At 38.3% G+C, this 144,179-nt stretch overlaps 8 protein-coding genes and 1 long non-coding RNA gene across 21 annotated transcripts in view; 1 reads left to right on the forward strand and 8 right to left on the reverse strand.

Annotated features, from left to right (window-relative positions):
* Window positions 1–5,829: 5,829 nt before the first annotated feature.
* On the reverse strand, window positions 5,830–27,036 carry LOC100002283 (uncharacterized). Its single transcript, XM_087243607.2, is given in 4 exon segments — window positions 5,830–7,612; window positions 19,235–19,350; window positions 19,353–20,942; window positions 26,895–27,036. Coding segments are annotated over 3 exon segments (3,351 nt in total). The 5' UTR covers window positions 20,938–20,942; window positions 26,895–27,036; the 3' UTR covers window positions 5,830–5,962.
* Window positions 11,174–16,349, forward strand: LOC147845485 (uncharacterized). The gene is made up of 2 exons (XR_015480371.1): window positions 11,174–11,463; window positions 12,692–16,349. It is a non-coding gene; the product is annotated as an uncharacterized LOC147845485 (long non-coding RNA).
* A 6,145-nt stretch (window positions 27,037–33,181) lies between the features above and the next one.
* LOC101884644 (uncharacterized) lies at window positions 33,182–73,775 on the reverse strand. 9 transcript variants are annotated; one of them, XM_087243620.1, is made up of 5 exons: window positions 73,575–73,775; window positions 65,534–67,475; window positions 65,170–65,406; window positions 64,303–64,863; window positions 53,226–54,693 (listed from the first exon to the last, which is right to left on the reverse strand). In XM_087243620.1, exon 5 carries the CDS (start codon window positions 54,686–54,688, stop codon window positions 53,828–53,830), a length of 861 nt encoding a protein of 286 aa, XP_087099746.1. In that variant the 5' UTR covers window positions 54,689–54,693; window positions 64,303–64,863; window positions 65,170–65,406; window positions 65,534–67,475; window positions 73,575–73,775; the 3' UTR covers window positions 53,226–53,827. The 9 variants fall into 9 exon arrangements, with proteins under 9 accessions (XP_087099741.1, XP_087099738.1, XP_087099740.1 ...); XM_087243615.1 differs by lacking the exons at window positions 53,226–54,693; window positions 64,303–64,863; window positions 65,170–65,406; window positions 65,534–67,475; window positions 73,575–73,775 and adding exons at window positions 33,182–37,961; window positions 45,806–45,877; window positions 46,010–46,064; window positions 46,507–46,659; XM_087243617.1 differs by lacking the exons at window positions 53,226–54,693; window positions 64,303–64,863; window positions 65,170–65,406; window positions 65,534–67,475; window positions 73,575–73,775 and adding exons at window positions 35,688–36,368; window positions 36,454–37,961; window positions 38,129–38,284; window positions 45,806–46,040.
* zgc:173577 lies at window positions 66,485–73,761 on the reverse strand. Its single transcript, NM_001105127.1, is given in 2 exon segments — window positions 66,485–67,475; window positions 73,575–73,761. A coding segment is annotated over 1 exon segment (846 nt). The 5' UTR covers window positions 67,471–67,475; window positions 73,575–73,761; the 3' UTR covers window positions 66,485–66,624.
* Window positions 73,776–81,925: 8,150 nt separating the features above from the next.
* On the reverse strand, window positions 81,926–93,218 carry LOC147845486 (uncharacterized). The gene is made up of 2 exons (XM_087243825.1): window positions 93,018–93,218; window positions 81,926–87,589 (listed from the first exon to the last, which is right to left on the reverse strand). Exon 2 carries the CDS (start codon window positions 87,582–87,584, stop codon window positions 86,649–86,651), a length of 936 nt encoding a protein of 311 aa, XP_087099951.1. The 5' UTR covers window positions 87,585–87,589; window positions 93,018–93,218; the 3' UTR covers window positions 81,926–86,648.
* Window positions 93,219–97,533: 4,315 nt separating this feature from the next.
* Window positions 97,534–109,319, reverse strand: LOC553509 (uncharacterized). Of its 3 annotated transcripts, XR_015480267.1 has the most exons (3): window positions 109,119–109,319; window positions 98,713–101,618; window positions 97,534–98,159 (listed from the first exon to the last, which is right to left on the reverse strand). XR_015480267.1 is itself a non-coding variant. In XM_087243821.1 (2 exons), the coding sequence occupies exon 2, from the start codon at window positions 101,611–101,613 to the stop codon at window positions 100,672–100,674; it is 942 nt and encodes a 313-aa protein (XP_087099947.1). In that variant the 5' UTR covers window positions 101,614–101,618; window positions 109,119–109,319; the 3' UTR covers window positions 97,534–100,671. The 3 variants fall into 3 exon arrangements, 2 of the variants coding, with proteins under 2 accessions (XP_087099947.1, XP_087099948.1); XM_087243821.1 differs by having other exon boundaries at window positions 97,534–101,618; XM_087243822.1 differs by lacking the exon at window positions 109,119–109,319 and adding an exon at window positions 102,326–102,356 and having other exon boundaries at window positions 97,534–101,906.
* Window positions 109,320–110,207: 888 nt separating this feature from the next.
* On the reverse strand, window positions 110,208–128,204 carry LOC147845487 (uncharacterized). 3 transcript variants are annotated; one of them, XM_087243672.1, is made up of 3 exons: window positions 128,004–128,204; window positions 125,712–125,816; window positions 110,208–115,031 (listed from the first exon to the last, which is right to left on the reverse strand). In XM_087243672.1, the coding sequence occupies exons 2-3, from the start codon at window positions 125,740–125,742 to the stop codon at window positions 113,743–113,745; spliced, it is 1,320 nt and encodes a 439-aa protein (XP_087099798.1). In that variant the 5' UTR covers window positions 125,743–125,816; window positions 128,004–128,204; the 3' UTR covers window positions 110,208–113,742. The 3 variants fall into 3 exon arrangements, with proteins under 3 accessions (XP_087099798.1, XP_087099800.1, XP_087099799.1); XM_087243674.1 differs by lacking the exons at window positions 125,712–125,816; window positions 128,004–128,204 and adding exons at window positions 121,341–121,384; window positions 122,537–124,575 and having other exon boundaries at window positions 110,208–119,389; XM_087243673.1 differs by lacking the exon at window positions 125,712–125,816.
* Window positions 122,032–144,179, reverse strand: part of LOC100538160 (uncharacterized) — a 58,594-nt gene continuing 36,446 nt past the window's right edge. The window contains exon 3 of the transcript XR_015480227.1: window positions 122,032–122,536. The gene's annotated coding sequence lies outside the window, so the exon portion shown is untranslated. The remainder of the gene's footprint in view (window positions 122,537–144,179) is intronic.
* LOC147845488 (uncharacterized) overlaps window positions 130,041–144,179 on the reverse strand; it is an 18,671-nt gene continuing 4,532 nt past the window's right edge. Inside the window, exon 2 of the mRNA XM_087243790.1 lies at window positions 130,041–133,692. Within this exon, the coding sequence (XP_087099916.1) occupies window positions 132,614–133,687 (1,074 nt within the window). The 5' untranslated portion in view covers window positions 133,688–133,692 and the 3' untranslated portion in view covers window positions 130,041–132,613. The remainder of the gene's footprint in view (window positions 133,693–144,179) is intronic.

Raw genomic sequence — 144,179 nt, forward strand, 5'->3', positions numbered from 1 at the left:
GTGATCGACATTGATTCGATCAAACAAAAGATCCGAACCCAACTCGATTCGTTTATTCGACTCCGAGTCAAATATTTCGCTAAAGAGTCAATAGTTTTAAACATGCTGCACTTTTAGATTTAAACCTCAGCTGGATGATTTCATTCACTTATGCCGAGTTCAGACTGCATGATTTTCAAAGTAGTCGTGTCACAGAGGTTTTCACACTGCTTGACTATCTGGGTTTGCGTTTCGTCGCTGCTTTGTTTACACTGCAAGATGGATCGGCGACAGGGACTTTCACATTGCATGACTTTACTATAGGAAGAATCGCCGACAACTTCGTCCAAACTACGTCTCACAGCCAAAAACACGTCGTATATCTTTTGTTATTGACTACATAACGAGAAAGAAGCCTTTAATGGGGTAGAACATGTACATGTTTGCTCACCTGGGTTTAAAGGGAATTAGCCATTTCTCCTCAACGTTGATAATAAACTAATTTCTTTCTGTATGAAACGTCAAACAGACAGTTGCTCCTGAGTCCTGTCAAACCTCCACTAGTTTTTCCTCCATTTCGTGGGTCTAAATAAACCGAAAAAGAGCGCTTTTAACTTCTCCCTCAGCCTCCCGCTGGCCTGCCGCAGGTATACACACACGCACACACAAGTGAATGCTGCTCTCTCATTGGCTGTAGGCGATGGCTGATGTTATTTTCAGTCAAAACTCAATTCACACAGCATGATTTGAATCGCCGACAGCTCCAGATATTTAGCACGCCAAATATCTCACAGGCATCGGCGACTCATCGGCGATTCTCTCAGATCGCGTCTTTGATCGTTCATACTGTGTGATTGTCACTCACGTGCACGAGCAGCGATTTGCCTGTGATTTCAGGCATTTGTCGGCGATTTCTCAAAACCTGTCGGCGAGCCAAAATCGGGCCTAAAATCACGCAGTCTGAACTAGGCATTAGAGCTGTGCTACACACTGCACCCATAATAGGGGCTCTTTAGGGTCTTTCTTTGCTACTTCAAATGAGGCAATTCAGCAAAAACAATGCTCAACAATATATCTTGCTCACTGTACCTTGAGCTGTCAACTGTACATTCAACTGAAGTTCCCGGGCAGTTGTAGGGTCATCGTATTTTGGCAGTCATCGCAAATGAGCGTGGGCGCATGTCTGAGAGTGCAGGTGTGAGTCGCACATGAATCAGAACGCAAGTGCCCTTATGACCTTTCTTCCATAAAGCTGTTACCATTATGTTACTCACAGATCCTGCTCTTTTCATTCTTATCCTGATTCTGGCTGTGTTTGCACACTTCTCATTTCTCATCAGACTACAGTCTGCTTATACATGGCTTCTTCATAAAAAGTATAAAGGTCGAACAAGCAAAGCATTATAATAATAATAATGCAACTGAAAGTAATGCGATCATCAGAAATTTATCAATACATTTCTCAATAGTGACTCGTGAAAACTATCAAAATAATGACTCGATTACTAGCTTTTCTGTAATGTTTAATGATCATTATCTACAGTTGAAAGCAGAAGTTTACACACACTATATAAAAAGGCACATAACCATTTAAAAATATTAGATGTTAATGTGACTAAACTATTTCTCTTTAAGGTAAGTTAGGATTATCACATCTGTTTCTGTTCTGTTTAACAGCAGAATAATGAGAGATATTTTTTGAGAAATTGTTATAACTTTTCTTGAAAGTCAAGTTTACATACAGTAAGGTTATTCTGCCTGTGAAAAAGCTCAGATGAGGATGTCAAGGTTTTGGAGGTTTCTGATTGGCTAATTGACAACATTTGAGTTAATTGGAGGCACAACTGTAGAATAGTATTAAAGGAAAACCTCAAACACACTGCTTCCTTTTGTGATAACATGGGAAAATCAACAAGCCAGAATCAACTAAACAGCCAGATTATAATTAGCTAAATTACACTGGGAAAAAGACTCATGTTTGGAGACATGTCCTGTGGTCTGATGGAACTGAGATTGAACTGTTTGGCCATAATGACCAGTGTTACATTTGGAGGACAAAGGGAAAAGCTTACAAGCCTAAGAACACCATCCCAATTGTGAAGTATGGGGGCGGCAGCATCATGTTGTGGGGCTGTTTTGCTGCAGGAGGGACTGGTCCACTTCACAGCATAGATGGCATCATGAAGAAAGAACATGATGTAGAAATACTGAAGCAACATCTCAAGACATCAGCCAGGAAATTACAACTTGGCCACAAATGGCTCTTCCAAACAGACCATGACCTTAAGCATACTAATTGTGCTTAAATTAGTTAAAATGTGCTTTGGGGACAACAGACTGAATGTCTTCGAGTGGCCATCACAAAGCCCTGATCTCAATCCTATAGAAAATTTGGGGGACAGTTGAAAAAGCTTGTGCAAGTAAGACAGACTACAAATCTGACTCAGTTACATCAATCTTTTCAGGAGGAATGGGCCTAAATTCCTTCAAACTATTTTAAGAAGCTTGTGGAAGGATACCCAAAACATTTGACCAAAGTTATATAGTTTTATAGCAAAGCTAAAAAAAATACCAAGGAAATGTGTTTAAACTTTCGACTGTCTAGGAACTAATAAAATTCTCGTATTATTCTGACATTTAGCAAATCATTTAGGTAATTCTAACTAACCTAAAATAGCAAACATTTAGTACCAAATTTATTCTACCAATGATAGAAATGAGGTTACATTTAGGTTGGTTAACAGCAGTAATTTCCACACAAGCCAAATTGAAAAACACATTTACAACAGAATATGGAGCTACTATAATAAACTTGTGCTACAAAGCAATTCTGTATAAAAAGGCACGCACAAAGTTTCATAAGTAGAGAAAAGTAATAGTAATATAATTTCCTGCTCCACAATTTCCTAAATTTTACCATTCATTGATAACTGATAAAATTAATCCATTACACTGTAGAAAACTCTCACAAATGCACCAGGATTAAATATTTCACTAAATAATAATAAAGCAAAAGATAAGCATAACATGACATTTAAATCTCTTAATTTTATATAATTGATCACTCCTAAAAATAAAAATAAAGAAAAAAGGCCAAGGGGCCGCTCACATATCACATCTAAAAGCGTGTGAAAAGCGATTTGCGACCATCAACCGTTATCTCAGAGGATTATAAAACAAGATTTATTCATGGAGAAAATGTAAAAGCACTGTGATGTTTGGGTTTTCTGTGTTTGACTGAGGTAATTAATCTATTGAAATGTGTATATTGCATTCAAAGTATGAATCTGATTGGTCGTTCTTGTCACATGGCTTGCAGTGCACCATTGGAATTTTGAAAAGTGGCGATGCTTTTAACTAGGTGCGCCTGGAATCTGCAAGCAGCACACCTCTATTAGAAATAACGAACTTGCGTATGCAAAGATATGTGAACAGCCCCTAATGCAGGTCGCACATCGGATGCGTCACGACACGGTCCGCACATGACAGTTAGAAGTATCGCACACCAGACGCGCAAATTTGCACGCTATTTAAAATGAAACAAATCAGATAGCGCTCTTTGGGGCGGCAGTAATATAAAGAGTCTCCCGAGTCAAAGCTGGGCACCGCAAACAGCCGCTGACTTGCGGCGCCAGTGTGTGTACCCTGATAGAAACCTTTGTTTAGAATTTTCAAATGCATGACTCGTTGCCGAGCGATGCATCCTGTGTATGATGCCCTTAAGGCTTTTCTAAATAAAGGGCTCAAATAATAAGAGCGATAATAGTAAGATAAGAGCTCTGATTGTCCACTAGAAAACGCAATTAGCTCACTAAACATGACTAAGACATGTTATGTATAACCCCAAATCAGAAAAGGTTGAGACAGTATAGTGAGGCAGATAAAAAATTTGCGATTTCTAAAATTACGTTGACTTGTATTTCATTGCAGGCAATACAACAAACATAATTTAATGTGTTCTTCATGATTTCTTTTTCATAAACACATATTACAATTTTGGTTCTTGCAACACATTTCAAAAAAAGTTGGAACAGGAGGAACTTAGGGCTGGTAATCAGGTAAATTGGTTAAATATTGATGTGATTTAAAATAGGTGATGTCAACAGGTGATTGTAATTATGATTTGGTACAAAAACGGCATTCAAGAGAGGTCTAGTCCTTTAAGAGCAAAGATGGACAGAGGATCACCAGTTTGACAACAAATACCTGAGAAAATGATTGAAATGTTAAAAAACAATGTTCCTCAAAAGAAAGAGAAGAGGAAATTTGGATATTTCACCTTCAACAGTGCAGAACATCATTAAAAGATTTAAGAAATCTGGAGGAATTTCAGTACGTAAAGGGTGCAAGCCTGAGCTAAACAACTGCAATCTTCGATCCCTCAGGCTGCACTGCATCAAGAATCCTCATTCATCTATAAGCGAGATCACCACATGGACTCGGGACTACTGCGGCAAACCGTTGTCAAGTACCACAATATGTAGGTACATGCACAAATGCCAGTCAAAACTGTACTGGGCCAAAAGGAAGCCCTATGTTAACAGTGTCCAGAAGCGCAGTCAACTTCTCTTGGCTCGGAGGCATCTGGGATGCACAATCACACAGTGGAAACATGTACTGTGGTCTGAAGAATCAGTATTTTTAGGTATTTTTTTGGGAGAAATGTATGCTGTGGACTCTGACCCAAAGAAGAAAATGATCATCCAGACTGTTACCAGCAAGTCCAAAAGCCAGGGTCTGTCATTGTATGGGGTTTTGTCAGTGCCCTTGGCAAAGGTAACCTGCACTTCTGTGATGGCACTATTAGTGCTGAAAAGTACATGGAGATTTTGGAGCAATATGCTGCCTTCTTTTTCAGGGAACTACATTCTGCACACATTACAAAGTCTTGGCTGCAGAGGAAGAGGTTTCAGATACTTGACTGGCCTACCTGCAGTCCCGACCAGTTTCTAATAGAGAATGTGTGGCGCATTTTGAAGAGCAAAATGTTACAATGAAGACCCTGTACCGTAGCCCACCTTAAGACTTGTTTGCAGGAAAAATAGGACAAAATTACAGCTGAAACACTTCATCACTTGGTGTCTTCAGTCCCTAAATGTATTTTAAGTGTTGTTAAAAGGAATAGAAACATTACAAATTGATAAATGCTTTACTGTTCCAACTTTTTTTTTTTTTAAATGTGTTGCAAGAACCAAAAAAAATCCCTAAAAACACTAAAAATCATGAGGAACACATTAAATAATATTTGTTGTATTGCCTGTAAAAGAAATTGCTTAAACGGAAATGGAAGAACGAACTGAAATGATGTCATGCTTAATGAAATTGCTTTGAGACGGTTTCACCAGTTTGAAACAGCTCATAACTTTTTGGTCGAGATTGTTTTGGCTCCTAAACACATTTGGGCTGCCATTGGTCCATGTCAATCACATAATTGGTGTGGGTGTCTGGAACTCCTCCTTCTTTGACATATGATTAAACTCCAGATAGATTGACGGATCGGCTCATATAACCAAACTTTTAACTGTTCAGCTCTGCTCTAAAGTTCCATTCATGCGTTACGAGACATGACCGTATGAGCGTCAATGATATCCATGGACTTCTGCCGTGGTAAGAAATCATATATAAGCTTGTTCAACAGCAGAAATCGCACTGTGTGTACTCCTGGCTTAAAGATGGTGCCATTTGTGCTTTTGTAGTGTAGCTTGTACATGTTTTCCCCCATCGATAGAAGATGTCTTGAAACTGTTTCTGCTTGCATGGTTGTGGTTTGTTCTTTGTGAGAGGAATTTATGAGCTGAGCAGGACCTAAGCTCTGATCCTTCTTAAAAAATGTCAAATAAAGTTTGGGATGTTGTCACTTTGAATTTGTGAGGTGTGTGCAGAACCAGCCAATCTGTCGATTTGATCTGGAATGGGTTGGTTCCGTTTCCGGAGGTGAACAGATACAGTGGAAGAAATGAACTGAACACGGAGACTGGAGAGCCTAATTTAACCCAATGTTTGAAGTTGTGGAGGTGAAACTCTTCAGATGCTGATCACATGTGAACGCTTTCTCTCCATTTTGCAGAGTTTGTAACTGATTGAAGCTCTTGTTGCAATGTGAACACTAGTTAGGTTTCTCTCCAGTGTGAATCGCCTCATGTTTTTTCAGATGCCATGCCTGGCTGAATCTCTTGTTGCACTGGAAACACATGTAAGGTTTCTCTCCGGTGTGAATCCTCTCGTGTTTTTTCAGGTTTTCTGATCGACTGAATCTCTTGTCGCAGTGTGAGCACTTGTATGGTTTCTCTCCGGTGTGAATCCTCTCATGTCTTTTCAGTTGTCCTAACCTACCGAATGTCTTCTTGCACTGGAAACACATGTAAGGTCTCTCTCCAGTGTGAATCCTCTCATGTAATTTCAGGCTTTCTAAGTGACTGAATCTCTTGTCGCAGTGTGAACACTTGAACGGTTTCTCTCCAGTGTGAATCCTCTTGTGTATTTTCAGGCTTCCTAATCGTCTGAATCTCTTTCCACAGAGTAAACATTTGTGAGGTTTTTCTCCAGTGTGAACTTTCTCATGCAATTTCAAGCTTACCAACCAACTAAATCTCTTTCCACACTGCAAACACTTGTGAGGTTTTTCTCCAGTGTGAACCTTCTCATGATTTTTCAAGCTTACTGACCGACTGAATCTCTTTCCACACTGCAAACACTTGTAAGGTTTCTCTCCAGTGTGAATCTTCTCATGTGATTTCAGTGAACTTAACTGACTGAATCTCTTATCACAGTGTGAACACATGTACGGTTTCTCTCCAGTGTGAATTCTCTCATGCGCTTTCAAGGTGTTTGGCAGTTTGAATCTCTTGTCACAGTGTTGACACGTGTAAGGTTTCTCTTCAGTGTGAGTCTTCTTGTGCAGTTTTAAGGCTATAGCTGTAATAAAGGTCTTCTCGCACTCAAAGCACATGAACTCTCTCACTCCAGTGTGGGTCTTCTCATGAAGTCTTAAAGTGTGGAGGTGTTTAAAACTCTTTTGACACACAGAGCATGAATAGGATTTCTCCTTTGTATGAACTCTAAGGTGAATCTTCAGTTCTGAAGCCCTCAAAAAGGCTTTCCCACATTGGTCACATTCGTGCGTTTTCTCTCCATTGTGGATGATCATGTGTCTATTACGGGTTGAGGCTTGACTGAAACTCTTCCCACATTGAGAACATGTGAACGGTTTCTCTCCAGTGTGGATCCTCATGTGCATCTCCAGACTCTGTTTGCAATTCAGACTCAAGCCACACTGAGTGCAGGTGAATGGTGTCTCTCCGGTGTGGGTCCTCTTGTGTTTATTAAGAGAAAATAAGTATCTGAAACTCTCCCCACACTCAGAACATGTGAATGGTTTCTCTCCAGTGTGGATCCTCATGTGATAATTCAGAGTTTTTTTGCATGACAGACTCTTTCCACACTGAGCGCAGGTGAAATCTGAGCGTTTCTCTGTTTTCTTCAGTGGCTTTTTTTCTTTGATTAGAGTTTTCCCTCTCTTTTTCACATGTTGGCGTGTCTCCTTCATTAGGCCTGAAATAAAGAAGGCGACAGCATTTAAAGACTTCGATCTCTGATTGAACTTGCACACAAACTGCACTGAAACAACTCTATCCTACAAAGTGTACAAACAAAATGATAACAGAGATCAGACAAGCTGATGGCGGAAAACAGATGCATAGAGAATGAGAGAGAGATGTTAATTCTGTCAGCAGCAAAGGCAACAGCAGCACCACCACAAGGGTATAGCTAAACCCTTGTGCTGAGTTACTGAAGTTTGTCCTGTGCGCTTGCGTTTTTTTTTAGTTACTTCTTTGGTTTGGTGCGTTAATCTTATCGTTACTATTATTCAAAAGAAGGTAATGATTCGCACTCAATTGCTTCGTACTGTTTTTATTTTTACTTTTTCTTACATTTTACGGGTGATAACAGACAAACAGACGTTTCGGCACAAAGCCTTCCTCTGAGGAAGCAATTGAGTGCGAATCATTACCTTCTTTTGAAATATAGCTAAACCCTTACCTAACGTTTCTTTGATCGTTATTGGCATGTTTGTTGCAAGGCAACCTTAGGTATCTAGAAAGGCACCATTAATAAATACAATCAGGGCTAGTCATTAACACCCGCAAAATGCTGGAAGATTTTAGCTGTGGCGGGTTAGACAGCCACCATCACTAGCCACTTTGGCTGGCTAAAAATACTTTTCAAATTGTAGTTTTCCTAAAAGCAGAATTCAACAATAAGGATGACCCAATATCCGTGCAAATGCGATCTTAGTATCGAGAAGCAACAAATTAAAAAAATAATTGTGTCCGCGTGAGCAAAAGAAAGCAGGTGAATACCGAATGAAAGGATGATCACTCGTGGCAACAGCTGATGTGGTGCGCGCTCCCGTTTCCTTGCGTGAAGCAACTGTCCCTGGAAACGCAACTAGTGTGATCGGTTCTCTTTCAAATAGACTACACAAAACATTATGCTCATGCACCCGGCAGTCTTGCTGCTTTTACGAGCTCCAGCACCGATTGCTTTCGCTTTGACCATTCTTTGAACAGATTATTAATTGGCCTAACGTTAACCGTGTATGTGATCAACCGATTGCATGTAGTTTCTTTAGTTGACATTACTTAAAACGGTGGATTAAAACAATGTTGAGACTAGCATTTAAGATGTTAACTGAACATGGAATAACAGTACTAGCTAAATAGAGTTAATAGAATAATCTTAGTGTAAAACCGTAAGTAAGGTAAGTAAATATTCAAGAGTATGTGAACTTGAATTTATATTAAAGTAACTTGATTTTTGCTAGTTAGTTTACTTTGGAAGCTTTAGGTTTCTTACTTTAAGGCAATAACTGACTTACAGTTGAAGTCAGAATTATTAGCCCCCCTTTGATTTTTATTTTCTCTTTTAAATATTTCCAAAATTATGTTTAATTGAGCAAGGAAATTTTCACAGTATGCCTGATAATATTTTTTCTTCTGGAGAAAGTCTTATTTGTTTTGGCTAAATTAAAAGCAGTTTTTAATTTTTTAACACCATTTTAAGAACAAAATTATTAGCCCCTTTAGGCTATTTTTTGCCGATAGAACATATTGATGGTTTGTTCTGTAGACTATACGCGGTATAGAAGTGTTTTGAAGAATATCTAGTAAAATATTATTTACTGTCATCATGGCAAAGATAAAATAAATCAGTTATTAGAAATGAGTTATTAAAACTATTATGTTTTGAAATGTGCTGAGAAAAATCTGCTCTCCGTTAAACAGAAATTGGGGAAACAAATAAACAGAGGGGCTAATAATGTAACTTCAGATTTCCTTGTAAGTTTATATTGCAAAAAATACGCAATTTGTTTTTAAAACCTTTAAGTAAACTGAACTTGATAGAATTTCATGTTTATTTATTCAGCAACAGCTCCCTATATTTTTTTTTTTACCATGGTACTTTGAATTTTCAGACTGAAAATATACTGTACAGGCCCCTAGCCAGGGGGGCTTCAGGTGGTTTGAAAGACCCACCCCTCACTGACACAGAACCAGAATTTGTCCCATACATGAGCTCATTTGCCCTATTTTTACTTTTATGCCATCATAAGTTGTGAAAATGACGCATTGAAAATGCCATAAGATCAAGTGGAATCCTCTGTTGACTGTCGCTTCGTGTGACTTCAGATAAGACCAAAGCAAACAATTATTTTTCATGAGTCGAACATCCAGCTGTGCAAGAATCTGACATAAGTTTTAATTTGATTTGATATTTTTTTTCTTATTTTCAAACAGAAATATCATACAAATTCTTCAACAAAAAATAATTTTCAGTCGAAAATGGAGCGGGATGATTATTTTCACACCCCATTACTACACACATCATTCGTCTATTTTACTTATTAAACTTATTACTTCTTTTACTTATCTCTTATTTTTACATGAGACATTTGAGCTCTGCATGAAACATCCTTTTGGCATTTTTGACATATGTTTGATTCCATTTATACATTTACATTTTATAACATAGACCCAAAAAAAAAAAAATACATAGTACTGCAAAAAGCCATTCATTTCATCATACCTTTCTCATTTTATCCTTTTTCAATCACCTTCATCATTATATTCCTTTAATAAAATTCATAATTTTTAATAATATTATAATTTATTAAACTTTTTAAATTGATTAATATCCTGAAACTGTTTGAGAGTCTGATCTAGACTGTTCCATGATTTCACACAACATTTTTGTTCTTCTCTCAGATTATATCCCCTTGTCTTTCTTCAAAAAATTTTGTATGCATTTCGGAAGTATTTTATTCCTAGTTTTAAACCTTGTGCTGTTTTAAATTTAACTAAATCATTGAACTTGAGTATTTTGTATGCTCCAAATACCCACATTTTCGAATGACTTTTTTCCGAATTGTACCTAAAGATCGTAAATTAGATTTATATGTATTCCCCCAAATTTCAACACAATAACTCGTATATGGCAACATAAGTGTGTTATATAATACATTGATTTATTGTCCAGGATAAATCTTGCTTCATACACTATTGCTACAGTTTTGACTAATTTTGATATCACATTATTTTTGTGTAAAGTCATCTTTCACTATTGACCTACTGTATTGTTTTTAAATAGAGAAAACGTTTTACAAGTAACGTTTTATCTAAATCCTGGACCTTATTCTTGAAACAAAACAAAAAAAGAACAATAAAAGCAGCCTGTAGTAAAACTGAATTTATATAATTGGGCTAATGTACTTTTTTGAGCACAAGAGAGGCTAGAAAAACCATCACGCTCTACATTATTATTATTATCATTATTATTATTGTTGTTTCAGGCGGTTCATTCTGCTGTAGTGACCCAGGATTAATAAAGGGACAAAGCCAAAAAGAAAATGAATGAATGTATTAATTTTTATTATTCAAAGGGTCAAATTCTGACTGAAGAAATTTGAGTGTGCTGGCCAGTTTGTGATTTGCCTAATACATAACAATAGATACATTTTATTTTAATTTAAAACTTTGACAGAATCTTTTTTTTTCTTACGATGTTAAAAAATGTGTTTTTTAAAAATAAGTAATTATTGGAGCAATTCCAATGTTATGGATGTGACATTTGCAGTAGGGCTGCTGCACGATTCTGGCTAAAATGTGAATCACGATTTTTATTTGTTTTTTTTTTTGCTTAGAATCGAGTTCACGATTTTCTCACAATTCCGTAAACGTAAAATAAAGGTTAATATGTTTAGCCTATTATTATTGTTAATTCTCAAATATGGTAAAACAACACTAATATTATTAGGCCTATGTGTAGGTTTACTGTTGGTTAAAGTGCAAAATTTTGTTTAGGACCAATTCCAGTGTTATGGATGAGACATTTGCAGTAAAAACCCTATATACATTCACGGAGAAGGTATATGCTAACATTATATTGAAACATCTGTTTAAATTTTCCAGAACAACTGACCACAGAGTTATGGAACCAGAAAAATATCAATCTGTAAACATATTTTGTACTTTAAATTAAGAAAATAAACATCAGTTATGGATGTGACCTAAAAAGTTTACAGTCTACAACATACTTTGTGGAAATTCTGTGAATTAAATTGCACAACTCAAAATAAATAATGATAATCAAAAGGATAAGAGGCACTTACTACAGAACAAAAATGATTGATGTTATTTTATTTAATATTTATGCATTTTTTAGTCATTATGGATGTAACCGATGTGAAATTGCCACTTGTGTGACTTTGGTAAATTAAATTTAATCGTTTAAAAACATTGACAACGACATTGAGTATTTCTAAAATACTGTAAAATAATTGCTTGCACAAGAAACTTGAAACGTTTTCCATATTTTGGTGAAAACTTTTTTTTCATGGTGTGGTTGACATTTGCATGGAATTGCTCATTCATATTTATTCTTTAGGAAATATTTTTGGTACATCAAACGTGTGGTTATGATAACCACCCAACAAGCATATCCAGCTAAAAGAAGTGCTTAAAATGTCACTAAATGCAGTATTTAATAATAATTATTATTAAATATTTAAGTAGAAAATGAGGCAAACAACTCCAAAAAGGTCTACTTTTTGAGAAAAAAGAACCATCGCTTTCACTGTATATTTCGCTGTACGACTTCAAAACAAACATTAGCACTATTCAATTGACTGAACAATGTTGTACTTAGATAGTCATTGGCCACTAATATGATTTCACTAATTAGAACTTACAATGAATATGAGCAATTCCGTGCAAATGTCAACCTTGCCATGAAAAAAAAGTTTTCACCAAAATACGGAAACCGTTTCTGGGTTGTTTTTTTTGGGGGTATTTTGCAGTACTTTAGAAATACTCAACAATCTGTAAATGTTTTCAAACTATTCTATTTGATTTAAGTCACACATTTGACAATTTCACATCAGTCACATCCAAAACAACACTTTTCCCTCATAAATGTGAAAATATTAAATAAAATCAATAATTTTTGTTTTATAGAGAGCCAACTCTTCTCATTTTGATTATCATTGTTTCTTTTGGGTTGTGCAGTTTAATTCACAGATTTTCTACAAAGTATGTTGTATTCTGTAAACCCGCAGACTTTTTTTTGTCACATCCATAATGTTTATTTTCCACATATAAAGTACAAAACATTTTTACAGATTGATATTTTTCTGGTCCCATAACTCTGTGATCAGTTATTCTGGGAAATATGAACAAAAGCTTCAATATAATGTTAATGTATACTGTCTGCGAATTTATGTTTTGATTTTTTCCTGCAAATGTCACATCCATAACCTTGGAATTGCTCATATTTTACTGAAATTATATTATTAAGGAGAAAGTCTAAATGTGTGAATATAAAACCAACTTTACCTCAATAGTTTTACTTGGTTACATATTGTATTTACACGTTGATAGCCTCGATTTCAAGCCAATAGGTTTATTAAACAGGTAAACAATAATTAACTTACCTCAATAAAACAAATAAATAAATACAAAGAGATTAATCTGTGTGTATAATTTTCGCAGCTGTTATTATTAGATCTTAACTGACGCAAAAAGCTTCATGAAGCCATCACTAGTGTTAGTGAAACGGTTAACCAAAAACAAACCTTTAAACGAAGTTGTGGAAACCAAAAATGACAACATGTACACAGCTCTAAAACCATAAAAAAGGAAAAAGAAAAAAAAACAAGCAACATACCTGTTTAACGTTAGATATGAAACCGCTGTTGAAATAACTGTTGGCTAACGTTAAGCCCTGTTCCTCCGGTTGTATTGGTTGGGAAATTGAAAACGTTACAATGAAAAAACGCGAAGAGTTGTAGTATTCGTTAAATAAACACCCGGGAGATTAATTATTAAAACCATGTAGCTTCCTTATGCCTTCAGCACTGAGCTTGAGCATCTGAACCCGAGTTTCATGTTGTTCTGAGCTTTTACTCCAATGCATCCGCTATAAATGTATGTATATTTATATGCCGTGTACTACTGCCATCTAGAGGACAATAACTGCGACAGCAACTTATAGCGGTTATAAAGGGCGCCAAGTATTAAACCGGTTTCAGTAAAACGAATAAAGAAAGCGAAATCAATCAATATTAAAGGGGTAGTTCAACCAATAATGAAAGTTTACTGATCACTTACTCACTATCAAGGGATCCCTTCTTTCTTTTGTCTTCACAAAAGAAGATATTTTGAAAGAAGTATACACACACACACACACACACACACACACACACACACACACACACACACACACACTTAAAAGCAGAAGTTTACATACACTGTAAAAGGCACATAACCATTAAAAAGTCAGATGTTAATGTGTATAAACATTTTTTCTTTAAGGTAAGTTAGGATTATCAAATGTGTTTCTGTTGTGCTTAATAGGAGAATAATGAGAGAGATTTTTTGGAGAAATTGTTATAACTTTTCTTGAAAGTCAAGTTTTCAGACAATAAGATTATTCTGCCTCTGAAAAAGCTCAGATGATGATGTCAAGGTTTTGGAGGTTTCTGATTGGCTAATTGACAACATTTGAGTTAATTGGAGGCACGACTGCAGAATAGTATTTAAGGAAAACCTCAAACACACTGCTTCCTTGTGTGACAACATGGGAAAATCAACAAGCCAGAATCAACAAAAAAATTACAAGATTACAATTTGCTAAATTACGCTGGAAAAAGACTAATTTCTGGAGACATGTCCTGTGGTTTGATGGAGCTAAGGCCCCGTTTACACTAGTGCGTTTTAGATTTAAAACGGCGTTTTAGAATGAAAACGATCCGCGTCCACACCTGCGTTTTACCCAGCGTTTCTGAACCGCTCTCCGTCCACACCAAAAAGCTGAAAACGCACATCACGTGACCACACAGACACTCTCGGGCAAGCGCTGCAGCCCATCTACCCAGATGAGAACTTTGCTAGTCGGACTTCTCATCAAGCATCTCCCGCTGGATCAAATCTCACTATATTTATTAAACGGGATATTTCATTCATCTTGTTGTCTTTATCTAACGACATATTCCCTGACTTTGGTCATTGGAATCTATTACTTTTTCTCAGGTAACGTGTTTTGGCTGAGCGCAAAGATAAGTTAATGATTAATGTAACCACGTAGCCTATTCTGCATATTGACTGATCGCTTGCCTTTATTTCCTATAATGTATAAACTTATTGTATGTTATACTTTTATAATGGCCATTATCGATTATTAAAACTGATATTCAGCAAAAGAGAGGGTGTGTTTCGTATTTTCACTGAAATTGAAAGGAGGCAGTTGTTATCGGCTCCGTTTTGTTATAAATATCCACACAGTGAAGATGACGCTCATGCAGCACGACGCCTCAACATTTCTGCATAATAGGCAGTTCCTAAATCATGTTTACATTTTATTGTTGAGAAAGTGAAACAACGTAGCCAGGTGATGTGAATGAAGTAATAAAGTACACTGTTCCCTTTAAAGATTTACCTGTGTCCTCGGTATAGTCTGCTTTTCCATATCAAACTGAAAAGAAGAGACTGCAGCCTTGATCAAACTTGCGAAGTCTGAACTTACAAGGAGAGAATGCAGGACTGAACTGTGTGTGTTAGGCTACTTAATATTGAGGAAAAGCCCCAATCAGAGAGGCGAATGTCCGCAGCCCCGCCTCCGTTTTCAGATGTCTCCGTTTTCCATCATCCACACTGAGACGGAGCAGCAGCGTTTCAGAATGAAAACGGCCTCTCCAGCGTTTTCAGCGCTCGAGAACTCCGGCGTAGTGTGGACGGTTGGCGTAACCGTAGCAAAACTGATGCGTTTTCAAACTAAAACGCACTAGTGTAAACGGGGCCTAAGATTGAACTGTTCGGCCATAATGACCAGAGTTACATTTGGAGGACAAAGCATTATGTTGTGGGGCTGTTTTGCTGCTGGAGGGACTGGTCCACTTCACAGCATAGATGGTATCATGAAGAAAGAACAGTATGTAGAAATACTGAAGCAACATCTCAAGACATCAGCCAGGAAATTTAAACTTGGCCACAAATGGGTCTTCCAAACAGACCATGACCCTAGGCACACTGCCAAATTAGTCAAAATGTGCTTTATAGACAACAGAGTGAATGTTTTTGAGTGGCCATCACAAAGCCCTGATCTCAATCCTATAGAAAATTTGTGGGCAGAGTTGAAAAAGCTTGTGCGAGCAAATCTAAATCCAATTCTGTCAGGAGGAATGGCCCAAAATTCCTGCAAACTATTGTGAGAAGCTAGTGAAAGGATACCCAAAACATCCAAAGTTATACACTTTAATGTAAATCATTTAGGTAATCCTAACAGACCTAAAATAGTAAACATTTAGTATGATTTACCATCAGACATTTAAAAATAATGGTTATGTTCCTTTTTTTAGTGTGTGTAAACTTCTGGTCTAACTTTACATGTGTGTATTTATTTGTAGAATTTTATTCATAATTTCATGTTTTTAATCAATTGATGTGAGTGATAACTTAAACTTGCTACATTTTTCTTTCTAAATAATAGTTTTTAGCATAGCAAAACTATTAATGCTGTGGAGATTAAACAATGTTGTAAACTTACATTTGGCACATCCCACTCATGATATAAATCAGATCTAAATAAGAACAACACAAACACACTTTCTATACATGCACAAATACATCAGCAAGGTCTGCATACTGCTGTTAAACATGATATGAAGCAGATAACTCACGATTTGAGTTCAGGTAATGTGTGTCTCCTCAGCACATCTGCTCCACTTCCAGATGCCAGGTGATGCAGATGACTGTGATGTTTTAAGGAATAGAAATCTGCACATGGCACAATCAAGTTTGCATTCAGCTAGTCAAAATCGAAGCTAAGCTAAGCTGCATACCAAGCAAATCTCTGCCCAGAAACGTCATTGACCTCTATAATAACACTCAAGATAATAGTCAGCTGTGATTCTATTGTCTTCAGTGTGAATTAGTGATGTGCGGATCATTACTAAAATATCAATATCTCCGATACCAGCTTTGTATGTTCTAGAATCGATTATCTTATCAAAATATCGATATTTCAGTAATTTGGAGCAAATATGTAGTTTATTGGAAACAGAAATACAGTGTTAAGTAACCACAATTATTCTAGTTTGTCTGAATAATGCCAACTTAGTCGGAACTACTTGTTCTTCCGCCTGGTAAGTCATGTGCGTAATTTGGCACTGTACAACTTCAGAGCACGCTAGCTAGGCACTCAGTCCACTAGCCTGGCACATGTTCTTCAGTCATGCTGTTATTGGATATGGGTGGCCGCAAGCGAAGCTATGTGTGGAGCTACTTCACTTCCAGGCCCGGATTGGCTAATCGGGAGGACCGGGAGAATTCCCGGTGGGCCAGTCCGTTTTTTGGCCGCGAGGGCCGGTGTCCCTAGTTCCAGAATCTGTCGCTCTTAGCAGTCACACTTTTTAAAAATAATTTATTTATTTACTTGACCACAGCCTTCTTATTCATTATTTTACCGAAGCTCTGCTCTTTTTATCTATTTTCTCGTAGCCTCGTGAGCAGGATCCAGGTTAATGATGATATAAGTCACCATTAAACGTACAGCTGTTGTGGTACAGTGGTTTGTACGTTAGATTATGACGCAGCCAACCTGGGTTCGGTCCTTGTCTGAATAACAAATTTTTTTTTTTCATTTTTATTGTTAAGACATATAATGCTGTAAGGGTTGTTGAACGTTTGAAGTTCTAAAAGAGCTGTTTTCTCAAAAAAAGACGTGATAGTGTAATTAGAAACTGAATTGGAAATAACCTTATTTTAATATAGTCAGTGGTGAACTGAGGTGGGCCGGTCTGAGGCTTGAAACTCCAGGGCTGAAAAAGAGTCCCACTCCGGCCCTGTTCACTTCCATGAACTCAAACAATGCGGTTTGTGACACGTGTAACACAACAGTGAGGTACTGTGGTAATACCACAAACATAATCAAACATCTACATATAAATCACAAGACAGAATATGACAACACCCTGACTAGGCGGTCAGAAGAGGAAGAAACGAGAGGCAGGTGCTACTAGGGCGAGACAGACATCACTTTCAGAGTCCTTAGGTGTAGCAGGCAGAAACTATCCAGGTACAGAGGGAGAAAATGTGACAATGATAAAACAATGGTTCAGAAATCTTCAAGGGGTCCGGATTAACATGTCACTACACCAAAAAGTGTGAATGTTTATTTTTTGTTAGGATGTTCGGGCAGAAGTTTTAAGACATTCATGCTCGAATGCTTTCAATAAATATGTAAGTTGGCTCTTTTTTGTATGATAATTCTTCATCAATATACAAGAATAACCTGTAATATGCCTCGTGTTCAGTATTAGTATGAAATTACACTTTTTAGTACACTACTTGCTACTTTAAAGGGTCACGAAACACCAAAACACATTTCTTTGAGCTGTTAACAGTCGTATATGTGTCCCACACTGCTAAAAACACTATTAGACACCTATATTTCACTAAAAAGTGTAAATTGGTTGTTTTTGCGTTATTTCAAGTTATTTCAAATTTGTACTTCCGGTTTGAAACGAATTTTTGAAGCTGCGTCACAGTCACGACATAATAGCGTGTATTCCAGCGTGCAGACTGGGCGTCTGTGCCAGAGTGAGTCTTATTACTTCTTACAGTGTGATGCATTAATGCATGAGTAAGGCTTGGTTCAAACCAATCAGCGCGCTCTATTGTGCAACTTCATTAATATTCATTAGTGTCATAGTGTTTAGACGACAGAGACGCCACGTTGTGTTGGCAAAACAAGCGTGAAGTGTTGCTTTTATAGTTTGCTGCAGTTAAGTTTCGTTTTCATTTTCTCTCTGTGAGAGCTCAGACTCATGTGTGGATTAACAGTGTACGCGACGCTCGACAACAATAACTTACGTGTCTAAGGAGGATTATTGTTTACCTGAGAGCTGTTCTCATCTGCAAACGCTGAGATCCGGATTCGCTTGTAGTCTTCTCTTAATAAAGACGCGGCTCTAGTTGCTGGTGATTGTCCTGTCTCTACAGATTTGGTAAGTGAGCGACCAGCGCTCTTTGTTTATTCAGTTTGTTCGTATCGAACTAAGTTAACTATTGCACCAAGTGTAAACATGTTAGCACCACAACCAAACTTTAACCTCGTGTAGGATTTTCGCCGCATTTTGTGACCGGAATAACACACGCGGCTTTCTGAATCTACCTGCCGAGTGCATGTAAGTTTCCGGGAAATGCTGTTTTTTTTCTCTCATTCGCCGTGCGGTATCAAACATTGCATGAAAAATACACGCTTAGAGCAGTTCCTCGAATCAAATATCTCGTTTGTCGCGAGGGACATGAATGAATTCCTTGAATGAAAGAGCCAAACTGCAGTTAAAGTCCAACATTTAATAATTTGGCAAATAATTCGACTACAGATGTCCATGTAGGTTAAACACCATCACTTTCTCCTGTGTGTGTGTGTGTGTGTGTGTGTGTGTGTGTGTGTGTGTGTGTGTATATTTTGACTCTGAAACTCGCGCGTGCCCAAATAGACACTCCCACACCATCCCACTTTTCTTCCTTCGACACTCCCCCCTAAACAGAGCTGGACACGCCCACTTTTCTGACTTTTTCCAAAGTAGAAGTGTGAAAACACCCTGCTGAAACGAGGGGGTTTCATGGCCCTTTAATTTACCAAACAGTAATTTTTGGGCAAAGTATCGGTATCCCCGATACTCGCCTTTATTTTACTTGGTGTCAGATTGAATAGTAAACCAGTGGTATTGCACATCACTAGTGTGAATCCTCTCATGTGACTTCAGGGGTCTTAAATTCCTAAATCCCTTTCTGCAGTGTGAACACTTGTTGGGGTCTCTCCAGTGTGATATCTCTCGTGTGATTTCAGATGTCCTGACTGACTGAAAGTCTTGTCACAGAGGGAACACTTGTAGGGTTTCTCTCCAGTGTGAATCCTCTCATGTGTTGTCAGGCTTCCTGAGCAACTGAATCTCTTGTCGCAGAGTGAACACTTGTAAGGTTTCTCTCCAGTGTGAATTCTCTCATGTATTTTCAGATGTTCTGACCGGATGAATCTCTTGTCGCAGTGTCCACACTTGTAAGGTTTCTCTCCAGTGTGAATTCTCTCATGTATTTTCAGATGTTCTGACCGGATGAATCTCTTGTCGCAGTGTCCACACTTGTAAGGTTTCTCTCCAGTGTGGCTCATCTCATGTGTTTTTAAATGTCCTGAATGACTGAATCTCTTGTCACAGTGGAAACACATGTAAGGTTTATCTCCAGTGTGATTCCTCTTGTGTAATTTCAGGCCTTCTAAGTGATTAAATCTCTTGTCGCACTGTGAACACTTATAAGGTTTTTCTCCAGTGTGAACTCGCTCATGTCTTTTCAGGGTTCCTAACAGTCTGAATCTCTTGTCGCAGTCTGAACACTTGTAAGGTTTCTCTTCATTGTGAATCATTTCATGTATTTTCAGGCCTTCTGACTGACTGAATCTTTTGTCGCAGTGTGAACACTTGTACGGTTTCTCTCCAGTGTGAACCCTCTTATGTTTCTTCAAGCTTCCCAAATGACGGAATCTTTTCCCGCAGAGTAAACACTTGTAAGGTTTCTTTCCAGTGTGAATCCTCTCATGTAACTTAAGGGTTTCTGACTGACTGAATCTCTTATCGCATTGTGAACATTTATAAGGTTTCTCTCCAGTGTGAATCCTCTCATGTGTTTTCAGTGAATCTAACCGTCTGAATCTTTTGTCACAGTGTTCACAATTATAGGGTTTCTCTTCAGTGTGAGTCCTCTTGTGCAGTTTCAAGGCTATAGCTGTAATAAAGGTCTTCTCGCACTCAAAGCACATGAACTCTCTCACTCCAGTGTGGGTCTTCTCATGAAGTCTTAAAGTGTAGAGGTGTTTAAAACTCTTTTGACACGCAGAGCATGAATAGGATTTCTCCTTTGTATGAACTCTAAGGTGAATCTTCAGTTCTGAAGCCCTCAAAAAGGCTTTCCCACATTGGTCACATTCGTGTGTTTTCTCTCCATTGTGGATGATCATGTGTCTATTACGGGATGAGGCTTGACTGAAACTCTTCCCACACTGAGAACATGTGAACGGTTTCTCTCCAGTGTGGATCCTCATGTGCATCTCCAGACTCTGTTTGCAATTCAGACTCGAGCCACACTGAGTGCAGGTGAATGGTGTCTCTCCGGTGTGGGTCCTCTTGTGTTTATTAAGGGATGTTAAGTATCTGAAACTCTCCCCACACTGAGAACATGTGAATGGTTTCTCTCCAGTGTGGATCCTCATGTGATAATTCAGAGTTTTTTTGCATGACAGACTCTTTCCACACTGAGCGCAGGAGAAATCTGAGCGTTTCTCTTCTCTTTTCAGTAATTGAGTTTTCCCTCTCTTTTTCACATGTTGGCGTGTCTCCTCCATTAGGCCTGAAATAAAAAAAGGTGACAGCATTTAAAGACTTTTTTTATTCAGTTCAGTTGATCACAGTTTAACTTTGTACACAAACTGCACTGAAACAACTCTATCCTATAAAATCTACAAATGAAATGATCATTGTTACTGCGGCCACAACACATCTGTTTAAAGCTTCTGTAAAGAACTGACCTGCATTTGACAGATGACACAATTTCAATAAAATTAAAACTTCACTTTTTTGCCATCAACTAGGCTATAGGCCACAATATTTAGGGCATTCTATACATTATGACATTCATAAGACCTTAATATGAATTTCTGTTAAAATCTCGAATACCATTTTTAGCAAGTGAGGCAGGCGGTCTGCCATGAAGCCGAAGGCTGCTACCATCCACCAAAGTGGAAGTGGAGCAGGAAACAAAAGCATTCCACCAGCTGGAGGAGCCGTCACTGAAAACCAGAAGACAGACAGGTAGATAGATTCCTCCACTGGACTCCCAGCACATCGTTGTCAGATCTCTCAGCTGGTTGAGGGCCAAATGGCAATGTGTTTGGAGAACCGACCCCTAACTATTTTTTCTTTTCCCACTCTCCCCTTTCTCTGTCTCTCACTCTGCCTTTTATCTCCTTTTCTCTTGCCCTGTTTCTCAGGTTCTCCCTTCTCCAGGGAGTATGCATCAACTCGGGGTGCCCCCAGCCTGTGAGGGGTGATGGGGTATGTAGCAAATGAGGCAGGGCAGAGAGCCGTGAAGGTATACAAGATGGGTGGCAGAAGTGCTAATTACCGACAACCTGCACGCATCACCATGCAAAGGAGTGGTCTGCCTTGCGCCGTCTCTTTGCATGGGGAGGTTGTGGGGCTCAACACCGGCGGATAAAGAGCCAGAAGCCATTCCAGAAAAGGCCAGGGGAGTCACCACTATCTGCCATAAAGCCGAAGCCTGCTACTATCCACCCAAGTGGGAATGGAGCAGAAGACAAAAGCATTCCGCCAACTGGAGGAGCCGTTGCTGGACATCAGAAGAGGGACGGGGGAATAGATTCCTCCATAGGGCTCCCATCAATATCAGATCTTTGGTTGAGGACCGAATGACAACAGGTTGGAGAACTGAACCCTATTTGTCTCTCTTCACTCTTCCATCTCTCGTCTCCCAGGTTCCAGCCCCCCAGAGAGTATGAACTGCCTCATGGTGTCCCTGGCCTGCAAGGGGTGATGGGACTATGTAGCGAGTGAGAGAGCCATGGGGGCATACAAGGTGGAAGGCAGGAGTGCTAATTAGAGACACCTGCACGCATCACCTGTTTGAGTCTCATGGAGGAGCTCTGGATGTTAAAAGAAGAACACAGCAGTGGAGGAAGCGAGAGGACCAGGCCTGGACGTTTTATGTGTTGCTTTTGGTTTTGGTTTGACAGCAGTCTCCATGAGGAACTGCCATCTGTTTTATTTTTCTAATTTAAAATTATTTAAAATATTTGTCAATTCTCCACCTCTTTCTTCCCGATGAGCAGGTGGCCATCTAGCTTGATTACACCATTATTGTATCTTGTTGCTAGTAAGATAACCAGGCTTTCAGCAAAACCCATATTGGTTTACTGATATTTCTGTGCTACAACAAACTTAGGACAGTTTAGCAAAACACTGCCTCATCTGAACTCACCGCGAGTGAGACGGAGAAAATAAAATCACACAAGCACTGAGGTAAAATTAAATGCTCAAGACACAATCTTTAAAATAATGGCTTGTATTAAAAATGTTGACAGATTTATTTATTATGTATACGTGATGCACACACACATACATGGAAACTAGGGCTGTAACGATACACAATATAAAATCGAAATCGCGACACTCATATCTACGATCCTGTGTCCAGGGAGAATTGCGACACACCCCGTGATACCTTTCCAATAACGTCACGCGTGCCTGCAAAAGTTGAGCTAATTAACACTTTTTTTTCGTTCGACATTACAAGCACTGCTCCGTTTAAGCCCTCGCAATATTTAGCCGGGAGAGCTCGCACGGAGCTCTTAGTAAGGGACCGTCTGAATGTGTCAGGAATATCAAAAACAAAACCAACTTAACCCCGCTTGACAACAGACAACGCCAGAAACATTGCCAATGCTGTCAAAGCGGCTGGATTTTCAGCGCATATACGATGATTTGCTCACACTGTTAATGTGGCTGCACAGAGAGGGATGGGCGTTCACCAGATGTCAGGTAACAGCGCAAACTTTTCTGTAACCGCGCTGTGTGCTTTCTGTTTGAACCTTTGAGAGTGCTGACTGACAGGTGCGCGATGCGTGAGGTCAGAAAACACGACGAAGCTTTAAGTTAAGATGAACACAGTTTCTATAGTTATACTTTATTTAGAGATAAAGGTATATGGCTCTGCATATAATCACTCTATCTTGCTGGAGTTTATAGCCGTTTCGCTTTACTTCAGGACGCATTAATGCCGCTCTGAAGGTCTAATCGCTGTTTTAAGTTATCCAGAGCTGTATGAATATACAAATCTTGAATATCACAATAGTATTAAATATTACAATTGTAACAACACAGACAGCAACACTTTTGCACAATCGATACCCAGCTGATTCAGTCGTTTCATAAGAGGACCGCGCCTCTTCTTTTTTCCTTGTCAACATAAAGGCAGTGAGGTGCGCCTCGTTTTCGCCCCTTGTTTAACTGCAAGGCATACTTAATTTGCGGGACGATAACGGTTAACCCGTGCCTACAGACACATTTGCCAAAGAAGCAAAATGGAAGAAGAATATTGCTGTTTGATACAGACCTGTTGATGCTTAACCAGCGCTGATGTTGACCTGGATCTGCGTAATAAACGCAACAAATAGGCTTTACTTTTTATTTTACAGCTTAAAGCATGTACGCAGATTAATGCAATATCATATTTAAACAACAAAACTGTTTACAAAAAGTCTACATATGCGCGCGTTGTTGCTGTCTTTTCATCACGCAGCGTGCGCACTTGAACCGCGAGGGAGAGAGAGGAAACCATAGGCTATATATCAGGACATAATCTTTAAAATAATGATTTCTATTAAAATGTAAAAGGTTTTGTGATTATAATAATAACAGCGGGGCATTAAATAAAAGCATATTTTCCGTGAAGCGAGCAATTTGAGAAAGTCTGCGATTTTTATTTGACGGAAGAAAAAAAACATATGATTGGAAAAAAAAGCCTATGCCGCTTATTAAAAATAATCAGTCAGTATTTTCGTTTTGTAATAAAAAATAATTATTTAAGTAAAAATAATTTAGGGCAGTCCTATTTATTTCATTCATTTTATTTAGATTATTCTGCTCTTCTGTGCTAAACACTGCAGGTGCGTGAAGATGCTCTGTTGTTATGTTCTATTATTAATATGCTAGCATTTAAAAATAAATCAGTATTTTAAAATGCAATATTTAATGTGTCAGACACAAAATAGACACGTCAATTTGTTTAATTTAAAATTAAAAGTAATCTGACCAGTTAACCGGTAATAACCGATTAATGAGCGGCGGTTGTCGGTTAGCAAAATTAACGAAATGAGCATCCCTAGTAGCCATTTAATTTACTTTTTCTATGTAAGAGAACTTGATTGAAAAAGAATTTTTAACATGCTTGAACCATCTACACAATGGAGTTTAGTTCTGTTTGTTTTTTCAACAGTATTTTGTTACAAAGAAAACAGAAGTGATATAGCTTTGGCTATTTATTTATTTTATACATGGCTATTTATATTGTTAATAATTTGCATAGTTAATATTGTTCTTTGATGTTTAGTTTATAAAGATTTTTCAAATGTTATTTAATAAAAAATAGTTTTAAAAATCTTTTTTTTCCCCACCCCACACGGAAAAAAAAATCGTGATACGAACCGAATCGTGGGTCAAAAATCGTGATACGAACCGAATCGTGGGTTTGGTGTATCGTTACTGCCCTAATGGAAACAAAACTACACACAATTTATATATGCATGCATGTGTGCAATTATTAACATAGGCTCATTCTGAAAACGTACCCCATATACAATTCTGGAGATCGCAAATTATGTAGCCAGAGAAACGTATCTTTAAAATGAACACTACGAGGCGGTATAAAACTGTTCTTTTTCACGCTCACTAGCTGAGTGCTTACCTCCGTATCGACTTGAGATACAGAGAGGAGTTGACCATGATGACAGGGTTTGAGTCAGCAAAGGACAGTTCCAGAAAGCGGGACAAACAATAGCAAAAAAATGTAAAAGTAAATAACAGGTTGAGAATGTGGTAAAATCTGAAAACATGGGAAAAATCAGGCTGCTGCGAGGGTTCTTCTTTTCAAAACACTGTCGGTTGGGTTTAGGGAAGGGGGTATGCGGGTCAATCAGTGCTTTTGAAAACACTATTGGTTGGGCTTAGGGAAGGGTGAGGGTGGGTCAGCCGGTCGGTCGGTCATTCAGTCAGTCGACAGCAGCCTCTGGTGGATTTACGGAAGAAGAGCAGATGTGAATGGCACTCGCAAAAGAAATTTGAGATCTCACGTGTACATTGCTGCCTCTGGTGGATTCGCAAAAACAAAAACTGCAAAAAAAAAAAAAGTACCTCCTGGGACATATTTGGCGCTCTCCAGAAATGTATACTGGGTACATTTTCAGAATGAGCCTGGGTTGCATTAGATCAGGGGTGTCCAATCTCAATCCTGGAGGGCCAGTGTCCTACAAAGTTTAGCTCCAACCCTGATCAAACTCTCTTACTAGACATACTAGAAACTTTCTGGTGTTGAAGCAAGCTAAACTCAGCAGGACACCGGTCCTCAAGTCCAGAGTTTGAACATCCTTGCATTAGATAATGTCATACGGTACACAATAAGGTTTCCAATTGCTACTACAAATGTGTTGGTGATAAATCATGTTAGTAAAGTCTGGCAAACATCAACAACATGCAGGCTGAAGCTGAGGCTTTTTTAAATGCATTAGTTAACATAAACAAATGAACAATGTCAAAGTTTAAAACAGTTTAAACTTGCATGCTATTCATGTAGGCAGCAAAGTGGCTCAGTGGTTAGCACTGTTGCCTCACACCAAGAGTAGAGGAATGAACTGCCAACTATTCTAGCGTATGCTTCCAGCCACAACTGAGCACTGGGAAACACCCATACACTCTCACATTCACTCACACACTCATACACTACGGCCAGTTTAGTTCATCCAATTCCCCTATAGTGCATGTGTTTGGACTGTGTGGGAAACCGGATCAACTCACGGAGAACATGCCAACTCCACACAGAAATGCCAGCTAGTCCAGCAAGGACTTTAACCAGTGGCCCTCTTGCTGTGAGGCGACAGTGCTAACCACTGAACCTCTCCCATTTTCTTATCTGTGCACCTGCATATGTAGCTTAGTTTCTGCTCATCTACTATCAGCGCCGCTGCTCTCTCTCTCTCTCTCCCTCTCTTTTGAACGGATGTTGACCCGGCTGCTTAACGTCTCCTCTTTTGGCACGTCTGCAATCTTTCTGTTTTCACTCTTCCTCTTTCTCGCGTTGACACAGTGTCAGCTTTTCCTGTTTGCCTCACTGCGGTTAGCCTCTTTGCCATTCTTTCTGTGTTGGAGGTGTGTAAAAGTGGAGGCAGACTTTTCAGTGTGTCACTTCAGTGTGTAAAACATTTAAAATGGCAGTTTTCCAATGTCAAAAATGCCTGAAGAGTGTTTTACATGAATGATATGAAGAAATATGTAAATAATGTGTTTCCAAATATCAAAATAACTGCAACAGCAGGTCCACCAGCTCAGCCAAGCTGGTCCACTAGCTCAGCTAGGTCTCCACCAGCTCAGCCAAGCTGGTCAACCAGCTTTGCCCAGCTACTAGTTTAAGCTGATAATAGCGGGATCTTTTAGTAGTTAATAACGGTTAACTGTTAACTGCTAACCAAAAACACTTAACTGTAACCAAAAAAGAGAAAGACAAGCAACATACCTGTTTAGATATGAAATCGCTGTTGAATAGCAGTAGGCTACACCCTGTATTTCCGGTATAATGAAGAAACGTGAAGAGTTAAGAAGTATTCGTTAAAGGGGTAATGAAACCCTCCTCTTTCAGTTCAAGTCTACCTCAGAATGTTTTCAAAAAATGCTACAAAATGGGGGTGGAGCAGAGCAGAGGGAGAAGTGGGCGTGGCTGGCAGAGCAAGAGGAAAAGAGCGGGAGAACAACTGTCAGTCAGCTGACCAGCTCAAGACTAAAACATTAGTTCCACACACAAAACATGAGGAGACACGTTATTTTATAGTTTACAAAGTTAAAATGCAAAGAAATAAACAGTAAGTAATTTAATGCCGTGTTACATATACGATAGGCTATTTGTAATTTCATATTATATACAGTTGACGTCAGGATTATTAGCCCCCCTTTGAGTTATTTTTTTCTTTTTTAAATATTTCCCGAATGATGTTTAACAGAGCAAGGACGTTTTTACAGTATGTCTGATAATATATTTTCTTCTGGAGAAAGTCTTATTTGTTTTATTTCGGCTAGAATAAAAGCAGTTTTAAAATTTTTAAAAACCATTTAGGGACAAAATTATTTGCCCCTTTAAACTATATATTTTTTTTAATAGTCTACAGAACAAACCATCATTATACAATAACTTGCCTAATTACCCTAACCTGCCTAGTTAACCTAATTAAGCCTTTAAATGTCTCTTTAAGCTGTATAGAAGTGTTTTAATGTGTATGTGTGTATATATATATATATATATATATATATATATATATATATATATATATACACAGTTGAAGTCAGAATTATTAGCACCCCTGAATTATTCACCCTCCTGTTTATTTTTTTTCCCAATTTCTATTTAATGGAGAGAAGATTTCTTCCACACATTTCTAAACATAATAGTTTTAGTTACTCATTTCTAATAACTGATTGATTTTATTTTTGCCATGATGACAGTAAATATTATTTTACTAGATCTTTTTCAAGACACTTCTATACATCTTAAAGTGACATTTAAAGGCTTAACTAGGTTAATTAGGTTAACTAGGCAGGTTAGGGTAATTAGGCAAGTTATTGTATAACGATGGTTTGTTCTGTAGACTATCTGAAAAAAAATTTGCTTGAAGGGGCTAATAATTTTGTCCCTAAAATGCTTTTTAAAAAATTTAAAACTGCTTTCATTCTAGCCGAAATAAAACAAATAAGACTTTCTCTAGAAGAAAAAAACATTATTAGACATACTGTGAAAATTTCCTTGCTCTGTTAAACATAATTTAGGAAATATTTAAAAAAGAAAGAAAAATTCAAAGAAGGGTTAATAATTCTGACTTCAACTGTGTGTATATATATATATATATATATATATATATATATATATATATATATATATATATATATATATATATACACACACACACACATATATACAGGTTTGCATGAAAGTATGATATACATATATACACAGGTTTGCATGAAAGTAAAACAGGTTTCTGTCTTCATTTACTTTCCCTTGGCTTGTTTCAAACCTTTTATGAATTTCTTTATTCTGCTGAACATTTAAAGAAGATATTTTGAAGAATGCTGGACTCATTGGCTTCCACAGTATTTGTTTTCTATCCAAGTCAATAGTTTTTAGTGTTCTTCAAAACATCTGCTTTTGTGTTCAACCAAAAAAAAAAAGAAACTTGTAAAGATAAGGAAGGAAATAGTGAGTAAATGTTCAGTTTCGGGCTCAGTCTTACAAAAGAAAGTCAGATAGTCAGTGTGCCAAGAAAGGGAGGCTTTTCTCCTACTTTTTCTCCTACTCCTACGTTTCTCCTGTGCGCTCTCACTTTCAAGGTCACAGCACAAAACTGCAGTACTTTTCCACCCATGACAAAGAAACTGAAAGAGTCACATATCTCATGCTAGGGCCCTCATCTTTACAGTGCAAATCACAGTTTAAGGTTTAAACTTAAAAAAAACTGTTTTATATATATATATATATATATATATATATATATATATATATATATATATATATATATATATATTCGCTAATAATCAAAACAATCAAAACCAGAACAAATAGACTGAAGAACAGCTATATGCATCTTGTGCATTATCTGTCCTATATACAGTACCACAATTGTTGAATAAAACCTCTTAATTTAGTTAAATTGATTATAAACAAAAATATATATTTGCTGGCTCTGGCACAACAATATAGTTTTATTATTAGTAAACAGTAATATCTAGTAAATAATAGTATTTTTTTTTAAACCTAAATCTCTGTAAATGTACATTCAGAATAAACAACATTCATAACAAAACGATGCTAAGATTAGAGGAGGATGCAAATTTATTAAAATGTTTCAAAAATACAAATGAGCAATAAAAAATAAATTGATAACTGAAAAAAATAAATTGAAACTGAACATTAAGTTTTAATAATCAAATCATCTTACAAATAATTGAGTAATACAATAGTTAAAAGAAAAGTACATTCACGCACAGGATCAATCTAAAAGATATAAACCGCAGAAGAGTATTAGATTCCCTTTACATTAAAATCACTTGCGCTTGACACTTCTTCTGCGTCTGGTGTTAACGCAGGATTATGCTGTGTGCTGTGAATAAATTGGGCTGTTAGCATGTGAACAAGATGCGGATTTGCAAGAAGAAAATTTGGAGAACGTTTCTGATTGGTTAACGCAGCGCGAATGTCCACTGAAGATTTTCCAACTCAAGCGATACGCGTGTTAAGTGCGTCAATCAGGCAAAATCATCAACTTGCGCCAATTCGTTCGCATGAATCGCGTCATTTACGCTGCCTCATTTGCACGTATCGTGCCACAGGATGCCTATTCGTGCCTTTGCTTTGACTTAACATGTAAATCACTCGCGCTTGATGCTTCTTCCGTGTCTGGTGTGAACCGGCATTAGACTATTCATTCAGAGAATGACGGATATGCAAAACACGTTGTTGTTAGATGAAAATAGGCAGAATTTTTTTTTTTCAAGGGTGTTCATATTTGCATGTAATTTCTAAATTATGGTATCACTGCAAAATTATTTAACAAAAAAATTTCGAATCTCAAATCATATTACCAGTCTGAATTCAGAAAGCAACATAGCGCTGTCTCTGCTACACTCAAACAAAGGTTTTATAGGACTTCTTACAGGCAATAGATTGTAAAAATTATTGCACTTCCCTTTTTATTAATCGAAGGCATTTGACACGGTTGATCCACACACTTTTAATTAAATCTTTAACATGGATTGGCATGTCCACTACGACTTGGTTTGCCAACTAGTCCAACAGAACACAGTGTGTTCATATGGCTGGTTTGACTTACTTATCCGTATTGGTGCCCAAAGGAGTGCCTCAGGGATCGGTATTAGGACCCTTATTATTCTCTATGTACATTAACAACTTGTGTGAAAATCTTCCAAATGCCTTTCATCATTTGTAGGCTGATGATACAGTGAATTTATTCTGTGCTTTTTCCAGACCTTACAATCTTTACAGTCCACTTTTAATATTGTTCAGTCTCGTCTTCAGGCTCTAAAACTGGTTTTAAATGTAGAGTGTACCCAGCAGGTACACAATGCCATAAGACATTAATAATATATTAGGCTTAGGTTGTGATGTCAGGTGACCGAAATTCAATGTCTAAAAAGCGTCTAAGGACACGTTATTTTGACGTCCAATAATGATGACGTTGATCACACACATGTTAAAACTTAAAAAAAAAAACATATAGGACATAACAGTATTTAATAATATAGGTAAGAATTCATAAACATTTAATAAAACAAACTTCAAATCATGCAAATCATGAGTATTTGATCAATATAATGAAGATTAGATCAATATGAGTAAAAAATGCATTTTCAAAACATAATATTATGAATAATTTCAAAACGCATTCACCACAATCCTTAGAAAAATAGAATGTAACAAATTAAGGCGGCTCAACACCGAAAGCGTGGGGCGCAAACAAGTTAATGAACCCCGCACTCCCCCTACATTAGTTAATCCCATTCCCTTAAGGCTGATTTATACTTCTGCGTCAAATGCCGGCGTATGCTAGGGCTCTGACGCATAGCCCTTTGCCCTTGGCTGTCGGCGTCGCTGACGTGCACCTCTCAAAAAATTTAACTACACGTCGCAACGACGCGTAGCGTAAGCTTTGTAATTGGTCGGCTTGGTAGCGCTGACGAGTCTGGGCGGGACCGAGAGCAGCGTGAATGATGCGAGCCTGATGGAGCGATTGTTTACAAGTGTGGAGTCCCGTGAAGGAGCTCCGGATGGAAAGTTTTGTTTTGTGTTTACCTCATAGTTAAAGTTGTTGCATGTCTGCCAGTTCCTGCCTCAAAATGAGCGAGTTTGAGCCACTTGTACATCCCGGAAGTGTTCAGGAAAAGCAAAAAAGCAGAGAAGAAACTCAACACAGAGGAGCATTTATACCTCACTGCCAACTAGCGTTTCGGTAGTGTTAATGCAGACCAACAGAGACAGCGCGCAGAAGTATAAATGCACAACCACGTGCGTTGCATGCGGCGTGGGTTACGCCGGTCACTTGACGCAGAAGTATAAACCAGGCTTTATACTGCATGTGTTTGGACTGTCGGGGAAACCAGAGCACCAACATGGGGAAAACATGCACATTCAACACAGTCGAGGCCCAGTGAGGACTGAAACCAGAGACCTTTTTGTTGTGAGGCAAAAGTGCAAACCACTGAGCCACTGTGTTGCCCCTGATTATTTTTAAACATGTCACAAAATTTTTAGATAGATCTGTCAATCTATCTGAAGTTGACCAATCAGGAGGATAAACTCACTGAACAGTGAGGGCTTAACAGTGGGTTATGTTTTCTCTGTTCATGTTTTGGTTGTGGAATTTCACAAGATTGTTTCAGATTTCGGCAGGTCATAAAACCGTGGCGTGTATATGAATTTTGCATAATCTCACTCGTGATGTGTGTGTGTGCACAACTCCACATGGCCACAGCAATATCAGCCTGCAGCCCAAGACCGGCGACACACTGAAGCAGGGCTGAGCCTGGTTTGTAACTGGATGCGAGAGCACTTAAGAACACTATTGGTGTTGAAAGTGAGGCCAGCAGGAGGTGCTCAACCTGCGGTCTGTGTGTGTCCTAAAGCCCCAGTTTAGTGAAGGGGATGCTATTCTGTCAGTGAGTGGCATCCTTCAACTAAGACGTTAAGGCCCTGTCCACACAGACATAGGTATTTTAACAAACTCATTTTTTATGCGGTTTTGCTGTTTGTCCACATCAAAACAGAGTATCGGGTGACTGATTCTGAAATTTGCTGAAAACCCCAGCCAGGGTAACATTTTTCCAAAACTCTGGGTACAGTGTGGTTGTGTGTATACTACATCTGGAGTTTTTGCCTCATGACGTCTGAATGTGCGCTGTTTTTGTTTGTCTAACTGGCCAACATAACTGGGATCACACCAAACATGGAAGACGTTGTAGGGTCCAGCCAGTTGGTCCAATGACGGTATCCACTGGTGGATGAAGGTTCACTGCATGTTCGGTCTTTCCAGTGCACAATGTTGATTTATATTAAACTTAGCTCATATCTGACTCCAATTTTAATATGAGGTGGTTTAGAATATTAATATATTTATCCTCGTTTTATCTGACTCCAATTATAAAACATTGATAAGGTCATTTTGTTTCCTTTCACATTATTTTAGATTATGATTGAATATTCTCTTCGGTTCATCATTTTATGTTATTCTCGTTCATTGGGATTCCTATGACATCCTGAATCTTGTACCGGCCGAGTATAAAATTTCTTTAGCACAAGCATGTCAGTCTTGGTCATTAAACAGTGGCGATTGACGCTATCCTAAAAAGGCAGAACCCTACTTACTCAGATTAGGATATTTTTTATGCGGTCCCCATAGGTCTGCTACCTCCTAAATCAAACAGAGCTATTTAGTTATATAATGATCATTACTATAGAATTAAGCAGACCAGTCATACTTAAACTATTAGTAACTTTGAATAATCACTATACTATCTAAATAGTAATATGAGTTTATTGGGTGAAGGACTATCCCCTTAGATATCCTTTTACAGCCTAAGTATACATGAATTAATGCCAATGTGTTAGTCGGAGTTCTAGAGACATCGTATAGCGTGCCGCAATGCTCCGTCTACCGTGTTCTAGTCCGCTACTAACCTGTACAGGGGCTTGTGGTGCTATGAAATTACCACAATCTACTAGAGATAATAACACAAACTCTGTTTGAATAATTCAAAACATAACAATTTATTGGTCAGGTAAGTGTATTATGCCAATTCAATCAGTCAATTCATAAACGATCAATACAAAACATCAAATTATCAAAGACAAATCCAAGATGAAAAGATGCATTCCTGACTTTGAAATATACATAACATGGAGCGGGCTCCATGTTATGGGCTGATCTGGTTAGGCAGAATCGCCCTGAGCCTTTCTCAAACCTTACCTTAAATAATCCAAGAATTCCCTCAAGGAAGGGGGTGTGTGTATAACAAAAGGCATTCACACTTAGTGGAAAAGTCACACCCTTCACAGTGGTTCAAATGCCTGCAGTTATATATTTATTGTTTTGATTATGTCTATTTCTGAGAGAATGAGACCATTGTACCAATCGCACTGAGACATTTCAAATGATATCAAACATGATACATAAAGTCACTTTGGTTAATCTAGAACATTCAAACATTGAAATGACTATATGTGTGAGTTGGGGTGGTTGAAGCCGAGTTTCAGCAGACTCAGATGCAAATGCAGCAGGAACTGTTTTTTCCCGCATTCCCACCTGCTGGGTTGTGGAGTCACCAGTCTCTGTTTTCAGCTCATGTTTTGAATTTTCAAAGTTATCAAAATATTTGCAATATTTCAACTCTTACAACAAGAATGAGGCAAATTCTGCACATTCGCGCAAATGTATAGCATATTCCAGATTGTTCAACCGTGGGACAGTAATCTGCCTCTGTTCTCAAGTTTGCATTGACTTGACTTCAAATACATGTGAAATATACATAATTCCTCACTTGGTGTGAGCTCTGTACAAAAGTGTCATTATCGCCACCTGTTGTTTTGGCGTACCTTTAACGTACACATTGCGTTTTCATGTGGACAGAGATTTTTTTAAAAATGAAAGTGGGGAAAGTGGGTCAATCATCCCAATCCACCAGAGTGGTTCTATCGCTATCTTTGCACTCCACCTACAAGTGGCACCGTTGCCCTGTGGCTGTCGTCGCATTATCCAAGTTATCCAAGTGAAGACTGCACACTGGTGACGGTGAGGAAAGAGCCCCTCACATAATAGTAAAGTGATTAGGGTGTATGGTCATGCTTGACAAATGCAATGTATAATTGCACATTAGTTGCTTGCATATGACCAAGTGAACGTGTGAAAAAGAGACGGAGGAAGGGCTAAGGGCAGGTATAGGAAAACCTGATCCTGGAGGGCCGGTGTCTTGCAAAGTTTTGCTCCAACCCTAATCAAACACACCTGCCTGTAGCTTTCTAGTGATCTTGATGACACTGGTTAGCATGTTCTGGTGTGTTTGATTAGTGTTGGAGCAAAACTCTGCAGGGACATCGGCCCTCGAGGATCAAGTCTGCCCATCCATGGCTAATGGGTGGAATTGGGATTGGGCCAATCTTCCATTTTAGCTTCACCAAGCATTGTCAGCAAAGCCCTTTGCCGAAGACAGTGTTGGGAAAACCCAAATGCATGACCATGATTGGCTAAGCGCTGCTGGAAATATGAAATGAGTCGATTTAAGCTTTTGTTCTTGAAACAGTTCTGATTTATTTAAAAGACTAAAGTGGAAAAGTCCTCAGTCAAATCTGATTCAAGCCAATCAAGTCACTTGATTTATAAACATATGACTTCCTAATTTGGTTGGCACCAGTCAGCAACCTGTGCACACAACGTGTGTATTTGTAGACATTAAATCATGGATTTGAAATATATAATGTAATATATTTGATATACTTTTACGGTGGCTCAGTGGTTCGCAGGTTCAAGTCCCGGCCAGGCCAATTGGCATTTCTGTGTGGAGTTTGCATGTTCTCCTCATGTTCTTGTGCTCAGCATTCCCCCACAATCCAAAGACATGCAGTATAAGTGAATTGGATGAACTGTGTTGCAGTTGGAAGGGCATCTGATGCATAAAACATATGCCAGAGTATTTGGCAACCCCTGATAAATCAGAGACTAAAGCCTGGTTTATACTTCTGCGTCAAACGCACACCTATGTTACGGCGTTGACGCATAGCCCTACGCCATGGTCATCGGCGTTACTGACGTGCACCTCTCAAAAAATTTAACTACACGTCGCAACGACGTGTAGCGCAAGCTCTGTGATTGGTCGGCTTGGTAGCTCTGACGAGTCTGGGCGGGACCGAGAGCCACGCGAATGGAGCGATTGTTTACAAGTGTGGAGTCCCGTGAAGAAGCTCTGGATGGAAATTTTTGTTCTGTGTTTACCTCATAGTTAAAGTTGTTGCACGTCCACCGGTTCCAGCCTTAAAATGAGCGAGTTTGAGCCACTTGTACATCCAGGAAGTGTTCAGAATAGCAAAACAGCAGTGAAGAAACTCGACACAGAGACACATTAACACCTCACTGCCAACTAGCGTTTCGGAAGTGTTAATGCAGACCAACAGAGACAGCGAGCAGAAGTATAAATGCACAGCTACGCGCGTTGCATGCGCCGTGGGTTACGCCGGTCACTTGACGCAGAAGTATAAACCAGGCTTAAGCTGAAGGATAACGAGTGACTGAGTTCATCAGCCCCTATCTTTAGATAATAGAGTGCCCCCTATTGACTAGCCGCCATTGGAATTAGTCAAGTACTAACTTGTCGAAACAATAAACTGTGGAGTAGTAAAGTGTTTATATTTCCAGCATTATTAATACTGCACACTAAAGCAAGCCTAATAGATACTAAACAATGCTGTAAACATACATTTGGCACATCCCACTCATGATATAAATCAGATCTAAATAAGAACAACACAAACACACTTTCTATACGTGCACAAATACATCAGCAAGGTCTGCATACTGCTGTTAAACATGATATGAAGCAGATAACTCACGATTTGAGTTCAGGTTCTGTGTGTCTCCTCAGCGCATCTGCTCCACTTCCAGATGCCAGGTGATGCAGATGACTGTGATGTTTTAAGGAATAGAAATCTGCACATGGCACAATCAAGTTTGCATTCAGCTAGTCAAAGCTAAAAAAATATCAAGTTAAGATGCATACCAAGCAAATCCTCTTCCCAGAAACGTCATTGACCTCTAACATCAGTATTCATTCAAGATAATAACACTCAAGATAATAGTCAGCTGTGATTCTCCTCTGTGTGAATCCTCTCATGTGACTTCAGGAGTCTTGAACGACTGAATCCCTTTCTGCAGTGTGAACACTTGTAAGGTTTCTCTCCAGTGTGAATCCTCTCATGTGTTTTCAGGTTTTCTAACTGTCTGAATCTCTTGCCGCAGTGTGAACACTTGTAAGGTTTCTCTTCAGTGTGACTTCTCTTGTGTGATTTCAGATGTACTAACTGACTGAAAGTCTTGTCGCAGCGTGAACACTTGTACGGTTTCTCTCCAGTGTGAATCCTCTCATGTACTGTCAGATGTCCTGACCGAATGAATCTCTTGTCGCAGCGTGAACACTTGTAAGGTTTCTCTCCAGTGTGAATCCTTTCATGTACTTTCAGATGTTCTGACCGGATGAATCTCTTTTTGCAGTGTCCACACTTGTAAGGTTTCTCTCCAGTGTGGCTCATCTCATGTGTTTTTAAATGTCCTGAATGACTGAATCTCTTGTCACAGTGGAAACACATGTAAGGTTTTTCTCCAGTGTGATTCCTCTTGTGTAATTTCAGGCCTTCTAAGTGATTAAATCTCTTGTCGCACTGTGAACACTTAAACGGTTTTTCTCCAGTGTGAACTCGCTCATGTCTTTTCAGGGTTCCCAAATGTCTGAATCTCTTGTCGCAGGATGAACACTTGTGAGGTTTCTCTCCAGTGTGAATCATCTCATGTATTTTCAGGACTTCTGAATGACGGAATCTCTTGTCGCAGTGTGAACACTTGTACGGTTTCTCTCCAGTGTGAACCATCTTATGTTTCTTCAAGCTTCCCACATGACGGAATCTTTTCCCACAAAGTAAACACTTGTAAGGTTTCTTTCCAGTGTGAATCCTCTCATGTGATTTCAGGCCTACTGACTGACTGAATCTCTTGTCGCACTGTGAACATTTATAAGGTTTCTCACCAGTGTGAGTCCTCTCATGGTTTTTTAGGCTTCCTAAATGACTGAATCTCTTGTCGCAGTGTGAACACCTGTAAGGTTTCTCTCCGGTGTGAATCCTCTGGTGTAGTTTTAAATTTTTAGCCGTCATAAAGGTCTTCTCACACTCAAAGCACATGAACTCTCTCACACCAGTGTGGATCCTCTCGTGAACTTTTAAACTGTGTAGATATTTAAAACTCTTTCCACACGAAGGGCATAAAAGATTCTTTGTATGAGCTCTAAGGTGTCTCTTCAGCTCTGAAGACCTCAAAAATGTTTTGCTGCACTGATCACATTTGTGTGTTTTCTCTCCAGTGTGGATCAACATGTGTCTGTTAAGGGATGATGAGTGTCTGAAACTCTCCCCACACTGAGAACATGTGAACGGTTTCTCTCCAGTGTGAATCCTCATGTGAAAAGCAAGACTCGGTTTGGATTTCAGACCCTTTCCACACTGAGTACAAGTGAATGGTTTTTCTTCGCTGTGGACCTTCATGTGGTTTTTGAGAGTCTGTTTGCATGTCATACTCTTCCCACATTGAGAACATGTGAATAGATTCTCTCCAGTGTGGATCCTCATGTGCACCTTGAGAGTCTTTTTGAGAGTGTGACAGACTCTTTCCACACTGAGTGCAGGTGAAACATTTTTTGGCTTTTCTCTTTAGCAATTCGGTTGTTTCTGTTGTTTTGAGATGATGGCGTGTCTCCTCCATCTGGCCTGAAATTAAAATAAGAAGACTGCATCAAGTACACAACAACTACATCTTATCGATGATGACTATGGTGCACTTTTTCAAAATCTGGCTCCATCAGCAGGGTATACTCAAGGTCTGATTATTACATTTGAAACACTTGATGTGTAATATTAAGAATATAAATAATTACTGTAGATCAGGGGTCACCAATCTCTTCCTGGAGGTCCGGAGCCCTACAGGTTTTACCTCCAACTTGCCTCAACGCACCTGCCTGGGTGTTTCAAGTATACCTAGTAAAGCTGCGGTCACACTAGAGTTTGTGTGTGCGAAATTCTGTCGTGCGACTCTGTGAAAAGAGGTGGGATTAAACAAGATTATTAGATATTATAAAAAGCAAGCGATTGCTCCATGTTTTAAATTTCTGTCCAGAGAGGTCGTGTTTTGATCATCGATTGGTCTCACGCAGTCAAGTGATGTGATTTCGCAGGTCAGAGTTCACCAAGCTTGAACTTTGCACCGCAGCGACCAGTGAAACTTAACGCATGACCCCGCATTTCTGGTCTGACGCATTCGCGTGTGTATAAATAGAAGTCTATGGGGAGAAAACTCAAGTGTGACCACAGCTTTAGACCTTGATTAGCTTGTTCAGGTGTTTGATTGTTCAGGTTTGGAGCTAAAATCTGCAGGACACTTGACCTCAAGGTGATCCCTGCTCTAGATCAGGTCTCAAAGTCAATGCCTGGAGGTCCGCAGCTCTGCAGTTTTGCTCCAGCCCCAATCAGACACACCTGCTCCAACTAATCAAGGTGTTCAAGACTAATCTTGAACACCTTGATTAGTTGGATCAGCTGTGTTATTATAGGATCAGAGCAAAACTATGCCTAGCTGTTTTGCACATATTTGGACAACTCATTCACAATAACGCACTGCTTTGAAGAGGTGGAATACAGTCTACTAAACTCCTCTAGTGTTATTGTTATAACTGATGGCTATATTCTGATTCATGTCAAGAATTAAGTAGCAGTGTTTGCTCAATTAGACTCAGCAGTTTACACATAGATAAATACACTAGATATCGCATAGGGACCCTGAGCATGCGTCAATAGGTACAGTGCTACATTGTAACAGTGCTCCCAGGACAAATGTCATTCAACCGCACTAGTCAAGACAGTGTTATTACGTGAAGATGCGGGACTTTAGCGCTGTCTACAAGTGTAGTAACGAGCAAACAAAGAAAAAGCACAAAGGCAGAACATTGGTAATATTAAGGTTTTTTTCTGTTTTTGTATGTTCTGAACTTTCGTGCTAATCAGGTAATTATTCACACTAAACACTCGGCATATGCTAGTTTTGTTGAATAAAATCAGCAAACAATGCAAAGGAAATATGACAACGAGATGCTGTGCTGCCAGAAACTTGTATTAATGTCGGTTAGTGAAAGAGTCGTTCGGGGGATTCATTCACAAGCGAATCGCTCCCTCCGTCAGTATGAGAAGTGAAAGCAGTAGAGGAGCTGTGTTTCAGGACATGATTAGATCAAATTTAACAAGGAGGGTGAATAGTACATTTCTGTACACACAAACACAAGCTTTTTGTCAGGAATGCCCATGCGGTCACTGATCCATCAATGTAGAAAAGTGATGTAAAATTATAATTTTCGTAATTAGAAAAAAAAATTGCATACTAACATCCAGGAAAACTCCTGATCACAGATATATGTGTATATGTGTATATCTCTGGATTTGGATAGCCACAGTCCTCCACTGTAACTTGGTCCCGCATTCATTTCAAAGGAGCGCTACCCTGTAGCAAGATGGCGGCGCTATTGACGCATTCCGTCCAATAGACAACAATAGGCCAGGCGACATCTAGTGTATATATCTATGGAGTTCACAGCTGTTCACAAAAAGGCCTAAAAGATTGACCTTGGTAAAAGACCTTGCGATTGATTTTGTGCCCCTATGGAATGTTACCATAAACTGATATTTAGTGGCAGAGTGCATGGCCTGGCTCAAAGGGGCCATATCACAATTTGAGTTTCAAGAAAACAAATAAGTTTATTTACATTTAACAAATAATGTCTGGAACAGGGATAGGCAAACTTGGTCCTACAAAGTTTGGCTCCAACCCTAATCAAACACGTTTGCCTATAGGTTTCTAGTGATCTTGAAGACACAGAATAGCAGGTTCGTGTTGTATGATTAGTATGGAACAAAACTCTGCATGACACTGTCCCTCGAGGACTAAGTTTGCCCATCCCCGGTCAAGGGTAAATGATCATTGGATCATTGGATATGGGGGTTTATGAAGTTGTGGCAACAACAATTAGAAGAAAAAAAACTCAAGAACATACTCTTTAAACAAAAGCACAAACAAACAAAAGAACATAAGAGAGTGAGGCAAGATCCATGAACCTCTTAAATAGTGTCACAGGTGCACTCCATGATCATTACTGGAGTCATGCCCGTTTATGGTGAAGTGACTGTGTCTACAAACTAGGGGGTGCAAGTACATTGGTGCTTTGTAGTTGTTTTGTAGGCAAATGGCAGTGCCTGAAACTTAAAGTGAGCCAGCAAGTAGTTGGGAGGCCAGAAAAAAAAGAGCATTGCATAAGTTCAGCCTAAGCAGAAGGGATTGGACCAGCAGTTAAGCAACATGCTTCAAATCATGCCATGTAAATAAAAAAGAGAAACAGTCCAAGGAACTGAGCCCTGAGGCACCACAGTAGCAAGATGGCATGGCTCTGATTATTCACCCCTCTAAGACACCCTGAATAATCTGCCTTACTAGGGAGTTGTTCCCAGCTTGTCCAACCGAGGGGAATTATTTATCTCTGCTTGTCTGTAAACATCTTGAAATGCCCCTGGAGGAGCTGGGGAAGATCTAGATTTTAAGTTGAGATTACTGCCACTGTGACCCAGCCTCGGATAAGCAAATGAGAATGTATGGATGAATACAGTAGAATAATGTAGACACAGTGCCGTGCATTTACTGTGAGTAAAATAATATAATCATGTTTGTTACAGCCCAGTGTCTGTGCCTGTTTTTGTTTCCCTCTTTCTCCCTCCATCTTTCAGTCTCAGTGCGAAGTCTTGTTTTGCTTGCAAAAATTTCGGATTGTTTCTTGTATATCCTAACTGTTATCCTGATGCCAACTGCCTGATTTTTAATTTGTTGATTGTATGCTGCCTGCCCTGACCATAGCCTGTATTGCTGTTTTTGACCGTATGCTGCCTGTCCTAACCACATAGCCTGTATCACCGTTTATGACCGCTTTCTGCCTGTCCTGACTATAGCCTGTATCACTGTTCATGACCGTATGCTGCCTGCCCTGACCATAGCTTGTATTGCCGTTTATGACCGTATGCTGCCTGCCCTGATCATAGCCTGTATCACCGTTTATGACCGTATGCTGCCTGCCCTGACCATAGCTTGTATTGCCGTTTATGACCGTACGCTGCCTGCCTTCACCATAGCCTGTTTCACCGTTTATGACCATATGCTGCCTGCCCTGATCATAGCCTGTTTCACCGTTTATGACCGTATGCTGCCTGCCCTGATCATAGCCTGTATCACCATTTATAACCGTATGCTGCCTGCCCTGACCATAGCCTGTATCCCCGATTATGACCATATGCTGCCTGCCCTGACAATAGCCTGTATCCCCGATTATGACCGTATGCTGCCTGCCCTGACCATAGCCTGTATCACCGTTTATGACCGTATGCTGCCTGCCCTGACCATAGCCTGTATCACCGTTTATGACCGTATGCTGCCTGCCCTGACAATAGCCTGTATCCCCGATTATGACCGTATGCTGCCTGCCATGACCATAGCCTCTATCACCTTTTATGACCGTATGCGGCCTGCCCTGACCATAGCCTGTATCACCGTTTATGACCGTATGCTGCCTGCCCTGACCATAGCCTGTTTCATCGTTTATAACCATACGCTGTCTGCCCTGACCATAGCCTATATCACCGTTTATAATCGTATGCTGCCTGCATTGACCATAGTCTAGAATCTCGCCTGTGAGTATCTTTAGCAAACCCTGAGTACTGTCTAGACTGTTGCTGCTTATCTACTCAGTCACTAACACTGCATTGAAAGTGGCTATAGGATTATTGTGTCATTCCAATAAAAGCTTGCAAATGGATCCACAACCCTCAGAGTCATCTTTACACCTGATTACTTTTTAATCTTATCCTGTTTTAAAACATAAACAAATAAATACAACTGCTGGTCAATAGGTGCCACCTACTGGCAGAGAATGAGTTAGCATTTTTATTCAGCCTGCAAACTATTCTGCTAGTGTGTCTTATGTAGCATAATTTCACGAAGCCAAAGCACTGTGTTTTTAATTTATGTTTTGTGATCACACAACTACTTTTAAATTGCTCAAGCTAGCTAATATCCATTGCCGGAAAGATTTTACTGCTAGTTAGAATATAAAAATAATTCTGCTGTAAGCTGAATTTTTTTGGTAACAGTCTGCTTTCACAGAGTGCGTGTGTGTGTGTGTGTGTGTGTACGGGCATGTGTGTTCTGCCATGCTGATAAGATGCCTGCCAGAGAGACTAGACTGACCTTAAAGAAGACGAACATTCTTTGTGTGTGTGTTCTTCCTCTGAGTGAGAAAACTAAAGCAGGATCTTCACATTATAACCAAAAAGTCTGACATCTGTTCTCTTGTCGCCTAAATAATCATTAAGAGACTTTTTGTATCCGTATATATTGTCTATATGGAGGTTGAGATTACAATGTGGTGAAAATGTTCAGAATGCAGCAATAATAAGTTTGTGTCCAGATGGATGGGGAGCTGCATGTTTTGTAAATATGTGATAAGAGCTAAGTTATTCAACCCTGCAGCAGGACAGGTGTCTCTCCAGGGAGATTCCCACAGTGTGGACTGCTCATCTGTACACCATTTTGGTATCAAAACTATATCTTAGGTGTTGGAGGCTGTGTGTGACTTTAATCCTCTATTGCAAGCCTTTCAGAAATAAAGTTTTCGTACTTCACACTTGTCTGTTAAGTATTTGTTTGTTTTTCAGCTATTTTAATTAATTAGTGTCCTTTTTACAAGGGATGGACCATAAATCAGTGTAATCACAATCAAATATCAAAAATCAAATATAAGCTATAAATATGTAATTAAATAAATATATACATACATACATACATATACACATATATATATATATATATATATATATATATATATATATATATATATATATATATATATATATATATATATATACATACATACATACAGTTGAAGTCAGAATTCTTAGCCCCCGTTTGAATTTGTTCTTCTTTTATAAATATTTACTTAATTATGTTTAACAGGGCAAGGAAATTTGGACAGTTTGTCTGATAATATTTTTCTTCTGGAGAAAGTCTTATTTGTTTTATTTAGGCTAATATATATATATATATATATATATATATATATATATATATATATATATATATATATATTTATATATATATATATATTTATATATACATATATATTTATATATACATATATATTTATATATACATATATATACATATACAGTATAAATGCTTGAAAATGATTGTTGAAAATGTCCATTAGAATCTTAAAAGTAATCAAAAAGTAATTAAATGTAATTAGTTACTTTACTTTTATAAAGTAATCTAAAAGTAGTGTAACTTATTACATTTTAAATAGGGTCATTTGTGATCTGTAAAAAATTATTTTAGTTCATGATCTCTGTAATGAAAATGTTTTTTTGCTCTTATATTATGAGTTCTTACAGAAGTTCAATTTTCCTGTCTCACCAAAAGAATTTGACATTGTATTTGATGCTGTTCCTGCAGGAATTATTACACTGTTTAAAGGCTTGAACAGAACTCTATGCATCACACCATCTCTCTGTGATCCGTTTGAAACAACAGTGGGCAAAGCTTGTCTTGTTCCAAACTCAACTAACAAATCAATCCGTATTTTGTTTCAGAAAGAAGTTGTTGCAAAATCATATGTTATTACTTACTGGAGCAATTTTACAAATATTTCAAACTGGAGAAAAGTTTGGCTTTTGCCACACAAATATCTTATTGTGAACCAAGTCAGAGAAGTGTCTTTTAAATTAATTCACAGATTCTACCCAGTGAGTAGCTATTTAAAAAGATTTAAATTGAATATTAACACAATGTGCACTTTTGTAATTCAAAAGAAGAAACAACTGTACATTTATTAGGCTGGCTTGTGTAGCAAGCCAGACTACTGTTATCCTATTTTTCTTCTGAGACTAAAAAACAAAACGTATCTCCTCCTAGAGCTTTTGAGTTATGACCACCAAACTCACACCAAACCTTCAAACTGGTCTGACTCGGTGAGCTATATCTTTTCCAACTGATCCGACTTTCGGTTTTCCGAAAAACGTCCCGGGACCGTCGGAAAAATCCCATTGACTTTACATTGGACCAGACTTTGTGACCTCATAACTCTGCATCAGACTGTCACACAGACTTCTAACTGGGCTCATTTAATTCAGACTACCTAACTGCCAATACCTGATGAGCTTTTAACTTTCTGGCCACGCCCTAGTAACCACTTTTGGGACCCTAGAAACTGTCCTATAGACCTCCATTCAAAAGACTGTCATTGACTTTACATTGGATCAAACTTTGTGAGCTCATAACTCTGCATCAGACTGTCCTATAGACTAATGGCTGAGCTCATTTAACTCAGACAACCAAACTACCAATAACTGACAAGCTTAGCCACTCCCTAACAACCAGATACTGCACCCTAGCAACTGTCCCAAAGACTGCCATTATAGAGGCCCAGATTGATATTGTCATGCTGCAGTGTTATAGCAACATGCTAATCATGATTATCTACTGTACATCTATCTATCTATCTATCTATCTATCTATCTATCTATCTATCTATTCATACTTTTTAAAACTGTTTAAACTAAATAAACTATTACCAACAGGCTTTCGAAAGCCAGCCTCAAAGTTTGTCTCGACAAACTTTAATAATCTAGTTTTGGTATTGTTCCTACACATAAACATTTTGGGGTAACTTTTGCAAATTTGTAATTGAGTTTATATATTCCAATTTTTCTTTGTTTTGGGAAAATGTATTATTTGGTTCTATTGATACAGACAATAGTACAGAAAAAGTGTTCTACTTAAGAAACCTTTTACTTTTACTTGCTAAATATCATATCCATAAATGCAAATTCTCCAGTAATAAACCGCTTTTTAAGGTATTCATAAAAGAATTGAAACAATACTTTGAAACACTTTCCGGTTCAGGAAACACTAAGGCTAGGAAAACATTATCTTGTCATGCCCTATTTAAAATTCCCCTGTAAAAAGCGGTACTTTGTTTTGAATTACTTACACTCTTAATATTGTATTTTTATTTTAAGCTTTACGTTATATGTATCTCTTATTCAGTTTGCTGTATTTTTTCCCCTTCTTTACCGTTTTATCCCCCTGGCATCTTTTATGTTCCTTATATAGTTCCTAATGTTTCATTATTCTGTAATAATTTACTGTTTAATAATAATAAAAAATAATAATAATAAAAAATTTCCAAAGTAACCCTCCCAACACTGCGATCCAAAAGTATAAATGAAAACGAAGAATGTGTACAAAGTGAACAGGAATAATGAGGTTTTTACTAAAAGTTAAGTGTAGTAGATTGTAAATGTACAAACCGATAACTAATTGTACTGTCTGCTAAGAAAGCTTTCGCGGCTAACCAAAAACAAACCTTAAAGCAACATTGTGCAACCAACACTGTCCCAAAATACAACTGAAAGGAGAAACACTTGAATACTGAGAAATATACACTAATAAGAAGACAAACATAGTGTACCTGTTTCCATATGAAATAAGGTAGCCTTTGAAAAAGGTAGCCGGAAATCCAGTGTTCCTGATGGCCTTTCCACTGGGGAATTCACAATATAGTCACAGGATATAATGGATAAAGAGAGTGAGTTGTAGGAGTCGTGAAATAAGCGCTCTGGAGGTTAAATATAAAAGCTGGAGTGTAGCCTTTACTTCATCAGCACTAACTTACTTCTGAGCTTTTACTCCACTGCATCCGCTATTAGTATGATGTTTACTGCTGCCATCTAGAGGACAATCACAGCAACAACTTGTAGCATAACAGGGCGTGTAATGTAAACTGAACAGCTTTAGCAGAATAAATTATTTAATTATGAAAGCAAAATCAATGTTAAGGTGATAATACATAAATAAATATTCTGAACAAATCCATTTCAATGCAATTCCCATGTTTTAGTTCAACTCATCACAGGACAAACGAAACCCGTTTAATTTCCAGCGGACACCACACATGATCTACAGTAAATTGAAGTAAATCCTGAAGTGTTTTTGAACCAAACTATTAATTAATCTGCTGTGGTAATTCTATAGTTGATGTTGTGATATACATAGTAATATAAACTAATTACTCAGCAATGAGTTTAATATATACATATTTTATACACTTATCCTTTCATTACACTGCAATACACCACAGTTTACAAGTATTATTACTGAAGTATTCATTACATTTGTTTCTGATTAGTCAATACCACATTATGCCGGAGCATTCATTGACAAAGACTTCATACGTTTAATACAATAAATATATAATATTTGTTGTTCTCAAAGACGCTACACTCTTGTCACCGACTCGGTCCCAGTCACTCCCCTCGCTGGCCAGCAGAGGCCACCATCTCCGGACTTTTAAGCATTACATCATCCACTTACACTGATCCAGCACACCTGAACTGAATCCCGCTAATGACCCACGTACCCTTTATAAGCCACACTCAAACACTCAGTCTTTGCGAAGTCTTGTTCCGCCCCGGCCAGCATTACTGAGCGTTATATCCTGCCTGATCTCCTGTGTATTACTCCAGCCCGTTTCTGACTCTGCTTTGCCTTCTGCCTGCCCACGACCTAAGCCTGTTACACGGACTCTGATACTCGCTGCCTGCCCTCGACCCAAGCCTGAAACACGGACTCTGAATCACGCCGCCTGTCTCTGACCCATGCCTGGTACAGGGGCGTTGCTAGGGTCGAAAAGGATAAGGGGCTTAGCCCCAAAGACCCCCCCCCCCCCCCCCCCAAAAAAAATAAAAAATAAAACCCAGTTTCATAAGTTGATCTACTCTATAATAGGATAATAATAGGATTAGAGATGGTTTAATGATAAATAAATGGTTTTTTAGTTGACAGTCTATAACAATAAATTGTGAAGCTTTGTGACTTGTAACACCAAAGAAATTGATAAATTACCCACTTCTTATTTACTATTCTGTTATGAGCCATATCATGCCCCTTGAGCCTCCTATCTCCTCTCCTTTTTGTAGTTTCTGTTTGTTTTTTGAAAATAAAAATTTCTGCATGTCTTCAAATCTGATTTCAAGTTGTTATCCAATGTGATACAAAGCTACACACGTTTATTTGGACAGAGTGATTAACTGAGGTGTAGTGTTGTCAAGATACTGAAATTCTAAATTCAATACCTCGCAAAATATTGATATTCAATGGGCTTTTTTTAAACAATTGTATCAAAAATAGTTAAAAAAATAAAGATTTAAATGCTAGAAATGTGTTTACTTAAAATTTCTTTAGAGGGAGATTTTTAGTTTTCCAAATAGGTTGATGTGGGCATTGTAGCACTTTGAATGCATGTAATGCCTGTTTCATTCACACTTGAGCAGAAATTCCATATATGCCTCACAAAAGTTGTAGAATATTCCAGGAAATATTGCTGGAGTTGAATGAAAATAAGATCTGAATAAACATAAAAAAGGCTTAAACTGATCATTTACACAACTGTGACAATAAATGTAGATGAAGTCAGAATTATTTGCCCCCCTTTTAAATTTTTTTCCTAATGATGTATAACAGAGCAAGGACATTTTCACAGTATTTCTGATAATACTTTTTCTTCTGGAGAAAGTCTTATTTGTTTTATTTAGGCTAGAATAAAAGCAGTTTTACATTTTTTAAAAACCATTTAAGGGTCAAAATAATTAGCCCCTTTAAGCTATATTTTTTTCCGATAGTCAGCATAAACTATCGTTATACAATGACTTGCCAAATTACCCTAACCTGCCTTTAAATGTCACTTTAAGCTGTATAGAAGTTTCTTTAAAAATGTCTAGTCAAGTACTTACTGTCATCATGGCAAAGAGAAAATAAATCAGTTATTAGAGATGAGCTATTAAAACTATTATGTTTAGAAATGTGCTGAAAAAATAAACAGGAGGGCCCGGGGGCATTAGGTAATTTCATAAGAAAGAAAGATTTATAATCCGCTGCTAACTGACATAGCATGTTACTGTAGAATATAGCCATAAAATAATATGCTAGATACATGAACTCACTGAAACAGATGTGACTGGCTATATCATATCTAGATAAAGATGTCTATATATATATATATATATATATATATATATATATATATATATATATATATATATATATATATATATATATAATATATATATATTATATCTAGAAAGCAAGTACAATTTACATTTTTCTGACTAATTCGCATGTATTTACATCAATGTGCAGCACATTTTATTGATTACCTACAGTTATGTTATTTCACCAAAACTACACACATTTTCTGCTGTAAAAACAAATATTAAGCTTCATCTTTAACTTAGCTAGAACTATTCAGTTTTGCAAAACAGTTGTATTATTACCTCATCAGCTTCAGTTGCTCATAATAATGAATGATGCGCAGTGGCGGAATATTTTTAAACCATGTGACAACAGAGCCACTCCCACCTGCCGGTAGAAACAGGTACTGCTGAATAAATTACTTTTTAAATACCCGACACAAACGCTGCTTTAGGTAGAATACGCGTGATATACACGTGTTAATTGTCAGAACTTTGATAACAAAATAAATGTTATACAACCTAGTTTTATTTAAGTGCAACATATTCCAAAAGATCAGGGGCTTTTGACAATACATCAGGGGCTTAAGCCCCCAAAGCCCCCCCCTCGCAACGCCCCTGGCCTGGTAAATCACTCTGTGTCTGTCAGCCGCCAGCCCTAAGACCTTAATTGCTGTTGTTGTTGTATGTTCGCACCTTTGTGCGTGTTGATTGTTTGAATGAAAGTGTGACTAATAAATACTGCATAATGGATCCCTCCGTGTCAGTCTCCCAGTTACAACTCTAAAAACAACGCAGGATTAAGAAATAACCCCAGCTTCACCCAGTTGTTGGAAAACTCCAACAAACCCACGCTGAGTTATTCCGACCCAAGTGCTGGGTTTGCTCATTTCATTTAAATAAACACACTCACTGGCCACTTTATTAGGTACACCTTAAAAGTACGAGGTTGGATCCCCTTTTGCCTTCAGAACTGCCTTAATCCTTTGCGGCATAGATTCAACAAGGTGCTGGAAATATTCCTCAGATATTTTGCTACATATCGGCATGATAGCATCACGCAGGTTTTGCTGATTTATCAGCTAGCAAATTTTGACCCGACCATTTAAATGTCGCAGCAGATACCGAGACTCAGAGCAGGCAACGTTTCTCCAATATTCTATTGTCCAATATATATATATATATATATATATATAGCCTCAGTTTCCTGTTCTCAGCTGGCTGGAGTGGCACCCGGTGTGGTCTTCTGCTGCTGTAGCTCATCTGCCTCAAGGTTGGACGTGTTGTGTTCAGAGATGCTCTTCTGCAGACCTCGGTTGTAGCGAGTTGTTACTGTCGCCTTTCTATCAGCTGGAACCAGTCTGGTCATTCTCCTCTGACCTCTGGCATCAACAAGGCATTTGCACCAACAAAAATGCCGCTCACTGGATATCTTCTCTTTTTTGGACCATTCTCTGTAAACCCTAGAGATGGTTGTGCACGAAAGCGAGGGTAAGAGCCTCGGGAGTGAGTGCCGCATTGTGGTACCATGCAGGTGGAAGTAAGAGAGTGCAGTGCCAGTGGTTGTCCTGTAGGCAAGCATCAATATTTTGAACTTGATCCAAGACTCAATCAGTAAACAATTGCAGAGAGATAGAGAGGTGTTGCATGTGTTCTCTTGGGCTCATTGAAGACCAGAAGAGGATTTGTAAGACCTGACCAAGCCAACAAAAAATAAATGAACTCAACCCTTCTATTGTTTCTTCAGGGTTACTTATACCAGTTCAGTTTTAATCTGGAGGCATTACCCGTGTTCCTTCTGTAATGTGGAGAACTCTCTCTGCCAAGCTGGGCTCCCATATGGATTTACTGGTGGTTGGTTTGTTGTTTTCGCGAGGCTTGAAGTTGAGTCCGGATGTTCAAGTTCAAGGCGACAAAAGACTGTAGTCGTGTTTTGGATTTGCAGCACACAAACTTAACTAGACTCTCTACACGAAGAAAAGAACGAAAAGTAATGTTGATGTGAAGTGGCTGTCTTGTTATCTCATCTTAGAGTCTATGTCTGGTCGCTGGACCTGAAGAAGATCCTAAGCTCGAACAGAACTAGGATAAACTGCGCTCGTGCTACTGGTCCACCTGGGTGATTTTGGTGGGTCATTTGGTGTGCCACCCCCTTAATAGGGCTGAGCCAATAAAGTATTGTGGGTGTAACGATTTATCGTTGTACGATTTATTGCGATGCAAAAATGTCACAATATGCATTGTGGCGTTATGACGATTTGATTACGATATGACGTCCGTTTTCTCTTATTAGTTGAGCTGTTTGCACGTGAGCTACGTTCCACCTGCTGTCGCAGGTGAGTTCAGATTGCAGCAGCAGTAATGTTAGCAGACCAAGATGAGTGGAGCTGAAATAGAGGATGGCCCATCCTCTCAAAATCAGACGTCTGGCAACATTTCGGTTGTACAGTCATTGCTTTACACTCGTCCGCTTTTTGACACGCATACTGGGTCAAACATCCTAAGTTTTAAAGTCTTCACAGTGATTTACATACTTTGCACAGCGACAGGGATACCTTCTAATGGTGTTGAAAGAGTCACATACTGTATTTATAAGGTACAATTCACCCTAAAATATCATTCTGTCTTTATATAATGTTCCCGCCGCAAAATCACACATGACGTGAGCTGACCGTGAGCTGTTACTACAGAGGGCGGACTTTGATAGACGCGCGCGCGTATGGCAAGCCGTTTTAGCATTTAAATCTTTGTTCTGACTCCATGAATATTATGTATTTAGAGATATCTAGTACGAAATCAGATTGGAGATATCTGCAAATATATTATGACTAGTCATATTCCTCCATTGACTTCCATTGAAAAATATTTGCAGATATCTCTGAATAAAATATGAATTAAATACCTGGAAATGTGGATTTTTTTTGTACACACTAAAAAACGCAAGTGACCAAGCAAAGCCTTCAGCTCTTACTGTTAAATTCAATTGAATAGAAAGCCTATTTTTTTTGCACCTTTACTTAAATTGTTCCTTAATTTTGTCTCTGTCATTTCAATAATATTTTTAAGAAGTTTTTAAATTGTTTTATTTTCCAGAGACAGGCCTGTTTAATTTATTTTCTTAAAGAAGTTTCAGTTTAACAAGTTGAAACAAAAGAAATACATAAAAAATAGTTTACTTGGTAAAATTTGCATTTCAGTTTAATTTTCAATTTTTATTCCTAATATCGTGATACATATCGAATCGTGAACATTATATCGTGATACACATCGTATCGTGAGCTCAGTGTATCGTTACACCCCTAGCTAGGAGTGTAGGGGTAGGACTCATCACGTTGTGGAACTTAACGGTATAGTTTAGATCAGGACTCAGTCCAGGAGGGCCGTCCTGCAGAGTTAAAGTCCAACTTGCTTCAACACACCTGCCAAGAGGTTTGTAGTATGTGAGCTTGATTAGCTGCTTCAGGTGTGTCTACTTGGGTATGGAGCTAAACTCTGCAGGACACCGCCCTTACCGGACCAATGTTTTGGCCCCCTTAAGCTGCGATCACACTTGGCTTTTCCTCCAATAGACTCCAATTCTTACGCACGCGAATGCGTCAGACCGGAAACGCAGGGTGATGTGTCAAGTTTCGCAGGTTGCTGCGGTGCAAAGTTTAAGCTTGGTGAAATCTGGCCTGCGAAATCGCATCACTTGACTGCGTGAGACCAATCAAGGTTCAAAACATGACCTCTCTGGACAGAAATTTAAAACATGGAGCAATCGCTCGCTTTTTTAAATGTCTAATAAGCTTGTTTAAATCCGCCCGTTTTCGCAGCGCCGTAGGACAGAACAACGCATGCTCAAACTCTAATGTGACCGCAGCTTTATGCTGTTGCATGCCGATAACGTAAAGAATTCTTTCCACTGCTGTTGTTCAGTGACGTCGCTAAACTATGAGCTACAGCGACTCCGAGCCAATCAAAATTCTAAATAGCCCTATTTAGTCCCCAATAAGGGTGACTTATTTCCCAGGATACATAATAGTTTTAATAATTCATTTCTAATAACTGATTTATTTAATCTTCGTCATGATGACAGTAAATAATATTTGACAAGATATTTTTCAAGACGCTTCTATACAGCTTAAAGTGACATTAAAAGGCTGAACTAGGTTAATTAGGCAGGTTAGATTGATTAGGCAAGTTATTGTATAACAATAGTTTGTTCTGTAGACAGTCGGGAAAAAAAAAGCTAAAAGGGGCTAATATTTTTCACCTTAAATGTTTTTTTTAAAACAATTAAACCTGCTTTTATTCAAGCTGAAATAAAACAAATAAGACTTTCTCCAGAAGAAAAAAAACATTATCAGACATACTGTGAACATTTCCTTGCTCTGTTCAACATCATTTGGGAAATATTTAAAAAAGAAAAATTCAAAGGGGGCTAATAATTCTGACTTCAACTGTATCTGAGGGAAAAAACTTGCTCACCTTCCGTAATTGATTGACTCAAGACCAATTGGGAAATTAAAAGCATGGATTTAAAGATATTGTAGGGATTTTTGCTCAGCTAAAGTTTACAGTGAACTTTCTAAAGGATAACCCTATTTAAAAGTATTTATCGTAAAGCACTAATCTAGGAAGTATTGCATTTTCCTTTCTGATTTTGGCAGCAGCTTTAAAAATTTAAAAGTTCATGTTATTTGATTACTTTTGTATAATAGTACATCTACTTTAGTGAAATAAAAAAACATTTATAATAATCAAATATAAATCAAGTGGAAAATTAGATTATATAATAATATAAATAAATAATAAATAATAATAATAATAGCAAAAAAGCGACTTTTGTGAGACGATAAAATAAATGGGGCCTTTGGGTTTGCTATAGACCTTTTTTATGGCTGCTGCATGGCGGGCGCCATAGCGACCAGCGTCTTCCGGTAGAATGCTAAAAACTTCCGTTTACAGCGTTTACAACTGGTAATTTGAGCTCCGAAAATGAGTTTCAATGACGTTTTTAATGGATAACAGAGTGTTTTTGTGACACACAACTTAGAAATGTGTGTGTTAAAGCGATGTGCGCAAGTGTTTGAGTATTCTGTGTTTGTCTGAGATGATTAGTCTTAAGCAGCTCGCACACCAGAAGCGCCACTCGGCGACGCGCTGCGCCATGCATTTAAAAATTTTAAACATAGGTTTCTATCAGGGTACACACACTGGCGCCGCAAGTTGGCGGCACCCAGCCACGACTCAGGACGCTGTTTATATCTCTGCAGCACCATCTGAATAGTTACATTTTAAACACCATGCGAATGTGCGAGTCTGGTGTGTGATACTTTCAACTGAATGTGCGCGCCGTGTTTCTGCGCTGACTGGCGCTTCTGGTGTGTGACGCCCTTTACCGAAATGTGAATATTCCATACAAGCTGAAGCTGATCGGTCAATTCTTGTCATGTGACTCGCGGTGCACTTACAGGATTCTTTCAACTGTGTGCATCTGGCTTTACACCTTCAAGGTTACAAGGTTCCTTTCTAGAGTGAATCTTTATATGTGATGTCAGGCTAAATGAATGACCGAATCTCATGCCACAGTGTGAACACATGTAAGGTTTCTCTCCAGTGTGAGTCCTCTCATGTGTTTTAAGGATTCCCGACTGATTGAATCTCTTGTCACAGTGTGAACACTTGTAAGGTTTTTCTCCAGTGTGAATTCTCTCATGTTTTTTCAAGATTCCTGACTGATTGAATGTCTTGTCACAGTATGAACACTTGTAAGGTTTCTCTCCGGTGTGAATCCTCTTGTGTTTAATCAGGCTTCCTAACTGACTGAATCTCTTTTCACAGTGTGAACACTTGTAAGGTTTCTCTCCAGTGTGAGTCCTCTCATGTATTTTCAATTTTACAGCCGTAATAAAGGTCTTCTCACACACCAAGCAAATATGCTCTCTCATACCGGTGTGGATCTTCTGATGATTTTTAAAACCGTCTTCATGTCTGAAAGTCTTTCCACACACAGTGCATGAATAAGGCTTCCCCTCTGTATGAACTCGAAGGTGTCTCTTCAGTGCTGAAGCCCTCAAAAATGTTTTCCCGCACTGATCACATTGGTGTGTTTTCTCTCCAGTGTGGACCAACATGTGTCTACCAAAGTTTGATGAGTGTCTGAAACTCATCCCACAATGAGAGCATGTGAATGGTTTCTCTCCAGTGTGGATCCTCATGTGATTTCTGAGACTCTGTTTGTTAAACAGACTTGTTCCACACTGAGTGCAGGTGACACAGTTTTTGTCTTTTCTCTTCAGTGAGTGAGTATTTTCTATGATTTTCTCATGTGTCTCCTCCATCAAGCCTGAAATAAAAATAAACACACTGCCTTAAAAATTAATTATTTAAGAAAGTGAAAGTTTACCACCACTAAAGTTTCATTCATCATCACTTTTGGTGTATTTTTGTAAATTTCAAGCAAGATACACTGATCTTCATTCATTCATTTTATAACACTTGTCGTATAAAAATCAACCGTATTACCATTTCATCATTACCTTTAGATGCTTTTACACATATTTGGACTGCATTGATAATATTGTGTCACTTTAAAGTGGTGGATTTTAGGGCTGGGCGGTATATCGGATTCTGGGGATATATTTGGGTATTATTCATATCGATATGGTTTGAGGCCACAGGTGCTCATTCTACGTGGAACAGACCACTGCAAGATAGCACACGAGCTCCACTTGCACAAATCTGTATATGCGCAAATTAATGATTCACTCCAGGAGTCAAACAAAAGATTTGTTCAAAATGATAGAATGACACATCACTGACATGACATGGAGTGCCGGAGTTGTATCAAAATCTGACTCCCTGAACAAATCTGACTCCCCCTCGCGTGCACGTCACAGCTGTCACTGTTTACCAGAAACCTTTTATCGATCATTTCTTCTGCAATTGACAGCAAGAACGAACACAGAAGCCTTGACAAATTGACAAGCAGCCCCTGAATGTGTTCAAAAGAATTAAAAACGCCAAAATGGGAGGAATTTATACCGCATTTCAAAAGTGAAACCACCTCATAATCACTGAATGAACTTCAGTATTTATTACACGACGGTCTCTTCTTTACATTATAACACATTTAGCTCTGCGTTCTGCTCTGTTATAATGACTCTACATTTATATGCTTAACCAGCATTTCATCACAGCACTCTGAAACTACTTCACTACTCCTCATATCTATAGCTAATTCATTTTCATCTGCCTATTTAATATTTAGCAAAACAAGTTTAGTCAAAACAAAAGCGAAAGTGCAGGATTTTTTACATGGAGTGAAAGATTTATCTTTAGAAATGTTGGATATATTTACTGTTTAATAATTGTGCACAATACAAGTAAATGTGTAACTAAAAAAACATTTGCAGCTGATTTAATTGTGGTTTATAAATCACGCAACTGTGGTATACTAGATTACTTATAACAACACTGTAATTCTCAAATCAACAAAAATGTACAAAAAATTTAACTACACGTCGCAACAACACGTAGCGCAAACTCTGTGATTGGTCGGCTTGGTAGCGCAGACGAGTCTGGGCGGGACCGAGAGCCGCGCGAATGGCGCGAACCCAATGTAGCGATTGTTTACAAGTGTGGAGTCCCGTGAAGGAGCTCCGGATGTAAAGTTTTGTTTTGTGTTTACCTCATAGTTAAAGTTGTTGCACGTCCGCCGGTTTCTACCTCAAAATGAGATTAAACTTATTAATCCGGGGTCGCCACAGCGGAATGAACCGCCAACTTATTTAGCACATTTTTACACAGCGGATGCCCTTTCAGCCACAACCCATCTCTGGGAAACATCCACACACATTCACACACACACAATTTAGCCTACCCAATTCACCTGTACCGCATGTCTTTGGACTGTGGGGGAAAACCGGAGCACCCGGAGGAAACTCCACACAGAAACGCCAAATGAGCCGAGGCTCAAACCAGCGACCCAGCGTCCTTCTTGCTGTGAGGCGACAGCACTACCTACTTCGCCCTCGTGGCAGATATATAATATCAAAATAATATAATAAGTATAAAACATAATATAATAAGTGTAGTGACTCCACACACGGTAGGGAAAGTAATTGAAAAAATTGACCTGGAAAAATTTGATTGAATATAGGTTCTGAAAAGAGCTGCACGATTAATCGAAAAAAGATCGTAATCTCGATTCGACCCCCTAGACGATATTAATCCAGCATTTCTACGATTCTGCCAATCAAATTGTCAAGTTCAGGAGAGAAGAAAAGGCGGCTGCACGAAAGAGAGAGAGTTTTAATTTTATAGCCATTTCAGCGTCTATGGCTATGTCATGGCAAAAAGAAAAAAGATCAAGTAAAAATATTCTAACAAATAAAAGTCATCAACAGCAATAAATAATGTACAAGGTAAAATATATAAATAATAATAATAATGATAATATATAAGATAAAAATCTAATATTTTTAAATATTTGCTATTGATAAATTCTACAACTTTAGATGAATTCACGTTTAAAAATATTTCCTTTAAAGTCTCCAGATAAATATTGTTGTCTAATAGCATAAAAAATAGGGCATTCCACAAGAATATGTATAACTGTTTGGTGGCGGCTGCACGAGTCTCTTTATTGTTTCACATACATTGCTCAGCGACATGATCACATCCAAATGATGTTGAAAGAGTCACATGCTGTATTTATAAGGTAGAATTCACCTGGAAATGTGATTTTTGTTTTCATAAAATGATGTATTCGTGGCTGCGAAATTACACATGACGAGCTGCTGACCGTGACACGTTACCACAGAAAGGGCGTCCGCGCGTGCGCGTCTACTTTAGTGAACAGAGTCTGCATAGGCTGTGAATAACAGGTAATAAAGTTGTAAAAATATTTAGTTCGTGGCACAGAGTGATTGTTTGAGAGCCGCTTCGAAGTATGACCCGCACTTAACAGTGAAAATGAAAGCGAAAGTGAGCACATCATTTAAATAATCAAATCGCATTTTAGAGTAATGACTGCAACAAGCATTTGATGTTTTTTCTTTCATAGTGAACACAGATAAATGTTTACAGTGTCAGTATAACAACTCTAGCCTAGGGCTGGGCGATTTTTTTAATTAATTAGAATTTACGTTTTGACGATTTAATTTTATATTAAATCGAGAAATCACGTTTTTTTTATAAAAATATTTGATCGCACACCAGAAGCGCCGCTCGGCGACACGCAGCACCATGTAGCGCCATGGATTTTAGAATTCTAATCATAGGTTTCTATACATACACCGGCACCGCCCAGCCAAGATTCAGGACGCAGTTCATATTTCAGCCGCGCCACAGAGCGCCATCTGATTTGTTTCATGTTTAATTGCATGCGAATGCGTGTGTCTGGTGTGTGATACTTTAAACTGTCATGTGCGTGCTGTGTCGCGTTTCAATCATGGTAGTGTTGGACTGAACACAGAGACTGAACAGCCTAATTTAACCCAATGCATGAAATTGTGAGCATGCATCGCAGAGCTGCTTCAAATACAACAAATACAAGCATTTAAGTGTCTTATGTTGCGTATTTTTCTTTTGTTTATACCTTTGCATCACACGCGCTTTGGTCCACTCTCTCACGCTACTCCAGCACTGCCTGACGAGGGGATTTACATTCAGATTAATGCAGCAAGTAAAATCCTACAGGACTTCACGCTTTACTAAGTCACGTCTGTGTGGATTGTCAAGACATATTCCCTCATCAAGTCGATAAACTCGATCTCAACATGTATGAAGTACTTAAAACCCTGCCATGTGAAAAACCGCAGCGATCGTTTGGTTTGAACACGAGCAGAGGTGAGGGCCTGTAGCGATGAAAATGAAAGTACCCGACCCCATGACGTCATTTAGCGGACCTGGTTGAAAACCAGACAGATCAGGCAGCAAAATACAGAGAGTGGAGAAAAGCGCATCAAATGATCGATATTTAAAAGGGAGAAAAAGAAAAATAGATTAAATATATTATTTTATATTAGACACACATCTGGTGCTTGTATTTGCTCCTGCTATACATCCACAACTTCACACATTGGGTTAAATTAAGCTTTACAGTTTCCAGTCCTTTACTTCCACTGTATCTTTTTAAGAAAAAGGCAGCAGCATTACAACCTGTCATTCAATCAGAAGAAGACAAAGTCAAAGCGGAGCTGACAGACAATCTTTCCTAGACTCAGCAAACTTGCAAAAAATACCTCTGTATTCCTGCAACAGCAATATTTACACAAATTTAAATCTTCTGCAACAATATTTAACTCGTGAATTTGTTTTACATTTATTTACACCTTGTTGACCAATTTATGTAAGGCATGGCCATTAAAAATACAATGTTCCTTAACCAGATGGTTTTTCAAGTTATTTATAAAGAGAATGTTACTTCAGTCATGTTGTTGTAATGTTTTAAGTTGACTAGTTACACAATAAAAAAAATCATATTAAATAAAAAAAATATATAAAAATTTAGTAAAACTTTATAAAAAACCTTGATTTTTTTTTGCCATATCGCCCAGCCCTACTATAGCCTATATATATTGAATATAATGCAAGAGGGAATCTGATAATGACAAATGTCTGATTGAACCAGTGAAGAAAATGGTCTAATAATGTTGTCAATGACAGATTGCAAGCATATATCTCAAACATAATAATTCAACATCAGAATTATTATAAGTAGAATAGAATAATTTATCGAAACCAGTAGACCTACACATGATATTAATGTCGCCATATTTACCATATGTTTGAGAAAAAACTAAAATTGCTGACCTTTGAACCTTTATTTTACATGTACAGAATCGTAAGAAAATCGTGATCTTTATTTTAAGCAAAAAAAATAAAAAATTGCGATTCTCATTTTAGGCAGAATCGTGCAGCTCTAGTTCTCAATGTCGATTTCGATTATTCGCCCAGCACTAGGCATCACCATCAGCACTGATTCAGCATTAACTCATCTGTGTCAAGCTGTGAGCAGCAATATTCCTCTTTTCAATCCTTTAATTTTGCTCCTTTTGCGAGACACATCTGTAGTTGCACGTGTTACTGCCGACGAGAAAACAAATACATGTTGCACATAGGCATGGGCCGGTATAAGATTCAAAGGGGATTGATAACCTTGGATAAAAATATCACTGTATTGTGACCAAACCGACCAATCACAAAGCGTGTGCTACTTGTTGTTGTGACGAATAAGTACATTTTGTTGACTGGTGTGCGGGTATGTGAAGGCTGCGCTGGACTGTACATGTGCCCAACGCAAATATAATATATGATCTCAAAATAATAAAATAAGTATAAATGATAATATAATAAGTGTAATTCAGCCTTAACAGAGCGAGGTCACATGACTCCACACACGGTAGGGAAAGTCATTGATTATCACAGTATTGTGATTACTGCTTTAAAATATATTCTTGTTAAATGTCTGGGTAAAAAAACAACAATTGTTCCCCCTTTGAAAACATTTTATATTTTATTTGTCTAAAGATTAAAAATTTTTGGAGCAGTGAACATGTGAAGCTAAATAATTAAAATGAATCGCTGACTTCTGCTGTCTTCATCAAATCTTACACATACCCTGAGAACGGTATTAAAGGAAATCTCAAAACCTTGACTTTTGCAAAGCGCGGTATACCTTGAAAACAATTATCATCCCATGCCTAAGTTGCACATTTTTGCAGCAAAACTTAATAATACAAAATAAAAACATGATACATTTTAACCGTTTAACTTATACCATAATTATTTGCTGTGCAAAATGGATAAACCACTGACCAAACTTTGATTCCTGCTCAAAATGATAATAAAATGAACCAGAAAAGCACAACGAGCTGCTGACTATATATTTAGTGAATTACGGCTTATTATTATACAAATAACTTTTACAGCAAATTAATAAATAATTATTTTTAGCTCATCAATTTTAAACACAAAACAATGCATTATCCATTAGTTCATGTATTTAAATGTAAATCATTATTAATCATAGTTCAACATTTACTAATGTCTTAATAAAATCCAGAGCTGTGTTTGTTAACATTAGTTAATAAACAGAGATTTAACATGAACTAATGTTGTTTAACTTAATGTTGACAAAGATGAATACCGTAATGAATACATTATAAAATGATTTTAATTACCCATAACTCTGCACTTTTGATTAACAGAATTACATGACTAGCACATTAAAAATACTACAGTAATTTATAGTAAATACTAAAGTGTTTTCAACTATACTATAATAAAGTGTATTTATTTATTATAGTATTTACAACTGTGTTACTGAATGCTGTAGCAGTAAGTATGGTGAAATGAGAAAAAGCTCTGCATACTGTAGTAAACATGAGTTTTTACTGCAGTAAACTGTGCTGTGTTGTAATATAGTTGTTGTAAATGTAGTACAGTGTTGGTGTTTTGTGTTTATACTACACTATTTCCTATAAATGACTCCAGTATTTGTCCATGAGGGTGAAATGAGTGAACACAGCATTTCATTTGCCGCTAATAAAGATCAGACAAATCCTGAAGTATAAGAATGTGTGAAAGTAAACAGGAATCATAACCTGTGCTTTTACCGCGAGAAGCTTTTACATCGAGAGCTTTAATAAAGAGGTTAGTGGCCAAAACCAAGCAAAAACAAAGCTGAAAACCGACACTGAAGAGGAACACAGCCGAGAGAAAAACACTTGAATATTGAGAAAGTAGGAATCTGAACTAATAAATAAGGAGAGAAACACACCGTTACCTGTTTACATATGAACACGGTAAAAGTCCGCTATTCCTGATCGCTTTCACAGAGGAATTGACAGTCAAGAGCCAGGATATAATGAAGAAAGGCAGGAGTTGTGTCGTGTTCGCTAAATAATCTCTCTAGAGTTGATAAAAGCTGAAGTGTAGCCTCTTTGTTTCTTCTCATCTTCAACACGAGTTTAATGTTGCTTGTTCTGAGCTTTTCCTCCAGCGCCTCCGCTATCAGTGTGCTGTGTACTACTGCCATCTAGAGGACAATCACAGCAACAGCGACTTACAGCGGTGAGTTATAAGACAAAGAAAACACACTAATGTATATGCACAAATATTAGAGCTTCCTATTAACAATATAAATGTAAAAGATAGATGTGTGAGGGGTGAACTCATATATGCTGAGCACTGTATACAGTTGAAGTAAAAATTATTCACCCTCCTGTCAATTTCTTTTCTTTTTCAAATATTACCCAAATGATGTTTAACAGATTCAGGAATTTTTCAAAGTATTTGCTATAATATTTTTTCTTCTGGTGAAAGTCTTACTTGTTGTATATTAGCTAAAAGCAGTTTTTACGTTTTAAAACCATTTAAGGTAAAGATTATTAGCCCCTCTAAGCAATATATATATATATATATATATATATATATATATATATATATATATATATATATATATATATATATATATGATTTTCCACAGAACAAACTATTATTATACAATAATGTGCCTAATTACCCTAACTTGCCGAATTAACCTAGTTCAGCCTTTAAATGTCACTTTAAGCTGAAAACTAGTATCTTGAAAAATATCTAGTCAAATATTATGTACGGTCATCATGACAAAGATAGATACAAATAAATTGTAGGGATGCACCAATATGAATTTTTTGCAGATACTGATAACTTCTCAGACTTGGAGGCAGATAGCTGATATATACATACATATACATACATACATATACATATACATATACATATACATATACATATATATATATATATATATATATATATATATATATAGGCTGATAATTTTAAATTTCTATTATATTTTTATGCAACAAACTTCATAAAAGATTGAACTGCTCTTATGAACTGAATAGTCTATACTCAACGCAAAAAAAACCCTATAATTTCACATTTGCAAGGTGATTATAGACCTATATTCATGATTTCACATAATTCAACATGCAAACAATACATTATTTCCTTTTCTTCAAAGCAAATTAACATGCAACTTGACTGCTGCATAAAAATAATAGGTTAAATAACAAAATGGGATTTAATCAACAAGCAAGTTAAATATATTTAAATAAGATGAAAATGAAAGGGATAAAGACTGAAACCAGCTCAAATGTTCTTAAATAAAACGTGTTAAGGCTGATTTATACTTCTGCCTCAAAGGCCGGCGTATGCTACGGCGCTGACGCATAGCCCTTCGCCGTGGCCATTGGCGTCGCTGACGTGCACCTCTCAAAAAATGTAACTACACATCGCAACAACGCGTAGCGCAAGCTCTGTGATTGGTCGGCTTGGTAGCGCTGACGAGTCTGGCCGGGACCGAGAGCCGCACGAATGGCGCGAACCCAATGAATCGATTGTTAAAGGAGCTCCAGATGGAAAGTTTTGTTTTGTGTTTACCTTATATTTAAAGTTGTTGCACGTCTGCCGGTTCCTGCCTCAAAATGAGCGAGTTAGAGACACTTGTACATCCAGGAAGTGTTCAGGAAACGCAAAACAGCAGAGAAGAAACTCGACACAGAGGAGCATTTACACCTCACTGCCAACTACCGTTTCGGAAGTGTTAATGCAGACCGGTAGAGACAGTTTGCAGAAGTATAAATGCACAGCTACGCGCGTTGCATGCGCCGTGGGTTACGCCGGTCACTTGACGCAGAAGTATAAACCAGGCTTTACAGTGATGTACATATGTACAATGTCATGTCCGAAAAAGCCTTTTTTAGAGATGTTCTGACCGTTCAGAGCCACCATACAAGCGAAGAGCTAAAACACAGATAGTATTACTTTAGAAAATGCTACATAAATTAATCCTATTAGGTGTTTCACTCTTTTGAACACATTTAACTGCAGTGCTTGTCAGTCAGACAGCGCTTCTGTGTTTCGTTCTTGCTGTCAATTGCTGGAAAAATGACAGATGAAAAGTTTATGATAAACCGCTGAAAATTGCACTCAACTGCAGGCGGAGCAGCTAAGCCATGAGCTCAGATGACTTTATGACAAACACAGAGCATAATATAAAGACAGAATGTGCGGCGAGTTGAGAGCCCCTATGCTCGATTCAGCGACCGGCACACCGCATCTCACCCCCGTGCTGCTCTGAAGGCTGTCAGATCAGTGTGTGTGTGCGGTGACAGCATTCAGTTTGATCGGAATATTCGTATTGATTATAGCGAGCGCCCGTGAGAGCAATCTTACATCAACAACACATGGCAAGCAACACGTTGATAATAACAAATAATCATAGTAGATCATGGACAACCAAACGAGTTGTTAAGCATGTGTGCATCTCTGCTGTTATGTTTACACATGTAATATTTCTCCAGAGGAGATTAAAAGCAAAATACACAACGCCACTCAAATCAAACACGTCTACAATGATGAGGAAGATGGTTACTCACGGAGTTATTAATGCACGGCAATACCACATGAAGAAAGGACGGACTTTGAAGGAATAAACAATGTGAGGAGAGATCCATTGTAGTGCACTTGACAAGTCTGGACATGTTCCCGCCCACGCGTACGTGGCAGGCAGGTCTGTACAATTACCTAATTAATCGGCTTAAAGATATCGGCCTTAATTAGAAATGGACATTTAGACGTGGCGTGACCGCAGTATAAACTTGCACATCTTCAGCCATTATTCCAACATATACGCACACTCGAACTGAAAACAGGAGACTCGTCTCTATAGCAACCTCTCGCGACGCAACCTCTCCAATGCGGCGCCTCGCGATATTTGTCACATGATTCATATTTATTATCAATTGACAGTAATAGAGGAACGCCACCAAATGTAGCGAAGAGTAATGATTTCTCTCAAATTATTTACGCGAGTAAAAGTACACATATTTAGTTGTATTCAAAAAGTACACGTTACCCAACAACTTTACTCAATTAAATGTAATTCGTTACTACTCACCTCTGCATTTGCACTTATGTTAGTCTGTTTCTTCTTATCCTGAGATCTCTATAACCCTGGACCCGGCCCGTATCCCGAGCAGATGTTGTGGTGGTCATGGAGGAGTGGAGAGGGTGAGACTGATTCCTGAAAGGCATTGACTCTATGGGCTTGCCTGAACACCCACCAGGTTCTCCACAATGGAGGTCCAGCGTTCTCAAGTCTCCAGCACCAAGACTGCAGCTCTGCACAAGACGTTTGGCCAGAAGAGAACTGGTCGTGCCCACTTGAGCCTGTTTTTTGTGGAGTTGCGCATTGGAGTTGCTCTTCACGGTTCAGTGTTTCGGCTTTCAGCAGTGACATTTATTTTACACTAAACTGATCTTCAGCTGTGAAAACTGGACTGAAGCAGTATCAGTTCACTGGAACTTCATTTAGGTAAGGCTGCTATGAAAATAAAACTGACAAATTAATGGACTGATGATTGTCTGAAACGCTTCCCACACTGAGAACATGTGAATGCTTTATCTCCAGTGCGAGTCTTTTTGCATGCCAAACTCTTTCCACACTTCTTCACTAGACCTGAAATAAAAGTAGGATTGCATTAAATTAATTTATTAAAATATGCACAGGCACTTTTCTTTAAAAACAGACGAAACTTTGACTATTCTAACAGAAGTTAACACCTAAAACAAACACACAAACACAATCATACAGGTTGTAGAGAGGAGTAGAGGAAGAGTTTGAGAGAGTTTAATGATGCAAGTCACAGGACTTGTAAGACCTTTTAAACAAACCAAAAATAATCAATTCAACCCTTCTATTGTTTCTTGTTACTTTACTCTATTGTTACTTTACAGGAATTCAGTATTAATCTGGAGACATTACCTGTGTTCCTTCTGTGATGTGCAGATCTCCCTTTGCCAAGCTGGGTTCCCACATGGGTTCCCTGATAGTTGGTCCGTTGTTTATGTGAGACTTGGAGTTTCTTTACCGTTCAAGACGACAAAAGACTGCAGTCATGTTGACCTCTGGCTTTGCGGCACACTAAACTCAACTAGACTCTCAATGGAATAAAAAGTAACAGATGTGGAAGTTTGGCTGTCCTGTATCCCATCTTAGAGTCTGTGTTCGATGCGGCATACAACAACAACAGAAGAAACATGGAGGGGGAAAACATGGTCAGTGGTCGATAGCACAAGCCTTCATGCCCTGTGGGGAGATGAGTCAGTGGAGGACACCATATACAAACCATAGGCGCAAGCAGCGATGACTGCCCTTTCCCTCCTCCTCCGCCTCAAAATGATATTAAAGTTTGGCGAACTTGGCATCTTTCGCAGAGCTAAAAGCAAGACAATTTCTTCCATCGTGGCTAATGTGGTGCAGATGCTAGAACCCGCCTTTGCGCATGCGCGACATCGTAGATTGTATGGCAAATGTAAACAGAAGAATCAGATGTGGGTCTCAATTAAAAGAACGTGTAAACCGACAGACAAACAAATCAGATATGGGCAACTAAGCAGAATTGGCCATCAAGACCTGACAGTGTAAACGGGCCTAAAAGCATGTGGAAAGCAGGAGTGGTTTTGCCTTCTCTATTTGTCTGTGGTGGCTGTGCGTCTATATATGAAAGAATTGGCCCAGTGTGAATATATTTGATATTAGCAATAATTAAAAGTTTTACATCCTCAAAATGATTCAGATATTGCTGCTAATATTCAAACTATTACCCTACTTGGAGTGTGAGGGTGTGACTCGGCCCACACGCAATGTGTGCGCAGAAATCTGCACTGAATGACTAATCATTGCTGACACTCTGATACAAGTTTTAATTACGGAAACAATTACAAAGCAATGCAGTGTTTGAGTATTCTGTGTTTGTCTGAGCTAATTAGTCTTACCGAAATATGAATATTCCTTACAAGCTGAAGCTGATCGGTCAATTCATGTTATGTGTTGCAGGATTCCTTTAACTGTGTGCATCTGGTCTGGAAGACCAGCGCTGAGTCTTCCAGACTAGAAGCCACGGATGCCGCACACCTCCAATTCACTGGGCCTTTTCCCCTTAGCAAAGAAACTTTCTAAAGACGTCTGTTTCCTGCTCATTTTGCTACTTGTGGATTAAATTTGGGAGCTCAAGTGACCGAGATGCAAGCGAGAGAATGCGGTAATTTTTCAAAATGAATGACCGTTCAGACTCAGATCATTAATTATTTCCGTTTTATTTATTATTTCTTGTGTAGCCCCATACTAATTGATCCATGGACCGGTAATGGTCTCAAGCCCGGTGGTTGAGGACTACCAACCTAAAGAGAAACAAAGCAGATAAGCAGTCTTGTTAGACTATGGCGACTTTACACCTTCAAGGTTACAAGTTTCCTTTCTAGAGTGAATCTTTATATGTGATGTCAGGCTAAATGAATGACCGAATCTCTTGCCACAGTGTGAACACATGTAAGGTTTCTCTCCAGTGTGAGTCCTCTCATGTGCTTTCAGAATTCCCGACTGATTGAATCTCTTGTCGCAGTGTGAACACTTGTACGGTCTCTCTCCAGTGTGAATTCTCTCGTGTTTTTTTAAGATTCCTGACCGATTGAAACACTTGTCACAGTATGAACACTTGTATGGTTTCTCTCCGGTGTGAATCATCTTGTGTTTATTCAGGCTTCCTAACTGACTGAATCTCTTTTCACAGTGTGAACACTTGTAAGGTCTCTCTCCAGTGTGAGTCCTCTCATGTATTTTCAATTTTACAGCCGTAATAAAGGTCTTCTCACACACCAAGCAAATATAAACTCCCACACCGGTGTGGATCTTCTGATGATCTCTTAAACCATCTTCATGTCTGAAAGTCTTTCCACACACAGTGCATGAATAAGGCTTCCCCTCTGTATGAACTCGAAGGTGTTTCTTCAGCCCTGAAGCCCTCAAAAATGTTTTCCCGCACTGATCACATTGGTGTGTTTTCTCTCCAGTGTGGACCAACATGTGTCTACCAAAGTTTGATGAGTGTCTGAAACTCATCCCACAATGAGAGCATGTGAATGGTTTCTCTCCAGTGTGGATCATCATGTGATCACTGAGACTCTGTTTGTTAAACAGACTTACTCCACACTGAGTGCAGGTGACACACTTTTTGTCTTTTCTCTTCAGTGAGATTTCTTTGATTTTCTCATGTGTGTCCTCCATCAGGCCTGAAATAAAAATAAATGGACTGCCTTTAAAATTAATTATTTAAGAAAGTTAAAGTTTACCACCACTAAAGTTTCATTCATCATCACTTTTGGTGTCTTTTTGTAAACTTCATTTCAGAAGCAAGATACACTGATCTTCCAATCATTCATTTTAAAACACTTGTCGTACAAAATTAACCGTATTATCATTTTATCATTACCTTTAGATGCTTTTACACATATTTGGACAATGCATTGATAATAATGTGTCACTTTAAAGTGGTGGATTTTAGGGCTGGTCGGTATATCGGGTTCTGGAGATGTATCGATGATTCCCCAATCCTATGCGGTATTATCCAGTATCATACATATCTATATGGTTTGAGGCCACATTTGCACCTTCTGCGCAGAACAGACCACTCCTAGGTAGCACTTAAGCTCCACTTGCACAAATGTACGCATGTGCAAATTAATGATTCACTCCATGAGTCAAACAAAAGATTTGTTAAAAATGAACGAATCGTTCAAGAACGACCCATCACTGACATGGACATGGAGGAACATGCAGTGCTGGTGTTGTATTGAAATCTGACTCCCCCTCGCGAGCACGCACACGTCAAACAGCACCTGCAGCTGTCACAGCGGTTTACCAGAAACCTTTTATCGATCATTTCTTCTGCAATTAACAGCAAGAACGAACACAGAAGCCTTGACAAATTGACAAGCAGCACCTGAATGTGTTCAAAAGAATTAAAAACGTCAAAATGGGAGGAATTTATACCACATTTCAAAAGTGAAACCACCTCATTAAAGTTCAGTATTTATTACACGACTGTCTCTTCTTTACATTTACGTTATAACACATTTAGCTCTGTGTTTAGCTCTGTTATAATGACTGTCTACATTTATATGCTTAACCAGCATTTCATCACAGCACTCTGAAACTACTTCACTACTCCTCATATGTATAGTCTATTCGTTTTCATCTGCTTATTTAATATTTAGCAAAACAAGTTTAATCAAAACAAAAGCGAAAGTGTAGGATTTTTTTTACATGGAGTGAAAGATTTATCTTTAGATATCTTTGATATGTGCACTTAGGGCTGGGCGATATGGCAAAAAAATCTAGTTTTAATCTAGTTCAAATTTCAAATTTATTGTGTAACTAGTCAACTTAAAACATTACAACAACATGACTGAAATAGCATTCTCTTTATAAGCAACTTGAAAAACCATCTGGTTAAGGAACCTTGTTCAACCATACTATAATAAAGTGTACTTATTTATTATAGTATTGTACAACTGTGTTACTGAAAGCTGCAGCAGTAACTGTGGTGAAATGAGAAAATGCTCTGCATACTGTAGTAAACATAAGTTGTAATATAGTTGTTGTAAACATACCTGTCAACCCTCCCGTTTTTCCTGTGATTCTCCCATATTTTACAGTTGTATCCCGTGAAGGTGTTTTCCCGTATTTTCAGTCTTTCTCTGACCAGCCGAGTCTCCCTATACGCAACCCATACCGCCGAACCACCAGGGGTCGCCCCTTGCTCCTAAACGTGTGTCTGTTCTGTCCTTTCGCTTTGTTTAGGAATGAAAACACTTATAAAAATGGCGCAATTCCCTTTCTAGGGGCGAGGCAGTGGCGCAGCAGGTAGCGCTGTCGCCTCACAGCAAGAAGGTTTCCCCCACAGATCAAAGACATGCGGTACAGGTGAACTCAAGTACACCCGTCTGCAGCCCGCAGATCGGGGCGGGGCTGAATACGGGGCGGGGCTGCATATTCAACCCCGCCCATAAGTAGGCGGGACTGAACATGTCGCTCCGCCTACAAGTCTTTCATCGGTTCACGGAAACATATTGACGTTGATGTAATGTATGCTTTCGATTCCGGTTTTCATCTCTGCATGGTAAGTACACGTCTTCTGTCATGTAGCCTAAATGGTTAAATTATAGTGCAGTACACCTCACGGGCTACGTATTATGTGTAATTTATTTAATTAAAGGCCTTTAAGGAGATATGAAGTTTTAAAGCAATTAAAAAAATGTTTTCTGTGTTAGGGTTGGCGTTTTCCAGATTAATCGTACAGTTGGTGGTCTTATTCACTTAAAAGAATAATGTAAACTTTAAAGAGTTTCGAGCAACACAGTACATCACATAAAGTTTATTGATATCAAAGATAACAAAATATATTTTTCTTTGTGGCATGTTCTCTAATTTATATACTCTGGTAATGTTAATGCTAAATATGATTGAAATGATGAAATATCATTGGCATTGATATATATTCATCACTATGATTCTTGTGGAGCAAATTCTCTGTTTTATTTTATTTTACCTTGGTTCTTTCTCTCTTTTTGTTTTATTAGATTTTTGCTTTTATTTTTTTTTAAATATATTTATTTACACTTCATGTTCTCTTATTTTTTGTTTACTTTATAACCCATGAATGAAACTTATGCAAAGGGGAATGTGAGGAGGGGGCATGCCTAGTACAAACATATTTAATTCTTTGAGTTTAACTTTAATATACTGTATGTTAAGCGACATGTTGATGATTGTTGGTTATTTTGTACAGATGCTGCCTGAGATCATGCAGTGTATCCTACTGAGAGTTGTCACACAGGATGGTGATGGGACATTTCTGCAACTCTCACTGACATCCAGGACCTGCTGAGCCGTCATTCATTCATTCATTTTCTTGTCGGCTTTGTCCCTTTATTAATCCGGGGTCGCCACAGCGGAATGAACCACCAACTTATCCAGCAAATTTTTACGCAGCGTATGCCCTTCCAGCCGCAACCCATCTCTGGGAAACATCCACACACACACATATTCACACACACTACGTACAATTTAGCCTACCCAATTCACCTGTACCGCATGTCTTTGGACTGTGGGGGAAACCGGAGCACCCGGAGGAAACCCACGCGAAGGCAGGGAGAACATGCAAACTCCACACAGAAACGGCAACTGAGCCGAGGTTCAAATCAGTGACCCAGCGACCTTCTTGCTGTGAGTTGACAGCACTACCTACTGCACACTGCCTCGCCGAGCCATTGTCAGTAATCCAAAATTCAAGAAGCAGGCTGTGTGTGTGTGTGTGTGTACACATGATAAAGAGTACAGAATATGCCAAGCACTTTTTACAGTACTCCGTTAGTTTTAAAACTTTGAATTTTATGGTTGGGTCTTGCTTAAATATGTACTTCATTTTTTTTAGGCGTCATTAATCAGAGTGCCATATACTTTGACAAAGTGCTTTGTCTGTTGGGTATGGCGAGAGGGGGGGTCCTGCAAGCAATCTTTTCAACAAATGACTTCCCAATATATTGCTCAGCAGATTGTTACTTCTGTAGTGGAATTTCACTGTAAAAAATATATAATTGTTTTTATGTTTATTAAAGGTAATAATAATTACAAACTGCTGTATCTTTAATTATTATTATTATTTTCTATAAATTGTCAGTCTTCCTTTTGTACATGTGCATGTGCATACACAGATGTTCTGTAGTTGAGACATCTGACATCTAAAAAAACATCTGCCAGATTTTTACTTGAACCGAGAAAGAGGGACTTTCAACAGAGTGTAATTCTTTGTATTGGTGTTTTTACTGAAGATGAAGTTGGTATGTATTTATCAGCATTTGTCAAATAAAAAGTCAGAAGTTTACATGAGTGCTGCACTTATTAATGTCAAATTTATTTTCCTTAATTTGTGTCCTGATAGATAAGTAATAAATAAAACTGTCCATTTGTGCCAACCTATTAATATAATATTAAGTGTATTTAATAATTAAATGAAAAAGAATAACAATGTTGTACGTGACTCTTAATAACCAAACAAAATCATTATAAAAAATATTTTTAAAGATCTACAGTGCAGAAATGGATCCAGAAGCGTTGTTAGAAAGTGGTATTAAATTATTTACCCTGTATTTACAAATATTACAAAATTAAAACCAAGAAAACTGCATTTTAATTCAGTAATATTAAATTATAAAACTATTTGTAACTTATTAATTAAAATGTAGAACAGATAATTAAACCACCCAGTAGGTGGCAGCAGAACACTGACCTCATTCAAATGGAGAAACTGAACAAAACTTTAATAGATTGGTAAATAATAAATAATGAAATTGATTGCATCCACACCATGTAATATGAAAAAAAATAATTAAAAAATTTACTCATGCTGGAACATTTACATATAACAGATAATATATGTTTATATTCATAGCAGCATCAAAGTAAAAATAAATCTATTATATGATGAAATAATCTGATTTAATAAGTAAAAAGGTTACAAACATATACTTCCCTTAATAAATAATAGCTTATCCCTGCTCTTAATGAAACTCAAAGCAGTGCAGTATTGAAAGAGAAACAATTGGACACATGGCCAATATTTTGAAAAGCCTTAAATCAAAGTATAATTTTAATATTTTTAATTGTAAATTTTCCAGAGATCTCTCCCATTTAAAGGTAAAAAATTTAACTGAACTAAAAACACTGCATTTTTATTTATTTATTTTTTTCAGACTCCATCTTTATTTGTTGTAAATATGCAATATGCATTTTGAAGCAAAATAATAAACCATTAAAATATCAGAATTAAAATCACTGCATTTCTTAAGTGACACCATTGTGAAAAGTCTTTTGAGTCTTTTGTAATATTTTTTAACAGGAGAAATACCATTATGAAATTCACATAACTGTTAACATAATTAACATATAAAACACTCAGCAAGAATGTCCACTTTTGTACATTTCTGTGTTTATTAACAATAAAAACAATATTTAAGAAGTTGTAAATGCATTTCCTGTTTACTGACATCACGTAGTGGGCATTCACGCTATTACGTTTCCACTAACCAATGAAATTACAGGTGGGCGTGGCTGAATGTGCAGCCCCGCCCCACAATTATCCCCGCCCAGATCTGCAGGCTGCAGACAGGGGCTTCTCGGTGAACTGGGTAGGCTAAATTGTCCATAGTGTATGAGTGTGTGTGTGGATGTTTCCCAGAGATGGGTTACGGCTGGAAGGGCATCCACTGCGTAAAAACTTGCTGGATAAGTTGGCGGTTCATTCCGCTGTGGTGACCCCGGATTAATAAAGGGACTAAGCCGACAGGAAAATGAATTAACAAATCCCTTTCTTTGATTACAGGTGCCGTCACCCATCCTATACAATCCTCAAAACAGTCATATAATGGTGCATGACGGTCAGCTGAGATACTCCATAGGGATAAATAGCCGCAGTAAAGACGTCGATCTTGGTGTTTTTTTTTACCCAAACACACCTAAATGAGCATAAAAAGCTAGGAAAGCAGTCGAATGCTTTCGTTATAATGTTAGATGTGTGCATTTTTAAAGTGACACCTCTTATTTAATGTAATAAAAAAATCTTAATAAATGAAAGATTCATTCGTTGCTCTTTAATCAGAATGTTTGAGTTATACAGTGGAGAAACGGCTAATGAGATTTGATAGCTTGATTCTATGTCATTATAATAGCTATTCATTTTAATAAGCTGAACTGTTTGCTAATGTATTTGCTGCTAATGTATATATTTATTTTTCTTTTGTTATTAATAGTTTTAAAACATATTACTGACCATTTAACTGTTTATTTTCAATAAAACAGCTCCAAATTAACATATTTAGTAATTTGGGGTTTTTTTTAAAGGGGGCGGTGTGTTGGGGGATCCCTTATTATGGTGGGCAAATCCCTTATTTTCACATCCCAATGTTGACAGGTATGGTTGTAAATGTAGAGTGTTGGTGTTTTGTATTTATACTACACTATTTCCTATAAATGACTGCAGTATTTGTCCATGAGGGTGAAATGAGTGAACACAGCATTTCATTTGCCGCTAATAAAGATCAGACAAATCCTGAAGTATAAGAATGTGTGAAAGTAAACAGGAATCATAACCTGTGCTTTTACCGCGAGAAGCTTTTACATCGAGAGCTTTAATAAAGAGGTTAGTGGCCAAAACCAAGCAAAAACAAAGCTGAAAACCGACACTGAAGAGGAACACAGCCGAGAGAAAAACACTTGAATATTGAGAAAGTAGGAATCTGAACTCATAAATAAGGAGAGAAACACAACGTTACCTGTTTACATATGAACACGGTAAAAGTCCGCTATTCCTGATCGCTTTCACAGAGGAATTGACAGTCAAGAGCCAGGATATAATGAAGAAAGGCAGGAGTTGTGTCGTGTTCGCTAAATAATCTCTCTAGAGTTGATAAAAGCTGAAGTGTAGCCTCTTTGTTTCTTCTCATCTTCAACACGAGTTTAATGTTGCTTGTTCTGAGCTTTTCCTCCAGCGCCTCCGCTATCAGTGTGCTGTGTACTACTGCCATCTAGAGGACGATCAAGGCAACAGCGACTTACAGCGGTAAGTTATAAGACCAAGAAAACACACCAATATATATGCACAAATATTAGAGCTTCCTATTAAAAATATAAATGTAAAAGATAGATGTGTGAGGGGTGAACTCATATATGCTGAGCACTGTATACAGTTGAAGTCAAAATTATTCACCCTCCTGTCAATTTATTTTCTTTTTTCAAAAATTTGCCAAATGATGTTTTAACAGATTCAGGAATTTTTCACAGTATTTCCATTATATATATATATATATATATATATATATATATATATATATATATATATATATATATATATATATATATATATATATTTGATTTTCTACAGAACAAACTATTATTATTCAATGATTTGCCTAATTACCCTAACTTGCAGAATTAACCTAGTTAAGCCTTCAAATGTCACTTTAAGCTGAATTGTAGTATCTTAAAAAATATCTAGTCAAATATTATGTACTGTCATCATGACAAAGATATGTAGATATATATATAAATATAAACACCCTTTTTAAAAAATAATGTTGAATTACTTCAATGGTTAACAGTGTGAATGACTTATTTGCGCATGCCATGGCTAATCGGTTACTCCATTAAACAGCCGTTTCTTTAGTTATCCCATATAATAAGGTTCAACTGTGGATAATGTTGACACTTACCACCAGGCCCGGCCCTAACCAATTTGGCATCCTTGGTAAGATTTCAGATGGCGCCTCGTTACATCGCAGTGAATTACACTGCTAGTGTATAGTCATAAGAAACTAAATAGCTTTTTGATCGACTACTACAAGCTGGGAAAACGTCAGATAAATATGGCAATGCAGTTAACGTTATCGCTAAATAGATCTGACATTTACACATTTGCTTGAGGAAGGAATGATGGGGGTAGTTACATTACTATTACTATTTTCCATAACATCTGTGCCCTCCCATAACATTAGCTGACGTTAAAACTAACAGATAGCACTATTGCTATTTATTGATTAGTCAACATTGGGATGTAAAAAATATGGGACAACAAATAGCTTCAAATGATAGAATACATAGCAAAGATTAGAAAATATTGACAATAAAATAAAAGGTTTAACCAATTAAAATCAATGGCTTATACAGAAATTAAATAAAGCTATATAATCTACTTTACTTTTAATTGTATTTGCATATTGATTAAAGTTACTATAGTTATTTAGTTTGATAACAGAGGTGTTAATGTGAGAATGCACAGATCCATAATGAAGCATTCGACTACTTTAGTAACTGTTTGTGCTCATTTAAGGGAAAATTAGTTGTGCTTAAAATAAAACACGCAGGACAGAGCAAAAAAAAAAAAAAATGCGAAAAAAAGAAGCACTTTTCCGACGGTCCCTTACTGAGAGCTCCTCTCAGCGCGAGCTCTCCCGGCTAATCGCATATTGCGAGGGCTCAAACGGAGCAGTTGTCATAATGTCGAGACAAAAAAAAGAGAAAAAGACAGCTGTGAAACATAACCAGCTTTGTCTTTTTGTAGGAAACACACTTTAAATATTTTTAGGGTAAGAGGTTTTTGAGTTATTGTCGCCAGGGCCGGAGTGGGACTCCTTTTCAGCCCTGGAGTTTCAAGCCTTAGACCGGCCCACCTCAGTTCATGAATGACTATATTAAAATAAGGTCATTCCAATTCAGTTTCTAATGACACGATCATGTCTTTTTTTGAGAAAACAGCTGCTTTAGAACTTCAAATGTTCAACAACCCTTACAGTATTATGTCTTAACAATAAAAATGAAAAAAAAAAAACATACTCAGACGAGGATCAAACCCAGGTTGGCAGCGTCGTAATTTAACATGCTAACCACTGGACCACAATAGTTGTATAGTGAGAGGTGACACATCTGAGTTATATAATCATTATGAAAAGAGCAGAGCTGCGGTTATATAATGAATAAGAAGGCTGTGGTCAAGTAAATAAATAAATAAATTTAAAAAGTGTGACTGCTGAGAGCAACAGATTCTGGAGCTAGGGACACCGGCCCTCGCGGCCAAAAAAACGGACCGGCCCACCGGGAATTCTCCTCCCGATTAGCCAATCCGGGCCTGATTGTCGCTATAACTGAATGTGTCAGGAATATCGAAAACAAAACCAACTTAACCTCGCTCATTTCTGAGCCCCCCCCCCCCCCCCTGGATTAACAGCGCTCTTAGCATTTGCCTATGCTGCCTATGCCACGGGCCGGCCCAGCTTACCACTACATGTTCTTCAGGTTGGAGCTGTAGTTCATGTATGTGTTGTGAAGTCAGTTCAGTTTTATGTACAGCGTGCATCACATTATCAAACTAATCTTGTTGACATCTTTGAATGAAAACAGACTCAATTTGAGGCCGCGGGTGGCCTGGTCCAGTAAACTCACTGCACAGACAGCCTGGGGTCCGTTCTTCGTACCTCGCTTAAATGATCTAAGATGATTTGGTAGATCCTGGATCTTTTAATCTCGATAACTGATCTCTCGCTAATTTGGTTCTTCAAACGAGTTCGTGAATCAGATTAGAATGTCTGGATAAACTGATCTGAGATCGCTGCGTGTGTTATGAAGGACAGATCTATCGATCCTCGAAATCATGATCAGCAATGCAACGATTGGCTGACGGCACAGCAGCGTAATGACATCATCTGATTAATATTCAATTATCCATGTGAGCAAAATTACATCAAATTAGCAGCAAACGGTTTGTTAAATATGACACGCAATAACCTTCCACATTTGTTATGAGCTGCAGGCTTTACACTGTCATGTGTCAAGAGTATTCATCATGTATTTCAATGCATATCAGTGTATTTAGTTCTACATTTAGAAAATATTTTCTTTATTATTGTAGCCGTTTTTTTAATCGGTGTAAAGAATAACTGTTGTTTACAAAAGCATTTTGATATTGGTAAAGGCGTCTGCAACTTTTGTGAATCATCAAATCACTGGCATATTAATTGTCAAAACATGTTCATGACTGCATAAATGTATTATTGCTTTAAAAAAGTCACATATTGTGCATTTCTATTATACACAATTTGTACTAAGCGATCTAAAAAGTTCCTATCAATGAGTTTTCTCTTTGCACCACCAGGTGGCAGTCTTTGTACTTTCATTTTGAGAGTGCAGATTGCATAAGTTTTATTAATATATATAACTTTATTTATTTTATTAATAACTATAACTTTATATAGTTTAAAAAATATTTACTCTTTTCCCAAGTGTATATGACTACTACTGTAAGAAAATATCAGAATTGGGAACATACTTTCTGTATTATCTTTGCTTGAACTGAGCCGATCTAATCCTGTTTATATGAATTGAACCTGCTCCCGATCAGGTTTGAGCTAGCAGAACTGTTGCTATGACAACAACTCTTGGATCAGCTTTGAAGAACGAAACGATCCTGGATCGTGTCAAATCGTCAACATCTAAATCCAGCTAACTGAGTAATCCATGTGCGAAGAATGGACCCCTGGCCTTACTTCTCGGAACTGCAGATGGCGTGACCACAGTATAAACTTGTACGACTTCAGCCATCATTCCAACATAGACGCGTCTCTTTAGCCACTTTCGCAACACAACCTCTCCAATGCCTCGTGATATTTGTCATATAAATCATTTTTACTATCATTTGACAGCGTAGGAATGCCGCCAAATGTAGCAAAGTAAGATTAATGATTTCTTTCTAATAATTTGCTTTAAAGTAAAAGTAGACATCTTTAAATGTACTCAAAAAAAGTACACGTTACCCAACAACTTTACTCAAGTAAATGTCATTCGTTACTACCCACCTCTGCATCTGCGCTTATGTTAGCCTGTTTCTCCTTATCCCGAGATCTCTATAACCCTGGACCCGGCACTGTCCCGAGCAGATGTTGTGGTGGTCATGGAGAGAGTGAGACGGATTCCTGAAAGGCATTGACCCTGTGGGCTCACCTGAGCACCCGCCGTTGACCTACTCAGACCTGCAGCTTTTCCACGATGGAAGTCCAGCTTTCTCCAGCCTCCAGCTCTGCACAAGACTTTTGGCCAGAGGAGAACTGGTCGTGCCCAGTTGAGATAGTTTATTCTCCAGGATTTTTCCTTCTCTTTCGTCTATTGGTGAAGTTTGTTCCTCACCACCGTCCTGCTTGGTTTGGGACTTGTGGAGCTGCACATCCGTTCACTGTTCAGTGTTTCGGCTTTCAGCAGTGACATTTATTTACATTAAACTGATCTTCAGCGGTGAAAACTGGACTGAAGCAGTATCAGAACTCAATTTATTTTAAGCTCCAATGATATTTTGACAATCTAGACCACAGGTGTCAAACTCAGTTCCAAAAGGGCCGCAGCTCTGCAGTTTAGTTGCAACCCTAATGAAACACACCTGACCAAACTAATTGAGTCCTTCAGGCTTGTTTGAAACCTACAGGTAAGTGTGTTGGAGCAGGGTTGGAACTAAACTGTGCAGGGCTTCGGCCCTCCAGGAATTGAGTTTGACACCCCTGATCTAGAGAAGTAAAAGTGAACTAAATTATTGGATTGATGACTGTCTGAAACTCTTCCCACACCGAGATCATGTGAATGCTTTCTCTCCAGTGTGAATCCTCATGAGAGTCTTTTTGCATGCCAAACTCTTTCCACACTGAGTGCAGGTAAATCCTCTTTTGTTTTCTCCATCAGATCTGAAATAAAAGTAGGATTGCATTTAAATTAAATTATTAAAATATGCACAGGCACTTTTCTTTAAAAACAGATGAAACTTTGCCTATTTTTTTTTTTTATTTGCTTGTTTATTTTACAGGGACACTACACTTGACATTGTTATACAAAGATAACCGATGTTGTGTACATAGGGCATATAGCATAAAGCTAATTTGCAGCCCTCGTCCCTGGTTAGGCTTTACATTATAAAAAGAAAAAAAAATAATAATAATAAAGAAAACCGGCAAGAATAAAACACAATACAGCAATCATGTACAATATTTACAGAGCCATAAACATAAGATGCAAGTCCATATGGATAAAGAGAAATGTAAATGGGACCAACCTGAAAGAGTAATGCTTAATGTTCACATTGCTGTAAAGATTTCAACCATTCTTTCAGCTTTACAGCAAAAACTGGGAGTTCTGATTGTAACTTTAAATGAACAGGCATGGCATTCCATAGATGTGAACCTTTTACTGAAAAGGATGACTGACCCACAGCGGTTCTGCATCTGCGGATTCTACAATTCCCACTTACCGCCCCTCTAGTCTTCGCCCCATCACTACTGAATTTATTTATTAACTCACAAACTACTTTAGGAGCAAGACCATGTATACACTTAAACATGTTTTTTAAAAACGAAAACTTTAAAAAAACTATCAAAACTTAACAAATTATATTTTTTAAGAATTTGACAATGGTGCCATCTTATTGGTTTCTGATCCATTACTTTTAAAGTTTGTTTGTAAAGAGATATTACAGGCTTAACAACTGACTGGGTTGCTTGACCCCAGATTATTGCACAATAAGACATACGTGAAAATATCATAGCATGCACAAACATTTGCGCTGCTTTAAGAGATATATATGGTCTTATCATACGAAAACAGTTTAAATTTGTCTTAATAGCCTTAGACATTTTCTTGATGTGGGCATCAAACTTAAGCTTCGAGTCTATGATGACACCTAGGTATTTAAATTCACTCACTTCCTTAATTTCCTTTTGGTCAATTTGGATTTTAAATGCATTTAGTGCTCTGTTTTTTGAGGAGAAACACATTGAAACTGTTTTGTTGTAATTTAGAGTTAGACAGTTGTCCTTCAGCCAGTGGGAAATAAAGACCAGTTGATTAGTTAACATTTCTGCAGCCTTCTGTGAATTTTCTGCTGTTACATAAATAATTGTATCATCAGCATACATTTGACAACCAACCTCCTTGCAACTTTCAGGTAGATCATTTATATACAAACAGAAAAGCAACGGTCCCAAAATTGAGCCTTGTGGTACACCTAATTTGCATTTTTGAAGTGTTGACTTCACACCGTTAATTTGAACACATTGCTGTCTGCATTCCAGATATGATTTAAACCAGTTTAGAGCTGGTTGTGAAAAGTTCATTTGTTTCAATTTATTTATGAGTACTTCATGATTCACGGTATCAAAAGCTTTTTTAAAGTCTAAAAATACTGCTCCCACCATCTTTCCTTGATCCAAACTGCTTTTTATCATATCTATAAAATTACATGTTGCCATTTCTGTTGAATATTTGGGTCGAAATCCAAACTGTTTAGGGTTCAGCAAATTATTTTCTTCCAAATACTTCATTAATTGTTCAGCCACTAACTTTTCTAAAATTTTGGATATTACTGGAACAATTGAGATGGGCCTATAATTACACACCTCATCCAACTTCCCAGACTTAAAAACAGGGGTCACCACTGCCGTTTTAAAAATTTGGGGAAACTTGCCAGATTTAATAGATAGATTTACCAAATAAGCTATTGGCCTTAGCAGCACTGAGCTATGTTTTTTAATAAAAGAAGCATCTAACCCAAATATATCTTTAGCTTTTGAACTATTTAATTGATTAATAATGTTGTTAATTTTGTCTTCATCAACCTGTGAGATATGAAAAGATGATAAACTTCTTACTACTTCATGTGATATACACACAGAATTAAAATTTGTAGCAAGCTCTTCAACTGATTTAATGTAATGTATTTTTTATTTAGTGCCATGTCAGCAACCAAGGCTATCTTCATGGCAGGAATCTTTCAACAATAAATATACAATTTAAAAATCTACAAACAAAATAAAACATAAATTAAATAAGATTTTTTGTGTTAATACATGATAAAAATTCTAAAATCTTTTCTGGTTCCACTTTGTCAAAAATGTCCTTAAAAGAGTTCATTTCATAAAAAGTCCTTCTGGAATCAGTAAAAGCAGGACAGTCCAGTAAAATATGTTTTACAGTGATAGGAGTTTTGCAGCACAAACACTGAGTGGGGTTTTCACCTTGGAGCAAAAATCCATGTGTAATTCTCGTATGTCCAATACGGCATCTGGTAAAAACTACTTGATCAAATCGATTCTTAAAATGTCTTAAAATTCTGTGTGAAACTTCAGGTTGGATTTCATGTAGTTTATTGTTTTCTAATGCATCCCATTCCTTTTGCCACTTGTTTAAAATGTAAGCGTTGATAAAAGGTTTCATCTCTGACGGAGGAATTTTCAACTGATTTAATAAAAAAGTATTAAATTCATTTGCAATTTCCAAATTATCATTACTAACCTTACCATTTATAACTATCTTTGATATACCTTGACGTTGACTACATTTCTGATTGGTGAGTTTATTCATATGTTTCCAAATAGAAGAGCTATTACCCTGTGATTCAGCAAACAACTGCATAAAATAAGATGACTTTGCTTCTAACAGAAGTTAACACCTAAAACAAACACACAAACACAATCATACAGGTTGTAGAGAGGAGTAAAGGAAGAGTTTGAGAGAGTTTAATAATGCAAGTCACAGGATTTGTCAGACCTTTTAAACGAACCAGAAATGATAAACTCAACCCTTCTATTGTTTCTTCTGGGTTACATATAATTTACAGGAATTCAGTATTAATCTGGAGGCATTACCTGTGTTTCTTCTGTGATGTGGAGATCTTCCTCTGCCAAGCTGGGCTCCCACATGGGTTCCCTGTTGGTTGGTCCGTTGTTCACGTGAGGCTAGAAGTCTGGAGATTCACGTTCAAGACGACAAAAGACTGCAGTCATGTTGACCTCTGGCTTCGCAGCACACTAAACTCAACTAGACTCTCAATGGAAGGAAAAGTAAAAGATGTGGAAGTTTGGCTGTTCTGTATCCCATCTTAGAGTCTGCGCCTGCTTGCTGGACCTAAAGAAGATCTTGAGCTGTCCTGAGCTTGAATGCACTGCACTCTACTACTACCGCTGAGTCATTTGGTGTATGGTGCATTTGGCCATGCAAACTTTAACTACTTTCTCTAAAATATTAAAGTGTTTGTTACAGCGAATTCCTTGTTGATTTCGCTGTCCCCAGCAGGTAATGTTTTTAGACGCAGGACACTTGCTTGAATTTTGATCCATTTTTATTCTTGCTTCCAAAACATGTTCCAAAACAAACAACTTACAATAAAATTCTCAATGTCCTCCAATTGAGCGTTTGAAAACTGTGTCTCTCCCCACTGGCATGCTTCTTGCTGATTAGGTTCAGCTGATATTGGCTTTCCTACAGTGCAGTGACTAGTATGCCCCATAGGTGGCAGCACAACAGCTGGCAAAAAGTAGGCCAAAAATAATACAAAATAAAATAAATTAAATACATTACTTTTCTTTCTAATTCAGGGCTCCGACATCCAGCCCCTGATTGGGGATTCCACAATCATAACAATATTTCCAAATCTTAAGGAGCCAAATATAATTCTACAAAGTTACAATTTACATCAAATTTACATTGTAAAAAAAAACAATAATAAATATAGCTGCAAGCAGCAATTAAGGGGCCAAGCACTATTGGCCATAAGGTGGCGCTGCTCCAGACGTTTTTGAGTACTTTCAGGGCATGGGGTTGAAGATGTATACCATGTTTTGTAATGATATGTGAATGTGTTGGTAAAATACAGCATTTTTGGCCAAAAATCGAAATGGGAGACGCCCAAAATGGCTGACCTGTGAAAATCAGACATCATTCGACTCGGCATGCTCTGCCGGATGTAATGAGACCAGTTTCATGAGTTTCGGACGAAAGGTTGAGACGTTATAAGCCAAAAAGCAAGTTTTTAGTATCTCCGGACCACTAGGGGGCAGTGCGCCGAAACTCCGCAATTAACCTTAGACCCTAGTTGTCAAAACACACACCAAGTTTGGTGTGAATCGGTGAATGCATTACAGATATATCGCCTCAAGTCCATTTTCGCAAGTTCTACGTTAAATTAGTTCGTAAGTTAAACGAAAACGGTTGGTCTAATCAACTTGAATTCCATAACTTTTGGTTGGCGTGGTCTGTAGATCATGTGATTCAATTTTGGTGAAAATCGGAGACACGGCCTAGGACGAGTTCGATCAAATAGGTTTTTCGAAAAATTTAAAATAGCGCGAAAAAATCAATTCAAATGGGTTTGAATCGGACTGAGCCAAGGAATCAGTGGAAAAAAAGAATTTTGATTGTAGCTCATTCGGTTCAAAAGTTATGATGATAAACATACGTGAAAGTTTAGACAAGTGGTGGTGCTAGAGAGTTTGATTTTGAGACTTCATAATTGGCCTGATTAATGTTAATACTGGCCTCTATCATTGTGCCAAATTATACAACTTTCCCGCATACGCCTGTATGGGCTGCCATTCAAATCCGGCGGAAGAAACGGAAGAAGAAGAATAGTAATAATAATAATAATAAGAAGAAGAACACTAACGAAAGCAATAGGTGCCTACGCACCTACGGTGCTTGGCCCCTAATAATTCTAAACTAGAAAATTATGTAGCTCATAATAGAGGTAAACATTTAATTTTCTTAATGATTTACATTTTCATACTATGAACCTTTCAATCAGTCTTTACTGTCTATTTATTAGATTCTTCAGCCAACAGGCACAGTTTATGGATAGGTCTTTGAAGTGTACCTGTTTTGGTTTTCACTATAGCAACTCTTACAAGACCTTGGCTATCCGGTAGAGTCTTTAGGATCCTTCCCATTAACCATGAATTTCTTGGAGCAGTGTCATCAACTATGAGTACCAAGTCTCCGGGAAAGAAATTGTTCTTTATTCGTTGCCACTTACTTCTCTTCTGCATTAACAGAAGGTATTCTTTAATCCAGCGTTTCCAGAAAAGATCAGCAATATATTGTACCTGCTTCCATCTTCGTCGAGAGTATAGATCTTCTTTCTTGAAACATCCTGGAGGAAAATTTGGTTGTCGTTTCAACTGAAGGAGATGATTGGGGGTTAAAGGTTCTAGATGGTTAGGGTCATTTGATATAGATGTAATGGGTCTGTCATTTAGGATCATTTCCACTTTACACATTGCTGTATGCAGGCCTTCATCATCAAGTATTTGTTCTTTGGTAACAGAATATAAAACCTTTTTTACTGATTTAATCAATCTTTCCCATACACCCCCAAAATGTGCTACAGATGGTGGGTTGAACATCCAGTTTACTCCAATATCAGTCAAAATTCTTGTAATCTTCTCATGTTTGAGCGTTTTCAATGTTTCCTGTAATTCCTTTTGTGCACCAATAAAATTAGTTCCTTGGTCTGTTCTAATAGTTGCAACTGGGCCTCTCCGGGCTATGAATCTTCTTATAGCATTTATACAGGAATCTGTATCAAGAGAATTTGCTACTTCTAGATGCACTGCACGTGATACAAGGCAAGTAAAGATGACTCCATACCTTTTTACATGTGTGCGAACTCTTTTAATTTCCATAGGGCCAAAGTAGTCTAATCCTGTGTTTGTGAAAGGCGGCAAGTCAGGGGTTATACGGTCTTGAGGTAAATTTGCCATCCTTTGTTTGCCTACTTTCCCCTGAATACGTCTACAGAAGGTGCAATGATGAATTATACTTCTTGCCATGTTGTTTGCACAAGGTAGCCAGTAGCGCTGAAGTAACTTGGAAAGCATGTAGTTTCTTCCTAAATGGCCATAACTCTCATAAATGTGTTTTAAAATTAATTTAGAAACAGGAGAATTTTTCGGAAGAATAGTAGGATTTTTGATTTCCAGTGGCATTGCAGATTTGCCAAGTCTACCTCCTACCTTGAGTAAGCCGTTGTCAATGAAGGGATTTAGATTGGCAATAGCACTTCTGTTTTTAACTGGATTTCCATGTTGAATGTCTTTGAGTTCTTCTTTGAAGTGTTGTTCCTGTACATATCGAATGATTGATTCTTCTGCATCTTTGAGATCTTCTACAGATAAATTTGGTTCAGTTATTCGGTGTGCAACATTAGAACTTGTATCAGGGATTACCTTATTAGATTTCTGTTTCCTTTTCAGGATGGCTTTAAGGAAGTTCTTAAATTTTAGAATCCATCCAACAGCTCTCCTGAGCTTGTTCCATTGGGAATAGTATTCAACCAGTTTGTTTGTATCAGGTTTTTGTTCATTCATTATAGTTAGTGCATTGACATTGACAAAAATAGGTTTCTTGACCTCTGGGTCATCTGAATAGGTGATAGGCATATTAGAACAGTGATCTTCCTCTAATTTAAGGAGGTCTGGTCCATGTAGCCATTGTTTCATTTCTGTTAATGCACTGGCATCTAGTCCTCGAGATGCACAATCTGCTGGATTATCTTTAGATTTCACATATCTCCACTGATAAGGGTTTGAAAGATCTCGAATAATGGAGAGTCTATTTGCTACAAAGGTGTGAAATCTAGAATGTTCATTGTTTATGTATTTGAGAATTAACTGACTGTCAGTCCAAAATACAGATTTTTCCAAGGGTAGGCAAAATTCCCTTTTCAACATTCGATCAATACGTGATGCTAATGTAGCTGCTGTCAGTTCTAATTTGGGGATGGTTATTTGCTTAAGTGGAGCAACTCTTGCCTTGGCAAAAACAAATGCTGTTTCGGTCTCATTCTTGTTATTGCTGTATCTGAGGTAGCTCACAGTTCCATAGCCACATTCACTTGCATCACAGAAGTGATGAAGTTGAACTGTTTTGAATTCTCCAAAATCTGAGGACTTTATGCATCTTGGAATTTGAAAATTAGATAGCCAGTCCCAGTCTTTGAACCATTTTTCCCATGGACATGAAGTCATTGTTATATTTATTTTGTTAAATTAACTACAAGTTAATTCTGAATATTCATAATTAGTAATAACTCATTATTATTGATCATAATATCGAAAACTGAGCTAAATTCACTGCACGTGTCTAAATTGATTATCTGAAAAGAATCAAAGCAGATACGCAGTTTTGTTAGGGTGCTTTCACACCTGCCTTATTTAGTTTGGTTGAATCGCACTAGAGTTTGTTTTTCCTCTTGGTGCGGTTCGTTTGGGCAGGTGAGAATGCAGCAATCGTACTCGAGTGCGCACCAAAAGCAGACCAAATAAGCGTACCGAGACCTGCTTGAAGAGGTGGTCTTGGTACGCTTTTAAACGAACCCTGGAGCGATTCGTTTGTGGTGAGAATATGATTCGTACTAAAACAAGTCCAACCGCAAAAAGTACTGCACCTTTTGGACTAATCCAGCTGCCGTAGGCCGATGCGCTGTGCATTATGGGATATGGAGGAAAAATATTTGCTGACAGCAGTTTACCAACAGAGAAAGAGAGAGGGGAAGACATTACCTGATGAAATCGTTTCATTTCCGCAAGATGACCATGTCGCAGATTAGCTAAATTAATTTATGCCTCCTCCTGAAGTGACGAGCGATGCATTAAACACTGTTTTCCAGCCGCGGCCGCGCTTCATTCTTGTAATGTATAGTTTGTCTAAAGCAGGCATACAATCAGTCAGCGCAGTCGTCCCACCAGACTAAAAACGACATTTTGTGTCTGCCGGTTTGTTTACTTGCGGGAGTTCATTGGCATTTTCCTGCACGTGAATTTTGACCAATCAATAAGCAACTTAGGAACTATGTTTAACAATATCTGGCCAATGAGAGATGTGGATTTTGTCTGATGACTGCATTTTGGTTCGTTTCAGCTGGTTCGGACCAAAGTCAGCAGTGTGGTGTAAAACCGACCCAAAGACGGCAGAAGATGCAACAATGTATCATTTATTGCCCTTTGTCCGGACCAAATAAAGCGAACTACAGATGTGAAAGCACCCTTAGACTATGGCGACCTTACACCTTCAAGGTTACAAGGGTTCTCTGTAGCGTGAATCCTCTCATGTTTTTTCAGATTCCTTGAATCAATAAATCTCTCGTCACAGTGTGAACACATGTACGGTTTCTCTCCAGTGTGAGTCCTCTCATGTCTTTTCAGGTTTCCAAATGCACTGAATCTCTTGTCACAGTGTGAACACATGTAAGGTTTCTCTCCAGTGTGAGTTCTCTCATGTGTTTTCAGGATTCCTGATAAACTGAATCTCTTGTCGCAGTGTGAACACTTGTAAGGTTTCTCTCCTGTGTGAGTTCTCTGATGTGATTTCAGGCTTTCTAACAGACAGAAACTCTTGTCACAGTGTGAACACGTGTAAGGTTTCTCTCCAGTGTGAATCCTCTCATGCATTTTCAATTTTACAGCCGTAATAAAGGTCTTCTCACACTCCAAGCAAATATGCTCTCTTACACCGGTGTGGATCTTCTGATGACTCCTTAAACCATCTTGATCTCTGAAACTCTTTCCACACACAGTGCATGAACAAGGCTTCTCCTCTGTATGAACTCGAAGGTGTCTCTTCAGGTATGAAGCCATCAAAAATGTTTTCCCGCACTGATCACATTTGTGTGTTTTCTCTCCAGTGTGGGTCAACATGTGTCTACCAAAGTTTGTTGTGTGTCTGAAACTCATCCCACACTGGGAACATGTGAACGGTTTCTCTCCAGTGTGGATCATCATGTGATTAATAAGGTTTGAGGGGTGTCTGAAACTCTTCCCACATTGAGAGCATGTGAATGGTTTCTCTCCAGTGTGGATCATCATGTGATTTCTGAGACCGTGTTTGCTTGCCAGACTTATTCCACACTGAGTGCAGGGGAAACAGTTTTTGTCTTTTCTCTTCAGTGAGTTTTCTATGATTTTCCCATGACGGCGTGTCTCCTCCATCAGGCCTGAAATAAAAGTAAACAGACTGCCTTTAAAATTAATTATTTAAGAAAGTGAAAGCCACCATTAAAGTTTCATTCATGATCACTTTTGTTGTCTTTTTGTAAACTTCATTTCACAAGCAAGGTACACTGATCTTCCAATCATCAATTTTAAAACACTTGTCGTATAAAATCAACCGTATTACCATTTCATCATTACCTTTAGATGCTTTTACACATATTTAGACAATGCATTGATTATAATGTGTCCCTTTAAAGTGGTGGATTTTAGGGCTGGGCGGTATATTGGATTATGGTGATATATCAATATGATTCTCCAACGCGATGCAATATTTTCCAGTATCGTTTATGTCGATACAGAGCTCGACAGTGCGACCATTTCACTCACATTTGTGACTAAAAATAGACCTGTGCGAAGTGGAAAATTGATTTAGTCGCACGTGTGATTTTCTTCTTTTATAAGCTCTATTGATGACTTAATTCACGGTAAAACAACATGCTCTTCATAGTTACTTATGGTGTATTAAATTGGAAATCTATTATGACTTTAGCACATGCTGATGCTAGAGCTGCACGATATTGGAAAAAATTGACATTGCGATATTTTTTTCCCCTGCGATATATACTGCGATATATATATATATATTTATTTATTTATATATATGTGTGTGTGTGTGTGTGTGTGTGTGTGTGTGTGTGATGTATGAAAAATTTGGCCTGGGACAACGTTGTTATTTTTGCATCTGGCCCTCGGCCCAAAAAGTTTGGACACCCCTGGTTTAACCTGTCAGTGGTGCACACTGAAAAGAAACACACAAACTTAGTTTTAATTTGTCTGTTAAATAAGAATAAGAAATCAATGAGAAATGATTCTGTTGCTGACGGCCATTAAACTTTCAAAGAAAAGATGGAGCAGAAGGAAACTTTAATTAGACTGATTCCCATATTTCACTCTTCTTTAAAAAGCCCAGAAAGATGAAGTGCTCTGATAAACAGTGTCAGCTTTGCACATGAGCTTGTAGTTGTGTCTTTCTTTACATTGTCTTACTGTTCCCATGTGGGAAATTAAATAAATAATAAAAATCACATTATTTTATGTGCTGTGAAGAAAAGATGTTTCAGTCCAGCTACTGCAAGTGTATTTATATTAAAGATGTGTACAATATTAATTCTAAATTTGTGTGTTCATTTGAAAGTTGTGTTACAGTATCCTCCATTAGATTTAAAGTTGCCTGGGAAAAAGATTTGGGAATCGAACTCTCTGCAGACACATGGGACAATTGTCTGACTTCAATACAGTCATGCTCAGTCAACAGCAGACACCAACCGATTCAATTCAAGGTCATACATCATCTACACTACACTAAAGCCAAGCTCCATAAAATCTTTCCTACGGTCTCACCAATGTGCGATAGATGCACGATAGCAGAGGACACGGTTGCTCATGCCTTTTGGCTCTGTCCCCTACTGAACAGATTCTGGACCAGCATATTTGACTGGTACTCCAAGGCTTATGCAGGGCTCAACAATAAGGACTGCCCGGTGGCCCGGGGCCAGCATGCGAGGCGCTCTGGATAGTAGACAGAATTGTTACTGGCCCGATTCGTAGTGCCTTGTCACAAAAGTTCAATTTGTCTGCGACTATTTGTCAATTGCGTATGAATACAGTCTTAGAATCGAGAAACAGTTTGTGCTTTTAAGCCTTTAAATGCTGCCTTCTCAATGATGTTGTAAACACCATATTGCTTTCTGGTTCCTTCTATCTGATTGGATGTTGTGAGCATGTCGTTTTTTTGTAACCTGGTAAAAACCAGTACAGCAAAATGAATTTATGAGGCTAAAATAATGTCTTGGAAGCAAACATTTACGTGGGTACAATGCAAAGATATGCTCATACATTTTTTAACATTTTAAAAATATAAAATTCTAGATTCAAACACATTTTTGACACAATATTAAAAACATGTGGCTAAGAAATAGCTATTAACTTTTTTTTTGGTGGGGCCAGTGAAAATATTGGCCGGGCAAGTAAAAATCTGAACCGCTGGCCCAATCGGGCCAGTAGAAAAAATCCTTAGTGTTGAACCCTGTTATGGTTCACTTTTTCTGCCAGAAAAACACACACATCTTCTCTCCCTCAAACAGTGCAAGCGTCTTTAATGCAAGGCATGGTGGTTGCTAAAAGACTATTGGTTAATAATCGGAAATGACCGTTACCCCCCTCATTCCAGAACTGGATTTCTGATATGATGTCTGCTATTCAGATGGAGAGACTTGGGCAACTTGGGGTCAATTTCTTGACTTATTTGACAAATCTACATTTCAAGAGCAATCCAATGACCCCTCTGAGGTTTAAGCCATACACCCTCACAAGTTTTGATTGCATGTTTTGTGACTATGATGTGTGTGTTTTTTTTTCTTTGTGTTTATTTTGTCTCTTTTCTTTGTTGTTGCCTTTCATATTGTCTTTTGTTTGTCTAAAGTACGAGCCAATGTTTGTTCTTGTTCTGTGTGTGTGTGTGTGTGTGTGTGTATATATATATATATATACTAGCGCTGTCAAAATTAACGCGTTAACGCATGCGATTCATTTTAAATAATTAACGCGTTAAAAAAATTAACACAATTAACGCAGTTCAGGTTTTTTTACTTCCTGTTGTGGTGGATGTGTGTTTAACAGGCAAGAAATGTGGATAAGACCAAGGAAGCACTTTTTGAAGGCAAGTTCCAGTATAAAACAATTAGTCGCATCTCAAGTTATCCAAAGTTTCATTCAATTTCGGTTGTTTCATTTTTAACTTTCGACTTCTGTTGTAAGTTGATACCGCATGGCGAACAGAAAGACAATCCTCCGCATTTCGTGACTCGGTGTTACTTTAAGGGAAGGTTCCTTTTAAGGCTACAGGGTAGAATTTTAATAAGAGTATTATCTTAATCATATTAAAATCGGAGTATTGGTGTCTTATGTAAATGTACTCAGAATGTCTGGTGAAGTCGCGAGCTGTCAAAGACAGGGCATTACTCTGCCTTTCAGCATGATCTCTCCAAGTTTAGCGTGTTTCCTCATTAAACACAACGAAAGCGTATGCTTCGCGTTGTTGTGTCAGAATCCTTGTGAAATACAGTAATACTTTAGGACGCTTAGTTTAGGACGCTTAGCAAATTTGATGAACGTGATCATGCGTGTTGAATCTGAGGGGAGTCGCTCCAGTATGGAAGGCCGTTGGGGCCAAAACGTCAGCAGCGCATTGTGTGTGTGTCTGTGTCAGGCCCGTTGAGGGGTGTCAGGGGTGGAGTGAGCGACGTATCTGAGTAGGGGCGAGAGGGGTGTGCAATGTATTTAAAGACCGGTTAGCAAGAAATTATCATTCATTTGCGGCCATTTGGGAGTCTCTGTGCACTTGCGGGATACTCCTAGTCTTAGCAACTGGATGAATGTAAAGGAGGATTAAGCTAAATTGTTTCTACTCTATAATTAATGTTCTCAACTCACAGCAATAAAACTTTACAATGAGTGCAACAGTTTGTGTTCTATAGTTTATTGTTATAATTTTTCTTTTTCCAAATCTGCAATTCCTGTATTTTGGCATTTTTTGCAGTCCACTTAGAATCCAACATGGAAATCAACGTTTTCTTTATTGGCATTGATTGTTTTGAAATGTAAATGTCATTAACATGCCTGTGTTTTAATTTCTGTAATAAATATGGCTGTCAAGCCAGGATCTTGATGGTTTATTGTGGGTATGTTGTTTACATGAAGAAATCTGTGTTACAAGTTAAACAAAAATTCTATTAAACAATTATATTTTGAATTTAAATATTTTTTATCTTGCGTTTACATTAATTTTACATTTAAATAGCCAAAATTACAAGTTTCAGTATTTTAAATGCGATTAATCGCGATTTATTTTTTTTTTAAAGGTGCGATTAATTAGTTAATTTTTTTTTATCGATTGACAGCACTAATATATACGTAAAACTGCTTAAAATAAAGTAATAAAAAAAGATGTGTACAATATATATGATAAAATTAATAATGTTTTGTTTGGCAGCATTGATACAGCCATAATCTTCTAATCCTCTAACACAGATTAAACTGCTCTGGTCATGTGAATGTTTGCACTAGCCATACTGTATATTTTATTAACTTATTAATAACTTCCTATTTCTGCTGCTCTGTGTGACGAATACTTTTTCAGCTCGAAACTGGTTCACAAGTTGAACAAGCTGCTGCCTATAGGCATGTCCACAACTGAAGACTTGATTCAGATCAGTTTGATCTCAATACTGCTGTGGACCGCTAAACTCCATACAGCTTAAATTCATTGATTCATTGATTCATTTCGTCTCTACCATACCATAATTTTTTGCTATGCAAAATGGATAAACCACTGACCAAACTTTGATTCTTGCTCAAAATGAAAATAAAATTAACCAGAAAAACACAACGAGCTGCTGACTATATATTTAGTGAATTACGGCTTATTATTATACAAACAACTTTTACAGCAAATTAATAAATAATTATTTTTAGCTCATCAATTTTAAACACAAAACAATGCATTATCCATTAGTTCATGTATTTACAATAATTAAGTACAAATAAATCTGTAAATCATTTATTAATCATAGTTTAACATTTACTAATGTCTTAATAAAATCCAGAGTTGTGCTTGTTAACATTAAATAATGAACAGAGATTTAACATGAACTAACTTTGTTTAACTTAAATAATGTTAACAAAGATGAATACCGTAATGAATGTATTATTACTAACTGTTCATGTTAGTAAGCTCAATTAATGAAAATAAAATTATTTAATGTGTTAGACATAACTCTACACTTTTTGTACAGAATTACATGACTAGCACATGAAAAATACTACAGTAATTCATAGTAAATACTAAAGTGTTTTTCAACCATACTATAATAAAGTGTACTTATTTATTATAGTATTTACAACTGTTATTGAATGATGCAGCAGTAACCGTGGTAAAATGAGAAAATGCTCTGCATACTGTAGTAAACATGAGTTTTTACTGCAGTAAACTGTGCTGTGTTGTAATATAGTTGTTGTAAATGTAGTACAGTGTTGGTGTTTTGTGTTTATACTACACTATTTCCTATAAATGACTGCAGTATTTGTCCATGAGGGTGAAATGAGTGAACACAGCATTTCATTTGCCGCTAATAAAGATCAGACAAATCCTGAAGTATAAGAATGTGTGAAAGTAAACAGGAATCATAACCTGTGCTTTTACCGCGAGAAGCTTTTACATCGAGAGCTTTAATAAAGAGGTTAGTGGCCAAAACCAAGCAAAAACAAAGCTGAAAACCGACACTGAAGAGGAACACAGCCGAGAGAAAAACACTTGAATATTGAGAAAGTAGGAATCTGAACTAATAAATAAGGAGAGAAACACAACGTTACCTGTTTACATATGAACACGGTAAAAGTCCGCTATTCCTGATCGCTTTCACAGAGGAATTGACAGTCAAGAGCCAGGATATAATGAAGAAAGGCAGGAGTTGTGTCGTGTTCGCTAAATAATCTCTCTAGAGTTGATAAAAGCTGAAGTGTAGCCTCTTTGTTTCTTCTCATCTTCAACACGAGTTTAATGTTGCTTGTTCTGAGCTTTTCCTCTAGCGCCTCCGCTATCAGTGTGCTGTGTACTACTGCCATCTAGAGGACGATCACAGCAACAGCGACTTACAGCGGTCACCGGGCGCCAGGAGGAAATCAGCTTCAGTAAATTAATAATTTCAGATTTAATGTTAAGCAGACAATAAATACATAAACACAAACACAACAACAATCTTTGAATACGTCTTAAGTTCAACTCATCATAGGACAAACATAACATTTCCAGCTGGTACCCCACACAAAGAATACTATAGTAAAATGTAGTAGTAATTGTAATATATATTAATCTCCATCAACATTTCCAGCTACTATATGTCAATGCTGTAGATTTAAGTTTAGCAGCTGTTTAACTTTAAGCACATTTTTAATTATGTTACCTGTAAGTACAGTACAGTGTTAATGCTCAAACTGTATTTATCATGTTTAAAGTGTCTGACAATCATAAATACTCTTATTAGCAATAAATCTGCTTTCACACTTTCTTTCTGAGGTGGTAATTGGTGTAAAAAGTTTGAGAACCACTGCGCTGAATAATCTTTCTGTCCTGTAGCTAATGCAAAGAAGACTGACGTATTTCTAAATGCTAAGGGCAGTACACACACACACACACACACACACACGCACACACATATATATATATATCAGGCTCCTCTGATTTGGTTTAGAAGCTTCATTTTATAGATAATGAAAATGTTATTAGCTAGTAAATAAAATAACTGTTTTACAAAAATGTCACTTTAGATAATTCTTTAGGTTTTTAAGAAGGTAGTTTTTTTTTTGCGTCAAAACCAGCTAAATCCACTTGTGCTTTTTTAGCAAAAACCTCTAAATCCACCATTGGGACTAAAAAGTGTAACTAGTTGAAAAATCACTAAAGATGCAATTAGAAATTATTTTAACAAACATAAAACCCTTTACACAAGACACCTAAAAATATATAAATCTGCCAAGTAAGTGGCAGTTCATTCCGTTGTGGTAACCCCTGATAAACCAGGGACAAAGCAGGAGGAAAGTAAATGAATGAAATCTGTCAAGTGAGTGCAGTAATCTCCAGTGTGAACCCTCATGCGAGTCTTTTTGCATACCAAACCACGCTGAGTGCAGGTGAAATGTCTTTTGTTTTCTCCATCAAATCTGAAATAAAAGTAGGATTGATTTTAATTACATTATTAAAATATGCACAGGCACTTTTCTTTTAAAACAGACAAAACTTTTGCCTATTCTAACAGAAGTTAACACCTAAAACAAACACACCAACACAATTACACAGGTTGTAGAAAGGAGTAAAAGAAGAGTTTGAGAGAGTTTAATGAGGATTTGTAAGACCTTTTAAACAAACCAAAATAATCAATTCAACCCTTCTATTGTTTCTTCAGGGTTACATATAATTTACAGCAATTCAGTATTAATCTGGAGGCATTACCTGTGTTCCTTCTGTGATGTGGAGATCTCCCTCTGCCAAGCTGGGTTTCCACATGGGTTCACTGGTGGCTGAAGGCTGATTTACACTTCTGCTTCAAACGCCTGCGTATGGTATGGCGCTGACGCATAGCCCTTCCCCGTGGCCGTCGCTGATGTGCACCTCTCAAAAAATGTAACTACACGTCGCAACGACGCGAAGCGCAAGCTCTGTGATTGGTCGGCTTGGTAGCGCTGACGAGTCTGGGCGGGACCGAGAGCCGCGTGAATGGTGCGAGCCAGATGGAGCGATTGTTTACAAGTGTGGAGTCCCGTGAAGGAGCTCCTGATGGAAAGTTTTGTTTTGTTGCACGTTCGCCGGTTGCTGCCTCAAAATGAGCGAGTTTGAGCCACTTGTACATCCAGGAAGTGTTCAGGAAAAGCAAAACAGCAGCGAAGAAACTCGAAACAGAGGAACATTTACACCTCACTGCCAACTAGCGTTTCGGAAGTGTTAATGCAGACCGACAGAGACAGCGCGCAGAAGTATAAATGCACAGCTACGCGCGTTGCATGCGCCGTGGGTTACGCCGGTCACTTGACGCAAAAGAATAAATCGGGCTTGATTCGTTGTTTAAGTGAGGCTCAAGGCTGATTTATACTTCTGCGTCAAACGCACGCGTATGCTATGGCGTTGACGCATAGCCTTACGCCGTGGCCGTTGCTGACATGCACCTCTCAAAAAAAAAGTAATTACACGTTGCAATGAAGTGTAGTGCAAGCTCTGTGATTGGTAGCGCTGACGAGTCAGGGCGGGATTAAGAGCCGCGCGAATGGCGCGACCCCAATGTAGCGATTGTTTACAAGTGTGGAGTCCCGTGAAGGAGCTTCGGATGAAAAGTTTTGTTTTGTGTTTACCTCATAGTTAAAGTTGTTGCACGTCCGCCGGTTGCTGCCTCAAAATGAGCGAGTTTGAGCCACTTGTACATCCAGGAAGTGTTCAGGAAAAGCAAAACAGCAAAGAAGAAACTCGACACAGAGGAACATTTACACCTCACTGCCAACTAGCGTTTCGGAAGTGTTAATGCAGACCGACAGAGACAACGCGCAGAAGTATAAAGCCTGGTTTATACTTCTGCGTCAAGTGACCGGCGTAACCCACGGCGCATGCAACGCGCGTAGCTGTGCATTTATACTTCTGCGCACTGTCTCTGTTGCTCTGCATTAACACTTCCGAAATGCTAGTTGGCAGTGAGGTGTTAATGTGTCTCTGTGTCGAGTTTCTTTGCCTGTGTTTTGTTCTTTCTGAACGCTTCCAGGATGTACAAGTGGCTTAAACTCGCTCATTTTGAGGCAGAAACCGGTGGATCAGATTTATTGAGGAGTTCCACTTTGTACGTCAATAAACTCGCGACAATGTGGTACTTCACGCTTTAATGATGGAGTAGGCAGAGTGTGTGTGCAGAAGCCAACGCGGTAAACAACAACAACAGAGGTAACATGGAGGAAGAAAGTGGTCAGTGCGGTCGACAGCAGAAGTTACCTGCATTCATGCACTGAAAAAACATGATGTCTGCAAAACTGTTGTAAACAATTTGTGTTGAATTTAAACAAATTAAATTTAATAAAATTCTACTTTATTTATTTGTTTAAATTCAGCCCAAATAAATTGTTTACAGCCACTTAACGTAAAAATAATTTAGTAAATCCAAGGAATCATTTCTGAACAATTTTTTCAGTGTGCCCTGTGGGGAGATGAGTCAGTAGAGGACAACATATATAAACCATAGACGCAACAAGTGATGACGACCCTTTCCCTTCTCCTCCTCAAAATCATTTTAAAGTTGGGCGAACTTCGCTCATTTAGCAGAGCTAAAAGCAAGACAATTTCCTCCATCGTGGCTAGTGTGGCGCAGATGCTAGAACCCGCCTTTATGCAAGCGCGAAATCGTAAATTGTATGGCAAGTGTAAACAGACGAATATAATATGGGTCACAATTAAAAGAATGTGTAAACCAGTGGTCACCAAACTTGTTCCTGGAGGGCGGGTGTCCTGCAGATTTTAGCTCCAACCCTAATCAAACACACCTGAACAAGCTAATCAAGGTCTTACTAGATATACTTGAAACATCCAGGCAGGTGTGTTGAGGCAAGATGGAGCTAAACCCTGCAGGGACACCGGCCCACCAAGACTGAGATTGGTGACCCCTGGTGTAAACGGACAGGCAAACAAATCAGATATATGATAGAATTGGCCCAGTGTGAATATATTTGATATTAGCAATAATTAAAAATGTTTATTTATTGGAGTGTGAGGGTGTGACTCGGCCCACACAGAATCTGTGCGAACAGAAATCTGCAGTTTTAGCCCATCATTGAGTCTATTTATTTACTGGTGTAAATGTGTTTCAATTAATACTTATTCAGTTTATAACTTAATTTCAGCAATATTACTGATTTATTCATTATGATTTATTTACAATACAGTTTGTGAAGTAATATTTTCTGTCTTTTAGTTGATATATTATATGAGAGACTTGCTTTGTTTACTAAATAAGTGGATCTTTTTGGATTTTTGGATTTTAAACATTGAATAAAAGTTAAAGGTATGACTTTTCATTTAATATATTAAGTGTTTAGTTACGACACTCCCAAAATTATTCTTCATAAACCTGCAGATCTTCCACAAAATTCTGCGCAGAAATAGCAAAAAAATATCTGCAAATTCTGTCTGGCCCTCGGTATGACTCCTCACGTTATGACACTTAATGGTGAAGTTTAAAGTATAAAAGTTAATGGTAATAAAATACATTTCACATTTGTTTGATTTAATTCATAGATAAAGCAAATGAAAGGAGGAGAAAAGTAACTAACCGCCGGTCAATAAACAGTCCACGCTTCCAAATACTGATATCCACCATGCATTTCATTTATTGAACACTGTGAAAACTAAAAGATAAACAAATGAACAAACCAAATGTTTCACACAAACACAATCAAAAGGACATCAAAATAACAAATAATATATAAAACAATGTTTAATTTTCCGTGTTGGCCTGATAACCAGCTGTAGAATAAGAATAAGAAGGAGCATTTAACAGATCATTGAGATCTCACTATCCTGAGTGACCATACAAACTCTCGCAGGTTAAATCAATCAACGAGAATCATGTCACTTCCCACTCAAGCCAACCGGAAACAAAGAAATTAGTAACAAACATATACCAATACACATTCAAATAATGAAATACAAACCAATAAACAAAATGACAAGCTGACCAATCAGCGTCAGCTACAAGAAGTTTTCAACATTCATTCATCCCACACGTGACAAACATTCATGGCAAACCAATGCAAGATTTAATTTCATGATTAACGTGTGTTCAATATAAACAGTTTCAGGTGTCATACAAGTGTCGTGTAGTGAAATTAAAAGTCTGTCTGTCGATTTTTAATAAATGGATTTCAGAAAGGATTCATTTCTGTCTGGAAGAAAAGTTTGTTACTCATTTGTTCTGGAGTTAATTGGATGTTGAGCAGGGCCGGAGTGGGACACCTTTTCAGCTCTGGAGTTTCAAGTCTCTGACCGGCCCACCTCAGTTCACGACTGACTATATTAAAATAAGTAAATAAATAAATATTTCCAAATCAGTTTCTAATGACACTATCACGTCTTTTTTTTTTTTTTTTTGAGAAAACAGCTGCTTTAGAACTTCAAATGTTCAACAATCCTAACAGTATTATATGTCTTATCAATAAAAATGAAAACACTAAAGTACTCTAACGAGGATCGAACCCGGGTCCGCGGCGTCTTAACCTAACGTGCTATCCGCTCGACCACAACAACTGTTATATGAATGATGACACAACTGAGTTTTATCATCATTAAAATAGATCAAAAGAGAAGAGTTGCGTTATAATAATGAATAAAAAGGCTGTGGTCAAGTAAATAAATAAATTTAAAAAGTGTGATTGCTGAGAGCAGCAGATTCTGGAGATAGGGACACCGGCCCTCGCGGCCAAAAAACGGACCGGCCCACCGGGAATTCTCCTGGTCCTCCCGATTAGCCAATCCGGGCCTGATGTTGAGTGAGTCCTTGTGTTCATATTATCACACGTGTGTAACGTACAGTCCAGAGGAAATTATGACCCCTAAAAGGCACTGGGTCAGTCCACATGAGTTTGTGACCCCAAGTCTGCCATCTTATCTATCAAGACTAGGGATGTAACGGTATCAGAATTTCACGGTACGGTAATACCTCGGTGTGAATGGCACGGTACGGTATTTATTGAGTGATTTACAGGAAAACAAAACTAATGAAAAGACTCGAAAAAAGTGCCAAAAGTGTTTATTTACCTTAGCACTGAACATATCAATGACATACAAATTAGCCATCTATCTGTAAGTTTTAAAACAGGAACTTCAATTTTAATAACAAAAAACTATTAAATCATATAAAAAAAATAAGTTTTAATTTAGTATTGTTGAAAACTCATCACATTCAACATTTAATCACTCACTCACTTAGATAGAAATGGTTTATTTAAGGAAAATGATCATATAACTGTAATCTGGTAAAAGCTGGGATCTCTGGGCATGTCCCCTGCAACAGAAAAAAAACCCTCTCATTTGGGACTGAGGTTTCTGGGACAGAGAGATATGATTTAGCCAAGGTTGACAGCAGTGGGTAACGTTGTGCATTGTCTTTCCACCACTTGAGAGGACAAGCCATGAGTGAGATAGAGGTCTCTTTGCGGTACAAGTCAATGTCTGCATCAATCTGAACAGTGTGCTGTGTTCTGCAGTCCCCATGACTGTTATTAGTCGTATTCCCCGACTTATATTTCACCACAGTCTGGCAGTGCCTGCATACTGTTTTTGTCTTTGTCTGTCACCTTTTCTCCTTTTTCATATCTTTTTAGAAAGAAACCGAAATGCTTCCACACATCCGATTTAAAACCCGCTTTAGGTTCGATCGTTTCCAGCTCTTTTTCTTCCCCGCTACTAGCAGCACACTCCATTTCCACATTACTGGATCTGTAGCGACAACAGACCGCAAAGGACGATGGCCACGCCTAGGCTGATGGGAATTGTAGTTCCCGCTATACCTCCCGTTCGCTTCATTCGCCTGAGCAAACTTTTCTCAGAAATATAGTTTTATTGAGTCATGCGCCTACGGTAATTGTGACGGGGTACTATGCCTCTGTCAACTAAGTAAATTTACAGTTCTACTGGCGGACAAATATGGACATTGATTCCGGTCAGAGAATCAGGCAACAAAGAAGTAATCCTCTTCAAACTTCTTTAATAACAATTATTAAGCAGTCAGTGCCATGTTGTGGTACTTGGTGCATGAACGCACAATATGTCGGAAGAAAAGGAGCGAATTGGGATCTGGCCCGGCATCCGAGTATGGGAAGTTGCACCGCTAATAACAGTCCGTGTGAAACTCGCTGAATATTTTCGGTTCCTAGTGGGCTTTCTGACAGTAATATTGAAAAAAAATATTATTGCGGTATGACGGTATTTACAATATTGTTACATCCCTAATCAAGACCCAAGTCCTGTCTCCAAATCTTGGTGGTTTTTAATAGCTGCGTGGAACTGAGCTAGATTTGCCATTCCTTTATCTAAACTCTTCATTTCCTTGTTTTTTCTGTTTTTGTTGTTATGTTTGTGTGTTTGGTTGTTTTATGTCAGACTAGTCAATAAATCACGCTATAACCACGCTGGATTATCTGTTTTGCCTCACAGAAAAAGTCCCTTTAACGATAAACTCTTGCTACAAGCGGATTAAGTTTACTAAAACTTATAAACTATTCATCTACTTCACGAGTAGTTATAATTCCCTTTCTAAATAAATTAATAATTACAGAGTCATTGTTATATTTATTTAGTTAAATTAACTACAAGTTAATTCTGAATATTCATAATTAGTAATAACTCATTATTATTGATCATAATACTCAAAAACTGAGCTAATTTCACTGCACGTGTCTAAATTGATTATCTGAAAAGAAACAAAGCAGATACGCAGTTTTGTTAGACTATGGCGACCCTTACACCTTCAAGGTTACAAGGCTTCTCTCTGGCATGAATCCTCTCATGTTTTTTCAGATTCCTTAAATCTCTGAATCTCTCATCGCAGTGTGAACATATATAAGGTTTCTCTCCAGTGTGAGTCCTCTCATGTCTTTTCAGGCTTCCTGATATACTGAATGTCTTGTCACAGTGTGAACACATGTAGGGTTTCTCCCCAGTGTGAGTCCTCTCATGTGTTTTAAGGTTTCCTAATATACAGAATCTCTTGTCGCAGTGTGAACATACGTAAGGTTTCTCTCCAGTGTGAGTCCTCTGATGTCTTTTCAGGCTTTCTAATATACTGAATCTCATGTCGCAGTGTGAACACTTGTACGGTTTCTCTCCAGTGTGAATTCTCTCATGTCTTTTCAGGCTTTCTAACAGACTGAAGCTGTTGTCACAGTGTGAACACTTGTAAGGTCTCTCTCCAGTGTGAGTCCTCTCATGTATTTTCAATTTCACAGCCGTAAGAAAGGTCTTCTCACACTCCAAGCAAATATGCTCTTTCACACCGGTGTGGATCTTCTGATGATCTCTTAAGTTATCTTCATGTCTGAAATTCTTTCCACACACAGTGCATAAATAAGGCTTCTCCTCTGTATGATTTCGAAGGTGTTTCTTCAGGTATGAAGCCGTCAAAAATGTTTTGCTGCATTGATCACATTGGTGTGGTCTCTCTCCAGTGTGGATCCTCATGTGATTAATAAAGTTTGATGAGTGTCTAAAAGTCTTCCCACACTGAGAGCATGTGAATGGTTTCTCTCCAGTGTGGATCATCATGTGATTTCTGAGACTGTTTTTGTTAAACAGACTTGTTCCACACTGAGTGCAGGTGACACACTTTTTGCCTTTTCTCTTTAGTGACTGTGTATTTTCTATGATTTTCTCATGTGTCTCCTCCATCAGGCCTGAAATAAAAATAAAAAGACTTTAAAATGAATTATTTAAGAAAGTGAAAGCCACCACTAAAGTTTCATTCATGATCACTTTTGGTGTATTTTTGTAAACTTCATTTCAGAAGCAAGGTACACTGATCTTCCAATCATTCATTTTAAAACACTTGTCGTATAAAATCAACCGTATTACCATTTCATCATTACCTTTAGATGCTTTTACACATGTTTAGACAATGCATTGATTATAATGTGTCGCTTTGAAGTGGTGGATTTTAGGGCTGGGCGGTATATTGGATTATGGTGATATATCAATATGATTCCCCAACGCGATGCGATATTTTCCAGTATCGTTCATATCGATACAGAGCTCGACAGTGCGACCATTTTGCTCGCATTTGTGACTAAAAATAGACCTGTGCGAAGTGGAAAATTGATTTAGTCGCACGTGTGATTTTCTTCTTTAATAAGCTCTATTGATGACTTAATTCACGGTAAAACAACATGCTCTTCACAGTTACTTATGGTGTATTACGTTGGAAATCTTCTGTGACTGTAGCACATGCTGACGCCATCAACAACAGCATCTCTCAACTGTTTATTATTTGAATTCACATCAAGTGGTCTTTACAATGTGTTAAATACGTTGCTAACGCATGGTACCGAATGGTGGCATGTCACACAATGTGCGAACCTCATAAAAAACGCATTCAACCATGGATGGCATATCGAGGAACATCTAGTGTGAGACCCTAGCGTTTTACCCAGCATCTCTGAACATATCTCCGTCCACACTATGCCACCAAAAACGTATATCACGTGACCATTCGCGCAGTCTGGGCATGCACGTTCTAGTATAAACTGGAAGCATGTGTCTCGCTCGGCCTTTGGTTATTGTTAGTCAACAAACACCGGTTGAACATTAAACGCGATGGCAAAGAAAGCAAGAGAGGTATTTTTGTGGACAGACGACGAGGTCGAGTTGTTACTAAACGTAACAAATGAATAACTGCACAATGGCGCCTAAAACAGACAATAGTGCAAACAACACTCCCATTTCTGTTGTTTACAGTACTGTTTTCCAGTAGCGTTAAAGCCATGTGTTATAATCATGTGATAGAGGCTTGACGAATAAGGGAAGGATACGCAATGACACAAAAGCCCCAATCAGGTAGCAAATCTCAGCAGTCCCGCCTCCGTTTTCAGATGTCTCCGTTTTTCCTCATCCACACTAAGACGGAGCAGCAGCGTTTCAGAACTCCGGCGTAGTGTGGACGGTTGGCGTAACCGTAGCAAAACTTATGCGTTTTCAAACTAAAACGCATTAGTGTAAACGGGGCCTTAGACTCTCTTTCACAATTTAAGTCCAGGCTCAAAACACATCTGTTTATAACAGCCTATTCTCTTTGACCCGATTGCATTTTTAAAGCTTGTATTGTGTTCAATTGTTTTTATTGTGTTTTTATTTGAATTGATTGTTTTAGCTATTATTATTATTATTATTATAATATCGAGCTATTAAAATAGATTTCAAAATATTTAAACCTGCTTGTATTATACCTGAAATAAAACAAGTAAGCCTTTCTCCAGAAGAAATTTTTTTTATTGGAAATACTGTAAAAAATCCTCTGTTAAACATCATTTGGGAAATATTTATATATAAAAATAAATTCACAGGAGGGCGAATAATTTTGACTTCAACTGATAATCGTTTTGAATAATCGTGATTACAATTATGGCCAAAATAATCGTGATTATGATTTTTCCCATAATCGAGCAGCCCTAGAAGAGAGGGTAACTACCTGCTCTTCACACACAAAGTAGGCCCACCTGAAACTTTGAATTAGAAAAGGCTCAATAATACATTGGACAGATCCTCAACGCACTCAATCTTCCCTTTTTCTGCTGTTTTGTTATACAACCGACCAGTTTTTGTTTTTGGCGCTGAAGCATATAATGCCGAGTTCAGACTGCATGATTTTCAAAGTAGTCGTGTCACAGATGTTTTCACACTGCTTGACTATCTGGGCTAGCGTTTCGTCGCTGCTTTGTTTACACTGCAAGATGGATCGGCGACAGGGACTTTCACATTGCATGACTTTACGATAGGAAGAATCGCCGACAACTTCGTCCAAACTACGTCTCACAGCCAAAAACACGTCGTATATCTTTTGTTATTAACTACATAACGAGAAAGAAGCCTTTAATGGGGTAGAACATGTACATGTTTGCTCACCTGGGTTTAAAGGGAATTAGCCATTTCTCCTCAACGTTGATAATAAACTAATTTCTTTCCGTATGAAATGTCAAACAGACACGGTTGCTCCTGAGTCCTGTCAAACCTCCACTAGTTTTTCCTCCATTTCGTGGGTCCAAATAAACCGAAAAAGAGCGCTTTTAACTTTAACCCCAACCTCCCGCTGGCCTGCAGCAGGTATACACACACGCACACACAAGTGAAAGCTGCTCTCTCATTGGCTGTAGGCGATCGCTGATGTTAATTTCAGTCAAAACTCAATTCACACAGCATGATTTGAATCGCCGACAGCTCCAGATATTCAGCATGCCAATTATCTCGCAGGCATCGGCGACTCATCGGCGATTCTCTCAGATCGCGTCTTTGATAGTTCACACTGTGTGATTGTCACTCACGTGCACGAGCAGCGATTTGCCTGTGATTTCAGGCATTTGTCGGCGATTTCTCAAAACCTGTCGGCGAGCCAAAATCAGGGCTAAAATCATGCAGTCTGAACTAGGCATAAGCGGACCTTGTTTTACATTGAGTTTAGACGTAGGAATGTTTATTAAGTAAAACTGGCCTCCGACAGTTTAGTAGCCCAGTTTATTAGGTCTGTTATTTTTACTAAGGAAGATCTATCATTAGCGTTTATCACCAGAGTCAGGGGCGGGCTGGCTATAGGGAGCATCGAGACATTTCCCAATGACTGCCATCGTGACTCTGGCCTGTCGCACAGCGCTCCTGACCACAAATCTCGATTGATTGAATATTTTTACTCGATTACGGTTAATGAACGATTATTTTATTGACAGATTTTATGTTTTTTGCCCTCATAGTTCACTGACAAGTTTTGTACAGTAAATATGCTCACACATTACAAGTGAGAGATTGTGAATGTAGGGTGGATTACTTGATTTTTGAATGTATGAAGTAAAATGTTTGAAGTAAACACACACTATCTACTATCTGTGATTACTTATTGAATATCAACGCTAAACAACTGAAATTAAAACACATTGCCTAAAATGTGGCTCTCTGCACCACACACTCTTATCACCGCTACCAAACTGACCAATCACAAAGCGTGCACTACTTGTTGTTGTGACGAATAAGTACATTTTGTTGACTGGTGTGCGAGTATGTGAAGGCTACGCTGGACTGTACATGTGCCCATGGCAGATATATAATATCAAATCTCAAAATAATAAAATAAGTATAAATGATAATATAATAAGTGTAATTCAGCCTTAGGTCACATGACTCCACACACGGTAGGGAAAGTCATTAGGTGCGTTCGACTTCATGCAGCGCTGCGCAGATCGATCGAAATCTGTCTTAAAGCGGTGCATTCTGGTTAGAAATCTTGTCCGGATTAATGCTGCGCCGACGCCACGTGACTGTCACATGTGGCATCAAAGTACCGCGACAGCGCTCCGAGATCAGACGGCAAACTCAGACCGTGCAGCTTCTGAAGAGCGACTGCAGGAGCTTTGATGACGACACCGATATTACACGATTGGCCGAGTTCACCACATGACAACAAACACGTGTATTTCGGGTTTATAATTGGACAAATTCCGATTCAAAAGTTTCAAAACAAACAATTCACTTTTCACACCCTCTCTATCCTGTACACATCTTGCTTATTAAAAGACTACAAATATTTTACTGCAGTAATCATCTTTTGTTAAATAATCTGGTTATAAAGGTTAGCTTATTTGCACAGGTTTATTTTTTACTTTTTTATACAGACTATTTACTGCATTCATCTCCATGAACGATTTAAATGATATATTTTAGTGTATATTTTAGTGAATAACCTAAATATGAACTCAAATAAGTCTTACAGACTTGAAATAAGAAAATCATCATCATTGATCCTGCCACCCTAAAGCTCTCTTAACAAATTAAAGAACTATTTTATTAAATAATTATAAAATGGTTTTATTATTATAATATAAATATATATTTAATTTCCTGTCTAGCAGTTTAAAGGCTACCTGCTCTTTCTGGGAAACTTCTACATAGCTCACTTATTTTACCTTTTGTTCTTTTCAACACAATCTTTTTGGATTAAAATGCTTTTTTGAAAATTCATTCATCATCCAAAATAATGTCATTTATTAAGACCTAATCAAAACACCTTGTTTTGCTTTTTACATTGGAAACTTTTATATCTATAAATGTACATATATGTAAACCCATTTTTAGCATATTCAAACAGGAAGTATTAGCCTAAAGATTGATGTTTAACTCCTAGAATTTATGCTTATTGCTTTGTATTTAATAGACCTGTTCGTTTTTATGTTTATATTAACCTCTCATTTCCTCTTATTTCTCTCATGCATTTGTTATATATTTTATTCATAATTCTCTCTTATTGTTTAAAAAGGAACTACAGTTTGTAGAAACTGTATTCTGTTTTATTAGTAAATGTTTTGTTGTTATAAATAAAAATAACAAAAAAAAAATATGATGACGCCATGTGATCGGTCATCATGACTGCAGCAACTTTGAGTCCCGAAGTGTCCAGCTGTCCGTCTTGACGGCTCCGTTTTCAACTCCGCCCCCGCCTGCGCTCGGCTAATCTCGTTGATCACCGGCTGCAGCTGAGCTTCATGTCGAACGCACCTATTGATTATCACAGTATTGTGATTACTGCTTTAATATATATTCTTTTTAAATTTTTGGGTAAAATACAACAATTGTTCCCCCTTTAAAAACAATATCTTTAATTTTTTTTAGAAATTTAAAATATCTTGGAGCAGTGAACATGTCTGGCTAAATAATTAAAATGAATCACTGACTTCTGCTGTCTTCATCAAATCTTACACATACCCTGAGAATGGTATTACAGAAAATCTCAAAACCGTGACTTTTGCAAAGCGCGGTATACCTTAGAAAACTATTATCGTCCCATGCCTAAGTTGCACATTTATGCTGCAAAACTTAATAATACAAAATAAAAACATGATACATTTTAACCGTTTAACTTATACCATAATTATTTGCTGTGCAAAACGGATAAACCACTGACCAAACTTTGATTCCTGCTCAAAATGATAATAAAATGAACCAGAAAAACACATCGAGCTGCTGACTATATATTTAGTGAATTACGGCTTATTATTATACAAATAACTTTTACAGCACATTAATAAATAATTATTTTTAGCACATCAATTTTAAACAAAACAATGCATTATCAATTAGTATATATATATTTACTACGATTAAGTTAGAATAATTCTGTAAATCATTTATTAATCATAGTTCAACATTTACTAATGTATTAATAAAATCCAGAGCGGTGTTTGTTAACATTAGATAATGAACAGAGATTTAAAGGGTCACGAAACACCAAAACACATGTTTTGAGCTGTTGACAGTCGTATATGTGTCCCACACTGCTAAAAACACTATTAGGACACCTATATTTCACTAAAAAGTGTAAATTGGTTGTTTTTGCGTTATTTCAAGCAAATTCGTACTTCCTGTTTGAAACGAATTTTTGAAGCTGCGTCACGGTCATGACATAATAGCGTGTATTCCAGCGTGCAGACTGGACGTCTGTGCCAGAGTGTGTCTTATTACGTCTTACAGTGTGATGCATTAATGCATGAGTAAGGCTTGGTTCAAACCAATCAGCGCGCTCTATTGTGGAACTTCATTAATATTCATTAGTGTCACCGTGTTTACGCCACAAAGACGCCACGTTGTGTTGGCAAAACAAGCGTGAAGTGTTGCGTTTATAGTTTGCTGCCGTTAAGTTTCGTTTTCATTTTCTCTCTGTGAGAGCTTATCTGGATCACGTGTGGATTACAGTGTACGCGATGCTCGACAACAATAACTTACGTGTCTGAGGATTATTGTTTACCTGAGAGCTGTTCTCATCTGCAAACGCTGAAATCTGAATTCGCTTGTAGTATTCTCTTCATAAAGACGCGGCTCTAGTTGCTGGTGATTGTCCTGTCTCTACAGATTTGGTAAGTGAGCGACCAGTGCTCTTTGTTTATTCAGTTTGTTCGTATCGAATTAAGTTACTATTGCACTGAGTGCAGAAATGTTAGCACCGCATTTTGTGACCGGAATAACACACGCGGCTTTCTGACGCTACCTGCCGTGTGCATCTAAGTTTCCGGGAAATGCGGAGTTTTTTTCTCTCTCATTCGCCGTGCGGTATCAAACATTGCATGAAAAATACACGCTTAGAGCAGTTCCTTGAATCAAATATTTCGTTTGTCGCGAGAGGCATGAATGAATTCCCTGAATGAAAGAGCCAAACTGCAGTTAAAGTCCAACTTTTAATAATTTGGCAAATAATTCGACTACAGATGTCCATGTAAACACAGTCACATTGTCCGCTGTGGGTGTGTATTTTGACTCTGAAACTCGCGCGTGCACAAATAGACACTCCCACACCATCCCACTTTAGTTTCTCCGACATTCCCCCCTAAACAGAGCTGGACACGCCCACTTTTCTGACTTTTTCCAAAGTGGAGGTGTGAAAACACCCTGCTGAAACGAGGGGGTTTCATGGCCCTTTAATATGCACCAACATGGTTTAACTTAAATAATGTTAACAAAGATGAATACCGTAATGAATGTATTACTAATTGTTTGTTCATGTTAGTAAACACAATTAATGAAAATAAATTATTTTAATGTTACCCATAACTCTACATGTTTGATAAACAGAATTACATGACTAGCACATGAAAAATACTACAGTAATTTATTGTAAATATTAAAGTGTTTTCAACTATACTATAATAAAGTGTACTTATTTATTATAGTATTTACAACTGTGTTACTGAATGCTGCATCAGTAATTATGGTGAAATGAGAAAAAGCTCTGCATACTGTAGTAAACATGAGTTTTTACTGCAGTAAACTGTGCTGTGTTGTAATATAGTTGTTGTAAATGTAGTACAGTGTTGGTGTTTTGTATTTATACTACACTATTTCCTATAAATGACTACAGTATTTGTCCATGAGGGTGAAATGAGTGAACACAGCATTTCATTTGCCGCTAATAAAGATCAGACAAATCCTGAAGTATAAGAATGTGTGAAAGTAAACAGGAATCATAACCTGTGCTTTTACCGCGAGAAGCTTTTACATCGAGAGCTTTAATAAAGAGGTTAGTGGCCAAAACCAAGCAAAAACAAAGCTGAAAACCGACACTGAAGAGGAACACAGCCGAGAGAAAAACACTTGAATATTGAGAAAGTAGGAATCTGAACTAATAAATAAGGAGAGAAACACAACGTTACCTGTTTACATATGAACACGGTAAAAGTCCGCTATTCCTGATCGCTTTCACAGAGGAATTGACAGTCAAGAGCCAGGATATAATGAAGAAAGGCAGGAGTTGTGTCGTGTTCGCTAAATAATCTCTCTAGAGTTGATAAAAGCTGAAGTGTAGCCTCTGTGTTTCTTCTCATCTTCAACACGAGTTTAATGTTGCTTGTTCTGAGCTTTTCCTCCAGCGCCTCCGCTATCAGTGTGCTGTGTACTACTGCCATCTAGAGGACAATCACAGCAACAGCGACTTACAGCGGTCACCGGGCGCCAGGAGGAAATCAGCTTCAGTAAATTAATGATTTCAGATTTAATGTTAAGCAGACAATAAATACATAAACACAAACAACAACAAACCTTGAATACGTCTTAAGTTCAACTCATCATAGGACAAACATAACATTTCTAGCTGGTACCCCACACAAAGAATGCTATAGTAAAATGTAGTAGTAATTGTAATATATATTAATCTCCATCAACAGCTACTATATGTCAATGCTGTAGATTTAAGTTCAGCAGCTGTTTAACTTTAAACACATTTTTTATTATGTTACCTGTAAGCACAGTACAGTGTTAATGTTCAAACTGTATTTATCATGTTTAAAGTGTCTGACAATCATAAATACTCTTATTAGCAATAAATCTGCTTTCACACTTTCTTTCTGAGGTGGTAATCGGTGTAAAAAGTTTGAGAACCACTGCGCTGAATAATCTTTCTGTCCTGTAGATAATGGAAAGAAGACAGAGACCTCTGCTCACCCCATCTGATACATACATACATACAGTTGAAGTCAGATTTACTAGCCCCCCTGAATTATTAGCCTTTATTTTTATTATTTTTATTTATTTATTTTCCCCCATTTTCTGTTTAACAGAGAGCAGATATTTTCTACACATTTCTTAACAGTCGTTTTAATAACTCGTCTTTAATAACTATGGCTGGTATCGTTCCAAGATTTTCGATACTGATACCCTGAATTCGATACCGGTTCAGAACGATACTTTTTTCGATACTTTTATTTTAAGAAATATATTTTAACAATATTACAAAACTCATAATCTCTGAGAAACTTTGGTTTTATTTTTTCAGGATGTTTGTGACACTTTTCACAGCAGGCTTATCTCTAAGACCAATAAACAAAAAAACAGAAGCACAAAATGAACAAAATGTAGTTACCACGATAAATTAAAGCACTTTTAAGTCAATCAATTTTAAGTATATGTGAGGCTTACCGCTGCTTAAAGGTTTAGTTCACCCAAAATATTAAATTCTGTCATTAATGATCTTCGAATGAAAATATTTTGGATTTAATCGATTAGCTTTCTGATCCTCCCATAGATAAATCATTGAATAAATTTATTTTAGACTGTTGTTGGAGACCTTTACAATTAAATATGACCCTATTTCATGTATAATGGGGCTCTTTATTGGATTGATGATTGTCTGGAACTCTTCCCACACTGAGAACATGTGAATGCTTTCTCTCCAGTGTGAATCCTCATGCGAGTCTTTTTGCATGCCAAACTCTTTCCACACTTCTTCACTAGACCTGAAATAAAAGTAGGATTGCATTTAAATTAAATGATTAAAATATGCACAGGCACTTTTCTTTAAAAACAGACGAAACTTTGACTATTCTAACAGAAGTTAACACCTAAAACAAACACACAAACACAATCATACAGGTTGTAGAAAGGAGTAAAGAAAGAGTTTGAGAGAGTTTAATAATGCAAGTCACAGGATTTGTCAGACCTTTTCAACAAACCAGAAATGATAAACTCAACCCTTCTATTGTTTCTTCAGGCTTACATATAATTTACAGCAATTCAGTATTAATCTGGAGGCATTACCTGTGTTCCTTCTGTGATGTGGAGATCTCCCTCTGCCAAGCTGGGTTCCCACATGGGTACACTGATAGTTGGTCTGTTGTTCACGTGAGGCTTGAAGTCAGGAGATTCACATTTAAGACGACAAAAGACTGCAGTCATGTTGACTTCTGGCTTCGCGGCACACTAAACTCAACTAGACACTCAACGAAATAAAAAGTAACAGATGTGGAAGTTTGGATTTGGACAACTAATCAGAATTGGCCATCAAGACCTGACAGTGTAAACGGGCCTAAAAGCATGTGGAAAGCAGGGGTGGTTTTGCCTTCTCTATTTGTCTGTGGTTGCTGTGCGTTTATACATGAAAGAATTGGCCCAGTGTGAATATATTTGATATTAGCAATAATTAAAAGTTTTACATCGTCATCAAAATGATTCAGATACAGTCACTAATATTCGATGTATTACCTTACTTGGAGTGTGTTTCAATTAATACTTATTCAGTTTATAACTTAATTTCAGTAATATTACTCATTTATTCGTTATGATTTATTTACAATACAGTTTGTGAAGTAATATTTTCTGTCTTTTAGTCGATATATTATATGAGACTTGCTTTGTTTACTAAATAAGTGGATCTAATTGGATTTTCATTGTAAACATTGAATAAAAGTTAAAGGTATGACTTTTTATTTCATATATTAAGTGTTTAGTTACGACACTCCCAAAATCATTCTGCATAAACCTGCAGATCTTCCACAAAATTCTGCGCAGAAACAGCTAAACATATCTGCAAATTCTGTCTGGCCCTCGGAATGACTCCTCACGTTATGACACTTAATGGTGAAGTTTAAAGTATAAAAGTTTAATGGTAATAAAAAACATTTCACATTTGTTTGATTAAATTCATAGATAAAGCAAATGAAAGGAGGAGAAAAGTTTTCAACATTCATTCATCCCACACGTGACAAACATTCATGGCAAACCAATGCAAGATTTCATTTCATGATTAACGCGTTGTTCAATATAAACAGTTTCAGGTGTCATACAAGTGTCGTGTAGTGAAATTAAAAGTCTGTCTGTTGATTTTTAATGAATGGATTTCAGAAAGGATTCATTTCTGTCTGGAAGAAAAGTTTGTTACTCATTTGTTCTGGAGTTAATTGGATGTTGAGTGAGTCCTTGTGTTCATATTATCACACGTGTGTAACGTACAGTCCAGAGGAAAACTAATTTCGTTATGACCCCTAAAAGGCACTGGGTCAGTCCACATGAGTTTATGACCCCTGGTGCCATCAAGACGTTGGCCAGAACAAGAGTTGTCCCCCCTTTAAAGACATTGATATTTACACCTGTATACGCCCTTTTCAAGACACTAGATAAACTAAGAATGCATGAATTATGTTTTATGTATCTCTAAAATAGTCCTGTTTGGTGTCTTTCTTCTCCATACATAATTCTCATGATCTAAAACATAGGATGATAACTTGTATGCTTGGTGTAGTTTCAAACCATGAGTTAAAGTTTTGTCTGTCTGTCTTGGGACTGTATGCACCAGCTGGGAGAACAAAGAAAGTTTCCTGCTCGACTGTTCCTCTCATGCCAATGGTCAGTCAGGAGAGACTGAGGGTGCTTTCACACCTGTGAATCGATTCAGTTGTTCCGAAACAGAGATTACAATTGTTACATTGTTGCTCTTTGCTCTTGGAGCGGTTCGCTTTTACACTGCAAAGTTTCTAATCGGACCAAAAGAGCTAAAACAAGTCACGTGCGAGTAAACTCTCCTCACATTGGTCAGAGTGTCAGAGTTTATTTTGCAGTGTCCCGCTCAGCTGTCAGGAGAGGTGGTGGTTTGGTGGTAATTGACAGAGAGCACGCGACGTGTCTGAGGAGAGACGTGGTAGGGAGGGGTGAGAAGGGTGCGCGACGATGCCTATTTGAGGACCGGGAGGGAGACGCGAGATTACCGGGAGATCATGACTCGTTTGTGGGCATCCGGAGACTCAAGAAACTTCCCGCCCTACTCATAATTCCCTCTTCATATAGCCGTAAGCCTATTACATATCCATAAAACACAGTGATATAACCGCGCTCGGATCGGATCGCTTTCTCACTGCAATCGAACCGCTCCAGGGTTCGTTTCAATCGTGCCGAAACCACCTCATTCAAGCGATCTCGGAGCGATTACTTTGGCGCGGAACAGAGCACGATTACCCTGTTCACATATGCCAAACGAACCGCTCTAACTGGGCAAACGAGATACGTTCCGAAACAAAAGTGTAGGTGTGAAAGCACCCTAAGAGTCACCTGTTCAATGTCTTTAAATACCTCTTACACCCATCAAACCTTTGCAAAAAGGTCTTGGCGGAAGGTCTCCACAGAAGAGCCCCTAATGGGGCAGATCGCGTTTCTGTACTCACGTGACTCGCCCGAGTCCACGTTTCTTATTTTCCAGCAAATTAAACTCAGTTTGAAGTTGCATCTTGCATATCCTCTGATCAGCGTTGCAAGCTACACCCAAGACAACATCTTTCACACATCAGAGAAACTCTCACAACGAGAGAAAGATATCGAGATCTACCTATGCAAAATGTGAAGAACTGTAATGTTTCTCCTGGTGTTAAGATTTTGTTCAGGAGTGTAAGTTAATTCTGAATATTCATAGTCAATAATAACTCGTTATTGTTGATCATTAATATTCAAAAACTGAGCTAATTTCACTACAGGTGTCTGGATAGATTATTTAAAGAGAAACAAAGCAGATACTCTTTAGACTATGGCGACCCTTACACCTTCAAGGTTACAAGGCTTCTCTGTAGCGTGAATCCTCTCATGTTTTTTCAGATTCCTTGAATCAATGAATCTCTTGTCGCAGTGTAAACACATGTAAGGTCTCTCTCCAGTGTGAAACCTCTCATGTGTTTTCAGGCTTCCTGATCTACTGAATTTCTTGTCGCAGTGTGAACACGTATAAGGTTTCTCTCCAGTGTGAATCCTCTCATGTGACTTCAGGCTTGCTAACTGTCTGAATCTCTGGTCACAGTGTGAACACTCGTAAGGTTTCTCTCCAGTGTGAATCCGTTTATGTGTTTTCAGGGTTTCTAACTGGCTGAAGCTCTTGTCACAGTGTGAACACATGTAGGGTTTCTCTCCAGTGTGAATCCTCTCATGCGTTTTCAGGCTTCCTAATGTACTGAATCCCTTGTCGCAGTGCGAACACATGTAAGGTTTCTCTCCAGTGTGAGTTCTCTCATGTGTTTTCAGGTTTTCTAACTGACTGAATCTCTGGTCACAATGTGAACACGTGTAAGGTTTCTCTCCAGTGTGAATTCTCTCATGTCTTTGCAGGCTTCCTAATGTACTGAATCTTTTGTCACAGTGTGAACACTTGTAAGGTCTCTCTCCAGTGTGAATCCTTTCATGTGATTTCAGGCTTTCTAACAGACTGAATCTCTTGTCACAGTGTGAACACTTGTAAGGTTTCTCTCCAGTGTGAATCCTCACATGTGATTTCAATTTTGCAGCCGTAAGAAAGGTCTTATTACACTCAAAGCACACATACTCTCTCACACCGGTGTGGATCTTCTGATGACTTCTTAAAACATTTTCATGTCTGAAACTCTTTCCACACACAGTGCATGAATAAGGCCTCTCCTCTGTATGAACTTGAAGGTGTTTCTTCAGGTATGAAGCCATCAAAAATGTTTTGCCGCATTGATCACATTGGTGTAGTTTCTCTCCAGTGTGGGTCAGCATGTGTTTATTATGGGTTGATGAGGTTCTGAAACTCATCCCACACTGAGAACATGTGAATGGTCTCTCTCCAGTGTGGATCATCATGTGTGTATTATGGGTTGATGAGGTTCTGAAACTCATCCCACACTGAGAGCATGTGAATGGTTTCTCTCCAGTGTGGATCCTCATGTGATTTCTGAAACTGTGTTTGTCTGCCAGACTTATTCCACACTGAGTGCAGGTGAAGCCTTTTTTGCCTTTCCTCTTCAGTGAGTGAGTATTTTCTATGATTTTCTCATGACGGCGTGTCTCCTCCATCAGGCCTGAAATAAATATAAAAAGACTTTATTTATAAATTAATTATTTAAGAAAGTGAAATGTTACCACCACTAAAGTTTCATTTATGATCCCTCTTGGTGTATTTTTATACCTTTAATTTCATAAGCAAGATACACCGATCTTCATTCATTCATGCATTTTCTTTTCAGCATTTGGCTGATTTATACTTTTGTAACTGCCATGATTTAATGTACTCGCTATTCTTGCCATAATTAGAGTCACCACAGGAGGGCGATCTAGACCGATAGGATTTAAGTAAGACAAAGCAGAGTAAGAGCAATTCACGTTTGTTCACAAGCTAACAGGTACTGCTCGAAAGAATGCTTTGAGCTTTTAGTATCCCTTCGGCAAGCAGAGCGAGGTATGTTTTGTTTATTGTTTGATTTATTTGGAAAATGTTAGATGTTTTGTGAATTTATTTGAGTCTATTTTTCTATGTTGTTTGTTTGTTTTCTCTGCTTTTGGTGCTTCAGTGTTTCAGTGCTTTGATGTTTTTGGTGCTACAGTGCTACATGGTACTATGATATTATGTGCAAAGAAGTATGTGCAAACCGGTAAAGATGAGAATTGATGCTTGTATACAACAAAGAACTGAGACAATCAAGATTTCTGTGATGAACTTTATTGAATCCAAGTAAACTATTTTAAATGCACCCGTCAAAAACTCTCTGCCTATTTATTGAATGCTGAAGGGCTGCTACAACTTCTGTGTCAAGCGCACGCGTATGCTTTGTCGCAGCCTACGCGAGGACGCATAGCCCCTCGCTGTGGCCATCGATGTCGCTGAAAGACACCTCTCAAAAAACGTAATGCGTAGTGCAAGCTCTGTCATTGGTAGTGCTGACAACTGTGGGCAGACATGAGAGCCGCGCAGGCATGATGCAGTAGGTGTTTACAAGTTTACAAGAGTCCTGTGAAGGAGCTCTGGATGGAGACTGCTGTTTTGTGTTTACCTTGTGATTAAGGTTGTTGCAAGTTCTCCATTTCCCACCTCAAAATGAGCGAATTTGAGCCACTTAAGAAAGCGTACATTAAGGAAGCGTTCAGAAAAAACAACACCAGCGAAGGAACTCGACACAGAGAAACAGAAGCACCTGCTGCCAGCTAGAGTTTTGAAAGGGTTTTGCTGAGCAACAGAAACAGAGTGAAGAAGTATAAATGCACAGCTATGCACGTTGCATGTGCCAAGGGTCACGCCGAAAAAAACTTGACACGGAAGTATAAACCAGGTTTTACAGGCCCTTTATTAATCCAGGGTCGGCACAGCGGAATGAACCGCCAACTTATCCAGCATATGTTTTATAAACACTCATACACTGCTGACAATTTAGCCTACTCATTTCACTTGTACTGAATGTCTTTAGACTGTGGGGGAAACCCGAGTACCCGGAGGAAACCCAGCCGAGCACAGGGAGAACATGCAAACTCCATACAGAAATGCCAACTGACCCTGCGACCTTCTTGCTGTGAGGCGACAGCACTTCCTACTGCACCACCGCGTCACCCTACACTGATCTACCATTAATTAATTTGAAAACACTTGTATAATATTAACTGTATTACCGTTTCGTCATTACCTTAAGATGGTTTTACACATATTTGGACAATGCATTTATAATAATGTGTTGCTCTTAAAGTGGTGGATTTATAATCCCTAATCTCTTTTAATATTAAAGTTATGAAAGATGTTTGTATTTGAGATCTGAAGAGCGACTGATGCTCTGACTGAATGCTGTCATGAATGCAGTAATGATGTAAGCACAGATTCCAGAAAATAGTTCTGCACTTATTTCATAATTACTTTCATCAGGAGATCCAGAATTTGATGTTTTGTTCTATTCTGAATTCATGCGAGTTTAATTTTGCTTGTGTGAATGTACTAGGCCTCTTCCATGAACCACCACTTTATCGTGGTGGAGGAGTTTGAGTGGCGGAGTAATCCTAAGAGCATTTTTGGTGGCAGGCTAATATCTCTGGTAGGGTCTCCTAAGGCAAAAACCCTTTATGAGTACAACGACATCAAAGACTGTGATGTCACCCGGCGTGGCACAGCCGGGGCCCCAGCCTGGAGCCAGACTTGGGGTTGGAGCTTGTATGCAAGCGCCTGGTGGCTGGGATTTTTTTCTTACAGAACCCGGCAGGTCTTAGCCCGAAAGAGCGATGTGGAACCATCCTTTTGCAGGTCCACCACCAGCAGGGGGTGCCATAAGGGGCCGGTGTATTGTGAAATGGGTGGTGGTTGAAGGTTGGGACCACGACAACCCGATTGTTAGGCACGGAAACTGGCTCTTGGGACATGGAATGTCACCTCACTGGGAGTCAAGGAGCCCGAGCTTGTGCGGGAGGTAGAATGGTACTGACTAGCGATAGCTGGGCTCACCTCCACCCACAGCTAGGGCTCTGGAACTCAACTTCTTGAGAAGGGCTGGACTATCTTTTACTCTGGATGTGCTCACGGTGAGAGGCGGCGGGCTGGTGTGGGCTTGCTTATAGCTCCCCAACTTAGCCGCCATGTGTTGTAGCTTTCCCTGGTGAACGAGAGGGTCGCCTCCTTGCGCCTTCGGGTTGGGGATAGGTCTCTCACTGTGGTTTGTGCCTACGGGCCAAACACCAGTGCAGAGTACCCGGCTTTCTTGGAGTCCTTGGGAGGGGTGCTGGAAGGCGCATAGACTAAGGACTCCATTGTTTTGCAAGGGGACTGCCCTCGTGGATAATGACAGTGATACCTGGAAAGGTGTGATTGGGAGGCACGACCTTCCTGATCTGAACCCGAGTGGTGTTTTGGTTTCAGACTTCTGTGCTTATCACAGTTTGTCAATAACGAACACCATGTTTAAGCATAAGGGTGTCCATCAGTGCACATCGCACCAGAACACCCTAGGGTGGAGGTCAATGATCGATTTTGTGGTTGTATCATCTGATCTCTGACCATATGTCTTGAACACTCTGGTAAAGAGAGGGGCAGAGCTGTCAACTGATCACCACCTGGTAGGGAGTTGGATCCGCTGGCAGGGGGGAAAGCTTGACAGACCTGGTAGGCCCAAGCGTATTGTGAGGGTCCTCTGGGAATGTCTTGCTGAACCTCAAGTCAGAGGGATTTTCAACTCTCACCTCTAAAAGAGCTTTGACAAGATCCTGAGGGAGGCTGGAGACATGAAGACTGCGTGGTCCATGTTCTCTGACTCCATGGTTAATGCGGCCGTGAGGAGCTGGTGGTGGACACCGGAAGTAAGGGATGCCGTCAAACTGAAGAAGTTTTGCAGGACTCCAGAGACAGCTGATGGGTATCGACAGTCAAAGCGTGCTGCAGCCTGGGTCGTTGCAGAAGAAAAAACTCGGGCCTGGGAAGAGTTTCGGGAGAGCATGGAGGAAGACTATCGGTTGGCCCCAAAGAGATTCTGGCAAACTGTCCGGCACCTCAGGAGGGTAAAGCAGCTCCACATCAACGCTGTTTACAGCGAACGTGGCGAGCTGTTGACCTCAACTGGGGATGTGGTCGGGCTGTGGAAGAAATACTTTGAGGATCTTCTTAAACACATCGACATGTCTTTCATTGAGGAAACAGAGGCTGGGGATTCAGGGGTGGACTCACCTATTGTGGGGCTGTTGTGGCTGACACATCTTAACAACAACGCATGGAGGTCAGGGACAGTACCTCTGGACTGGGCAACTGGGGTGGTGGTTCCCATTTTTAAGAAGGAGGACCTGAGGGTGTGCTCTAACTATAGCGGGATCACACTCCTAAGCCTCCAAGGGAAAGTCTATGCCAGGGTACTGGAGAGGAGGATCCGGCCAATGGTTGAACCTAGGATCCAGGAAAAACAATGTGATTTTTGTCCGGGCTGTGGCACACTGGAGCAGCTCTATACATTCACTCCGGCAGGGCTGCCCCTTGTCATCAATTCTATTAATAATTTTATGGACAGAATTTCAAGGCGCAGCCTTGGGCTGGACAGGGTCCGGGTCGGGAGCACAGGTTTTCATTTCTTTTATTCGCAGACGATGTTGTTCTGATTGCTTCATTGAACATGGACCTTTAGCATGCACTGGGCTGGTTTGCTGCCAAGTGTGACGCGGCTGGTATGAGAATCAGCACCTTCAAGTCTAAGGCCATGGTGCTCAACCGGAAAAAGGTGATTTGCCATCTCCAGGTTGGAAGAAAATCCTTACCCCAGGTAGAGGAGTTTAAGTGTCTCTGGGTTTTGTTCATGAGGGAGGGAAGGATGGTACGTGAAATTGACAGGCAGATTGGTGCAGCGGCAGCAGTAATGTGGTCGATGTACTGGTCCATTGTGGTGAAAGAGCTGAGCCGAAAGGCAAAGCTCTCGATTTACCGGTCAATCTAAAGCTGCTTTTCCACTATCGTGCCAAACCGTTCTAAGAACACTTCGGTACGGTTACGGTTGTTTCTCCACTGAGCCTGGAACGGCGCGGCACGATTACAAACCGTTCTCGGCCCGGAATTCTCGGCACGGTCAGACAACCGTGCTAAACTCTGCTGACAGATTCTGTGTGTTGACGTCGCGACTCGGTTGCTAAGCTACCACAGCTGGCTCAGCAGAAGCGCGCTAGTCATCAGACATCCTCAATAAACTACAGTACATTTAATATAAAATAATGATCCAGGTCTAAACGATACAGTTTGAAAAGGGTTTTAAAACCATAGAGCAGTCTCTGGCAGAGAAGTGAATAACTCATCACATTCTTACGAAGATATTTTATTCATTAAAGTTATTATTTTATTGACTTGAATACAGACCTACTTCGCCTGCCTGAATGTGAGTTTATTGCACGCAGCGCAGTATTTCACAGCACAAAACTCGCTCTGATCCGGGAGAGAGATGCCAGCGATTTGCGCTGCTGACTTTTTTTCCTGCTGCGCATCGAATAAAGCGAATAAAGTCACGCTTTGCATCGTCGATGTCCAAATTCCACAACAACATCACCCATGAAACACGAACTTGCAGACTCTTTAAACAACGAGGAAATAATTGCACTTTTTAATTCAAAGCCAGGACAGCTTGTTAATACCGGCGAGACCACCTGAAGGACGGCGTGTTCGTGTTGTAATGTCGGCAGTCCAAAAGACTTTGCTTGAAAGCTTTACGGAGCGGCACTGTAACTGTCCAAGGTACTGTTGTATGATTTATATTATAGCATATGCACTAATAAACAAGTCAAAAGAATGAATGAATTAAATAAATATGGATTCTTAAATGTCAGAATTGCTTTTACTTTTATAAAAATTAAATGAGCAATTTTCATCATTTCAGCTATAGGCAATTATATGATTCAGTTATACATAAGTTATATGACATTTATGAGGCATATAACATGTTTCTGTGTTTTTGTTTTTTTGTGGTGATCTTTAATATAGCTACGCAAATATTTTCTACAACGTCTAGCAATAATTCGCCTACAGCTTTTTAGTTAATTATGAGCACAAAAATAATTATAATAATAAAAAATAAAATGATCAAAATAAAAAGATAATAGAGCAGCATTTTGCTAAATATAATAGTGCTTTATATGCTTTAAATCCTGCAATATATGTGTTGTTTCATATTCGGGTTTTTTTCACTTGCTGCATTCGTTATTTAATGTTTGAATAGTAAAACAAATAACAGCCATCGCTTAATTGGTTTCATTTTACCATCAAAATGTAGTATATTTTATATCATTCTCAACTTTTGATATAAAAACGCAGTGTAATTTAATTAATTGATAAAAATGAAATATTTATGTGCTGTGTATTTATTAGTGAAAGTGCCCGCTCACCTTTGACAAGGCCTGTCCAAAATTATATTTCTGCCACTATAATGCAAATGCACTATTATTGTTGTCTTATCATTGTTTATTTTTCTGTTATGTTCAGAGATTTTAAATATTATTTATTTCCCCTCCAATTATTTTTAATCATCACGGTACATTTTGGTCATTTTCCCTCCAAATAAAATTTAGCCAGAGCTGCGCAACATATAAATAAATAAGGGTGCACATTTAGCACCCCTATTTGATAGAGCGGCATAACAGTGTTTAGTCACATGGTTGCTTTTGCTTTTATGAAAAAAAAAAAATAGTTTCGGCTCTTATTTAACTTTAATTGAACAAAGGGAGCCGTTTACATTGCGTTACCAAGGCAACTACTGATGCGTTTTGTGTAATGTTTTAAAGAGCTTTGTCGCAGAACGACAGTGGAAAATGAAACCGTATCCGTGCTGTCTGGCCCAGTTTGGCACGGAATGGAACAGTTCTGTTTAAAGAACGATTCAGCACGATAGTGGAAAAGCGGCTTAAGTTCCTACTCTCACTTATGGTCATGAGCATTGGGTCATGACTGAGGCCCCGTTTACACTAATGCGTTTTAGTTTGAAAACGCATAAGTTTTGCTACGGTTACGCCAACCGTCCACACTACGCCGGAGTTCTCGAGCGCCGAAAACGGAGCGTTTCGAAAACGCTGGAGAGGCCGTTTTCATTTTGAAACGCTGCTGCTCCGTCTCAGTGTGGATGATGGAAAACGGAGACATCTGAAAACGGAGGCGGGGCTGCAGACGTTCGCCTCTCTGATTGGGGCTTTTCCTGAATATTAAGTAGCCTAACACACAGTTCAGTCCTGAATCTTCTCCGTGTAAGTTCAGACTTCGCAAGTTTGATCAAGGCTGCAGTCTCTTCTTCTCAGTTTGATATGGAAAAGCAGACTATACCGAGGACACGGGTAAATCTTCAAAGGGAACAGTGTACTTTATAACTTCATTCACATCACCCTGGCTTCGTTGTTTCACTTTCTCAACAATAAAATGTAAACATGATTTAAGGAACTGCCTATTTTCATTTTAATATTAGCACTTTAGACAGCAGAAATGTTGAGGCGTCGTGCTGCATATATGAGCGTCATCTTCACTGTCTGGATATTTATAACAAAACGGAGCCGATAACAACTGTCTCCTTTCAATTTCAGTGAAAATACGAAACATCCCATCTCTTTTGCTGAGTATCAGTTTTAAGAATCGATAATGGCCATTTTAAAAGTATAACATACAATAAGTTTATACATTATAGGAAATAAAGGCAAGCGATAAGTCAATATACAGAATAGGCTACGTGGTTACATTAATCATTAACTTATCTTTGCGCTCAGCCAAAACACGTTACCTGAGAACAAGTAATAGATTCCAATGCCCAAAGTCAGGGAATATGTCGTTAGATAAAGACAACAAGATGAATGAAATATCCCGTTTAATAAATATAGTGAGATTAGATCCAGCGGGAGATGCTTGATGAGAAGTCCGACTAGCAGAGCTCTCATCTGGGTACATGGGCTGCAGCGCTTGCCCGAGTGTCTGTGTGGTCACGTGATGTGCGTTTTCAGCGTTTTGGTGTGGACGGAGAGCAGTTCAGAAACGCTGGGTAAAACGCGAGTGTGGACGCGGATCGTTTTCATTCTAAAACGCCGTTTTAAAACTAAAACGTACTAGTGTAAACGGGGCCTGAAAGGACAAGATCTTGGATACAAGCAGCCGAAATGAGTTTCCTTCGAAAGGTGGCAGGGCGCACTCTTATGGATAGGGTGAGGAGCTCTGACACTCAGGAGGAGTTCCGAGTAGACCCGCTGCTCCTCCACATCGGGAACACCTCGGGATTCCCATGTAGGAGCTGGAAGTGTCTGTGTAGAGGGAAGTCTGGGGTTCACTCCTAAGACTGCTGCCCCCGCGAACCGGCCCCGGAAAAGGAGCAAAGAATGAATGAATGTACTAGGCATTCACAGATCTCAGTACTTGGATCGGATATTAATTTGATACCACATGTTTTGCTGGATCGGATATCGGACAAATTGATCCAAATCCGGTCTTGCGTGTACGCTATATCCTGTGTAATTTATTAGCCGACAAAAGCCATGTAAGTAGCCTATTATAAGGCACAAAGGTTGACATGTAGGCCTACTATATCCCAAATGTTCTGAAGCCATTCTATAGTTTAATGTGAAGTACAAGTGAATATTCAAATGGGTAAATTCAGGTTCAGTTTAGCGCTTCCCTCTGCTGTGCCTGTCAATCATTCTAGATTCATTCCCAATTCAAACTGTTTGACGTATTTATGACAACACAAAAACTCTAAGATTTTTTGTTCCTGTTAGTTTAAATAATCAGTGGAGAAATACATTAAGTTAAGCATTTAATGGGTTTATTTTGACCTGCAAATAGGAGTTCATTGCAGCTTCAAAACCATGTTGTGCTGTGTGTTAGACGAGCAGATCGCATTCGCAACACTGAAGTAGAGAGGGTTATTACCCGCTTTTCACACACAAAGTAGGCTTACCTGAAAATTTTCATTAGAAAAGGCTCAATATTGCATATGACAGATTCAAAACGCACACAATCTTCCATTTTTCCGCTGTTTTGGAAATGTCGTGCAAATATCAGAGGGCTGCGCGCTGTGTCTCAGTGATACATCAAGTGCTTCATTCACGCAATGACTGCACAGACGCAATGTGCGTAGCTCCGTAAGGTTATTCTAACAATAAGTCTTTGTTCTCTTATCCTTCTGTGCGAGAATATTCTGCCTCGATGTGGTTAAAGTAAAGTGCATCCAGGGAGCGCTTTTATGTTACAGCCTTATTCCAAAATGGATTAAATTCATTTATTTCCTCAACATTCTACACACAATACCCCATAATGACAATGTGAAAAAAAGAGTTTTTGAAATGGTTGCAAATTTATTAAAAATAAAAAACTTGAATAATCTCATGTACATCTGGCCTGTCACACAGCGCTCCCGACCACACGTCTCGATTAATTGAATATTTTTAATCGATTACGGTTAATGAACTATTATTTTATTTACATATATTTTTGCCCTCATAGTTCACTGACAAGTTTTGTACAGTAAATATGCTCACACATTACAAGTGAGAGATTGTGAATGTAGGGTGGATTACTTGCTTTTAAAATAATTGAAGTAAACACACACTATCTACTATCTGTGATTATTTACTGAACATCAACATTGAATAACTGAAATTAAAACACATTGCCTAAAATGTGGCTCTCTGCACCGCACACTCTTATCACCGCTACCAATCCGACCAATCACAAAGCGTGCGCTACTCATTGTTGTGACGAATAAGTACATTTTGCTGACTGGTGCGCGAGTATGTGAAGGCTGCGCTGGACTGTACATGTGCCCATGGCATGCGCTGTTATTATTCACTTACCTTTTCATATGTATTCGGTGCAATTTTAACCCGCTATTTAAAACACGACCGAATATTTTGAATAAGAAGCTGTGATGTAGCCTAGTTGTCAGGTTTGGTAAAAATCTATCCATCTAATGAACTAATCAATCTATTAAAGAAACATTGGCTAGAATTCTGATGAATTTTGATGTGGCGCCACGGAAGAATGAATGTACCGGAAACCATGCACCATGAGCACCGTTACTACACGTTTTATATGAACAGATTCTATTATATAATAGCACTTTAATCACAACTAAGAAATAAAACGCTAAGGATTTTTTCGACCGGCCCGATCAGTGGTTCCAATTTTTACTTGCCCTTCCAAAACGTTTACTATATATATATACACAGTACCTGTCAAGTTTTATTAATTTTTTTTATGTTTTTAAAGCAAAATTATTCAGTTCATCAAGGCTACGTTTATTATATGTAAAAAAAAATAGTAAATTGTTAAATATTTATTACAAATTTAAATCACTGCTTTCTTATTGTAAGTAGTTAAAAAAAATAATTATTTCAGACATTATTGCTTTATTACTATTACTATTAATAACAATATCATTATTAATAATAATAATAACAATAATAATAATAATGTTAGAGTGATTTCTGAAGGATCATGTGACATGTAAAGAGTGGAGTAATGAAGCTGAAAATTCATCTTAAAATCCCTGAAATAAATGATTAAATTAAATGATAAACTATTTTTGAACAGTTATTTTATAGCGCAACATTTCATAATTTGAGCTGTATTTATGATTAAATAAATGCAGTCTTGGTGAGCAGGAGAAGCCGATTTGTATCATATTTAACAATCATTCTGACCTCAAACTTTTGAGCAGTTGTGTTTAAAATATCTTATAGCTGGAAATGTGCACTTTAATTTTAACACCCCACAGACATCGTCACCGAATATAAATCAGACTCTCATACAGAGCCTCATTTCAGTTGTCAAGTTTAGTAAAAATCTATCCATCTATTAAATTAATCTATTAAAGAAACGTTGGCGAGAATTCTGCTTTATAGGCTTAAGTTATAGAGAGACATATAAGCCGAGACTGCATCAGATCATGAAGCAGATCAATGTTGATCTTTCTTTTAAGGTGTCAGTGCAGAAATGAACAAAACAACAGGCCTAATACAACATATTATAGATTAAAATATGAAAAAATTATCAGATGGTAACTTTGGTCAATTTTAATAACGGATAAACAGCTCTCTAATATTTCAATATAGTGCAATTGCTGGATTCACATTTGCCAAACAAACCGCGCTGGCGGAGGAAACGAGACAGATTCTGAAACAAGCGTCTATGTGTGAAAGCACCCTAAGATTGTATTTGCATGCAATTGACAGACAGTCTCAGCCAAACTTTTGTGACAAGACAGCACTGGCCTGACCGGGCCAGTAACATTATGCACACTAACCTGAGCGTCTCGCACGCTGGCCCCGGGCCATCGGGCAGTCCTTATTGTGGCCAATTTATCCAGCACGTTTTACGCAGCGGTTGTCCTTCCAGCCGCAACCGATCTCTGGGAAATAATATTGACATATAACTTATTATTTGCATACGTCATTTTAATAGCAGTAACAGTCTTTTCATGAGCTGCAATATTAGTTTCATCTCAGTAAAAGCATGCTCTTCAGTGATAGTGAACACGGTATCAGTCGCACGATTGACAGCATCGTAACGATTAAAAGAAGGATTAAATAACGTTAGAACATCTCGTGCTTAATGTGTAGATGCAGTGGCAAACACTGTTACCTGAAACCTCTGTCACACCGGCTTTACGGTGAATGCTTTAGTCATAGCCCACTTTAACCACTGGAAGTCTTTTATCCACTCTTCGAAAACTGTAAATGCTGGATTGACAATCATTACATGATCACTAATCAGATGTGCCATTATCTGTAACTTCAGGTGGTTTCTAAAACTAAATCTGTCCGTGTTGTTTTCATTCTCTCGTATCCAGATCTTTACATTTACACGGCTCAGAGATTATCTTGATGGCAGGGCAGGCATTGCGGGCTTTGTTTACTGCAGCAAGTTGACAAGTCAACTGTTTTAAACCATTCCTGAGCGCTGCGTTTGGTGTTTTGAGGTGCAAAGATGCTTAATGTGGTGAACATTTTGCTGTGAAAACTGGTCCCACGGCATCAATTTTATGCAACTAATTTATTAGATTTGCTAGAAATGTTTATGAATTTCTCCAGTAGACCTACTGAGCGGCATTAATGCATCCTGAAGTAAAGTGAAACCGCAATAAACTCCAGCAAAATAAAGTCATTGTATGCAGAACCACAGACCTTCATCTATAAATAGTTTAATTATGAAAACCGTGTTTATCTTAATTGAAACCTCACGCACCATCAGTCAGTCAGTCAGTCAGCACGTCACCTTAAAGTTTAAACAAATAACGCACAGCACTATACGATTACAGAAATGTTTGCGCTGTTAAAATTCACTTACCTTTTAATGCATTATGATGCAAATATAATCCGCTAATAAAAAACAACAACAACAATGACTGAATGTTTTGAATGGGAAGCTGTAATGTAGCCATGGCGAGATGAATCTTGGTGTTGCGCCACGCCATGGAAGAATGAATGTAGCGAAAACCATGATATATTTTAACTGTTTAACTGATACCATTATCTTTTACTGTGCAAAATGGATAAAAAACACTGACCAAACTTTGATTCTTGCTCAAAATTATTATAAATGAGAACCAGAAAGTTGCTGTCTTTATATTTTGTGAATTATGGCTTGCAATTAAACAAATAACTTTGACAGTACATTGATAAATAGTTATTTTTAGCTGATCAATTTACGGCCTATTTTAACACAAAACAATGCATTATCCATTAATTCATGTATTTATTACAATTAAGAACAAATAATTCTGTAAATCATTTATTAGTCATAGTTCAACATTTACTAATGCTTTATTAAAATCCAAAGTTGTTCTTGTTAACATTAGATAATGAACAGAGATTTAACATAACTAACTTTAACTTAAATAATGTTAACAAAGATGAATACCGTAATGAATGTATTACTAATTGTTCATGTTAGTAAACACAATTAATTAAAATAAAATTATTTTAATGTGTTACCTATAACTCTACTTTTTAAACAGAATTACATGACTAGCACATGAAAAATACTACGGTAATTCATAGTAAATACTAAAGTGTTTTTCAACCATACTATAATAAAGTTTACTTATTTATTATAGTATTTACAACCGTGTTACTGAATGCTGCAGCAGTAACTGTGGAGAAATGAGAAAATGCTCTGCATACTGTAGTAAACATGAGTTTTTACTGCAGTAAACTGTGCTGTGTTGTAATATAGTTGTGGTAAATGTAGTACAGTGTTGGTGTTTTGTGTTTATACTACACTATTTCCTATAAATGACTACAGTATTTGTCCATGAGGGTGAAATGAGTGAACACAGCATTTCATTTGCCGCTAATAAAGATCAGACAAATCCTGAAGTATAAGAATGTGTGAAAGTAAACAGGAATCATAACCTGTGCTTTTACCGCGAGAAGCTTTTACATCGAGAGCTTTAATAAAGAGGTTAGTGGCCAAAACCAAGCAAAAACAAAGCTGAAAACCGACACTGAAGAGGAACACAGCCGAGAGAAAAACACTTGAATATTGAGAAAGTAGGAATCTGAACTAATAAATAAGGAGAGAAACACAACGTTACCTGTTTACATATGAACACGGTAAAAGTCCGCTATTCCTGATCGCTTTCACAGAGGAATTGACAGTCAAGAGCCAGGATATAATGAAGAAAGGCAGGAGTTGTGTCGTGTTCGCTAAATAATCTCTCTAGAGTTGATAAAAGCTGAAGTGTAGCCTCTTTGTTTCTTCTCATCTTCAACACGAGTTTAATGTTGCTTGTTCTGAGCTTTTCCTCCAGCGCCTCCGCTATCAGTGTGCTGTGTACTACTGCCATCTAGAGGACAATCACAGCAACAGCGACTTACAGCGGTCACCGGGCGCCAGGAGGAAATCAGCTTCAGTCAAATTAATCATTTCAGATTTAATGTTAAGCAGACAATAAATAAATAAACACAAACACACCAACAAACTTTGAATACGTCTCAAGTTCAACTCATCATAGGACAAACATAACATTTCCAGCTGGTACCCCACACAAGAAATACTATAGTGAAATGTAGTAGTAATTGTAATATATATTAATCTCCATCAACATTTCCAGCTACTATGTCAATGCTGTAGATTTAAGTTCAGCAGCTGTTTAACTTTAAACACATTTTAATTATTTTACCTGTAAGTACAGTACAGTGTTAATGCTCAAACTGTATTTATCATGTTTAAAGTGTCTTACAATCATAAATACTCTTATTAGCAATAAATCTGCTTTCACACTTTCTTTCTGAGGTGGTAATTGGTGTAAAAAGTTTGAGAACCACTGCGCTGAATAATCTTTCTGTCCTGTAGCTAATGGAAAGAAGACAGAGACCTCTGCTCACCCCATCTGATACATACATAAAGTTAAAGTCAGAATTACTAGCCTCCCTGAATTATTAGCTTTTATTTTTATTATTTTTATTTATTTAATAATTAATTTGACTGAACCTGATTTACTTAAATCTACAGCATTGACATAGTAGCTGGGAATGTTGATGGAGATTAATATATATTACAATTACTACATTTTAATATAGTATTCTTTGTGTGGGGTACCAGCTGGAAATGTTTTGAGCGTCATGAGACGCTTGATTCGAACTGAGTTCATGCTCGAACGTGTCAAAAAATGTTGCCATGCGTCTTACGAGCTGCGCCGCTCAAGTCACTTCAAAATTTTACAGCTTTACATCGCACTATTTCTTTTGTAATCCACTCAGTGCGATGTTCAGACCCAACTGTTAACCACATCAACTAAACTTAGGATCCAAATGTAGGTTTAATCGTAGTCAGGCAAGCAATGGTCAATACAGGTGTAAACAGGTATATTGAGACAGTCCAGAATCGTTGTCGAACACCTCTTTTCATATGTGGAAAAGAAGGGTTTAAATAGTCCAAATAATCATTGTGTCAGTGGCTTCAGCTGTGAGAGTTTAATTAGTCTGGATCTTGAACCGGTTGTGTGTGTGTGTGGCCTGACTGGGTGTTGTAGTCCATAACATGGCAGATATGTAGTTCAAGGAGTGTGAATGTTTACCAGCGACCTCTGGTGGTTAGCGATCGCTGGTAATCATGACACCTGCACTAGACAAACTAAGAAAGCATGAATTATGTTTTATGCATCTCTAAAATAGTAGGGTTGGGTATCGTTTGGTTTTTTTTCGATACCGGTGCTAAATTGACACTTTTAAAACGATACCGGTGCCAAAACGGTGCCTGAACCCATACTTTTTAGCCACAAAATGATGGTGGATACCTCTTCAAAAATATTTTATTTGACAAAATATTTTTAAAAATAATTTTAATAGAACAATATAATTACAGTTTAAGGTAAACATCAATTCATATTGTATTACATTAATACATTTCCTTTGATCATTTGTTGGTTAGCATGAATTTAAGATTTGCATTATGAACTTACATTAGCTTACTACTAACCTGTGGGGGGCCGGCAGGGGCCACGTACTTTTAGGAGCACATTTTAACATATACATCACAAAATACTTAAAACATTATTCAAAGTCATTTTTGTTCATGCATCAGTCTGCAGTCTTCATAAACAAGATAATTAAATAACTTAAACTCAAAATGATCTTCCTTGTTCATTTATTTGACAAGTAACGTTGTACTGGTGTAGGAGAACACATTTCCAACATTCAAGAACATCAAGGCACATTGCTGAACCTGTAAACTTTCACAGGCCCACAGTTGAAGTCAATTTATTTTGCCCTCCCATTCATTCACAATAATGTTTCTGAAAACTTTTACAGTGTTTGCTAAACAATAATTGTTCTGGAGTCATAGTAAGTCGTGTATCTTACTGTTTATTTCATGAATAAAAGCCGTTTTTAATAAAATAAAAATAAAAAATAAGGTCAGTATTATTAGCCTCTTTAAGAAATATTTACTGTATATTTTTGACTTACACAACAAATCAGTTACAGAATAATTTGACTAATTATTTTAAGTTTCGTAGTTAAATGATTAAGTCTAAATTACACTTTAATCTGAATAAAAGACTATAAAATATTTAAAGGGACTTTGTCTGAATACAACTGTCTTGCAAAATATAGTAAAATGTTCTGCACTGACTGTCAGCATGAGGAAGATAAAACAGTAGATATTAGAAATAAGTTAGTTAAACTATTGTGTTTAAAAATGTGTTGTAAATAAATCCTGTGTTAAAGGCGGAAATTTAAAATGAATGAAGGCAAAACTAAACGAGTTGAATATGATTACATGAGCGTGACTCAAAACTACTCTTGATCAATGTCTTGCATCTGTTCTTTGGTACTTGCAGACTGTTTGTAAATTCAAGACTGCATTTCCTAACGTTAAACTATGTACACTAGATTTCTGATTAATAATGGTCTCTGCATAGCCGAGCACTTCCTACATTGAAGTGTTAAATTCGCTATTGAAAACAGAAGTCTAATATCATCAACAGTGGACATTTTGATGGTGTTTCACTCGTGTTTAATCTTTTTATTACCTGTGTCAATTTGGGCGTCAATTCTGACGAATGCGGGGAACTGATGCGCGCAGCACTGTCACAGAGATAGCAAGTGCCGCGAAAACAGAGGGAGCGAGCATAAGCGAATGCCCCAGGGAGTGACGATTGCTCGTGACACCTAAAGCACGCGAGAGAGGCTCTGCCTTTGAGCTCCCAAATGTGTCATTAAGTTTGACAGGTTTCCCCCTTACACGCAACTTTTGTAAAGACAGTTGCTGTGTAAGAATCCCTGCTTGTTAAATGCGCTTTAGAATGCTTAGTTTAAGCAAAATGGATGAACGTGATCACGCGTGTTGATCTGAAGAGTGTCGCTCTCGCTCACCGAAAACCAGACTGAATGCACTGTACAGATGCACTGTACTGTTGCGTGCGTCTGTTTCCTAATCGCCTGATATCGCCTGTCCGTATTCCTCAAAGTTGTTTAGAATTCAGTGTTTAGTGATGCTGTGACACAATGCCTATGTGTGCCTGTTTTCATGCACCCCTTACGTCCACACCGCAGCACCGAAATTAGGCACTGAAATTCATACGCTGATTTAATACCGGTACATACCGGTTACCAAGGTACTGGTGTTATGATGGCACCGGGTTTCGGTACACAACTCTATAAAATAGTCCTGTTTGGTGTCGTTCTTCTCCATACATAATTCTTCAACTCATGATCTAGAACACAGGATGATAACTTGTATGCTTGGTGTAGTTTTAAACCATGAGTTAAATTTTTGTCTGTCTGTATTGGGACTGTACGCACCAGCTAGGTGAACAAAGGAAGTTTCCCGCTTGACTGTTCCTCTCATGCCAATGGTCAGTCAGGAGAGACTGAGAGTCACCTGACCAACGTCTTTAAATACCTCTTACACCCCTCAAACCTTTGCAAAAAGGTCTTGGCAGAAGTGCCCCTAACAAGGCAGACCGCGTTTCTGTACCCATGTGACTCACCCGAGTCCACGTTTCTTATTTTCCGACAAATCAAAATCAGTTTAAAGTTGCGTCTCACATATTCTCCGATCTGCATCGCAAGCTCCATGCATCAAGAAAGGACTTTTTAAAAGACTCCATCTTCTACGTATCAGAGAAACTCTCACACCAAGAGAAAAAGACCGACCCACTAAATCCAGGTATTTAGTCGTGCATTGAGGCTGTACTCCGTTATCAAAAAGGTGTTTTAATAATCTTGGTGGTTTTTAATAGTTGTGTGGAACTGAGCTAGATTTGCCATTCCTTTATCTAAACTCTTCATTTCCTTGTTTTCTCTGTTTTTGTTGTTATGTTTGTGTGTTTGGTTGTTTTATGTCAGACTAGTCAATCACGCTATAACCACGCTGGATTATCTTTGTTTTGCCTCACAGAAAAAGTCCCTTTAACGATAAACCCTTGCTACAAGCTGATTAAGTTTACTAAAACTTCTAAACTATTCTACTACTTCACAAGTAGTTAAAATTCCCTTTCTAAATAAATGAATAATTACAGAGTCATTGTTATATTTATTTAGTTAAATTAACTACAAGTTAATTCTGAATATTCATAATAATAACTCATTATTATTGATCATAATACTCAAAAACTGAGCTAATTTCACTGCATGTGTCTGAATTTTTTTCAGTTTTGTTAGACTATGGCGACCTTACACCTTAGAGGTTACAAGGCTTCTATGTAGCGTGAATCATCTCATGTTTTTTCATATTCCTTGAATCACTGAATCTCTTGTCACAATGTGAACACTTGTAAGGTTTCTCTCCAGTGTGAGTCCTCTCATGTGATTTCAGACTTCCTGATGTACTGAATCTCTTGTCACAGTGTGAACACTTGTAAGGTTTCTCTCCAGTGTGAATCCTCTCATGTGTTTTCAGGCTTCCTAACGAACACAATCTCTTGTCACAGTGTGAACATGTATAAGGTTTCTCTCCAGTGTGAGTTCTCTCATGTGATTTCAGGCTTTCTAACTGACAGAATCTCTTGTCGCAGTGTGAACACATGTAGGGTTTCTCTCCAGTGTGAATCCTCTCATGTGTTTTCAGGTTTCCTAATGTACTGAATCTCTTGTCACAGTGTGAACACGTGTAAGGTTTCTCTCCAGTGTGAGTTCTCGCATGTCTTTGCAGGTTTTCTAACACACTGAATGTCTTGTTACAGAGTGAACACTTGTAAGGTTTCTCTCCAGTGTGAGTCCTTTTATGTATTTTCAGGCTTCCTAATGTACAGAATCTTTTGTCACACTGTGAACATTTGTAAGGTTTCTCTCCAGTGTGAATCCTCTCATGTATTTTCAATTTTACAGCCGTAATAAAGGTCTTTTCACACTCAAAGCACATATGCTCTCTCACACCGGTGTGGAACTTCTGATGATCTCTTAAACCGTCTTGATGTCTGAAACTCTTTCCACACACAGAACATGAATAAGGCTTCCCCTCTGTATGAACTCGAAGGTGTCTCTTCAGCTCTGAAGTCCTCAAAAATGTTTTGCTGCATTGATCACATTGGTGTGTTTTCTCTCCAGTGTGGGTCAACATGTGTCTACCGAAGTTTGATGAGTGTCTGAAACTCTTTCCACACAGAGAGCATTTAAATGGTTTCTCTCCAGTGTGGATCATCATGTGATTTCTGAGGCTCCAGTTGTTAACCAGACTTATTCCACACTGAGTGCAGGTGACACATTTTTTGCCTTTTCTCTTCAGTGAGTGAGTATTTTCTGTGATTTTCTTATGACGGCGTGTCTCCTCCATCAGGCCTGAAATACAAATAAACAGACTGCCTTTAAAATTAATTATTTAAGAAAGTGAAAGCCACCACTAAAGTTTCATTCATCATCACTTTTGGTGTATTTTTGTAAATTTAATTTCATAAGCAAGATTCATTTATTCATTTTCTTGTCGGCTTAGTCCCTTTATTAATCGGGGGTCGCCAAAACGAAATTAATCGCCAACTTATCCAACATATGTTTAATGCAGTGGATGCCCTTCCAGCTGCAACCCATCTCTGGGAAACATCTATACACACTTATTCAAACACATACACTACGGATAATTTAGCCTACCCAATTCACATGTACCACATGTCTTTAGACTGTTTTAAACGGAGCACCCGGAAGAAACCCACGTGAAAGTGGGGAGAACATGCAAACTGCACACAGAAATGCCAACTGACCCAGCCGAGGCTCGAACCAGCAGCCTGCTTTCTGTGAGGCAACAGCACTACCTACTGTGCCACCCCGTCGCCCTACACTGATCTTCCAATCATTAATTTTAAAACACTTGTTGTATAATATCAATGCTGATGCATTGATTTTTAACAAAGACTGATGCTCTGACTGAAGCTGTCATGAATGCAGTAATGATGTAAGCCCAGATTCCAGAGAATAAATCTGCACTTATTTCATCAGGAGATCCAGAATTTGATGTTTTGTTCTATTCTGAATTCATGTCAGTTTAGGTTTGCTTGTTTAAATGTACTAGGCATTCACAGATCCCGATACTTGGATCGGATATCAATTTGATACCACCTATTTTGCTGGATCGGATCTTAACAAATCGATTCAAATCCCATCTTGCACGTGCGCTATTTCCAGTGTAATTTATAAGCCAACAAAAAGCCATGTAAGTAGCCTATTATAAGCAATAGAAAGTTGTCATGTAAGCCTACTACATCTCAAATGTTCTGAAGCCATTTTATAGTTTAAAGGACCATGAAACCCCCAGTTTCAGCAGGGCGTTTTCACACCTCTAGTTTGGAAAAACTCAGGAAAGTGGGTGTGTCTGGCTCTGTTTAGGTTGGAGTGTCGAGGAAAGGAAAAGGGGAAGGATTTGAATAAAAATGGGAGTTTTTATCTGGGCACGTGCTGATTTTCGCCGAGGCAAAACAAACACACATGTAGGGGAGAAAGACAGTGACTGTGTTTAATGACGGTGGAATGTTTGATACCGCACATCGTATAAGGGAGAAAAACCTCTGCATTTCTCGGTAACTCAGATGCACTCGGTAGGTCAGTAAGCTGCATGTGTGTAGACTATCCTGTCACAAAATGCAGCGAAAATTAAACACGACGGTCGGCAATAGTTTGCTTGCAGTGTTTACATGTTTACACTCGAAAAGCAGCATTTACAGCAGATCTTTCAGTCCAAAATATTGTAGTGATATTAACGTAAACTCAAGTAACTTAGAAATCATATTGACTAAGGTCTGTCTTTAAACACTGAAAGAATACTGCTGACGATATGAACTATAACTTTGCCATCTGAATGAACAAAGAAAGGGCACTGATAGCACACACTTACTATATCTGTAGAGACAGGACAATCGACACCAACTAGAGACGCATCTTTTTTTAAGAGAGGTTTATTCATAAACTAGTTTCGAGAGGATCACATTAAATTCAATTTTTCAATTCAGCTTTATTTGTATAGCGCTTTTACAATGTAGATTGTGTCAAAGCAGCTTCACATAAATGGTCATCATAACTGGAACAGTGTAGTTTTTAGTGTTTAAGTTCGGTTCAGTTCAGTTTAGCTTAGTTCAGTGTGATTTAAAATCATTACTGAGAGTTCAAACACTGAAGAGCAAATTCATCGATGCGTAGCTCTACCAATCCTGAACCATGCGAGCCAGTGGCAACAGCGGAGAGGGAAAAAAAACTTCACCTGATAGGAGTGAAGAAAAAAAACCTTGAGAGAACCAGACTCAGTTCAGCACGACCATTTTAATTTCTCCGCTGGCCAAAAGTCTTGTGCAGAGCTTCAGTCACTGTGGTGGACACATGCTTATGATTTATCACGGCCGGTCTTGTATTAGCTAATCATTATCTTCAAATCTTATGAGCCGTAAGCTACAATAAATAACCACAGTTTTCAGTCCATTTTATCTTCGTTCAGAAGACCAATCAGCCTCCGACTGCGCTTGAACAAACTAATTCAAGCTCCACATCAACGAACATCAATTCCTACCTGCATATCCATCATTATATTCATCATCATCATCTGCTGCTCCTGAATTATTATGTCCTTCAACGACACACCGACATCTTCAACAAATCAAGACACTATGAACAACGAAAATAATAACATGAATTTTCCATAGCCTTCGTAAGATTTACTGAAGTAATTTGTTCTGTATTCTCCTAAAGGAGACTTGAACTGAATGATTATATGGCCATTATCGCCGAGCTCACGCTCTCCTATGGGGGCACCCACTTCTACACTTATCACAAGTTATTTTCTGCCAAATGTGCCTTACGTTACCCAGTGGAATCAGTGTCCCTACTGGGGGGCTTTGGACACTGAGCTCCACAACCGGGTATTTTTAGGACGCCGCCCGCAATCTAACCTGTGCGGTCTGCCACTCCAGTCTGCACTACACTACCTCCTTTCCTCTGACACCTCTCCCTCATATTCAGCTCAACCTTCTGTTAAATCCTCTTGCTACATTCCTCGCAACCCCCCCCCCAAACCACAATATTCCTTCCCTTCTGTCAGCTTCTCTTAAACCCCCCTCCCCTTTCTAGCCGCGACATCTGCCAAAACTTCAATCTTGTTACATGCCAAAAGATGCCCTGCAGATACCTCCACCTGTGTTCCTACTGTGGTGGCGCCCACGCAAAGATAATTTGCCAAGTTCTTAGCTAACAATAAAAAATCAAAAAATTAACTGTCGACTCCTGTGAATATTTCTAACCTTGCTCTAGAGTTAAGTTTTTACCCTGATACTAAGGTCTAACCCATGGATTCTACCCAGGCGTTTCAGCTCTCCTTTCACTTAATCTATTTTGTCCTAACCTGCAGTCTGCTACCTCTGAACCTCAAACTGTCCATTATCTTATTAAAAAAGAAATCGACATTAACTTCATGATTGGACCATTCACAGTCCCACCCTTCAATGTCTCACGCATTAGCCCCATTGGCGTGGCTACTCGAAAATTTTCCAGCAAAAAACGCCTTATAGTTGACATTTCGTCCCTGCAGAATTCCTCTTTTCCTAGCATTAACAGCACTATCCCATGGGACGAATATTCGTTTAACTACCACAACATCGATCAAGCTATCTCTCTCATGAAAATAGCTGGTTGTAATGCCTAGTTAGCCAAAGTAGACATTTCCTCTGCCTTGAAAATCATGCCAATCCACCCAGATTTCTGTCACCTTTTTGGCATACATTGGCGTAATCAATTCTATTTTGCAGCCCGACTCACTTTTGGATGCAAAAGCAGCCCAAAAACATTTGACATGATGCCAGAAGCTTTATGCTGGATTCTGTCTAATAATTACGGAATCCCATACCACATTCACCTTCTAGATGATTTTCTATTTATTTCTCTCCCGTCATCTCCTCCAGGCAAACACCTAGCGATCACCCAAAGGGTTTTCGCCGATCTTGGAATTTCTCTTGCAGAAGAAAAAAACTCTGGATCCAGTACTTCAATCGAATTTCTGGGCATTAACCTAGACTCAAATAAATTCCAGTTTAGAAGAAATAATTCTTCTTTCTAAACCCAGTCGCGATGAACTCAGCTTATGGATCTTTTTCCTCAAGCAATGGAACGGCTGTTCCTTTTTCTACATCGACTTGATAGCATCCCCTATTGACATTATCTTATACACAGACACTGCCCCATCAATCAGTTACAGTGGTTTCTATAGAGGACACTGGTTTGCCTCAACATGACCACCCCAATTGATTTCCATTTCAAAAGACCAATGTTCTTCAGCCCTCTTCAAACTCTACCCAATAGTCACAGCAGCCATCCTGTGGGGGGATAAATGGTCCACATCTAGCATTTTCGTTCACTGCGACAACGAAGCTACCGTGCACTGCATTAATAAAGGGCGTTCCCACTCCTAATCACCATCACTTACTCATTCCTAAGACCCCTATTTGGATATCTGCTGAAAAACAATTTATCATGATTGCTGAACATGTACCTGCTTGCAAAAACCAAATTGCTGAGTCTCTCTTGTTTCTCTTTCCAGAAATTCTGGCGACTGGCCCCGGAGGCAGACCCCCACTCAACGCCTGTCCCTCCATATTAAGAAACGATATTGCCATAAACCACCCCCATTTAAAACACCATCAAACTTCCCAATCTCGTATTCCTACAAGCAGTAGCTCCCAGAACCCTCAATTCATACCTCACAGCATGGAATTCATTCAAACAATTCCACACCCTCCATCAATTATATTTCCCTGATTTTTCCCTTCTCTCCATCACTTCCTTTATTTCACACCTTTACACTGCAAGACACTTACAAGCTAGTTCAATAAAGAGCTATCTAAGTGGGATCCAATTCTTTCATAAATTGATTCACGGGTCCCCTCCCGATACTATCATAAATTCGCAAACCTCCCTCCTTATCAAAGGCATTCAAAAAACCTCTGATTCTGGAGAACCCATCACACTCAAAAACCTTACCTCATGCATCCTAACCCTACATAAATGTTACATTTCTTCCTACACAGCCTGCACCTTAGATGCTATGTTCAACCTAGCCTTCTTTGGTTTCCTTAGATGCTCTGAATTAACGGTTAGATCCAAATTTAACCCTTTACTTCACCCTACTATCTCAGATCTAGCTTTGCAAGACAAGGAAACCATTTCTTTCCTTATCAAACAAAACAAAACAGATCAATCCCATAAAGTACACTTAATTCTTATTTTTAACATACCTTCCCCCACCTGCCCTTTCCAAAGCCTACCTAAATCTAAGAAGATTCCAGGAGGCTAACCCTCTAGCCCTGCTTTTTATTGATGATGCTAATCGTCCAGTATCTCAGTTCTAGTTTCAAAAGCACCTTAAAGAAAGTCCTCCGCCTCTTAGGCTTTTCCCCAGAGCCTTTTTCCAGCTTCTCATTTAGGATTGGCGCAGCCACCACAGCAGCCTCTAATGGGCTCTCCCACCATTAGATCCAGACCTTTGGTCACTGGTCCTCTGAAGCTTTCAAATCCTACATTCGCCTTAGTAAATACCACCTCAAGGAAGCCCAACGGGCCCTTACCGACCCCCAAGCCCCCCCATACCCGGCTCTAACTCCTGCAGGTGTCTAGCAGAGCCTCGACTCTCGTAAGAGTCATCCAAATCACCCCCTGCAGAAGTCCATTGTCCTCTTCCTGACATCCTCATATGATTTAAAAGCAGACTCCCGCAAGTGCTGTTGCGAATCACAACTTCTGCAAGAGTCATTCATAGTTATTTACAGATGTTAATGATTGTATTTGTATGCATTTTGTGTATGTGCGTGTGTTTGTGTGTGTATAATATTTGTACATGTTCCCTACTTCCAGCTTTCTCAACCTTTCATTCTTCTAACCCTACCTTTCGGCCTCTAGTTCCTTTCCTCACTTCTAAAATCTACTTTCAACTACACTCTATTTCCAACTATTCCTCTACTCCTGTTTAGACACCACCCCCAAGATCTGACTGCCGAAGGGGTTCCTTCGAGCTCTAACTCCCGCAGGAGTTACCCAGAGTCCTCTCTTCTACACTCTAATTCCAACTATCTCTCTTCTCCCGTTTAGTCACCACCCCCAAGCTCTGACCACCGCAAGTGTTCCTTCGAGCTCCAACTCCCGCAGGAGTTACCCAGAATCCTCTCTTCTACACTCTACTTCTAGCTATCTCTCTTCTCCCATTTAGACACCACCCTCAAGTTCTAACCCCCTAGGAGTCCCTTCGAGCTCCAGCTCCTGTAGGAGTTAGCCAGCCCTCTGGCTCCACTCCCCACCAAACACGCCTCACGCCTCTCACTTAGGATGTTGCTGGGCGATTAAACTCTCAGCTTCTCTTTTAGCACCCAATCCCACCAAACTCCTCCCTAGCCCTCCCTGCCAAGCCTCCTACAGGAGCCTCCCTTTTACCCATCTTACCACATTATGTCCAGCTACCTAATATAGCTCCAGTCTCCTTACCCTTCATAACCCTACCTATGCAATGCCTCCCGCAAGAACCTCAGTGGTTAGCACTGTGAACCTCACAGCAAGAACACTGGCGGCCTTGGTCCCGCCAGGCCGGTAGGCATTTCTTTGAGGAGTTTGTATATTCTCCCTGTGTCCGCGTGGGTTTTCCCTGGGTTCTCCGGTTTCCTCCCACCATCCAAAGATATACAACATGCATAACAATCAAGCATTTGTCTAACCCCTTTTCTCACTTGTTCCCGTAGCTACCGCAGCAGGGGAGTTTTGAGTTCCACTGTGCTCAGGCTCCCCTCTCGCTCTGCCAATGGGAGGAAGCCTCCCATTGGCTCCAGGATCCCTTGAGCTCGGGGCTCTCTCCCGGGACAACATGCCAAACAAGCTTTTGATAGATCATCAGCTAAGTGTGAACTCTTGAAAGGAGACGACCAAATCTGGATTTCACAATTTCCAGATGCGATAAGCTCATGAGTAAAAACTGTTCGTTACAAACGTATTTCTGCTGCGTGTACTGATCCACATGTGAGTCCAATTGTGCTCTTATAACGTTAGCTGGAAATAAAAACAAAACCTTTGCTGCAGCACATCATGAAAGCAACACTGACGACCCGTATCTCCAAACAATTCTTATTCTTTTCCCACTTCTTTTGGCAACATAACGTGGCGTCTTTCTGCCGTCTGAACACTGTTTCAGGTACAAATACGAATTTGCTCGAAATAACGCCAAAACCAATTTTCACTTTTTAGTGAAATATAGGTGTCCTAATAGTGTTTTTAGCAGTGTGGGACACATATACGACTGTCAACAGCTCAAAAAATGTGTTTTGGTGTTTCGTGACCCTTTAATGTAAAGCACAAATAAATATTCAAGTGGTAAAATTCATGTTCAGTTAAGCGCTTCCCTCTGCTGCTTCTGTCTATCATTGTCCATTCATGTACTATTCAAACTGTTTGCCGTGTTTATGACAACAAAAAACTTTCTACAAGACTATTTGCTACCGTTAGTTTAAATAATCAGTGGAAAAATGCATTTAGTCTAGCATTTAATGGGTTTATTTTGACCTGCAAATAGGAGTTCATTGATGTTTCTAAATCATGTTGTTCTGTCTGTTAGACCAGCAGATGGCATTCGCAACACTGGAGTAGAGAGGGTTATCACCATCTCTTCACACCCAGTGTAGGCCTACCTGTAATTTTTAATTAGAAAAGGCTCAATAATGCATATGACAGTTTCTCAACGCACACAATCTTCCCTTTTTCTGCTGTTTTGGAAATGTTGTGCAAATACCAGAGGGCTGAGCGCTGTATCTCAGTGATGCATCAATCGCTTCATTCACGCACTGGCTGCACAGACGCAATGTGCATTGCTCAGTAAGATTATTCTCACAATGAGTCTGTTCTCTCATCCTTCTGAGCGAGATTATTCTTCTGAGGGGAATACTTTCAGTGCTCTGCGAATAGTTTGTAAAGCCTGCCTCATTGTGGTCAAAGTACAGTGCATCCAGAAAGTGTCCACAGCGCTTCACTTTTTCTACATTTTATGTTACAGCCTTATTCCAAAATGGATTAAATTCATTTATTTCCTCAACATTCTTCACACAATACCCCATAATGACAATGTGAAAAAAAAGAGTTTTTTAAAATGGTTGCAAATTAATTAAAAATCAAAAAACCTGAAGAATCACATGTACATCATGAGTTGTTGTACACACTACAAACGTACCGCGCCAAAGCCCAAGTGAACTCAGGCCCACCTCCTCCAACCGGGCCAGGGCCGGCCAAGTGAACTGTGCTTGAGCCCGATTCAGCACACTCACACTTCTCAAACGATCCGGGAAACGGGCCTGGGCACGGTACAAATGGCATAGTTTGAGTAGACCCTAACAGAAAATGATTTAGCCTAATATAGGCTATTCTGAAACTGAGATTATTTCACTGTCATTTTATTTATATTAATATTTTATTCAACAAACCAGTTTGTGTTTTGGCGTTGAAGCATATAAGCGGACATTATTAACGTCGAGGGAATGTTTATTAAGTGAAACTGGCCTCCGACATTTTAGTTTAGTCTGCATCAAACATGCAGGAAAAAATAAATCAGGCTGGCTAAAAGGCTGGCTATTTTACCAATGATTGGAGTCAATAGTGGTAGCCTATTACAGATTTCAAAGACAAATCTTAATATTAAAAAGGAAACATAAGCTGGATCACAACAGATCAATGTGATAGCGAATGCTCAAATAATGTGGCCTAGGTTATTAGGTCTGTTATTTTTAATAAGGAAGATTTATCATTTGAGTTTATCACCAGAGCCAGGGGTGGACTGGCCATAGGGAGCATCGGGACATTTCCCAGTGACTGCCACAGTGACTCTGGCCTGTCGCACAGCGCTTCCGACCACAAATCTCGATTAATTGAATATTTTTAATAGTTCACTGACAAGTTTTGTACTGCAAATATGCTCATTACAAGTGAGAGACTTTGAATGTAGGGTGGATTACTTCATTTTAAACTGTTAGCCAGCACTCAATTTTGGGGTTTTACACCTACCTAACTTTAAATAGTAACAGTTCCTGACTCCAGTAAGCTACAAACACAAATTATGTATTATTGGAAAGAAGACACTTTGAACTTTATTGTGGTAAAATGAGAATTTTTTTTAAAAAAGTTCTACATTATGAAGTCATGAGTAAAAATTTTTTTTTATTGTGTTTAATTTTAGTTTTCCATAAAGAAACACAGGAAAACATTAATGTAATGTCCTAGAAAAAAATATGACTTGAAAGCCAAGTATTTCATATGTTTACATTTTAAATTTGATGAAGATAGCATGCAAAATGAGATTACTGTAAAGTTTTCTGAGGCTATGTCGATGTCCTTCTCTCCCTCACAGTCAGAGACACTTTCTCAAAAATCCTCTTCCCAAGTTAAACATTTACAGTTGCTGAATGATTTGGTCTACATTCGAAGTTTATGTATCTTTGGAAAGAAGACACTCTGGGCTTTGTTATCAATCATCTAAAGTTTATAATGCTCAAAATGAAAAAAAGTTATAGATGCTTAAGTAATGTAAAAAAAAAATTACCCCACTAAACATTTTATTATTTCATAAACAAATATGTGAAATTTGTTCTGGAGCAACAGAAAAGCAATAGATCAAAAGCTACACATCTCCTGAGTATATGTTTTGAATTTGATGCCAATATCATGCAAAATTTAATTTCTGGAATTATTTTTCTGAGACAATGTCTTGTGTTTTTTTCCCTCTCCTTGTTTGTGGAGAAGTCTGATAAAGGTTTCACTATTTTTTTAATTGTAAAATAATGAGCAGAAATGTTTAGTATGAATGATTTTGCATTCAAATTAAATTACACCTTATAAATACAGTTTGTGACTCACTCAACATCATTTGGAGGTATCCATGTCGTGAGCAACGTGTGTGAAACAATGAAAAGACTCGTGCAGCCGCCTTTTCTTCTCTCCTGAACTTAAAAATATGATTGACAGAAATGTAGAAATGCTGAAATAAGATCGTCTAGGGCACAGGTGTCAAACTCAGTTCCAAAAGGGCCGCAGCTCTGCACAGTTTAGTTGCAACCCTAATTAAACACACCTGATCAAACTAATTGAGTCCTTCAGGCTTGTTTGAAACCTGCAGGTAAGTGTGTTGGAGCAGGGTTGGAACTAAACTGTGCAGGGCTTCGGCCCTCCAGGAATTGAGTTTGACACCACCGGTCTAGGGGGTCGAATCGAGATCTTTTTTCAACCAATTGTGCAGCTCTAACTCAGAGTCAGTTACTGTGGTAACTTATTCTGTGAACCTAACCTGGTCAGGAGCAGGTTTTATTCTCTAAACTCTGAGTTTATGTCAGTCTCCTCCCCTTTTTCAAAGACGAAGTGGTATTTCTTGCTTTACCTTACGTTTCCACCCACCTATTTTAATACTCATTTTGGAGATGCGCATAAAACGATTGATTGAAACGTCATGATGCACATAACTTTGGAAAATACACATAAAAAAACATGCGCATAATTAAGTAGGATAAACTTTTATTCGATAGAAAATATGCGCCTAATAGGGCTGTAACGATACACCAAACCCACGATTCGGTTCGTATCACGATTTTTGACCCACGATTCGATTCGTATCACGATTTTTTATTTAATTTTTTTCGTGTGGGGTGGGAAAAAAAAGATTTTTAAAACTTTTTTTAATTAAATAACATTTGAAAAATCTTTATAAACTAAACATCAAAGAACAATATTAACTATGCAAATTATTAACAATATAAATAGCCATGTATAAAATAAATAAATAGCCA

Source organism: Danio rerio, chromosome 3 (assembly GCF_052040795.2).
Source record: "Danio rerio strain M-AB ecotype USA chromosome 3, GRCz13ab, whole genome shotgun sequence".
Classification (NCBI taxonomy): domain Eukaryota; kingdom Metazoa; phylum Chordata; class Actinopteri; order Cypriniformes; family Danionidae; genus Danio; species Danio rerio.

Coding starts and splice junctions, on each gene's coding strand:
- LOC101884644 (XM_087243612.1), bottom strand. CDS start 37,823: ATGAGGATCCACACTGGAGAGAATCTATTCACATGTTCTCAATGTGGG.
- LOC147845486 (XM_087243825.1), bottom strand. CDS start 87,584: ATGGAGGAGACACGCCGTCATGGGAAAATCATAGAAAACTCACTGAAG.
- LOC553509 (XM_087243821.1), bottom strand. CDS start 101,613: ATGGAGGAGACACATGAGAAAATCATAGAAAATACACAGTCACTAAAG.
- LOC147845487 (XM_087243672.1), bottom strand. CDS start 125,742: ATGGCCCGGGGCCAGCGTGCGAGACGCTCAG. Junction 115,032..125,711: donor CCAGCGTGCGAGACGCTCAG/GTTAGTGTGCAT, acceptor TATTTATTTCAG/GCCTGATGGAGGAGACACGC.